The sequence below is a fragment of the Anomalospiza imberbis genome, chromosome 9, assembly GCF_031753505.1.
Source record: "Anomalospiza imberbis isolate Cuckoo-Finch-1a 21T00152 chromosome 9, ASM3175350v1, whole genome shotgun sequence".
In the NCBI taxonomy this organism is placed as follows: domain Eukaryota; kingdom Metazoa; phylum Chordata; class Aves; order Passeriformes; family Viduidae; genus Anomalospiza; species Anomalospiza imberbis.
The window spans coordinates 22,500,481-22,638,966 of NC_089689.1; the positions used below are offsets into that span (position 1 = coordinate 22,500,481).

Genomic DNA, 138,486 nt, shown 5'->3' on the forward strand with positions numbered 1-138,486 from the left:
TTCCCAAACACCTGCAAAATGCAGGTGAGTGGATGCAGCTGAGCCATGTCTTTCCTAAGTCTGCTCAAGTGGTGCATCCTCTCCTCTCCCCCCAGCACCAACACTGGCATCACCAAACGTGGTCTTCCCTGCTGGCAGAGGAAGCAGTGAGCCATGCAGGAACACTGCTGATGGCTCCTGCTCCCTCAGAAGACGCTGTGAAAGGAATGCAGGGAAGGCTCCATTAAGGAGCGCACGTGTGCTACGTGTAATCCTCCCTCCTCCCAGCCCCAGGAGGGGCTTTCTCTCCAGCCTAGAGGAAATCAGACCTCTGCAAGTCTTTTTTTTAAAGCTTCTGTTAAAGATGATGCCCATGGCCTTGGCTGGGAGACAGACACAGCTACACCAAGGCAGCCCAACCACGCTGCAGTTCGGAATTTATTAGAAACAGCTGTCAGTACATCCTTCTAAAACATTACATGTCAATGTGCTTTATTGCAATTTTTTTTTATTGCATTTTTTTTGATCTAGAGCAAGTAGGCCCAGGATGCTTAGTGTCTGGGATTTAAAAGCCCAACCATCTAGTAAAAGAAAGTACAGCAAAATTGTAACACACCCGGTGACAAGTACAGTGTTGCATTACTGAGCTAGAAACTACAGGATGACTTGTCAGAAAACACTAACATACACTTGGTTTCCTTATGAAGCAGTTTGTTTCTTTTCTTTAAAAGTTAAACTACATGAATTCCTTTTTTTTTCTTTTCTTCCCCCCACCCCCCTCCCCGACTACACCATAAACGACAGAAGAACAGATTTTACACAAATAACAAACAAGAGTACCAAAGTTACATGCTGGAATTCATCTGGAAAACAAAATAATTCAATAGCTTCTGGAGAAGCAGGTTCTTAACAGATGCAGTTTCCCTTAAAGAAAAAAGAAGTCAAAGAAAAGCAGAAACATTGATGCAAAGGTTGTACAAAGGAGTGTGCTGTTATTTCAGCCCTCGACACAAGATCAAACACCCACTCATGCTTTACATTGAACCACACCTTGTACAAAGAGTCCACTCACAAAGGGACACGCACCAACACCACCCATTGCACATCAGCTCTGGACAGGGGGCACTGAGGGGCCACTGGAACGTGCAAACAATCACTGCATCTCACAGGAGAGCAAGAGGGGTTTCTTCTGCTAAGCCTTTGCTTGGGACATGGTTGAATGCTTTGTCCCAGAGTAAATAACACCCCAAATCAACTCTGTTTACAAATATAGTAACAACCCCCAAGAGGAAATCCAGAGTTCAGCATTTCAGAAGCACATATGCAAGATGACCACAAGAAACTCCTTTTCGTTTGACAAAAAACCAACCCAATTCTGCCTAAACACATGGCAGAATGTGCTAACAGTGAGTTTTGTTTTATTTTTAAGGGGCAGTGCCACTTACAGCTAATGCATATAAATGTGTACGTGAATATATTTTACATATATCTATATACATACAGTACATATACACACACACGCACGCGCACACACACACGGATGATGCAGACCATTACAATCCCATGGTGCAATAAACAGCCAGATATACAAAATTAACAGGTTTTCATCAAACAGATCTTTGCTGGATGTAGAAGTCACTCACAAAAACAAAACAGATTCAAACCCTGACCCAGCTGACTGAACGAGAGCCCCCCCCCGCAGCCAACAGAGACCTGGGGGCAGCTTGGGGCTGGCCCCAGCATCCTACAAGCCCCTGCTGGGGGGTGACAGTCACCCTTAGAGACCTTTTCTTTTGTCTTTGGATGCAGTAACTTTCCCCAAACGATCCCAAGCCTCTTGCTGCAAGCACTTGGAGAGTGCATGGGAACGGCGCTGCTGGACACAGGGGGAAATGTCCCTCCCCTCATTTGCCAATGCCAATGTCACAGAAGCAATCCCAAGGGAAGGTGGTGGAGGGGGCATCAAATTAAAGCTGCTTTCTCTAATACAGGTTGATCAACGAAGTGGGTTTTTTTCTATCAAAAAGGGCCCATCTCACTTCTTTTTTCCTTGTCTCTGAAGCTCATATTACATTTTTCAAAGGCAAACTTTAGAACAAATAGTGAGTCTAGTCATAAAATTAAGGTGAGCCTATGCCAATAGCAATTTAAAAAATGCAAATTCTGCATTAATTGTATGGAGCCAGCCCCAAAGACCAGCACTTCAAGCACTGTCATCATCTAAATAGTTAACAAGCTAAAGCTCCCAATCTGCCCCTTTGAACAAACAGGAAGGAACTGAAAAGATTTCAAGAGAGATTTTTTTTCCCCCCATTCGGTGGAAAGTATTTCTGCCCACAGAATGCAAGATTCACAAAAATGTTGGCCAAACTTCACGTAACCCCGTCCAAAGCTGCTGCTCACGCAGGGCTGAACTGGCCCAGCCTCCTGAGGAACAGGCCAGCGCTTCTTTGGGCTGGTCCTTCCCTTCTCCCAGCTGCTCGTGCGCCAAGGGAAACAAGGGGATCAGCAGTGCAAGTTCCCTTCCCATACAGAAAGGGCAGCAGCTCCTCAAGGACTTGTACCAATTCCCTAAACCTCTCCTGCATGTGCATTTAAGGAGAGTAAAACTGCTTATTCCAAAGGGAAGGGTCTGCTCTGGCATCTCCTCTTATTTTGGGACTCCAGGCAGAGGTTTCTGCTTCATGGTCTGTCTCCTGCTTCATCAAACTACAACCAGAGGGATGCTTTAGGGTGCTGATCCTTCCTCTCCACTAAAACTATTTGCTTTGAATGCTGAATTTGAGCAAGCCTGACCCCCTCCCCTCACAGCATTTTTGTTCTTCGGGAATGTTATTTTGATTCTGCTATTGCAAAAGCAGAGATTGCAAATCAACTATAAGGAAACTACACATAAGGAAACTTGATTTTAAACATGGTCTAAACAAAACAACCCAAAACCCATCACAGTGCTTTGTAAAACTGCATTTTGAACCTGTCTGTCTCTTACCCCTCCTGATCCACAAGCAGTACCTGTTTCATGTCTGCACAATGCAGCAAGCATACAAGACTCACTAACATTTCAGATTTTTATTCCCTGTTAGTGTAACAAAAAATAAAAAATAAACAGACATTCAAAAACAGAAGCGAGATTGTTCAAGTACCAAATAAGGGGCTTTTCCAAACTTAAGGTGTGACACTCCTATAGCAATTCTGCTGTTTTAAACAGCCACAGCATTCAGTTACAGACATGGTGCCACCTAAGCCTGCAGAGAGCCCAGGATTTGGGGCAACCAAGACCCTCATCCTTCTTCCTGTCCTCCCCAAAACATCACTAAGTGTCAACATTCATTTCCACAGTCCCATCACAGTTGCCTGGCTTTGTGAGGGAAAAACTTTGATATTTGCCCTGCTGTGACTAGAGTTCAGCTGTGATTAAATGCAAGTGTTTTCCTGGGAATGGCTTTTGGTTGTGTAAGTCTTGCTAACACTAGTGTCAGCGAGAAAAGAATCAGGCCCATCACATTAAATGGAAAACTTCTTGAACATCTGCCACCTCAAGAGAGATGAGTGTGGAAAGAGCATTTTTGGCATAAGACAAAGGGCTATTCTGGATATAACTCTAGATTGCAACTATCAAGGGTGCAAAGCAGCAACTCACTTCACTGCTGATGAGAATGAAATAAAAACCCAAAGACAACCCCCAAAACTAGAGCACTCCAGTATCAGAAGGTGGACAATTGCACATTACTGCTTCACACACTAGGGAAGCATCTGTTGGGACATCCTTCTTGTTTCTAGGTTGGTTCTTCCCATGCTCAGATTACTTGTAATCAACAAACAAACTAGTGGGAAAAGATTTATAACTTACTAACTTCAAAAACATGGCACTGGTGGCTGATACAATGGGACCAATGGCAACTGTGGAAGCAGACCTGATTTCCATCCATACCAATACAAAATACTGAAACGCCCCTAATTCCCTGCAAATATACTTCAAAACAGATTAGAAGAAACTGTGCATATTCGAGTTTCAACATCCCCTCCCCCTCCCCCATTTAACACTGTGCAAAAGTTATTTATTTAACTCTACATATATATTTAATACAATATGGGTCAGTGAGATCAATGTTCCTTTAACTGCAGCCTGGTACCAGATGGCTGCTACAACAGTGAGGCTACTTCCCACTTTCCTCCTGATGTTCTCTTAAATTAAAACCTTCTCACATCTTACTGTTTTAAAAGAACTTGAGTTTGTTTGTTTTGCCTCTTTGTTCACATTTCCTGTATTTGTTTCAGGCTTTACAGCTGCTTTTCATCCTGGGGTGTAATCCTGCACCTCACAGGCCCATTTCTGATTTCTCAGTCATGCAAGTGTAGAGCAGCTCCTGGAAGCTGTGGGTTCTCTCACAGATCTAATGCTACTGAGCAAACAGAATTAGGCCAAGCACAATGAGGGGTGCAGGACCAAGCCCTTGCCCCATAGATCACACCAGCTACACGTGTCATTTGATTTTATAACAATTTTCATTTTCTCTGTGAGTGCAAAACAGTTGCAGGAAGGATCTGTGCAATAGCACGTTCGAGTCAATGGGGAACCCTGGCAGCAGCTGGGACTTCAGGTGCCTAAACCACACACAGGGAGAGACAGTGGCAAAACAGCCTCAGGGGACTGCTCAGAATAATGGAACCAGTACAAGGAATGCAGGCTTGGTCTGCCCATAGTCCTGCTCTGAAAGTCTGAGCAAAACATAACTTCAAAGAACACTTCAGGATGGCTTATTGGCTCTGGCTCCATCATTCACAGCAAATACATCACCTGTGATCAGCAGAAAGAGCTCGGGGAGCAAAGGGCCAAGAGTCCCAACTCACTCACACCACGATAAAGCCAAGCTACCTTCACAGATGCTAATGGAATTACACTGTATTTACCTTGGCAGAGCCAGGGCTGGAGCCTGGACCAGACCTCACAGGATCAATCAGATTCCACTACAGGGAGACTTCAGACAGCCCTGCTCTGCTATCCTGCTGCTGTCAGGACTGCGAGGGTGTGCCAGGATTTATGAGCCTGGAAGTAGATCTGTTCCTGTTTAAAACAAATCTGAGCCCTACCTGAAATTGGGGCAGACGTGAAACACTTTGGCCAGGTTACCTCTGTTACAAAAGCAGGGATCAGAAATACAGGTCTCATCAGCCTCAAATGTCAGTAAGAGAGTGCAGAGAGATCACAAGGGCAGGGAAAAATCAGACACTACTCTCACACAGGTTCTTCTACAGGCATGAGGCACCTGGCTATCATTTGTGCCTTTGAACTGATTTCTTTCATTGAGCATTTGGTCTCAGCCCAGCATCAAGGGAATGCTAGATGCCTGAGAGGTGTGAGAATGGCAGCTGTACAGCTACCAGATTAGAACTGCAAATTAGCCAAGAAAAAATTCCATGTCCAGAGACCACTGAGGAAACCATTCAAGATTTCCACTAACAGCAAAGGCTATGTCTCATTTTTCCTTTTTTCCTGGGGAAGTAGAAGGGACACACAAACAGATGTGGTTAATTTTGACATAGCAGCTTATGTGAATTTTATTCTTCTCTGACACAGTTTTGAGTTTTGGTTAAACTTTGTAGGGTATCATTTAAATAAGAAAAGTGGCATCTACAGAATTCCTTGCCTGAAGATTGCACTCTGGCCAATTAGGAAGTATCTGGGATGCGTCAGGGTCATTAGTGCAAAATAAAAAATGTCATGGCATGCCAGGCAACCAGACTACCCTTCCTGCAATGGCTGTCAGTGCTCCAGCCTTGTCACTTCCCTACTTGCAATTCAAGACATTCAGTGAAATAATACTTCTAGTGTAAACAATATACATCAACAAGCCTGGCACTACTGCCCAGGCATTACAGAAAAAAGCCATTTGAACAGGAAATCAGCCCCAGGGTCAGAAACGGGTCTCCAGCATTCTCAGACCTGCATGACTGTCTGCTTCCTGTCCTGCACAATGGGTGCATTGCAAGGGAAACGCTTCCAGTAATGGGAACAAAAGTAACTTTCAAGGTTGCACACTGAACAATTACTTTGCCAGTTGTGCTTTGATGCCAAGTGGTTCAGTTTGCCAAACTTAGCTCTTTTTCATTTTAGAAGCTTAAGGAATGGAAATAAGCTGCTTTGTACACTTTCCAGGGAGGGGATTTATTTGATGATTGCTGTAGTTGATGAAGCCCAGGACTACCCGCTCGAGTATTTGACAGCAGCCCTTGCCAAAGGATGGTACCAGACATCCAGTAACTGAGGAGTATGGCTCTCATCCCTTCCTGTGTTTTGCATCATGTCTAAAATAACTACAAGGGAATTTAGATTATACCAGAGTAAAATCTTGCTTGGCTGCAGTGGTGTGAGAGTTCAGAACCCAGCTCGAAAGGACCAATCAGAGGAGATCTAGGATTAGCATGCTCACTTCTTACAACCGGGAGTAACTATACCCCACCAAAGAACTGGGTACAATAAGCCATCCAGGAGCATTTGATTACACTGACCTCTTCTGTACCAAAATCAAGTGTTACAAAAGTCTGTCACTGTTCAGCAAGAGACCTGCAGCAGGTCAGTGCAAGCTTCATTCTGATTTACATTCTGAAGCACAGTATCATTAAAACTCTGGAAACAGAATCCCAAGCTGAGGAACAGGAGGGAGAGGGGGTGAAGAAAGAGGAGAGTGAGCAATTACATCAGATCAGACAAATTTAGTGTTTTGAAGCCAGACAATGTTTAGCTTTTCCTTTTATTTGTTTCAAGTTTTGGTGCAGAAAGTATGTGCGGATGCTAATGCAACCTCCCCTGCAAGTGCTCGATGTAGCAACGAACAAAGTTTTGGCATGTTCAGTTTGGTTGTTTCCTTTAAGCGAAGACCTGTAGTGCCATTGAAACCAAAACTTTGTTACTGTTGGCAAAAAAATAAAGCAACTTTCCTTTTACAAGCATTTTTCCATTTAAATAAAAACCTGAAGCTTTCCCATAATTCCTTTGGTCTTCTCTCACCAAATTCCACGCTACCTCAAGACAAGCCCTCTTTTGGAAGTCCGGCTGAATCGCAGTGAAGCTGCTAAAATTAGCAGAGAAGAATTGCTGTGGCAGAGTTTCCCCCTAGTTTGTTGGGAGTTTAAGACTGAAAGACATTACCAGTGCCTCAGGTAGAGGCTTCAAATTGTGTCTACTAGAACAAGAGAAAACAAAATCCAATTAGAAGTTCCACTGAAGGTGCCTGGCAAAAAATCATCTCCATAAAATGATGTTATGCTTCCAGTATTTTTGTATGCGTTGCGTTGAGTTTATTCCCCTCAAAAGGAAACAAAAGTATCGGTGTAAAAGCACAGCTGAGCTTTTAAGGTAGCACCAGGACACCTACACCCAAGTTGTCGTCTTGTTGCTGCTAGGCCTCTTTTTGATTCACATTCACAGAATCACTTCTTGTGCAAAACAAGCAGTCTAAGGAGAAAGAATGCCCTCCGAGTTCTAATAAAAATCGTAGAAAAGAATCCAAGATAAGCCAACGCTTTCCTCCTCCCCAAAATTTACCTGCAGAGAGAGGGGGGCATCTGTGCGTAGACAGGATAGGCAAGCCTGACATTTAGGGAATCATTGTGTTGGACAAGGGATGTCTGCTGGTAATGAAGAACCAAATCCTTAAGTGTGCTGTACAGGTTGTACGGTTCTGCAAACCCATAACCTCTTGGAGTGCTGTAGATCACACAGTGTTTCACCTCTCCATCAGCTCTGCAAGGAAAGGAAAGAGGAGAGTTTAACATAAAAGGACAAACCCAAAGTGACAGTCTATTAACGATTAACTAATGCAGCATCTCCGCCAGTCACTGGATTACATAATGGAAGACCCAGTAGATGCAAGTGGAGGAGATTAATATAGTCTGTGAAGAAACAGGGCTTCAGGGCATGTGATTAAACACTCTTGCATAATAATCCACATAAGAGGGCTCTTCCATCCCAGCAGTACAATTCCCTACTGCATTGTTCTCCAAATGGTCCTTGGGAAAAAAGTCAATAACTGAACCAGGAAGATAAGCACCAGAAGTCAGCAATGACTTTGTGCTCAACTCACCTAGAAACCTTTCCACTAAGCAAAGAAACCAAAACCCACAAATTATCAGGACCTACAAAGTATTCCATGAAACACAGTGGCTAAACTTCAATGTGCATTTTTTAATGTTAAGCATGGTCCAGGTTCAAGCCGATTCATTATCTGAAGCCATAGCGACCGAGTCTCCAACTTGGCAAAGCAGCTACCGGAGCACAGCAATTCCAAAGCGGCTAGAAAAATTATCTGCCAGAGAGATCAGGTATTATGTAATCCTTGTACTGGAGCCTGTTACAATCCCAGTCACATGTAGGAACAGGTTACTTTGTGCCATCCCTTTTCGAGCCTGTAGCATGATCCCAACCAAAGCATCTGATGAACTCAACACTTGAGTGACTGCAATGAACAGAACAATGAACACAGCAGGTACTACAGTCTTCAGTTACCTTGAGGTGCTAAACCTTCATATATTCATTTCTCAGACTTGTGCTCAGAAGCAATTAACCTCATGTGAAATAAATCAGTGAAAGCCATTTTGGACTCCAGGACAAGCTTGAAGGATTTTTAGATAATGGAGTTGGAGTATTTCTGACCTTCATTACACCAGCATAAAATGAAGTGAAATACAAGAAATCAATGCAAGGCTGTGTGAATGTCACCACAACTACTGCTCACAAATAATCCTCTGAAGCATCACCATTACCTTACACATACAAGAAAAAGATCTAGAGTTGGGCATGTCTGAAAATGAGAATAGAGGATGCCACACCTTTACAGCCCTGCTTTACTTCTTCCCATCTGCACCTTAGCAGGGAAGAATATGGGAGAATTAGGCCCTAACGTAGGCCCTTACTACAGAGTTTCAAGTTGGGATACTTCAGAATTTTGTACTAACTACTGTGGGAACTGCAGAGGCTGCAGGACTACAGTTATTGCACATTCAAAGCACATTTTTGTTAGAAAGCTTTTACCGTGCCGGTCTTCCTGCAAACATGCTACACATTCCAATGGGTAGGCCTAAGCTAGGCCTGGCTTTTGTTCTCCAAAATAAAGAGCTTTGGTAGAGATTTATGATTTGAGTAGTTAGAACAAAAAGGAAAACAGACTTACACCACAGAACAAGCGTAACATCCTTTCTTGCTACTCTCGCGAATTAAAAATGCTCCGTCAGGTTTCCCACAGAGCAAGTCTTCCGCTTGGACACGGTTGAGATCCCCAACAAACCAAGTTTTCTCATCATGATGTGGCAGGTTTTCATCTTCTTCGTTCACAAAGTATGTGCTGAGAGGATACATTTGTTAACCAGTGATCAGTAAAGGAGCTAATAAGCAGAGTTATTTTCACAGAAATCATACAAAGAGATAACAGAATTGCTAAAATTGGAAGCTCCGGCTTCTAACGAACATATATATTAAAGACTTCCATTCAGATCTTAATTTTAATCCTACATGTTTCAGCAGAGTTGCTGCCTCACATGACATCACATGACTCCAGTCCTTTATTGAGAATTTGGTGGTTTTGTTACCAACCTCACAAGAAAAAACACTTTCTAATGGAACACTTCTCAATAAAATCATATGTATAGTGACACTTACTCATCAATATTTTCATTTTTGATCCCCAGCCAGTCATTTATTCGCTTCTGTCTCACCCCCTTGTGATTGAGCCATCTGCCAGAAGAAGAGAAGATTAATACATCAGAGCACATGTATGGGTTTTTCTTAGTGAGCAAGCTGAAGTTCAGACACAGAAGAAACAGTCTGTATCCAGCCCAGGGACATTAGGAACTGGATAAGGGTGGTGAAATCAAGTGTGGGTATAAGAAACATCTGAGACACCTAGCAGAAAAAAACTACTACCATCTGTTGTATTAGCAACCACAGGTTTTGTTTATAACTAATTTTTCTTAAATTCTTTATTTACAGGAGTTGCAGATTGTGCACCTAGTTGTGGCTGGTTCTTTAAATAATGAAGTCATGAATAGGCCAACCAGCTCTCAGGCATCCCCTGCCAGACTGTAGCACCTGAACATCCATAGAACACTGGTTATGAAAAGAAAATTAAACTATCATTATCCTGATGGAAACAGCCATTAATCAGATTCATCAGAGACATTATTCTGAGGTATGGGTCAGGCTTACTTACACAAGATACTGATCTCTGATTTTGCGGAGCTGAATTAGGTCAGGCTTGATGCTGTTCATTTTCTTATCAGTCTCCCTGTTGTCCAGAGCTTGTTTCTTCAAGTCTTGTTCCAGGCGCATTTTACTGTCATGGATCTCACCCAGGCGTGATTTTAATTTTTCGTAGTTCATCATTATCCTGCAAATGAGCATAAGAGAAGAGGTGAAACCAGCCCAGAAGGACTGAACCTACTCAGGTTCAGGTTCACCTACTCAGGAGCAACTCCTCCCTTTGACCACCTCAGCCTTACATGAAAATTACTGTATGAGTGACAGGAGAGACCTCTTGCCAGAGGGCCTGCAACCTTCAGTTTGCCCTAATGTATCTCCTTCTGGCAGGGATGCGGGAAGAAATTTTCTGTAGGAAGGTAAGCTAGAACAGATTCCTCCTTCACTGTCAGATTCAGTTTTTGTTATATCAATTATATGAGCCCACCACAGGTATCAGCAATAGCAAGATTTTAAATGCAAACTTTAATTACTATCAAGAGCTACCATGAAGTAATGCTGCCTGTCTCTTCATTCAAGATTAGTTTGCAGGTTTTGTGTGACTCAGGAAAATGACATCTTGTTAATTGTCTTTACTTAGAATGAAGCACCCCAAGTGCATAGTGAGATTGGTACAGGTAACTGCTTCTGCTCCAAAAACCTCCTTAAGGTGGTTCATAAAGCACTATGTCAAGTGAGGCACTATACCTGGCCTTTCTTCAAAGGCCCAGATCCAGCTTTTTCTGCTAATACCCTCTTGGAAAGGCAGTTTCAAACAATGCATTCACTGAATTTGTTAGATGACAGTTACTAAACTAATCTTCTCTGAAAGTGACTAAAACCGAGTATGGACAATGAGATTTACCAGATTTATGTATATTCCACAGTTTGCAAGTACAGAGTTCTCTGAATTATATTCTGAGCAAATCTAAATAAAAATGGGATAAGCAAATTAAATCATTATTTCCTGTTCTTTCCTGGTCCTCATCACAGTACCTTGATTTACTGAAGTTAAGAGAGGATAACCCAGAGATTTCCCAGCTCTGCAATTCCTTAAGAGAAAAGAGCTTTACCGAAGGCTGAGATACCTTGAGGGAAGGTTTCAGAAAACACTGAGCTTACAAAGTGGTTTATATGATGCTGTAATGGCAGTGTCAGTGTGGACACCACTTCTTCCAGGTAAGCAAACATAACCTGAGAGCTCACCGCTCAATTTCTTTGTCGTTGCCCTCCCTGCGGAATCGCTCGATGTATTCTTTGCTGTATCGCTCTTGTGAGTGGCACTGCTCCTCAAATATCTTAATTGTTTCATTAAATGCTTCGATTGCAGTTCTCTTCATCTGAATTTCCTGTGCAAGGAAAGAGTCCTTCATCATTTGTTCATAATACAGATGACAACGGAAGACTCGACTGCGTTCCCTAAACTGACTGAGAACGTGACATTTTTTCCCACACTAAGTTAAAATAGGATTAATCAGCTTTGAATTCAGTCAAATGTCTGAGTAGGGTCAGGAAAGAACTGGGCAGACTTACTCCCTGTAAGTCTACCCTCCTCCCCTACACAATGCTCTCTCCTAGGCTGCAAACCCCTCAAACATTTTAGTCATATTTTCCATCTTAGTTTGCAGGAAGACTGCCAGCAAACCTCCTCCCCATATATGAACTATCTTATTTTACAAGAAGCAGTCCGAATACCGTATTCACGCTTCCTTAATGCATAATATCTGGTAACTGACTTGCACATGATTTCACAAAAAGCCTGGACAAACCCCTCTACAACTCTCACTGCAGCATGTGGCAGCTGGAAATACTGAGCAGCCAAGGAAGAAACTGCAGTGTAAAGCTTCTAAGTGTTGGCCTTCTCCACAGCCTTACCTTATACTAAAAAGTTCAGCTCCTCTTTCTTCCTTGTCCCACACCACACCTCTAGGACTATGAGCAACAAACAATATTCCCTGTTTCCATCAAATATGAAACTTCCTTGCTGTATTCCACAATTTACTAAGATTTTTCCTTATATTGCCTTTATTAGTCTTAACAGGTTAAAATAATTTTCTTTGCTTTTTAAACAACAATAAACACACTCTATAAAGAGCCAAAGCACACCAACCTGGGATGTTCTGGTATATTCTTCATACAATTTGTCATACTCTTTGCTCTTTTCCTGATACTGAGCATGGTATTCTTGAAGCTTTTTACCTACTGCATCTATATTATCTTCTTTCACCAACTGATCCTGCACATACAAAGAGCTGTTAAGTCTTCAAGCAAAGCAGCTTTTCCTTAAGAGTATTCATTTGTCCACTTATGCATATTTGCATTTTACAGATATTAGCATCATGTTTTATAATCCAGTTTCTAGAGAGCACTGTGTCTAAATCTGCCTTCCTTTGTGCAACATGTTTCACAGTTTACAGACACAAGGAACTGGAACTATGGGACACCAAGAGCCATGCCAAAATCCTAAACTTCCAAAAACATACCACACCTTACTTTCAGGATTGCTATCCCCAGTTCAAGAAAGAAGGAAGCAAATTGCTTGGACTCTTCAGTTAAAGATCATAGTTGTTTTTGGTTTTTTTTTTCTTTTCTAAAAAGCTCTGAAGTTCTTTTTCCTTAATGCAAAAATGTGTTTTGGGCTACTGAATAAAAGTTTAAAATATGTACTTGAAAAATTTAGATGACTATGCACAGAGTGAGCAGCTGCACAGCTCATATGGGTAGCACTGGCTAACAACAGTGCTCAGTGGGTTCACAAGGGTCCATTGAGAAATTAAAAAGTTTCTCAGAGGTTCAACTCTGCTGCCTGTCAGGGTTTAAATTCTCTGTTGGGCTCAGATGGAGACTGGAAACCTGATAAAATGTAGCAGCTTGGATGGTTAGACTATTTGGAAGATGCAAGTGAGGCCAAATATGAAAATTCACCTTTTTTCTGCCCTGTTTTCAAAAAAACCAACCAAACAAAACAAACAAAACCACACACACACACACACACACAAACCCAACCAAATAATGCTATTCATAGAGAAACCCCAAAATTATATACACATCTGCTTTTTTTTTTCTTGTCTGCACTAAAAGCCATTGGGGTCTGATGAAGCCCTTACCTGCTGGTACCGTGACACGGGATACATCAACTTCACATCGAGCTTGGGGTTGTACTGAGCGAGGGACTCGTTGCGGTAGTGGTTAATGAGCTCCACAACGGAATTAAATGTCAGTGGATCAGAAAAGCCGTATTTTCCATCCCGATGATAGATCTTTATCAGTTTGTTGTTGCCACCCTTCCTGTAAAGTAGAGTCATTCAGAGGTTTTACTGTGTCCCTCCCATCCCTCAGCAGCTCTAAGGCTGATGACACCAGTGAAATTCCTGGGCCAGTGGCTCCCACACTGCACACCTTCACAGTGATTCTTTACACAGCAGTAGTATTAAGTAGTTTAAGAGTCAATACACACAGAATTATCATCAGATTATTTGAACAGGAGCAAAGCCCAAAGTAAATCTCTTCCCATGTGTTCATTCTGGAGCCAGCTTATGGTATTTAAGTCCTAGCTTTGCCAGAAGTTTTGCAAGGGAAAAGGAGAATGCTGAAGGCTGAATAAAGGAGCTGTAAGAAAACCTAAATCCATAATTTCCTGCAATTCAGGGTCACTAACAGTATACAACAGAATATAGATTTATACAATTATTAATGAATATTTTTGAGTTATGGGTGCTAATACAGGATACATGAATTTACAAAATCCTTTGAGGATTACAAGATGGTTGTAAATGTAGTTATCCAGATTTATACATTCTAGTTGTTTCCCCAAATATAGTGCTTATTTCTTCCTTTTGTTCCAACAACAGACTGTTTAGACACTGTTCTGTCCTTCTCCTGCACTTAAAATTTTGCCTTCTAAAGATGAAAATTCAGTAGAATTCAGTAAAATAACCAAATAATGCCAAACAGCACACAGGCTGTGAATTTGGAGGCAGAAGTTAAAGCAGAATTTTAACTACACCCTTGGGATCAAACCTACCACTAAGGCAATGGAATTTCAAGGTGGGATCAAGTACCTGCCATATCACAGTAACTCCCAAGGGTGTGCTACAAAGGCTGTGGCTTCAGTGCCTCACCTGCTTGTCCCTAACAATCAACCTTGGGAGCCTGTCAGAGGCAAGTGGCTGGGCAGGCTGGGCAAGGCACCAGAGGCAGTCACATGAGGTTTCTGCCTAACTGCAGCAGACAGGGCTGGGGCAGCTCTGGGAAACCTGCCACGCGCAGACACGAAGAAAAGAACATGGTTCCAAATCAATATTCCCTAAATTTTAGATCAGAAAGCACAAGATACTCTTTTTACCAAGACATTGTTCAGTTCTCCAGAGCTGCACACTGATGAGGTATTCAACACTCTCCCATTAATCAAAGGCCTGGTTTACAAACACTTTTTACCTTAGCAGTTCTGAAACCATGAAGCATTCATGAGCAGCTCTCCTCCCTGAGTCCCATCTCATCTACACAGAGATCCTCAGGGTAGTACTGAGTGAGGGGCAGAACTCAATGCACAGAGCAGAACTGACTGTCAGACCTGGCTCTTTATTATTGCTTGTTCTGTGATGTGCAGAACTGGGAACATCTCTCAGCTTGAGCCACATGAGCTTTACACAGCCAGGGCTGTCACTGGAATGGCAACAGCTCCTCAGGGTTTTGCTGAGGGGACCACAAGTGCTCAGCGCTCACCGCAGTGTCAGAGTGTAGTCTCCCTGCATCTTGGTCGATGCGTCGCGCACCAGGAATGTTCCATCTGGCATGTCTCGTAATTTATCATTGACTTCTTCCCTGGAGAATGGAAAGGGAGGCAAAATTAGAAGTGCTAAGGACATGACCACCTTTGCCACAGGTGAAACATCTGACCCAGTAACACCAACGTCTGCAGAGTTCAATCTTCTGTCACGCTCAGGCTCTCCAGTTTTTTAGGCCACCTAAAGCAAGCCTCAACTTGTGTAGCTGCACTAAAGAAAAGTAGCTGCAGTCAACTGCCACTTAGGAAGGAGTCTCTGTTTAAACAACAGTAGCAGCTGTGACTCAGTTCACAACCTTTCCCTTTAATCTGCTCCGGTTTTAAAGTCCACACTGGAACAGGTGCCCTTTGAGAAGCCAGTCCTGACCTCTTAAGACCTCGTCTCTAGAATCACAGCTCAAAGGTGCCTAGAGTTTAGCACAGTTTTAGTCTCAAGAGGCTCATTATTGGCTTAACTCTGATCTTATTTACAGCCCTTTTAAACCACTACAACCTTGCTAGCTTCACTGCAACTTTTCCTTATTTACAACTGAGGCAGAAGGATACTCAGTCCAGAGCTTTAAGCTAAACCAAGAAATCTTTTAGTGAAAGTGAGTACCTGTAGGCATTAAGAAAATTATTTCAGCTGCAGAGATATGCATCTTACTTATGAGCATTTCACCCAGATTATGTATCTCACTTTATAACAGCTCCCTCAAAGGTTTTGGAAGCCCTAAGCACTTTTTAATACAATCATTTGGAAACGAAAGTTTCTCAAGTAGCCTCAACATTTTTTAGGTGCTGTAGGAAGCCTAGCTGAATCTTACGAAGAAAAATAAACAGCAGGTTTTTTGTTCAAATACTAAGGAACAAAAGTATTCAAAAGAACAACAAAAGAATAGCCTTAGCTTTGATTTAGCTACCTGAAAACTATTCTGTTAGTAAAACGGACTCCTACTGAGTATCACATGCTCATATCCATTTACTCCTCTCGGACCATTTTACAGATTGGACCCAGCTAAGTCCTTTTTGAATGGCCACATAATGACCTACAGGTTTGGGCCTGCAAGTTGCACCCTGGAGCTCATGACAGAATTTTCAGCACAAGTTCTTGACTGAAAAACATTGCTCCTGCCCTGCTAGCCTGACGCAGCCTGTAGCTGCTGGCTGCCAAACCAGTGTCATAAACAATTCCATCTTTACATAAGCGTGTATCAAGTTTAAATCTAATAAAGCCACTCCAATGCGATTTGCAGTGCATTAGCTCCTGCCATCATGGGCACTGGTAATTGATGGACAAATCCACAGTCAATAAACTGATACCAATATTGAGCAGTTTTAAACAAACTGTGCCTAGTGGGTTTTGTGATCAGGTTTTTCCACTCTGCTCCAGCTTAAAATTAACAGAAAAATATCTCTGCCAAGGCCCTTCAAAAGCAAGATCTATGAGGGTTTGCCTTATAAAAAGATAAGGGTGGTACAATAAAGATATGAAAACTTTATTTCCCCTCTCAGAACGTCAGTGAGCTCATGTGGCAAACACACTCTTCATGCCTCTATCTGCCAAAGTGCTTCAAAGTATTATGTGCACAAGTTTGAGCAATTCCTGATCACACTCCCAGCACACTTGCCTGTCTTCTTCCAGCTCCAAATTCTAGACTCTTCAAAAGTGCCTTAAGAGGGTAAGAGATGACTGAACATTTCAGTTCTTTTATGTAATTAAGTATATAAAAACAGGCCTTTCATTTTCTGAACCTAGCACAAGCAATCTATTTTCTCAAGTGCATAGGAAAGGCTTTTCTTAAGAGGCAAAACTTAATTTGTTTGATATGTGTCTCTATCATCTGCTCAGTATGGCTGGATGATGGTTAGCATTTGTAAGAGCTATTTTTCATATCACCATGTAATAGAAATTAATATAGCTGAAATTTTAAACAAACGTTAAAGAAACCAAAACTAAGACTGCAACTCCTTTTATCCTGAAATACTATTTTTATACTGAAACTTTGCTGAACTGCATGCATTCCAGGATTGCATGCTTACAACACTTTATTAAATATCAGATTCAGAAGCACTTATCTTCTTTTTAAAGACTGTATATGTGGGCAAATTTAGAAACTCAAAAATTACTGTCACCAAGACTGGCAACATCTGCACTAGAAGAACAACTTAAATATCCTGAATCCAGCTGAATACTTTCACTTAGGTGCTTTGCCAAGCATAGTCCTAAAGCATTCCCTTCCAGTGAAATGCTGCCTGAAATAGGCATGTTCTTTTTGTCCTGAATTCTAGCAGGCTTATCCTATTTTTGACAATATATATTAATACATTTTAATTAATATATTCTAACAATATTGCTTACCTTGAGATGTCCCCCCAGTACCACTCTGCTTCCTGCAGAGAGAAACTGGAATTGTCCTTTATTCCATTTGTATTGACTGGAGTCATTGGTTTGGGGGGCTTCGGAGGAAGAGCTGAAAAACAGATTAACAGAAGGTAAACAAGAGAAAATAATCACTAAACTGTTAATGAAATACTACAGAAAAAAAAAAAAAAACAAGAGAAAATGTGCTTCTTGAACTCAGCTTTCAAGCTCTCTCAAACCAAATGGAACTTGTAATCTTAAAGGAAGTCTGAAGTCAACTGTTCCACTGTGATCTGAGATTTTTTAGTATCAAACGCTTGAGGGAGGGGAAAAGTAAGGAGTATGAGGAAATGTGAGTTTTTGTTAAAAGAAGACTGGTGCAGGCATGACTACAAGGGCAGGTGCCGCCTAAAGCTCCAAACAAATGACAAAGGTGTATTGTGTTTGAAAGCCACAGCCTGGAGAGCACTGGGCACCACTATGGAAAAACTCCAGTTGCTCAGGCATCAGCAGCTCTGAAGCCAGCCCACAAGAGCAAACAGGTGAACTCTTCAGAGGGAAAAACACTGCTGGAGAGCAGTGGTGGCTGGGCAGGGCCGTCTCTGTCACAGACTCAAGGTTCGCATTTTACTCTGGGTTTGTCATTTAGGCTCCTGTTTGGAACAAAAGCTGTGACTCCTTGAGTAGTACAGGACATGAGGTGATAAGGGAAGAGGACAGGGGACAATAGATAACAGAGTGCCTGCACTGCTTTGCTGAAGTGCAAGCTGAGTGTTTACTAAAGGAAAGGGGATGCTACAGATGCCCAACAGACAGGCAGAACTGCACACCTGCAGGGCTGGTGCACGCCTGCCCAGAACTCCCCTATCCTGAATTCATGGCACATATGAATGGCTTTTACTTCCATTCTCAAAATAGGTTACACAATGTAAGGGCATACAAGATACCAAAGCTGTTTCTGTTTGGTCAGTTATTGCTCAAACAACTTTATCATGAACCTGACTGTAAGCCCTGAATCAGTAATTCAGCAGCCACAGGCACATTCACATATTGGTAGAGACTGGTCTATGAGCAGAAATGTATTATACATTTTCTTTCTTATTTTCTTTGGGAAAGGTGTCCTGAATGCTCTCCCCTGTTTTGCAAAGACTGGATACTTCATCAGGAACACTGCCACCGAAAATGAGCATTTTTTAGGCATTTCATGAGAGTGTTTTCCAGAGGGACAGGTCACATTCTCATTCAGAGTAAGAGAGCAGCTACACACATTGATTTGCTAGCATGCTTCTAAGTCAGACCCTGAACATCTGCTCCCAGCCCTGTGCCCTTGCCATCAGATTACACAAGCATCAGAGAGCAGGCATGACACAGTGACAACAGCCATCTTTCAGATGCACAATCCCCATGTACACACAGAAACACAAATAAAGGCAGCAGAAAGAAGATTTTGATCTCCAGCTTCAGCACGGAATGGCTTAGCACTGAAAGGTGTGCTACTTGGCACCATCCAGCTGCTCACCTCTGAGCCACACCTCCCACATTAAAGAAGAGAAAACAGGCTTCCAACTGCAGTTCCAAATACCATTTCATGCTGAATATCCAACACAGTAACTTCACTGTTCTCTGACAAACCAGTAGATGCTTTAATTGAGCCAATCTAAACTAAATCTGAACCTTGACCCAGACGTTTGCACCCTGGGGCTGCTGACCAAACACCTGATTCAGATAGCAGCATTCATTCTGTGGGACCGAGCATTAAACTGTAGCATACAGGTTCTTTTTATGGGGTGAGCTGGGAACTTTCAGGTGTGCACACATCTAGTGAGGCAATAACAGGTCTTGTTGTAAAAGGAAGGTGAAAGCCTTCAGATTCTGTGAAGTACCTTCCTGGTTAGGAAGCTTCAGTTATTCCTAGCTTAACTACTACAGTTGTTTGTGTAGTGCACAAGTATTTGCACAAAGCACCATTGAGAGTAAGACATGGCTCCAACCCTACTTTCCTTGAAGCTCCCAGCCCCATCCAGGGTTAGAGGAACACATATCCAGGCTAAGCCTGTGGAATCAATTGCATTCACTGGGCTGTTCCATCTACCCCTTTCAAAGTTCCTGAATTAAGAAATGTCATCAGGTCCTCCCTGCTCCCAACATCACATCTGGGATGGGACAGCTACAGCAGTTCTGAATCTCATCAGTGTCACTGTAAATCTGAGGTCAGAAAACCTGCAGATTTGCTTCAGAATCTTTTGTAGGCTCTGAGTCATCAAAAAGCATATTAGGTTTTACATTAAAAACACATAAAAGTGCAGAGAGTTCTTAGAAAACTGCACCCGCATCTGCAATTATTTCAAAGGGACCTTCAAATTAAGGCCTGGACATATCAACAACTTCAAGGTATTTTACAGTGTAAAAAGCCTGTTTTACACTGGTAGTAGGGGCTTTACAGAAGGGGTTTTCAAGTGTTCTCTAGGACACTTAAATACTTCTCTAGCCCTCCTTGTAAGATTAAGTCTTGCTCCTTTATACACTCTGTGGGATTATTTGGCAGCTTTGTTAGGGCTCACTCCAAAGCACTGCGTACAGAAAAGCAAACAAAGACCAGAAAGGTAAGGAATGGGACATTATACCAAGTGTCTCTACTACAGGTGGGAGTTTCTCCTTTCCCTTAATAGGCAGATATCAGTTCTCACTATCAGGACGTTGCCTACAGAACTTCATTCTTCATGAGAAAACTGGAAGGAAATTCTTTCAGGGAAAAGAATAAGGCTTGGACCAGTTCCTGTAAAACCTGACTCATGGAAGCCAGTTCTTTACACAATAGACTTTTGAAAAATGCTTTTTAATAGCTTGCACATTTCAAAAATACAAAACTATTTGCAAGGGTGGATCCTGTTTCCAGACAGCTATGTATCTAACTCTTTACTTTCAAGGCTTCGAGCTCTTTGAGTCATAATAGATTTTGCCCTGTACTGGATACAGAACCAGGCCCTTGCTCTTGCTTTACCCTATAGGCCAACATGCCCATCCATTTCAGCATTTCTTGGCTACCCTCTCAGTCCATAGACTTTAGTCTGTACAAACGAAGAACACTCACAAAGGTAGTTTAAAAACCTCACAGCCTGTGATAACAAAGGGGAATATTCTGTAATGGCATGGCAAGTCTACAGCAACAGAGCAGCATCCACCACACTGCTGCTCGCATAATGCTGGCCCAAGAGGTTGCTAGGAGAGGCATCCTGAAGAAGTTTTTGCTTAGTACCTAGATGGTACTAACAACCCTGCTAGGAGAAATCCTGTGCCATTTCTATGAGAAACTACAGAGAGACTTGAAGAGTCCACAGATTTTGATTTTAAATTCAAAACAATCCAGTTTTATATACCCAACTCAATGAATATTAGAGATCTAAAATCCTAGAGGTAAAGTAAGATAAGACTGGCTTGAAGTCAACAGAAATGCTTCCAAGAGCAGCCATGTTTCTTTCCACGTCACTGAGTCCAATTCTGATCTAGCCACAGGCACAATTTTAGTTTATCTCAAAACCAGCTCTGATTAAAGTGAATGATCCTGATGGTTTCTTGCCTCTTTTTTCCAGGGAGAGAAACACTAATCACGAGTGATTAACAGCACAACAGATCTATCCGTTCTAATAAAGAACTTTCTCTTTGCACCAGATACACAAGCATCCTCCCCTTACCATGTCTCTAGGACAGCTTTAGAGTACAGATCTTTCCAAACCCCAAAAGGTGACAGCTCAGTTGTAACCTTCACTCCCACATGAGAACATCCCAAAGATCAGGTTCAGTCCTCAGTGACTGCCTGGCAATAAGAGCAGACTGGCTCTCCCTCATGCATTCACGGGCATATCTGGTTTTAATTTCTTTAGCAACTCTAGTTCCCTCTTTCTAGCTTTCCCAAGCAGACTAGCTTGAGCTAAATCCCAATCCCAGCTCAGTGTCACTTAGAAGGGGGAAATAAAAATGAGCTGGTGATGGAGCAGAGGGATGGCAGCCAGCGCGTGCAGGGCGCGGGATCGGATGTTGCTGATGTCAGGCCCTGAAGGCTGCTGTGCCATTTCCAGCAGGTACCTCTAGCTGAGTTGCTCCCACAGCTGCCATGCAGGGCCTTGGAGAGACCATGGCCCATGGCCTGGGCTCTGCCAAAGGTAGTTTTGGGATGCTCTCTTGACTGTGCAGAATTGTTTTTTATAAAGGTGACTCGTGACTTGAACTGAGCTGACTCTCTGAAATTCAAAGCGCCTCCAACACCCAGGCAGGCAGGAGAGCTGGCAAGTGTCTGAAGTCCAACGCTGCTGTATTTCTTTTAAAGTCTCTCGTAAAAAATCGTGGGCTATATTGGTCCTGAATTTAACTGCAGTGAAGTAGGTCGTGACTTCAATGAGATACACACATTCCCCAGTCAGGTTTTGAATGAAAAATTTTACAAGTTTACATGATCTAAGAGCCACCAAGCCCTGTGTGTGAGGGTTTTCAATGGCACTGATTCAGGAGGAAAAGAGGAAGAATGCCTCGGTTATCCAAGTGCTATATCCCATGCAGTATCCAGTCAAGCAGGCTGTTTCTTCCCTGGCTGCAGTATTTGCATACAAAATTAACCTGCCAGTTAATTAAACTCTAATTTTCACTTTTAAGGCAGATGCCACTTAGTCCAAGAATGGCTCCACAACTTATTTCTTCCAGTATTTTCCAAGAGCTTCAAACCAGATACTTAGGAGCATAGCAGGTTTAAATGTAGCATTAAATCTAGCTTACTGTTACAAATAATCACAACTACCAAGTACTCTGATAAAGCCAATTTTAAGTCCTGCAGCACTTTCATGGGCTTGTTTACTAGCCTTCTTTCTGATGCTCTCAATCTACTCTCTCTCTACATTGTGACAAGCAGAAAACAGATCAGAGGATTTCCAAGACAGTTACTCAGCTTCAAAAAGGCTGATGTACAGTAGATACCCTGCAAAGTGTAATATAAAGCTCTACAAAGTGTCATTGCTATGGAAACATGCAAGTAATCTGTGGTTAGGCCAGCTAACATTTTAATGACATAGTCCTCAAGGAGAGAAGAGTTTTCCCTTTGGAGATAGAGATGAAGACTTGGAATGAAAATGTAGGCTAGCTTTGTTGAAGAGAAAAATTCACCCCAATCTTTAACTGCTCTCTGCTGTCTTACTCAATTTCTCAAACACTCTTCTCAATTTCTCTAACGCATTTCAGGCAAAGCCTCAAAATCTTTCCCTCCCTCCCTCAGGAGTCCTGTACTTGTCCCTGCTGCAAGAGAACCCCTCAAAGGTATCTGTGAAAAAAGCACAGGCTTCTGCAGAGGTTTTCCAGCTGACAAAGAGGAGGGTCGGGCACACCTGCTGACAGCAGCTCATTCCCAGCACTGGCAGGTAAATGATCTTGGCAGCTCCACATCCCAGCTCTCCTGCCAAGACCCCTTCTGCAGAGCCTTGAGCACCGATGCCCTTCGAAGCTGCCCTTCCTCAAAGAGCAGCTAATGTGCACAGAGAACTGCTCTGGGAATGGGGAAGGAAGAACCTTGATGGAATTATTGCTGGCCACAGAACCTCAGGCATGCTCACATTTTCACCCTCCTCCCCCAAAATAGGCCAGATGCCAAGGAGTAAGACATAGTCAAAGAATTGAAGTCTTTCAATATCTCATTACAGAAAGCAGCAGACAAGTTGGCGGAAGGCCAGGCAGGCTTCCAATGAAAACACTCCCGTTATTGCTTTGCTTATGTTTCTATGAACTTCCATAAAAAACAACACCTTTAAGAAATATTTCAGTTTTTATTAATTGGCTTTTTTGATAAAGATCTGTTTTGTTTGAAAACTCCCTAGCTATCTAGCTCTCTCCCACACTTCCCAATCACCATTTCACCTCCTACAACCTGACAGGCTTCTGCTGCACTCTGTTCCTCATGAGCATCCACAGCTACTGCACAGGTTAAAAATTATCTGCACTGAGGCACCTGCAGAACAGGGGACAACAACAGTGTGTGAAGAGGCTGGATGAAATTCAGCATTCCTTTGGGCATTTCAAAAGCATCTTTCACTACTTTGCAAGCCCTATTACTTCATGGGCTGAGACATAAGAAATGGAAGATGTTCACAGTCAGATAAATGACATGGGGATCTTTGACTTCTGTACCAAAACACAGCTCCTCCCCTTCATTCCAGTCTTTGCATGAAGGTGCAAAGCCAAAAAAAACTCAGCTTCCCAGTTATTTTCACTGTCCAAAGAAAAACTGTTTTCCTTCCAACCCAGAGCCCAGTTAACTTCTGCAAAGCTACAGCAATGTCAGAGGTTCCGCAATCAACAGGGTTGAGGTGGCAGTCCCGAAATTAACATGAGGAGAATGAAAAGGATAAGTCCTCTTTCACCTACCAGGTATAATTAGCACACTCTTAATGAACTGGAGAGGTTTTAGAACTTCTGCCATGTTTCATCACTCAAAGATTATCACTACCCAGCACGACATGCCTGGCTCACACAAGGAAGGAATAACTTTATCATGTAAACAGCAGCCCCGGGCTTTTGCCAACTCTGGATGAAAGTCCATGACAGACATTTTATTGCCATGAAAATTTCAGATATTCACCAAGAATACTGTACTTTACAGTATCAAATGTCAGGTCAAGAAGACTCTAGAGCAAAAGTAAATGTAAAGTGCAAGGAGCAAAGAGTTTCCCTTTTTGCTTTCTAAGTAAAGCAGTTCCTCATCTGCCTTAAACAGAAGAAATACCATAGCATGTTTTCTACTCCTCCAGAGGCAGAGTCTTCAGAACACTATTAAAAGTACTCTTTGCTCACTATGCAGGAAGATATTTTTTGAGAAGAGCAAGGAAAACACAAAATTTAGAATAAACAAAGAACCACAGTGATTGAGAACGAAGAACTGGCTTTTCATTGTAGAAGAGATGGAATGAACTCAGGCCCAAGCAGTGACAGCTATGGCTAGGAGACATACCAAAGCCAAGAGAAAAAGATCTTTTAAATAATAACTAATTTTAAATAATAAATAATTTAAAACAGCTCAGGGCTGTTTTCCTCAGGTATTTCAAAGACTAATCATCCATCCATATGTCAGGTACAAATCTCACAGGGGATCCAGTTCACAGAAATAACTGGTGCTACTGAGAAGTTTGCTGCACAAGAGGCTATTTAAAAATAATAATACAGCTGCAAATGCATACGATTCTTGCTGCTCTAAGCAGCATTTTATTTCAGCTCACCACCAGCTCCAATCTTTCAGAGCAGTATGTAAAATTGTTCCTCATACAATACCCGTCCTTGTGCTATGTCAAACCATTTTCTAGTTACCAAAGCACAAATATTTCAACACCACCTAAATTGCTAAGAGTGAGCCATCTAAATCAAGATCAAAAGGTGCATTTCTAAATCAAGACTCCAGAAGAAATTTGAAGGTAAAAAAGTATTCAGAGGGAATCTGTTGTACACTTTGTCATGAGTCATCGTTTTTAAGAACCTTGATTTTGAAGGAAGCTCCACTGAGGCAGAAATCCCAATCCATGGGATCCCACACAGTGCCTGCAGCAGAAGGGGAGGTTCAGAGCAGACATGGAAGAGTCAAGCCTGGCCATTGCTCATGCTCAGATTTAATCTCCTTACTCAGTACATGTTGATCTTCAAAGTATTTTAATGAAATCCATTTCAGAGCAGCAGCTTAACTTCTCTCACTGCCCCAAAACTTATCAGTGAGACTGTACTGTACCCTTCAAAACTGAAAGGATCTTAAACACTCATCTCATTGATTCAAGCCGCCTTGTATCCTTCAAGAGGCACTCTTGGAGATAGGAGATGAATCAGGGTAACGAAGCCAAAACCACCAAAGAATTCTAATTGGACACTTGGGAGCAGTTCCTTGGGGGCCAACGATGTAGATTCTGACAATGTCCTCAGGACAACTACACAGGGCAGAGCAGCAGGAGTACAGAACGCAGTACAGAAATACAGCCTGGGAAATTCAATTGCAATGTACAAATTCAGCTTCTAACAGACTACAGAACTTACAGGCTCAAGTTCAATATTGTCAATGAACTTCTCATCCATTTTATCTCCAAGACATTTTCCTGGGACAGGTGTTGAGTGTAAGCCCTACTGCTCACACTCAGAAAGCCCCACATGTCAACAGTGAGACACGTTTCCCCCCATTACAGCAAATGTTCTTGAGCTCCACTGCAGCAGCTGTGCTTTCAGGGGTTTCGTTTGGGTTTTTTAAGGGGAGGCATGCAAGGAAGGAAAGAATTCCTCCACAAGAAAATATGATTGTGTGCAGCATCAGATTTTAGGGACTCCAGAGACAAAGTTAGGATGAGGCTACAGAAGGTAAAAACCTAAAAACATGGTTCCAGTTTTCTTCTTTCAAGGATTAGAAGAAACTAACAGAAAGTTAGGAAAGGAAAAGGGAAAAAAAAAAGGAAAGGATTATGTTTGGAAGGAGAAAACTGACCTGAAGTACAAGTCACAAAGTGACACTGAATCAAAAGTCAAATTATTCTGTAGCAAAGGAACAAACAATATTAAGGAGAAGATTGGTATTTTTACAATTCTTCCAAACCCACCAACTTTTGTGCAGAGAAATGTGATGTTTTTGAAGCCATTTCTAGGTAACTATTTGTCATCTTCAGGAATATCTGCTTTTAGAAGTAACATTCCTATGAACTACCACTAAAATCACAAAAACCAGTAGACTCTGGGTGAATGCTGGAAGCAGTCACAGGCTGAAGCAGCTGAAGTATTTCATCTTTTTTAAAGTGCTCTGGATGGAAGGCATCCATCTTGAGTGTGCTGCTGCACTCAAAGCCAGTGAAGATCCTGGATCCTGTTCAGCCAGAGGAAAGCTTCAGAGCTCATTGTGCTTCGGCATCAGGATTCACCAGGCAGCTGGTTGGTGTTCAGCAGGGCAGCTGGAGTCCTTTTTGGAAAGGGCTACAAGAGGCACCACCTGCACTTTGCCTTTTTTTTTTTTTTTTAACTGTATGAATCCTTGTAAAGCTCCTTGTATATAGACACTTTCCTTCAGAACTAGAAAAACTCAAGATACTGGAATATATTCACTGGAACACTGCAGAATCTTTGTTGAGTGGCGGACACAGCAAACATGAAGGACAATGAAAATACCTTCTAAAGAAGTTACATCCCCTCACACTGTTTGGGGACCCAGCACCTGCTCATTGCTGTAGTTTGTATTATGTGGAGAAGCGAATTCTTGCTTATTTAGCTATTGAGCAGACTTTAACCTGTCAGAAGAAATGTGATAAAAAGCAGAAGAAAAAAAGACAATCTGACTCATTTCCATAGGGGCACTTAGTACATGAGCAGAGATTGTTCCTTAAGCATTACTCAGCAACCTACTTTACAAAAATGAGTTTTCCAAAAAATCCAGCTAGAATACACCTATTGCTTTAATGGGACTGAAGTTTTACAGCAACCTGTTTCAACACAGTTAACAGTCTTTCTGACAATAATAAACCCTAAGCTTTAAAACACACAGGGCATGCTGATAAAAGTATTCTTTTATTCTTTTCTACCTCTCTGCCCAAAAAGTGACTCACTAAACAACCAACATGAGGTGATGTAAGGCACCCAACTGCTTTCAGTCCTGGGTGCAGATGTGTATGACCAGCTATGCCTCTGTTTTCCCAAGCTGTAGAGCAAAGATAAGCACAAACAGCTTCAGTCTGGAATAAGATAATCATGCAGGCAATGGCAAAGACAGAAGTCAGCTCTGCTGCTTGGGAAAGCAATAGCCCCACAGAAAACTTCAGGAAGAGTCTTCTCCTTTTAAACATGTGAGACAGAAGGAACACCGTGATTAACTCCTGTCAGGTACAGGAATCATGCAATACACAAAACTGCTTGGAACAACAATTGCAGAAATAACATTTGCTGCAAAAACACATGTTGAAGAGCTTTGTTTCTTCTCAGAATGTTGCCTCATGTTTTAGTTTGCATAAACCCATAGCTTTAAGAACACAGAGCTGAAAAACTCCTTTTAGCAAGTTCTGCCTCCCCAACTATTTCTACATAAACTGAAAACCTAGTAATAAACACAAATGTCAGCCTTTTATGGCAGGCTCTCTCATCTCAAGCAAAACAGCATTTCACTTTCTATTAATGATGCTATTTTTTGTGGTCATGTATTTAATTGAAAGCTGATGAGTGATATTCTTTAACAGTTAGAGCCATCAAAAAGAAAATGAAATGCAAGGAATGCAAAAGCAAGGCTAAAAATGCAATCAGAAATAAAAGAATCGTTACAGAACTCATTAAATAAAAAGGCCAGTAGAGAACTCCAGGTGAAACAAGAACAGAATACAAGCATTTCACAACACTGCTCTCATAGAAGCTGAGACTCCAATCCAAACAATTTTCCCAGATATGCAGAATACAGTGAATGAGCCTTATTTACTCCCTGCTCTACCCCAAATCAGCCTGCACAAACTTCCCTTCTGTAACAGGGAAACTCTTAATCCCAAACATCTACTTTTTTAAAATACAATTTCCAGCAAGACTTAAATTTGCAGAAAAAGACAGTTGAAGCTACAGTGCTGTTGTTTTGAATACATGCACTAGTAGGACTTTTTTTTTTTTTTAAGATGTGCAAAACCAGAACTTTTCTTTGATAAGCTTCTGGAGTCAGATAAGCTGAAGGACAACACTGACAAAGCTATTCAAATTTGCATCTGTTCTCCCACTGGAAAACTAGTCAGGCATAGACAGGAAGCGTTCACCTACATCTGGCTACTGTGTACCACAAACCCAATTTGAGAAGCCACATTCAGTTTCCACTGTAACACTGATAGTGATACAGCACACCTGGTATCCCAGTAAACACTGCCCTTGAGCTCGGAACCGTGTTTTCCAAATTACAATTACAGTATCACGCCCCTAAAATAAGGGTTGTCAAATTATACATGAGAATAGAAACTATAATGAATAAATACAGTCTTTCCCTTGAATACTTGGAATACTTATCTTACTCATACAATGGCAGTTCTGCTTCTACAAAGCAGACTAAACTAAACAGCCCACAAATTATTACTCCTCCTGCTTAAATATCGAAAGATTTTGTAGCAACAGCATTGTTACCGCATATGAGGCAAGACAAAGTACTGTTCTTGAAAAAGACAGCTGGATCAAGTTATAAATGTAGCTGGTCATATTTCAGGGTTCAAACAGGTAGCTTCCATATAGCTTTAGGTCAAAGAGTTATTGTACTATCTGTTCATAGACAGAGCCCATTCTGCACTAGGAAGCCTGCCTTAAACTTGTGGTTTTCTTCATAACCCACACAAAGGAAACTAACCTCTAATTTGTAGTTGAGCACAATATCTTTGCTGACATCTGTATCAGAAATCCCAGCAGACCACTCTTACTGATTTTCATCCAACTGTGACAAAATGTATTCAGTGATTACACATTTTATCACCAACACAACTGATAATGTATCCCAGATCTACAGAGGGAAAGACATTACTTAGCCCTTCTACGTAGAAGTCAGGCAATACATAGGTAGTTGAGCTTTAGATACTCTGGTAACTTTTGCAGTCAATTTGAAATCCTCTGTTCAAAAACTTCTGGCAGTAACAACTTTTTGCAGACCTGAACTGCTGTTGTCCAATAAACTAAATTCAACCCAGAATCTATTTTCTTGTCTTTTCACATAGCAAGACCCACAGCAACAACAAACATATATATATGAGTGAACCCCTGACAGTTTCCTAATGCCAGAGCCAGCACATGATGCTGCTACAGCCACAATACTTTAACTTAATCCATCATTAGAAAGGTGAGAAGCTGTTATGTTAGCTGTATGCAAGTGATGGCCCCAGTTGTGTCTTTAGATACTGAAACGTACTGGTTGCATGTAGTATTATCTGCCATAAAGAGATCCTCCCTTATGCCAGTGATGCATGTATACATGCAAAATAAAATGTAAGCAGGAGGAAAAAGCATGAGGTAACAGGAGTCACCCTCTTGGTTGTCACCACTGTGGTTCCTGTGTTAGTTGTACTGCTCCAAACTATGCTTTGTGAGGCTGGCAGAGCTGCATCCCTAGTTCCACCACTCTGGGAAAACTGTCCCACTCCTATGTTTAGGATGGATTAATGCCTAGCAGAAAGCTTGCAGTTCCTTGTTACCTGACTGCCTCTGCTCGAGTTGAGAGAAACTCAAGTGAGAGAGAGAGGTCTTATTACTTTTATTTCTGAACTTTAGAGCGAACCTTGTAGCAGAGAGGCTCCAGGACCTGCTCTGAACATCCATTTACACCTACAGCCCCGAACAGCAAACACAAGCACACTGATAAGCTGGTGCAGGTGCACTGAGGCCTGACAGAAGCTCCGGCTGTGCTGCAGGCTGCCTGCCATCACCAGATTTTATTTCTGCATTATTATTGGGCAAGGCTAAGGTGGGTATTAAGACGGCCTGCCAAGATAAATTAAAGGTCTACCGGCCCTTAACGAGAAGCAGTATCCCCACCCTCGGCTCGGAGGTTACGGGTGACACTGCACATTATGTTCACCTTGCTTTTGTCTTCTGCCTCAAGTTTAGACGCAGTAAAATGTAATCAGGGGCAGTCATGCGTGAGCCCAGACACTTGGCTCCCGGGATCTGCCAGTGCCCGGTGCTGCGGCACAAAACCCAACCGGGGATGTCTCGGCTCAAGTTGTGGGAACAAAGGAGCGCTCCGGCTGCCTCGGCAGCGGGGCTGCACACTGCTGCTCTGGGGGCCGCACATCGCCGCTCCGGGGGTACCGCACACCGCCGCTCCCAGGGGAAGCCCCCCAAGACCTCCGGCCACCGCACCGGGAACGCTGCACCGAAAACCTTCACAAATTTTTGTTGGAAGCGGGCCAAATGGAGCTGTGGTTGTTACCGGGTGCAAAGGCAGTGACTTTATCCCAAGGCACGCCGAGTGTTTAAGCCTTCCACAAATAAATTCCTACACACTCCCCTTGGGGATGACCTATCATCCCAGGCCAGAAAATGCTTTCCGACCCTGCCTCTGGACAGGGAGAAAGCAGACCCTCTGCCACACTCTCCCTCCCTCCTCCTGCAATTTAAAAGTTACAGTTCCACGAACTCAGGACATACACATGGGGATTATCCCATGCAACATTTCCAGCTCCAGCTCGTCTAGTTTAAAAATATGAAAGATAAAGTTACTGAACACTTCAGGGATCAGCCTGTAACACAAAGTCCTTTGGCTAACTGGTGTTTGGACTGTGCAGATCCTTGATCCCTGACAAGAGGGCTCCAGTGATGGAAGCATTGGCATTATTAATGATAGAAAAGCTCTTCTTAATGTAAACTTTGAAAGGCTTTGTAAGAATTCTGCATGGCCAAATTCTTGCAGAAACACTGGAAAGTTTTTTTCTAACCGGTTCATTTTGTCCAGCCCCTTTTAGCAGCCTCCTTGTACTAACCCATTCAAGGGGCTTTATTATTATTTTTTTTAATAAAAGCCCCACACTAATTGCTTTAAGTCACCTACAGTGGGACTTGGGTTTTTGTTCATTTGATACAAGCACACACAAATACTTACCTCGTGAACAGTTAAAAATCAAAAGCATTTACAAGAAAGATATCCTTTAAAATTCACAAAAGCAAAGTGATTTGATTGAACTTTAGGCTTTCAGGAGTAACATCTAAAAATAGGCAGTGTCAGCTATGCAAGAATTTAATGAGTAGTAGCCAGTGCTGTGTGTATGAGAGATCTGTCCAATTTTTAAAGTGCCAGAATTACCAAAAGAAGCAAATACAGGTCCTTGAGATCCAAAAATCTCAGGATGATCACCTCCTCCTGTTTTAATTAAAGTACCACATACCTCCAGAGAGAAAAATACAGCTCACTGTGCTGAAACAAAGAGAATAAACCACACTTGCAGATACACGCCACGATTCAGGCACAGGTTGAAAAGCACATTCTGAAAGTACGCGCCCCATAAAAGACAGCACTTGGAATTACTTATTTGCTATCAATTTCTCTGCAGGCTAAGACTTTTGGTGCATATTTTACTGTACCTTCTGGCTGTACAGATCAGAGACCTGAGAGGATAAAGGCCCTTCAAACACCTTTCTGCTTCAGCCTGTTTGACTCTTACAGGTATAGACACAGTTTCACCAGTACCCATTTATGCTTACTGTAATTCATTTACCAAAGAAAGACTCCAGGTCTCCTCCTCACAAGCCTTCCCTCCCTCTTCAGACACAAAAGAAACTTTCTGTCCCATCTAAAAACTTCAGGCAAGCAAGGGATAATACATTTCCCCATTTTCAGCACTAGCAATCCATGGAGGGGGGAGGGAAGAAAAAGTGAATCAAATCCTTTTGAACAAGGTTATTAAGTGTTATCAAAGTAACTGTGCCTCCAGGGATGGATTCCAGCCTGTTCCCAAGTATTATCCCCCCCATCACCAAAACCCAGCGACAACACACACCTCATCTGTCACTGCTGGAAGAGAGCTGGGGAGAAAAGGGTCTTGGAGACTGTAAAAGCGATTAAACTGGAACTGAATGGAGGTGGGTAAATCACCACCATCAAAGTGTTACAGGCACATAAAGGCACACAGGTGAAGAGGATAATAAAAGCGCTCCTCTAGGAGCGAATACAGCCGAAATATATGCTTTTCAATAAAGGTTTTCAAAAAAGGAGACACGGGAGAGGGGCTGCGAGCAGCTCTCCTCCTGCTGCCTCCTTCCATCTCCCAAAAGGCACCATCAATTGCTCTTCTCCTCCCACCTCCCCCACAAAAAAAAAAAAAATCCAGTATTAAAATACTTTTGCCCGGGAGACAGCGAGCTCAAGCCCCTGGGAAGTTTACACAAAGTTTAACTCCAGATATTAATTTTCACCCCCCCCCGCCCCTCTCCTTTTATTTTAAAAGGGAAAAGTCTGCAGGAGGAGGGAGGGCAGGGATGGACGGCAGTCCCCGACCCGCTGCCAGGGGTGCGGGGCCAGCTCGCAGGCTTCGGCTCCCTACCTGGAGGGTCCATTTCAATGTAAAATATCAGCTCAGTGGAATAGGGCATCATCACTTCCCTCCAGTCCGTGTCATCGCGGTCCATATCCCACAGCGTGTTGTACATCGCGACAGCCAAGTCCCGGCAGGGTTAGAAATAAGAGGCTGGATAGCTCGGCTTTTAATCGAGAGGTGAAGAAAAAAAAAAAGGGGGGGGAAATAAAAAGAAAGGGGAAAAAAAAAAAAGAAAAAAAGGAAGCCGAGAAGAATTCACCTCGCTGTAAAATAACACTGCTAGCAAAAAAAAAAAAAAAAAAAAAAAAAAAAAAGAAAATTCAAATCGCAAAATTAAACTTAAAAAAAAGCCTCCACGCAAGTCACCTCAGCAGCTGCCCTACAGGAACTAAAGGTAGGGAGCAATCTATATAATAATATATAGAGAGAGTGCTTCTTTTTGTTTAAAAAGACACCTTTCCACAGAAAAGCCACTTTCCTGAATTCTTTCTAAAAATCGCCGTTTTCGGGGTATTTTTAAACCACAAGCCAAACAAGCCCCCCACAGGAAAGCCGGGCGATGGTGGGAAGCAGCGGATAAAAAGGGGCGATTTCAGTCTCTGGATGAATTCTATCCGCCGGCGGAGGACGAGAAAGGAGGCAGCGGCGGCGGGCAACAATACGGGCGGGCGCGGAGCCCGAGCGGGGCGGGCGGCGCTGTGCCCGCGGTGCGGTGCGCGCCGGCGGCGCTGGGTGCGCGGGGCTCAGCGGCGGGCGGGCGGCCCGCGGCGGGGCCCGCCGTGCCCTGCTGGCGGCGCGGGGCGGCGGGCGGCGGCGGCGGGCGGCGGGGCCGGTCTCGGGGAGACCGCGCTCGGTGACATTTTAAGCGGCTCTGAGGGGCCCGGCCGCCGCCACCCGCCTCTTGCCGGGGACCGGGCCACGCCCCCCCGGCGCCAGGGGGCGGGGCTTCGCGCCGGCTCTTTAACCCCTTGGAGGTGAACGGGGGTGTGTGTGAGCGGGCGCTTCCACGAGGCGGAGAGAGGGGTGGGCAAAAAAAACTAGCCATAAAGGGAAAATGTCCTTCTTTGCGCTGGCGAGGCAGACCCACACAGAAAGCTTAGCATGGATAAAAGTCTGCTTCCCCGCTTTTCTAACTTTTATCCGGCTCGCTTTCGCCACTTTTCTCGACGCCTTGTCGCAGTGCCCCCCCCGCGCTGAGGCGCGCAGTGGCGGTGGTAGGTCCCCTGGCTGGCCGGACGCCAAGGGGCCGCTGCCGCGGAGCACGCGCGGGGGGCGGGGGGAGCGGAGCGCAGTTGCCAGAGCCGCTGCCTTTGTCTGAGGGAGCAGCGAGCGCCGGGATTGGCAGAGGCCTGCGGGCGGCCCAGCCAATCAGCGCGCGGCGGGGCCGGCCGGCTCGATGGCGATTGGCCGCGAGCGCCGGTTACCAAGCGGGACAAAGGAAGGCGAGCGCTGGGGCGAGAGCGGGGCTCGGGGGGCGCGGGGTGGCCCGGGCCCGCATCCCGGGCCCGCATCCCGGCCCCGCATCCCGGCCGGGCAGCTCCCCGACACCGCCGGCTCCAGCGCTGGCCCTGGGGAAATTCCTCCTGCTCACATCGCCGGCGGGGCTGCCCCCGCCCCGAGCCGGTGCGCCGCAGCACCGGGGCTACCTGCCACCCTCCAGCCCGGGCCGGCCGCCGTGTGGGGATGAGTGAGGCCTGTGGGAGACCCGGGCACAGGGGACCCTCTGAAGGTAGAGCCGCTGGCCACATCGCCGGCGGGAGCCTGTCCTGGCTGACCCCTCAGCCGCTGCACTGGCCACAAACACTGGCTCTCCTCCCTCCTCTGCAGGGCCCTGGCAGCTGCCTGCTGTGTGAGCCACGTAACCTACGTTATAACCTGCCCATCTCAGAGGGCACCATAACTAGCGAGTGTGACCCTCGAGAAAAACCCGACGCGCTTTCTAGTGACATAACCAGCGGGGGGGGGGGGGGGGGGAATAAAACCAAAAAACCACAGGAAAAGGCACCAAACTGGATGTCTGTCTCTCACCAGGTTTGGGATAAGTCTGAGCTGCAAACACACCCGAAGTGGAACCTCAGCCTGCCTGGCAGCCACATCCCGATGGGCAGCCACAGCCCGCAACCCGCAGGCACCGGCGGGAGGCAGAAGTGCAGCCAGCTCGGCACTCAGCCTCGGTTTTGGCTCGGCGAAGCATCCTTAGAGAAAGGCTGCTGCTGAGAAATTAAGGAAAAGTCCTTTCCCGAGACTCCCAACCAGTATCAGAGGCACAAGGATGAACAACACCTTGATCTGCTGTGGAAATCTCAGGGGATGTTGGAAAATCCATCACCGAAGGTGTCTGCTTTCTTTGCACTTCAAAGTGTAGAAGAGCAAGTGAAGAATAATTTGTCCTACTCTGGCATTGGGTAGCAGCTCCTGAAAACACCCTCCTGGCTTGGCTGAACCTTAGGGTGACTGTGACATTGAATAACTGAAAGGCTGTACTCGATGGAAGAGTATGAGGGAAGATCTGAAGTTTGCTGATGTATCACAACTTCCACAGCAAGCATTTTAGACCAGCCTGCTCCAGGAACAGAGCTCCTTGAGGGATGGATGGCTGCAGAAGAGCACAGGGCTTTGATTCAAGTCACTCACTGTACATAAATTAATTTTATAAACCCATACGCAAACTCTGATTAATCCATGATAACCAGATATGATTCCTTTTTCTAATTTTTAAATTAAATTATTGAGCTGATACCATGTATCAGCTCCAGCTTCTTCAAAGGGAAATGCCCTCCTTGGAAGCACAGCTGGCTCCTGCAGTGAAATTTAACTTGGTGCTTTGTGCCCAAGACATCAGCTGCCCACTGGCAAGGTGTGGGGCATCCCACAAGGGTCGGGCATGGGTGGGGGTGGAGAAGTGGATGTGCTTTGCAGGCCCTGCAGAGCCAAAAACTGGGGCTGTGGTCCCTATGGCAGCCCCCAAACTTAGGTTAGCAGCTGTGGCAGAGAGGGGGAAGGAGGCAGACTCAGGCTGAAATTCATTTTCCCCCTTCCTGCACCTCATTATAAGTTCCACCCACATAAGACCTAATTACTTGGCTTTTATGCTGGCAAAGTGGATTTCATCCTTGCTGTTTCCCATGGTGGTTGCCTTCATTTTCATGGCGGCACTGATGGTTACAGCTTATTGATGTTTTCACTTTAGTGATTTAAAGCAGAATACATTTTGTTATTAGCACTGGTTTCTCTCATTGCTGCTTTAATCAAAGATGCAATTTAAGGCAGAGGATTGTGTGTAATGGTAAACAGTAGGATAATGCCTTGAGAGAACAGAATATTAATGTGTTTTTATTTCTCAAAACTGTGCTTATAATTTACCCAAGATTGCTTGGCTTCCAAAACACACATAGGGGGTGCTCCCTTTCCTACCACACTGCCTGCCTTGCACCAGGGATGAGCATGGTGTGCATGTGTGTGCCCAGGGGGGAGAGGGAGGCACATCTGCTGCCTTACACGCTGCTAAACCCCCTCTGCCTGTGCCTCTCCCACAGGCACAAAGTCTGAACATGGGAGAGCAGAGACAAAACTGGGAGCACACCGAGGGCTTGGGGGTGCTCAAGGTCTGGAGTGCTCCCACTGCCAACACCGAGCCATGCAAACCCAGTACATCACCCCAGGATGAAAAAAGCTACATTCAAACACTGAAACAAAATAATGGTGATTTGGCAGTGCCTGAGCAGGGGTCAAAGTGCTGGAGGAGGGGACCTGCTGCCCCACACTGCAGCTGAAAGACAAGAAGTGAGCTGAGTGCCTGCTGCCTTCCCAGCATCCTGACATCTTATGTCGACGGCTGTGCATTTGCTCACTTTCCTTTCCTTGGATCTGACAATTTGCATTTCAAGGCAAGATTAAATATTGAAGTTTTGAGCGCTTCCATGTGCTTCAGGAGGAGCTGAACAGACCTGCAGTGGAACAGACTGAACACAGAAAAGCCATTTGTGCCAAACTGCTTGGTTTCCTCTTTGCCGAGCCATGATAATGTGATATCCGACAGCTGAATGTAGGCCACAACAGGCTTTTATAGTTGGAGGGCTGGAGGAGGGAGGGGGGCTGGATCCACAGTGCTGCCAGCCAAATGCATGAAAATTATGAGAGTCTTTTGGGGCAGGCTGGAGACTCCTGACCACTCCTGAGATCCAGATATTAGCTGCACTGTTAGCACAAGCTCAGGGCCTGCTGGAGGGGAGCTTGGCAAAGGTAGAACTGCATTCACATCAGCAAGGACAACGCCCTGGCCATCAGTAGATGCTACATGAAATTACTGGCCTTTTGCTGCACAGACACCGGGTTTTTTGGATAATGTGCTGCGACTGGTGGCCACCTTCCCACGGGGGCAGCCACACCTTGCAGGGAACAGCACAAGAACAACTAGTTATGGCAGTTTGGTTTCGTTAACGGATTCTTCCTGCCCGTTTCTCACCTCCTGGTGACGAGGAGACAAGGGAAGGTGTGAGGGTTTGTCTGCTTTGGCTCAGATGCTGCTGCTGGGGTCTCAGTGTGGCTCAGTACACCGCAAACCAACCCTGAGGTTTGCTGGCAGGAGAAGAGGTGTTGGGAATGGAATGGCAGAGGTTCATCCTGCCTTCTGAACCACGGGGACAGTGCAAGCACCATCTTCCCCTTCAGTTGTACGGTCTGAGCCCCAGAAGTACCACAGAGACCTCAAAGCTTTTGCCACAAGAGTATTAATCCCTGCAGGGGTGAAGCAGCAGCAGTTAGCTTCCCTGCATCCTCCAGAACCTTCATGTGAAATGTAATGGGTGTTTTTAACAAGGACTGTGCTTCCTCTCTCTGCTTTATAGTCATTTTATGTCCTAACAGGCTGCAGAACTGTTGCCTCACTCCACCCCAGATGCGGCCACATTTCTGTGGTGAGGAAAAACTCTGGCAAGTGTGCCAAAGTCGGGGGCTTTGGTTTGAAAATTATACATTGCATTAAAAACCTGTATTAAAGAATAATATGCGGTCTGCAAAAAAACTTTCAACTGAAACACTTCAGTGTTAGGAAGTGTCTTATTTACAGCAGTGAGAGCAGCTTGTGCCCTTTTCCCTCCCCTGTCCACTGGGTAAGCAAAGAGTTTGAAATAAGGGCTCATGTCCATAAAGGTTGGAACACAAGGCATGCACATAGAGCTGAGCTTGTGAGGAATCATACATTAGGCATTTCCTAACTTAAAAGCACTTGGCTTTGCATTGTAAACAACATTCTTTTAACATAGGAAATAGCATTTTAAAAAAATAAAGAAAAAGATCTTTTAAATAAATGTCTACAATGTAGGTTGTTGCAGCTGGACCTAAGGTATTCCTCAGCAAGGCTTGGACTGGCCTTTCCTCACTGCTCCAGAAGCTTCTGCCCAAAACTTGTAGGAGTAACAGTCTGGGATGGAAGCAGAAAGCTGCTGTCCTGCAAGGGGAGAGGAGGTGTGTGTGGCTTTTGCAGCTGGACAGTGGATGCCAGCCCTGTGCTCTGGGTGTTTGGGGTGGACACATCTGCACCTGGAGGGTGCCCGGGGATGGACGAGGGGGTGGGCACGGGGGGGTGAGGGAAAGGGCACGCTGCACTGAGCTGTGCTGAATTGCTGCTTTGGCAGACAGCACCGGGCCAGCTCTTCAGAAAGTTCACGTTCAGTTATTGTTTTGACAGGCTGCCAAAGTTTTCCTGAGGAATGCAGGCAGCAGAAGGGAAATGGTGATTTTCAAACTTTTTTTTTATAACTCAGCCAAACCAGAATGGAATTTCATGGGAAAAGTGAAAGGTACATCTCTAGCCTCGGGGCATCGTTGCTGCCAAATTTCAGGGTCTGGCTGCAAACAATGGAGGTGTCGGAGCATCTCCAAAGCGGTGCACCCTTGCACGCATTCACATGTGCTCACGCACACTCACACGCACGCTGGAAGCATCTTTAATGGTGACTGCTCCCAGAAAACTGACATTAACCTGCAGCGCTTTAAAAAGAGTATGCGTGGGGTAAAAGCAGGCGACAAAGCCGCTGATGAAAGGTTTGCGGCTTGGGAGGACATTTCGGTGCTCTCCCCACCCCAGTCCTGGCGTGCAGCCAGCCATGGGGGCACCACATGCTCTTCACTAGGTCAGTCCCGGAGCCACTGGGTATTTTTGCAGGTCTCCCTACCCCTAGGAAGGGCAGGAGGTTGTAAGCTCCCCTCCTCCTCCTCCTCCTCCTCCGCAGAGGGAGGAGAGCAGCCGGTGAGCCGGGCTCTAGTGCTGCAGCACCCCGGGGTCTGCGGGGCTGTGGAACCGGGCTGGGGAACTGCCAGTTACCTTATATTTTCCAGTACACTAATTTCGCTTGTCATCTTGCCATTGACAAACAGAGAGAGTTAAACAGAGCAATCCATTAAAGAAGCAGCCTGACAGTCCGATTGTTAAGGGTTTCAGCGATCCCCATTTACACTAGCTTGAAAAAAAATTGCCTCGAGCAGCTCCAATTACAGAATTATCGGACCACACTCTGGTCCCTTTGTGCACTTCGCATCTCTGTCATCGTTCCAGGCCTCTCTCTATTTTGTTGCTTGGAAATGGTGAGCAAAATGGAAGGAGACTTGTAACAAATTCAGAAAAATTAGAGGGGGGATAAAAGAGAGAGAGAGAAAAGCTCCTTCCCTGATTCTAATGTCCTAAACCAGGACACTTTTAAAATGTAACACTGTATAGGAATTTAAAATATTTTTCACTTCCTCTATTCATTGCTTTAATGCACTGGAACTACTACTACTTGCTTAGATTCCCCCCCCCCCCCGCCTCCCCCAAGGAATGTACAATAACCACTCTGTAAATTCCTCAGGTCTGATTTTAAGAGGTACTGTAGAACTTTATTCATGGAGGAAAGAAATAATCCCAATACCTTCCTGCAGTAACTCTTTTTAATAAACATGGCAGTGTATGTTTTGATCCCAGCCAGTGATGCAAGCAGCAGGAAGAGGAAATCAACAGCACCTCTAGGAAAAGCGAGGTCTCAGCCCTGCTCTGCTGACATCCCACTTGGTGACCTTCTGGATTGCCAGCATGGGTTTGAAGGTGGCACCATTCCCAGTAAGAGGAATTCTGAAAAGCCCAGAGGATTTTCACTTCCACAAAGCAAAGCTAGAACTGTAGATTTGTTATTATTATGAAAAAAAAAAAAAAAAAAAAAAAAACCAGCACAATTGTTTCCCTGCCATAGGATGCAAAGCTGAAGGGTTTCCTAACCCTTCACCTTTGACTGAGCAAAGCATGGCCCCCATGATGCAGCAGCTACACAACATGGACATGCCCCCAGCCCAATGTGGCATCACCTATTTATCTTCCAGCAAAGTCTTCCATCCCTGGCCTCCCAAACACTAATTTTACCATCCCTCTGCCAGTATTATCCTGGTAGCAGTACCTTCATAAGTCCACAACATGTAAGAGCCCCCCCTTTCCTTGCAGTGAAGATCATCTGATTTCGGAGGGAGGGAAAGTCAACACAGCCACCCTTGGGCAATGCTGGAGGAAGCTGAGATCAACCTTCAGTTGCAGGTTGCAACTGAATGCACCAGGGAATGCTGGCTTCCCTCTGGCCCAAAACAGAAGGAAGTTTCTCATGGCTGAGTCCCCAGTCCTGCCATGCAAGTCCTTTGCCCCCATCCCTTTCCCTGGGATTTGATGGAACTGACCTATCAATTTCTCTGTGTCCAGGGAACCTCACTGCAGCACATCCATACTTGGAGCTCTGCACAGCTGCAGGAATGGACACTTCCCACCCCAGATTTTGGGTGGAGATGGAAAGCAGGAGAAAAACTCCTATAACAACCCAGGAAGCTCTCAGGGGTATTGAAAAGTCCTCTCATTTCTTATTAATCACTTAGGCCAAGAACTCAAGTGTCGGCAGTGTGTTGGCCAGGGTTGTTTTCCTTGCAGTTATCCACATGCAATTCATGCCTTGGAAAATGACCCATTTACCATCATGCATTGTTGCTTAGCTACACACGCTTTCCCTCTAAGTTTTCCCAAATGGAAACATGGCTCTATTTGCTTTGGAGATCATTTTCCCTGGCTTTCTCTGCTTTACAGTAAATAAGCATAAGAAGAAGAACCTCTGAACACTGAGTGGAGAAATACAACAAATAGCACAGCGTACGGTGTGCATTTAAAATCCAGTGTGTGAATGCAATGCCTTCCTTTTCCAGCCAAGGTGATGGGCAGGGAGAGTTTGAGCAAAGGCAACTTGCAAGTCAGGTTCGTTAAGACCTTTTTTGGTCTGTCATTTGCATAAAGGTTTTTCCATGCTGAAGATTTCCAAACAATTTGGTTGAATAATTCTGGGTTCCCAAGAGAAGAGTATTATTTCCCTGGAGGACAGGTGGGACTTAGGGGCACTTAGAACTCACTCTGTGTCTTTGCTGCCATGCCTGCCTTGTGGAATTCTAGGTATCCTCTAGAAACATGCAGGAAAACACCTCCCTTATACCTGCAAACCAGCCCACTACTTTGAGACACTAGACAAGACTTTATCCATCAAACTCCAAAATTCCTCACATTCACTAAGTCCTGACTACACTCTTATAGTGCATGGTGGGCACAAGCTGGCAGATCAGCCTCTGAAGCACCAAGTTCAGCTTCCTAGCTCACCAGATAAATCTTTGGGCCATTTGATGGAATCCTGGCCCACCAGTGCCTATGCTGCACAGATGTCCTCAAAACATGCAACAAACCCAGAGATTTTGGAAAACACAAGCTTTATAGCCCATGCTCAGAGGGACTGTGTGGCACATGTTCAGCTGTGTCCCTGGGATCACTGGTCTTGCTCAGCATGTGCCTTGGGCTCAGTTGTGCCGGCATGGTGCTTTTGTCCAGGATTTCCAGATGTCCAGCAGTTCATCTGTTCCTCAAGGATCAGACAAAACTTGCAACATCTTCAGATTTGGGTAAAAAGGCAGCCAAGTGTCTCTCACAACACATAGGTTAGTAGAGAACTCAGTGGAAAACCTTTTGTTTCCTGCCCTGAATGTGCTGGACATGAGCTCTTTGTGCAGAGTAGACACAGCCGTCAGCTGCCAGAGCTCCCAGGAGTGGGACACTCTGAAGGGTGAGCTCTGCCCTGCCTTCTGCTGACAAAGCATAAAATGCATATTGTCTCTGAACAGAAAAAGGGAAGAAACAAAGTAAATCATGTGATGCTGGTTACCAGGCCAAAACACTGAACTGAGGTTTAATACAACAGTTTCCAGGGTGCAAGAAAGTGAAGAGGGATATTGTACCTATGCAAATCCCGGCCGGTGGGTTGACACATCCCAAACACTGCGCTCTGTGAGAGCTGCCAGCACCCGAAGAAGCACCTTTACTCCCCTGTCGCTGGGAAGCTCTTATCTTGCTTTGACCAAGCGTACACAATAGAGCTTTGTTTTGGATGATACCTCCCAGGTGAACGGCTTCTTAGAAGTGCTTTGAGGAATTAAATGAGTGAAAACAGTAGGAGAGGGAGGGGAAGGGGAGAAAAACTTGCTGCTGCACTACAGGAGGCAAAGTCGGTGCATACTAAACCCACTAAATAAGGAGCTGGGATCTGTGTCGGACTGAAAGAAGCAAATGTGTGACCCGGCTCCCTGCCACCAGAGACACTACATGACAATGTCTCAGTCCCAAAGTGGGAATCCACTGTCCCCTGTGTCCCTGCAGCAAGGGTGGGGATGATGTTGCTTGCAGATGCTGCCCAGGTCTGTGGTGCCCAGCCCCTAGCTCCCCACACACCAAGCTCAGGCACCTCATCCTCATGGTATGGCCTCCCAGCCCCATCTCTCTGCAGTGGGTGTGCTTCAGCACAGGCATTTTGGGGATCCCAGCAGGTGATGGTATCAGACACTGTGTCCTCTCCTTCCTTTTGCAATTGTATTTCTGCAGCTGAGGCCAAATCCTGCTTCTTGCAATCCTGTCTGGTCTCTTTGGTTGATGGGAGATGCCAGGGTCTTTCTTGCCCCGGGCAAAGGATCACTCTGGCTCAGGGCAGGCTGGGCACCTGCCTTAGGTCCTGGAGCTGAATCAGGCCAAGGGCAGTTTTCACGAATGGAAATCCCCCTGGTTTTATTGTCTTTGAAGCCTGGAAACACCTGCCTGTTGCTCAGGGAAACAAGGCAGGCAGGATAAGGGTCTGGCAGCACCTCCCCTTTGTTCTGTGTCCTTCCTGGACACCCTTTGGAACCCAACCCTGCTAGCACCCTGTGCCCCCCATGGTTGGTTAGGAGCTGGCCGTGTGAAAATCAAACATCAAAGGGCTCTTCCAGCAAGGGCTATTTCCACATCAAATGCCTACCTCCAGTCCCGAGCCATTGGGGAGAGAACTCTTCATAAAAGGAGAGAGAAGATTAATATTATTTTTCAAAAGTATAATGGGAGGTTTCCACTCCCCAAGCACTTCAGAGTTGGTTTTTGCACAAAGCTAGAATAATTTCAACCCCAAAGGAAAAAGAAAAATACATAAGAGGAGGTTAGAAATGCCTTAAAAATATCTGGTCTGAATAGAAATGTTCAGGTCACTGTCACTTCAGGGGCTGGAAGAGGCTGCTTCTGGGAGAGCCTGACTTTCCATAGGAATGCATGTCCTCCTTCCTCACTCTTGGAGCAGCAGGCTTCTTCTGGTTGCCTGCTTGAGCACAGGGAAGTGGGGAGAGCCAAGGACGGGCTGTTGGAACTGCAAACTGGTGAGAAGAGGAAGGAGAGGACAAGGGGTAGAGAAGATGCTGGAAGCACTCTGTTGGGCAAGTGGAACAGGAAAAGCCCGCTGTGAAATGCAGCCCTCCCTGAGACTCTCTGAGAGAAAGGCGGCACGAATCCGGCCGAGCGACGGGCTGGCAGCGTGCCTGGAGCGTGGCATAGCTCTGCCTTGGGAAGACACCTGCAGCCTCAGCATCTTCCTCTCACAAACGCCACAGCATCATGGGGGAGCCACAGTCCTGCAGCCTGACAGCCAGTTTCTGCTCTGTGAGCATGAGCCATTGGGCCAGACGCGTGTATGAACAATTATTTGATCATTTCCACTGCAGGAACCGACTTGACAAATACCTCCGATTCACAAGTTCCCAGTCTGCTTCTGAAAAACCAGACCAGGAGCAAGCTTCCATCCTGGAAAATCCCTTGCCTGTGTCTGCTCTGCATCCTTTCCCATGCTGAGAAATGTTGGGCCAAATGCAGAAGGCACCACGGAGCTGGCAAAGCTGCTCTGGGGCAATGTCCCCAGGCTGGTGGGTCAGGGGTAGCAGGGCTTAGCCCCTGGGATATGGCCTGTCCTTGGGTGACATAGTGCCTTGCTTGTTTTCTGCTTTTTGGTCATTCAATAGAATGAAATTTTGCTAGTGAGTACCTCACCTTCCTCTGGACTTGGGGTACAGATGTAAAGTGTGGGACAGTGCTTGCAGCCCCAAGCCTCAGAGTCTCAGGTGACAAGCACCCCTCAGTGATTTTCCCTTAAAAAGGAGGTAGGAAGGAAATACTTGTGGATAAGGAAATGCAACATATGATCCTGAGGGCTCAGGGAAACTCTGTTGGTTAAGCCAAATCTTGCCTTTTCCCAGTGCTTGAAGTTACCCATCCGTGAAAAGGCCTGGAGCAGGCATCTCCACCCCATAAATCCCACTTAGGCCCTGAAGAAAATGTTTCAGTGGTGCTTCAGGTTAATCTGCTGGCCACCACAGGGACAAAGGCTTCACACTGTCCCAAGCAAGCAGAAAAATCTCCCAGTCCCTCCGCTGGCGATTGGAACTGATGGCCAGAGGGCAGTGATGGGAGAAAGCAGCAGCAAGAGGGTGGCTGGGCAGCAGTTTGTGGGACTGTCCTGGCATCACTGTGTGCCCCAGTATCCCTTCCTCACTAGCTTTCCTGTGCACCTGGAGCCAAAGCAGGGGGTGATGGCAATGGTTCTCCTCTCCCCCAGACACTGCCTGTTACCAGGAAGGTGGGGGAGCCCTGGGACAGTGGCTCTGTGCTGATGCCGGGGTGTGACACTCGGCGGGTCAGTGCTGGGAAAGCCGAGGGGAGCGCTGGAAACAGGAGACGCCTGCGGCAGCCGCCGGTGCCGGTAGGACATGGCCGGTTCGCTGCCTGCGGGACTGCGAATGCCCTGCCCAAAACAACTCGCCCAGATTTACTGTAAGCGGCAGCCAGGCCATCCATAGCTTGTGGTGAACATACCAGGTCAGCCTGCAGAAAGGGCTGCGGAAGCCAAGCTGGCCCCTTGCCCAGCAGGCTGGAGGAGGGGAGCAGGGGGGAGCTCTGCAGCCCTGCCCCAGCACAGCACCCTCAGCCCCGCAGGCTCTCCTGCTGCAGGCCCCAGAGCCTCGTCTGGGAACACACGAGGTGGATTTTCTCTTGCCAGGGGCTCTCTGCACCCGGCGTAACGAGGGGGTGATGCTGTGGATGGAGCCCCCCATATGATTCCACTGCCGCGGCACTGGGGCAGCTGAGGAACGCAGGGGATTCCTGGCTGTGCAGAAGCCCCCTATAAGCGGCACCGCAAAGGGACTCGGAGGCCGGGCTGGGTGCCGCTGGCTGGCAGCCAGCTCATCCCTGGGGCACTCGGGGCCACGGCTGAGCCGGGAAACCCCCGGCTGCACCCAGCTTCCGGCCTTTGTGAGGGAAAGGTGGCGGGGTGGTGGCAGTGGGATGGCTGCCATCATGTCATCCTGGCCCGGGCCGCCATGGAGGCTCGCGTGTCCCTGCAGGCCGAGAGGTGCTGCCGGATGGCGGGACACCACGCAAGGTCTGGCTGAGGGGACTCGCCGTCTCCTCCCACGCAGCTGTGCTGGGAGGGAAATTTCCGATACTGCCTGCTTCCCAGAAGTCAGGGGAGGTTTCATCCCTGGCTCTGCCGTCTCAGCTCACGCGTCTTTCCCAGCTCAGGCTGTGACCCTGGCATGCGAGGCTTAGTGCCAGCGGTGTAGGGCGAGACCGAGGGCAGGCAGCCTGTCGGGCCAGGCTGTGTGGAGCCAGCCACTGAGCTCCAGCCCTTCTCCTGGCCACTCTCCCAGTCAGACCGTCTTTGCTGGTGGGTCCCCTACAGCGCCATGTGCTGCCCAGTGCCAGCCAGCTCAATGACATCAGCATGTGCCACATCCCTGTCCCCTTGCCCCAAAGCGTCACACCAAAATCCCCTATGGAGGCACCACCGCCCTGGCAGTGTTTGGGTCACTGCGCTGGGGGTGCCGTAGAGGTGTGCTGCAGGGCCAAGGACCAGGAGTTTTGTCTGTCCCCTTCCTGGCATGGATGCAAAGCATCCTGCGAGGTAATGCCCATCAAGGGAGGGATTCTGCTTGGCAGAGATCTCTGTGGCATGAGCCACGGGGCTGGTGCCATAGGTGTCCTGGGCTCTGAGGATGGATGGGCCTGGCCCTGTGCAGGCAGTGGAGAATGTGGCTGCTCCAGGGTGGGATGGGGGAGTCAGGGGACACTGGCCATGTGTCAGGTGACACTGGGTGTTGGGGAGCATGACCATATCCTATAGCAGCCATCCCAACCTTCCCCAGCCACCCAGCACTGGCTATGGATATTTTCTGTTATTACAAGAAATCCAGCTAAAAACAAGGGACTGTTCCAACCAGGTGACTGCTCCAGAGCTTTTTCCTCTGCTCTGTGTTTAAGTAGCAGTGATTTTTGCTCAAGAAGGTCCAAATCTTTGCTTTGCATATGCTCTGATTTTGAGCTCCCAAGAACTGAAAGGCTCCTGGCATTTTCCCATCCCCTGCCTGTCCTGACTAAAGGGCCTGTTGCCAGAAAAAAAACTGAGCCTGGGACTTAAGTGTCTGGCCCAAACCTGATGTGCCTGAGAAGGAGGAGCGCTGACCCTGACCTCTGCAGCCCTTCAGCACCAGCTCGGGCTTAACTCTCTCCTCTGCAGGAAGATTTGAAGCCTTCCAGTTAAATCCGGGAAGGAGTTAGCAAGTCTTTGTGGCAGCCAGATTAGAGGCAGAGGTAAATGCTCCTGCTAAATGTAATCTGGCTGGTTAAAAGCTCAGCTCAGCCTCTATCCCAGCATTGTCCTTGCTTCTTATAAATACAAGAGACAATTCTGCAAACACAGACTTTTCCTATTGCCACGCAAGGGAGTGGTGAGAACGTGTTGTTCTATCCCTCTCCCCAGGATATCATTAGGATTTATTACCAACCCCCAGTGCCCTCCTTTCTCTGGGATGGGTTGGACACTGGCAGCCTCTGATCCTGCGGGTGCAGCAGGAGAGGGATTACAGCTCATGGGGCCACAGGTCAGGGCAGGTAAAGGCAGCAGAAGCTCCTGACGTTGGGGAAATGGGACTGGGGGCAGAGCCAAAACCCTCTTTTTCCCCACAAGCCAGGGGTTCCTCCAATCCCATGCCCTGGGGAGCCCTCTGGATGGGATGGGGCAGGAGTTGTGAGGGGATAGGGACTGGGAGGCTAGGACTTCTGCTTAATGTGGAGTATATAGCAACTCAAAACAGAAATGAAAAATGATCATAACTACATAAAAATAGTTTACACTTACTTGCTTCTCTCTGAAAACTTCTGGAGCTGGTGGCCCTAAGTGGGCACAAGAGGGTGGCAGGAGCCACTGGCCATATGGCAGAAGCATCTGTATCCCTACTGTCCCCAGCAGGAGACAGGACTCCCTGGGCAGAACTAGCCAGGACCCTGTGTGCCAACCCCAGGAGTTTGTGGGTGCCCTGGAGAGAGTCCTTTGCTCCCACAAATGGAGGGTGCACAGATGACCTCTTCCAGGGGATTATGGCTGAAGTGGGGGGCTTTCACAGGAAGTATGAGCAGGCAGGGATCAGGGTCTTTCCAGGATTAAGGTATTTTCCATGCATTTAAACTAGTTGTCATGAACCCAGAGCTGACCCAGAGCACGGCACCTGGGGGACAGGGGAGAAGAGGGGGAAGAAGCTTATGCCCACCCCAAAACCCACCCCAGGGCTTGCAGGGAGCAGAGGGAAGTTGGTCACAGAGGCTTGGAAGCCCCCAAAGCCCCAGAAATTATCTCTGGTCCCCAGTTTGCAGAGGTGAACAGGTGCTGCACAGCCCCAGTGAGGTGCCTGCTGATGGAGCAGAGCTTGGGGGGCTCGGGGGGGACAGCAGCAAGTCCCAGGGAGACAGCAGAGCCATGTGCCCTCTCTGGGGCCAGGACAGAGGGTCCACTGTGGGAGATGTGAGAGCTGGGTGGCTCCAGGAGCTTGGTAACCTTAATCCTCCCTTGGATTAATGCTTAGGGGAGCTGGGGACAGTGTTTAAACCTGCCAGAGTGAGTGCTTGTGTTGAGCACAGCCCTGTAGTGGGGTCGGAAGGGGACAGAGGGCACAGGGTGAGGACAAGAAGAGGTGCAGGCACTCCTGTGGCCTAGTCTGACAGGCAGCCTCAGATTTCGTGGGCATGTTCCTGGGTCCTGCCCTCCCTGGGAGCAAAGGGATGGGCAGTGTGAGGACCAGCCCTGTGACAGGGTCACTTCTGGCTACGCTACTTGGCTCTGAGAGGCTGCTGCTGCTCTGGCTCTGCAGGGCCACTGCAGGCTGAACTCCTTGAGCCTGCCCAAGGTGGAAACCATCTGCCCTTGGAAGGGTACTCTTCTCGGGGAATATCTGCCTGTAATGAAGTCTCTGGGATGAAATCCCTCTCTCAGGATAAATTGGCTACCCTGGGGCTGAGCTTTCAGCCTGGCTCAGAGGAGCAATGTGAGAATGCCAAGGATGCTCAGACAGACCATGTTCCTGCCCACATAGACCCCAAACTGAGCCAAGACTGCAAGAGAGGACCCCCTAGCCTGTGGCATTTAGGAGCCACCCTCTTCTGTAGCCACTGGCCGTGCTGGGGGGCTTGCAAGGCCATTCAGAGGCAGAGCAGTCCCAGCCCCAGCTCTTCCCCTGAAGCACCTGGTCCCAGCCTACCACACCAGGTCCCTGCCCCTATCAGAACCCAGACCCCAACAGACCCCGCATGCTCCCAGCCCCAGCTGAGCAGGAAATGCCACATGGACAGCCTTAGAGGAGGTTCCCACCCTTGGCAGTGTGGTACAGCTCTCTCATAGCATCCCCTGGTCCCAGCTCTCTACCAGGCACCTGGCTTCAGCATGAAGGTGCCCCTGGACCCCAAGCACCAGTTACACTTCCTCCACCACTCCAAAAGCTTGGTCCCTCATGGGAATCCCTTGTCCTGTGCTTAGTCCAGACCATGGCTCTATGCTGCCCAAACCTGCTGCCAGTCCTAGGGAGCTGCCACAGGACATTGTCACCCATCCTGATGTGGCCAGTGTCACCTTGGGTGTGTCCCTGGCAGAATGGGACTGGCCTTGCAGGGGCTGCAGGTGCTGTGCGCCTGTCCCCTGGGGCAGTGAGGCAGGATGGGATGTACTGTCCTAAGTGGCATCTTAACTAGATCTGATCCAGTCTTGCAAAGCCACAGCGCCTTCAATTCCCTTAGCGCTCCAAATCTGCTACTGTGCATCTAAGCGGATTATTTTAAATACCCCATGATGGACTGCTCCTTTGTAATATAAACCAGCCTCATGTGTCCCATTCCCCTCCTATTTGCTGTTATTTAGCTGCAGCTGTGACAGCTAGAAGTCTCTCCAGGTCCCCCTGCTCCCTAGGAAACATCCCTTGTACCAGCCCCTTTCCCAAATCCTCTCTCCCCTGTGCTGCTGGATCCTGGGGATGCTCCCTCCACACAGCCTTTAAGCTCTTGGGGTGAGTGATGGCTGTGGGATGTGCTGCCCCAGAGCTGCTTCATCTCTACCCAGAGCTGAGCCCTGCACCAGCATCACCCCCACCTGCACCTCGGGGCCAGGTCATGCCTCAGCTGCTTTCTCCCAGAGAGGGGCCATGCAGGAGCCCTTTTGGGTAGGTTTTGCCAGTTTTCAGGTTTTTGCTCAAGCTGACTGGCTCTGACACCTCAATCCTGCCACGAAGTCAGCCAAGAGAGAATATCCTGCCTCCCATTCCCACTGGAGGGGGGGTTTGGGGAGCACAGGGGCTGTCCTGGAGCCCACCCAGCCCCACTCTCAGCAATGGCAAAGAAGTTGCCACTTTTCCAAGCACTTCCCTTTGGGGCTTGTCTGATTAATGAGGGCTTGTTATTTCCAAACTGTTTGAAATCGTGTTTATTTTATCTGCCGCTGGATTCCTCTGACTCAGGGCTCATCGTTAACGGCCAAAGATGAGTGACAGATCCCACTAATTACAACTAATGATGGCCTTAAAGGATCTCTGCACATACACATGTGTTTGTGTGCACACATGCCAAGGGCCATTTATAATTTAAAGTGGGGAGAGTCGTTAGCATAAACCATGCCCGGATTAATTGCAGAGAGCGGCCTCTCCAGGGAGGATGCTCACCATGAGGTTCTGGTTTCAAGCACTGGATGCTGAGGACAGCACAGGCTGCCTGGGCAGTGGCAGCATGGTCCTGAACTGAGTGTCAGCCTTGGAGACACCAAATCAAATCCACCACACAGGAAGTGTTTGGTGCAGAGCAGTTGGGAGGGACCAGAAGACACGAATATGTGGCATGGACGTGAGTGGCTTGGAGCCATGCGGGGCCAATGGGAGCTGGTGTCAAGCCCCTGGAAAAGCTCTGTGGGGTGTTTTCCAGCTGTGAGGAGGACTATGTCCAAGAGACTCAGTTCTGCCTCAGTTTCCGTTGGAACAGGAATTGGAGGAGTGGGAAACATTTTTTATGGCTTTACTGAGGATAAAGCTGCAAGAGCACCAAGCCCAGGGGGCTGGGGTTAGCAGTGCCCACTGCCCTGGATGTGCCCTTCCCTCTTCAGTCCCTGAGTAATCCAGCCCTGATGTGGTGACTTTGCTTTTATGTTTTTCCCCAGGAGGAAAAGAAGGAAGATGGAGACAATGCGGCTTTCTGCACCCCTGGGCTGGAAAATGCGGAACAAGAAGCAGCGGCTACAGGATCTCATGGCCACCACGCTGCCAAGGGGATGGGCAGAGTGGGCATATGCCATGGACAGCCTGACTAGGGGCTTCCACAACCTTCCACAACCCTCCACAGTGAGGTCTGTTCCAAGCTCTTCCCTAAACCAGCTCTCCACTTGCCTGGGCTGACTTTCACCCACCCCTGTGAAGAGGGCACATAGGGTTAGACCCATGTGTCCCCTGACTCCATCTCCTCATCCTACGTCTCCTTGAGGGTCCTAGTGATGCCCTTGCCCCTCTCCCTGTCCTGCCATCTCATGAAAGAGGTATCCAGAAAGAAACCAAAAGCTGTTCCAGATGGCAGAAAGGCTCAACAGAGCAGAAAAACTGTTCCCCAGTCCTTATATTTCTGCAAACCAAATCCACCTTTCTTGGAAAAATGTAATTCAAGCTCCTCAGTCTTCCTTGGAGCTGGTGAGCAGCAAGAGCGAAGTGCCAGCAGTGGCTCCCTAGGGAGGGGAAGTGCCATCCTGCAAAGTGCTTCTATATTGGTCTCTGCCATGAGCAGGTCTAAATTGGAAGTGATGGCAGCAGCAAGCGCCAGGATGCTGAGATGGACTCCAAGGCCTACACAGAGTGATTTCAGGGGCTGGTTGTGCTTGGCCTGGGGGATGCCTGTCAGCACAGGACACTACAGTTCTAATACCACTAAAAGATATGGTGGGAACAACTTGGACAAAGGCTTTTGTCTTTCTTGCTGAAAAGACCAGGTTCCCATCAAGACTGATGGCTTGTAAATTTGCCTAGGATCTTTTGAATTGTTCTGGTCCCCAAAACACTCAGGTTTCTCTTTCTGAAACACTCCTAATGTTCAATTTAAGACTCTTGCAGAAGCAGCTGTCAGAAGCTGCAGAGCAGAGCTTCCTTCAGACATGTGCAGACACTCAGTGGTTGTGACTGTTCCTGAAACTGCCCAGGGAGGCTGTTTGGTCAGGGTCAACTCTTGCTTGTGCTTTTTGCAGTACCAAACTCCTGTCACTGTCCTCCAGTCCCTGTTCACACAGAGATCCTTGTGCTCTCTGGACCCCATTCTCCCCCTGGCATAGTTTCCTTTGCTGTGGTTCCCCACTGGCATTTTACAAAGCCTTCTCCAGGCCACCTTCCTTATAGCTTTAAACCCCACTGTAGCAGGGTCAGGAGATTACAGGAAAGATGCTTCGGAGGAGCCACAGGCTGGGAACACAGGAAGGACTGTTGTGGAAGCAAGAGCAGTGCCAGCCATGCTGGGCACCCACTTCACCACGCTCAGTACCATTTTACCACAGACACAGAACTCTGGTAGCATTGGTGACCTTGGGAACATCAGTCTGCAGAGTCCATGCCGATGGTACATGGGGCTGTACAGCCCATGGGAAATGGGTTGCTTTGAGGTCCCAGGGCAACTTTGGGGTGTGCAGAGCTGAGCAGTCACTCCCAAGCCCAGGTGATGTTTTTCCCTCTATGCTGTGGCCTTGGAGGGTCAGAGCCATGTGAGGTGTGGGGCACATGGCAGGGCAGGCCACCTCGAGGCACCATGCTACAAACTGCTTGCTCAGCAGCATGCTGAACCCTGCCCAAATAGCCCTTGTGATCACCATCACCCAGTGAAAGAGCCCAATTGCAAAGAAAACAGGGAAGCAGCTGAAAAAATAAAGTGTCATGGCACTGTGCATGCCAGGTCGGAAATTTGGGATGGTGCTGAAGCACAGCCTCGGATGCTTCTCCTGCCCCAGGGTATGAAGAGGCAACACAGAATAGAGAAAGAAGTGCCAGAAGCCAGAGGGAAGACACCCTCCTGATGGCACCAGGGATGGGCAGTCAGGGCTTGTGTGTCCTCCAGGTACTTGGGAAGACCCAGGGATGCTGCAGCCGCATCTGTGTGGTGTGAGGTGAAATGACCTAGCCCTTGCTCCTTGTCTCCTGAGCATGACACAGTGCCAGGCTGCTCAGTGAGATGCCAGCCTCTGTGGGTACCCCAGCCCCTCCACCACGTGCAACCCTCCCCAAATGCCAGAAGTATCCAAAAGATGGAGTAATCTACTTAACCAAAGAACGGCCACAAGTTCCCAGAGACAGTCCCATGGGGTGGTAACTTTTTGGGTTGAAAGATGAATAGAGATGAACTGAGCAGACACAGCTTTGCTGGGAGAACTGGAAGGGGATGCAGCCTCAAAATCAGGATCACAGGCAATGCCTGCCTCACAACCCTGCACATACTACTGCCAGACTGACTGCCAAACTCCTTGCACCTCTGCCCTGTGCCTCTGGTTATCTCCAGCATCAGCTGGCCTGGGGCAGGACAGGTCACAGCCCAGCTCTGTGCCCCTGGCCCTGCGGGCATGGGCAGGGTGTGGGTGGAAGCAGTGGTCCCTGCCCTATCTGCCAGCCTCTGGGATTAGCTGTGCGCATCGGAGCAGCTCTAGCAGTGCCTGGGTAAGAACAGATAGACACAGATAAGGCAACCTGAATCCTGGGGAAGCCGAGCCAGCTTCATTAATCCCCGTGCATCCAGGTGCTGATGAAGATGCTATCATCCCCTTTCTCTCCCCAGCAACTTGTGTGCGGCTGTCAGTCCTGCCTCATGCAAGGACAAAACCTGGCACTTGCATGGGTGGGCCTTCTCTCCCAGAGCTACTAAGTGGCTCCCGTGGGGACACTGCTGCTGGTGCACAGCTGGTGCAGGGATGCACAACCCACACAGGGATAGAGCTGGTATTGGTGTCCACAGCCATTGTGGGACACCACAGCCGGTACAGAGGGCTATGGGCTATGGATGAGGCAGGGGTGTGCAGCCAGGGTGGAGACTGCCAACAGTATGAGGAACACAGCAAGGATGGGGACCCAGCTGGCATGGGGACACATGCAGAGGGACTCTGTAGAGTCCCAGGACATAGTGATGCTGCAGGACAAAGGATGACCTGCAGTATCACCCACCCCTGTGATGGCTTGGGGTCATCCCCACATCACTCCCCAGGCTCCAGCTCTCCATTTGCAGTGAGCAGGAGGGTTCAGCACTGTGCAGGCACATGGAGGAAGGGAAGCCCTGCCAAGTCCCTGCTGTGTCCCCATCGTTGTCATGCTGCAGGCTGCACAGTGTCGGGAGCAGCACGGCACTCCCCATCCCGTTAGCACTGGCATGAAAGTGCCGCCACTGCGGCAGCTGGGCCTGGCCATGATCTCCACTTCCAGGTAAACAGATGAAACAAGTGGCTCAAATTCCCTCCCTGCCCCGGCATTCCCGGCCACACAGACCCACCATTCAGCCCCGCCACCCCGAACAAACCTCCAGTGTTTGGGAGAGGGCTCCTGCTCCTGGTGGAGCACCGTGGGGGGGGACATGCTGCAGCCAGGCAGTTGACACCTGGCCAGGCTGGAGCGGGGCCAGTGGGTGCAGAAAGAGATGCTGTGTTTTTGGCTGGATCCTGCCGTGCTGGGGCAGGGGCAGAAAGGACCACTTGTGTGCATGGGACCCAGGGATGCCCCCATGGCTTGGCTGCAAACGGTCCCATTAGGCCGTGGCAGTGGGCACCAGTGGCTCCTTGGAGTAGGAGCCCAAAGGGGTGACCGAGTCAGAGGTAGGGATGCCCTGCTGTCATCCAAAAGATTTGCAAAAAGTCATGAAAACAGTGGGGACGATTGACCGGGGGCACATGCAAGTGGTGGCAGAGGCAGAAGCAGGAGGCAGTGCATCACCTTGCCCTTTACAAGGATGAGAGAAGAGTGCCAGTGCCTGCCCCTTGGGCTCTTCTCCTCCAACCTCCCAACCCTCTCCCCAGATTTTCCTTGCCTGGGAGTTCATCCTGCAGCACATCCTGGGATGCTCTGGCCACAGAAGGCGCTCAGAGGGATGCCTGACACCGAGCTGAGCACATCCCTGCCTCACCCATGACAGTCACTGTGGGGCCAGGCTGAAATGGAGAGGGGAAGGCAGGAGGCAGGGCCTTGGTGCTCCAGCATCCCAGCTGTTCCTTCTGCTGCCTCCATCATCCAAAAGCAGCCATCAGTGCTGTTCCTGGGAACATTGTCCCCTCCTCCATGCCTGGCACCTTCCTCCCTTGCTGTCCCTGAGAAGGTGGTTTTCCTCCCCAAGGAGTGCAGGGAAAGCATTTTCCACTGCAGCAGATGAAAATGGATTCCAATCCAATTTTACCCTAGTACCACTTCAATGATTTTGATGGAGCTGCTCTGGATGGGTGCTGGTTGGAGCCAGAAGACAGCTGTCGTGGCTCCATAGACCAGGGGTTTCTTATCTGTGTCACCTTTGATTACTGTAATTGAAATCCTGCTCTGATCTGAACCATGCCCGAATGTTTCTGCTGCCTGTACTGCTCTCGGCTCGAACAGCAAAATGACGTTAATAGATTTTAAAGCCAGGCAAGGCCTGTAAGAGCATTTCTGCCTGACCTGTCAGATGGCAGCCGACAGCCACCACTTACCCCAGTCCCGCGCTCCGCTGCTGGCACAGTCCTGTCATCCCCCTGTGACTCATTTTCCCTCCTGGAAGCACAAATCCTGCCTTTCCCCAGAGCTGCTCATGTGTCTGCGTTGGGTAGCCTGCCTCCTCCCAGCCCTTTGGAACAGAGCCAGGTGCTCTTGAGGGAGGCAGGGTCCAGGGGTGCTGGTGGGATCATGGTGGGATCAGCTTCCCTACTCCACCATGAAATTCCCCATGGGAAGCATTGCCCTTTTCTGGCATCTCCTGGCCATAAGGGCAGCAGGGGGACCTGCTGCCAGGCAGGAAGCAGGGGATGGAAATGCCACTGCACAGTCGAAGATGCTCCTGGCTTTAGTGCCAAGCTGCACAATCGGCTGTGGCTGGCGGTGTGGCCAGCGCTTTGTCACCCTCCTCATCTTCTTTTGTGAAGCTGCCCATGCTGTTTAGCCAGAGCTACTGCAGCAGAAAGGGTGACGCCAGCCCAGACAGTGTCTGAGGGCAGGAGCTGGGAGGACACGTGCACTGGCACACATATTCCCGCAGTCTGGCTTGGCCAGCAGCCGGCACAGGGAGCGAGCCAGCCCTGACCATTGTGGGACAGCAAAGCTGGTGGCTCCCTCTGGGTTGGAGAGGTTTTGCTCAGCCAGTCTGGCCTTTGGGAGCTGCCCTCTGGAACAGGCAGAAGTGTCTCAGGTTCAAAGCTCCATCCCAAGAGGATGGAATGCAAATCCCAAGGGCCAAACCCCACCCGTGCCAGACAGTCACCCTGAAGCCCCAGGTTTTTCATGCTGGCAGCTTTCTTTCATGACCATACAGCTGAGAGCCAGTCAGCGTGTGCTGACACAGCAACCTGGGCTGGCACCAATTTGACAGAGCCATTCCAAAACTTCTTATGCTGGCCAAAGGGAAAGCAGGCTGGCCAGACAGCAGGGCACTCCAGCACCCGCCACTGGCACAGGGTCTCCCCCTGGATCCTGGCTGGCCGAGCAGCAGCATTTCCTCTCACGCTGGCGGGTCATGGGCCGGCAGAACACACAATGCTTGGGGTTATCCAGGCCTTATCAGCTCTGGCCACGCAGTGCAGGCAGGAAAAGGGTTTCAATCCCAGCCGAGCCCTGTTTCCGTCAGGAGCCATTCCCTCTGTCATGGGGGAGGGCTGGACCATGCCGTGCTTTTGACATGGGGACCAGTGAAGCTGGGCTGTAGGGAGAGCAGGACCACAGGACTCTGATGCTGTACCCCAAAAGCATTGCCAGGCTCTCTCCTTTGTGCTGGGAAAGCTGCCTCTCTCCGAGCAATGCAGCTGTTCCTGCCCCAACTTTACACAGCAGAGCAGGTGAGTCCCAGGAAAGGGGCTGCCATTAGGGCATGCAGCAGAGGGCTGGGCTGGCTGAGACATCCTTTGCTGGGGGTTATTGCTCCCCATCCCAGGGAGGCATTCCAGAGCTCTGACATGCCAGGAAAATGCCTGCTCAGAGCTGTACAGGCAACCTGAGAAATTCCACAGCAAAGGTCACCAGTGCCAGCCACAGGTGGGAAACTGAGGCATGAGGAGATAACATCCTTCCCAGGGCTGCTCCAGCCTCTTAAAGCTGACTGAAGGAAGAGGACTGTGGCACAGGATCTCTCCTAGTTCCTCAGCCCAAACCCACAGGATCAGGAAATGCCTGGCCCCTGCTCCTCCAAACCGTGCAGCAGCACACACGGGGTGGAAAGGGGAGCTGGTGGAGGCACCGGCAAAGGCTGGGCTTGCTGCGATCCCCTCCCATTCCATGATTAATTGAACACAGGCTAAAATTAGCTGTGGAGGCAGCACCCCTGGGGTCTCCCAGCAGCATCCCACTGCCCGCTGGCTGCTTGCAAGTGGGTCAGGCAGCAGCTCCCTCCCAGCTGGGCACCCTGGGTGCTTGGGGGACCCCCATGATCTGCTGAAGGTGGGAGAATAGCTCCTGGCTCCATGGCACAGCTCTGCACCTCTCACCTCCCCGCTGCTGCCCTTCTTGGAGGCTTTTCCTTCTCTGGATGCACCGGGCAGGGCTGCGTTATGAGGAGCAGCTGGGAAGGCACAAGGCTGCCTTTTGGGATGGCAGGAGTGTGGATCCCTGTCATGTTCCTCCCCATGCCTTCAGGGATCTGTTATTTTTAGCCACTTTCCCTACCTCATGTTGCTAGCTCGGCTCTGGCTCTTTTTCCTCCCCTTCCCCAGTGTTAATTTGTTTTCTCTGTATTATTTGCAGATTCGGGGAGCCAGAATGAGGTGTTTTGGCACAGGGGACTACTCAGCCGTGGCTTCTTCATGCTGTTCTCCACCCAGGTTTTTGCTTGGGTTTTCTCCTGGCTATTTTTAACCCATGCTAGCAGCTCTGAGGGGATGAAACACCAAGGGGTAATGCAAATTTGAGGTTCCCTGTGGCCGATGTGCCAGGCCAGGTGGGAGGATGCTCATGGTTGTGCAGGGATGCTCCCGGGGAGGCAGGGCAGCACCTGGACACAGCCCCCAGCTGCACCCTCTGTGCTGGATTACATACAATGCCTCCTGCTCCCTCCTGACCCCCTGCACATCCAAGTCTGCAACCTCCCCCATGCCACATCAGCTGGGGAGAGCGGGGAGGCTGGGCTTTTCCCTTGGACCCAGAAGAAAGCAAACATGGAAAAAGTTAATTAAAAACTTCAAAGTCAGTTCCTTCTAATTTGGCTTAACACGGCCGTGCTGCTCAGCATGGATGCTGTCCCAGAGGTGCCGCATGGGGCTTGGGCTGGGAAGTGCCCAGAGATTCACATCACAGGATGTTCACGGGATTGTCACCCACCACTAGCCACCACTGCAGCCCTGCTGAGCACTGGGGATGGGCTGCCACAGACCTAACCTTGGGGCTGGGCACCAAACTTCCCAGGGACTGGATTTTGAAGCCACTGGAAGGGTGATTCCATGGGGAGGCTGTTCCTCAGTTTCCCTATCGTGCAGGGCTGCCAAACCTTCTTGTTGGGAAGATGTTTTCAAGGCACCTGCGGTGGTGCTGATTCCCATATCCTGGCATGATACCACTGCCCCACATGAAGCACGGCAGGGCTGGGGCTCCTGGGGGGAAGCAGGGGGTGTCTGCCTCAGCAGGGTCCAGCAGAAGTGGCCCTTGTCCTAGGGTGAGGAGGGGACCCTGGCACCACAGGTCCTGACCCCTCTAGCCACTGCTCTGAAGGAGGTAGGGAACATCTTCCTTGCCCAGTTCTCACTCCTTTCTCCAAAAGGAGCCAAAAATCCTCTTGTTTTTTCCAGAAAGCTACGTCACAAGACAGTGATGCTCCTGCCCAAGCGCTCTGCCGCCTTGCTCTGCCTGCTGCCCCCGCTTTCGGGTTTTTTTGGTGGTGGGTTGAGGGGTTTTTTTCAGAACTTTTGACTGCATGGTGAGTAAAGGCATCCTGCTGTCTGAGGGCTAACGGCTTGTTGGAGAGATAATAAAGCAAAGGGGAGTAAATTAAAGTGACTATAAATAGCACCAGGAGAGGAAAAGGAGATGAAGTCATCTTCCTTCAGCTGAGCTGGTATTTGCATCACTCCTTCCCTTTGCCTTCCCCTGCCCCCTCACCCTGCTCGGGAAGCAGTCATTCCCAGACACTGGGATCCTGCTGTGAGCTCTGTATGCCCCCCTGGGCCCCCATGTGGCTGAGAAGTGTCCCCCTGGGGTGTCTGCCCAGTGCTGGAGACTTGCTGGAGAGTACAGCGAGGTGGCCTGAATGCAGTCACTTGCCCCAGGCTCCATGGCAGCTTCCCTAGGGATCTGTGGCATTGCCCTGTACAAACCAGAGCACGGCTCTATGCAAACCAGTGCCTCCAGCATGACCCCAGCGCTGCATCCTAGAAATAGCTTTCAGGAGCCATCACAAACCCATTTTCTCCTTTGCAGCTCATAACACGGGCAGCTAAAAAGACCCCCAGGAGCAGTGCCTGGAGGAAGGGACACTGCAAACCCAACAACAGCAAGTTCACCAGAGAAGCCCCTCCAGGAACCAAATTCCATAATTTACATTTTTATTCTTTAAGATTTTAACCTTCAAGATTCAAAAACTCCCTTATCAGTCCCAGGATGCATAGGAGAGGAAGGATCCTGGCCCTGCCAAGGAGCCTCCCTGGAATCAGCAGACAGCTTCAGATCTCTCCCCAAACCTCTCCCTGCCAAGGAGGCCACTGTCCCTGCAGCCCCAAGCAGCCCCAAGCCCCCCAGCTGCCCCCTCACATGAGGTATATTTACATGAGTCAGAATGAGGTCACACCACCGTTTCCTTATGTCAGCTACCGACTCCTATTCCTGTGCTATGCACACACACCCGCCGTGTTATTGCAGGGTATTTATAGCTATTTTACATGTATAATTATAAAACCACAACTCCACACACACACAAAAATAATCCCGGTGCCAGGATGCTGGGGAGTGGGGCCAGGCTGATGGGAGCAGGAGCAGGACCTGGACCGCACTGCTAATAATAATTCTTTGCACTTATATATAGCCCCTTTCATCCACAGCTCTCAAAATCGCTTTGCAGGCATTTAATTAAGCTTCCCAACATCCTAATGTGATGACAGCCAAGTAATAATATCCTCGCTTTTAGGTACAAAGAGAGAGAAGGTGGCAGGACTTGCCTGAAGTCCCACAGCGAGTCCAGGTGTCCTGTCTCCTGCCCCACACTTGTGGGATGACCACAGGGAAGATTTTGACTCAGAAAGGGCATGAGGACCTAAAGATCCTGCCCAACTCCTCTCCTCAGTTTGGGGTGGTGACAATGGATGACACTACAAAGTCTGGGGATGGCAGCGGTGACCCCAGGGACTGCTGGGCTGCAGCTGCTCATCAGCTGGATCAGCAGGTGGAAGAGACAGATGCATCCTGACAAACTCATGGGTGTGAGCTTGGGGGAGAGCAATAAATGAGATGACAGGTCTGAAAGGGCTGATTTATGGGGAATATTAAGAGTCGTAATCCTGCCTGGCCTGGCCGTCCCCCAGGGAGGCAGGGTGGTGACAAGGACCCAGAGACATCACAAACTGACAGGATTCACTGGGGCCAGCGCCAACATATCTCCAAGCAGGAGGGCTGGAAGCAATTGTGCCTCTCAGGCATCCAGACAGCTCAGTGTGGGGGAATAGATGGGTCTCAGTGACAGCCTGGAGATGAGATACCACAAGAATGGGTCTCTGTGGTCTTCAAGGTCTGAGGTTTGTGCTCCCCTGAGCACCCTGTCTCTCTATCCCATGTACATCCCCACTTGGATGGACTGGTTGCCCCCATCCTTGGAGTGCTGCAGAGGGCACAGGGAGCATGGGCTTCAGTTTTGGACACTGATGGGATCACAAGCTGCCACCCAGCAAGAGGAACACAGCAAGAGAAGGTGGCCAGCAGAGCAAAAAAGTGAGGAGGTGCTGGAGACAAGCACTGGTGTTGGCAATGAAAGGGGCAGGACTGCAGCCCTGGGGGTGAGGCTCATTAACATCTGCAGAAAAAGCCACTCTCCTGACTCGGTCCATGCATGGAGAGGTGGAGGTAAGTGCCTGTCCTCATCCCCACCCTGGGGATGCCTTGTGGGGGCAGCAGCAGTGAATGCAGCATGATTCTGCACACATGGGGACTAAATGCGAGTCAAAAATCATAAACTCTGATTGGATCCTGTAGCAAGTACCATCCTGCCATTTTATGGTCATGCCGCTATTTTTTCCTCTCTAGGAGGATTATATCCAGATCCCTGCTCTCCAGAACAAGCTGCACATGAGCCCCCCACCAAGAGCCCCCATCTCATACCAAGCCCCCAAGGTGGGGGACCAGAAGCTGTTTGCATCACAAACCCGGGGACCAGAGAGCAATGACAGAGACATGAAGCCAGAAAACAGCAGCAAACCTTCTGAGGGGCTGCAAAGAAATGCCCCCAAGTCAGCATCTCTGAGGAGAAAGGAGAGGGGGAAATGGGACAGGAAGCCAGCACAGCCTGGGAACTGCCACAGGGACAGAAGCACCTTCTCATCGCTGCACCAGCCCCTGGAACTGCCCCATGACTTGCTGCTGCCACTGCTCTGAATGCCACACCCACTGACCCCCCCCTGCCACCAGCCAGACCTCTCTTACCAGGAGCTGTCGGCAGCTCTGCCACCTCACTGGCCATGATGAAGGACTCGAGGATCCTTGCACGGAGCTCAGGGCCTGCCTCGGTGCTGAGAGGAAAAGGAGAGGTGTGTGAGGACACCAGCAGCTCCACCTCCCTGGAGACCCCCAGCTCCCTGGAACAGCAGCCAGCTTACCCCGGTGGATTTGCTGTGGGACTGAGGCAATGCTGTGGGACTGAGGCAATGCTGTGAATCCCAGTCTTGTGTGTGCATCATGCCTGCTTACTTTGGGAACAGGTGTGATGTCTGAGCACCACAGCTGGAATGGCTGCTTCCAGATCTGGCCTCCCCCTTCGGAGAAGGCTGTGCTTGGGCCACTGGTGGGCTGTCATACAGCAAAACCAGCTTGGTTGGGAGCAGACTGTCCATGGGCACCGTCTCCTCACCCACCCTTTCCCATGCATGGCAGGGGACCTCACCTGGCTGCCACAGGGCGCAGCAGCAGCTCCCCGAAGAGCTCCCCAAGGAGCCGGGGCGAGAGGTGGCTGCGGTGGCTGCCCTGGCAGAGGTGACAGAAGTGGCGGGCGAGCTGGCGCAGGAGCAGTGCCTGTGGCTGTGGCAGGGCTGGGGGGGCCAGCAGGGCTCTGGCTCGCTGGCCACACTCCTCCAGGCCTGGGGTCTCTGTAGCAGAGGAGACACGGGAAAAAAAAAATGGTCACTTTGGGAGATCAGGGGCATCCTGATCTCATGGGAGCCCAGCACCTACCAGCACACAGGGCATGAGCTGTGGCAGTTTTCTACTCCCCCTAGAGTCACAAAAAACCCTGACCTCAACCTCTCCCACCACTATTTCTTTACAGCCCAACCCTTCCTAGACAGGCCATGGGACTCGTGGATACCCCAGGGTCTGCAGATTTCTTCAGGGTCTTGGCCACTTCTTTCTGGGGTTTGCCTGCCCCATTTACCCACTCACACCACCCCAGATCAGGTTGTCAGGTGCCTTTAGCACATTCCCCCTGTCAGGACATCCAGGGAGGGAGCTCAGAGGGCTGAGCTGCTCACCTGGTAGGGGCTGCACCTCAAAATCCCTCACTGCTGCTCGAATGGAGAACATTCCATGGTGCACAGCAAAGCCATAGTAGAGGCAGAACAAAGCAGAGGTGGGAAAATGGGCACCAGCTTGAAGATCTGCTGAATTTAAAGGCTTAGCCCTCCCCTGAATAAACAGTGAGCTGGGAGGGAAAAGGATTTTTAGGAAGAAAAACTAATTTGCACTTGGGCTGCAGGTGGGGCTGCAGTGAGACTCCTTCCGCCCCCTGCATCATGGTCTCACTCCCCATGAAACACAGCACAGGGAGAGCTGACTGGGGTGCAGCTGCTTCCAGTGATACTGGAATTGCCCGTACGGATAAAACCAGGCACTTAATGGCATTGCACATCACAGAGGTGCTGCCAAAACCACTGTCATGGGTGCCCTGAGCAGCCCACGGCCGAGTTCCCACCGTATCCCCGGTGCCCTCTGGCAGCTTTGGCCGGGGCTGCCTGGTCTTGTGAGCTGTGAGCTCAGCGCCCTGGGACTGCGATGCTGCCCCAGGCTCAGGAAACAGCCACTCTCCAGCCATCCTCCATCCCTGCCTTGTCCCAGCCCTTTTATCTGCCGGGGACAGGGAAGTCCCCAGGGCTGGGTTGCTCTCATCCGCCTTCAAAGCCCGGCTCGGCCCGGGGCTGACTCAGCTCCCCGTGGCTCTTTGCACCAGGACTGGGGCTTGGCCAATGTCCAGTCAGCTCCCGACATCCATCCTTGGAGCCAGGGTGCACAAGAGCTGGAAGGGCAGGGGTCTGGGATGCCCTCCAAAGCGGGTCTGCAACCCAGCTGTGCTGGTGATGGGGTGTTGGTGAGCCCTTGTGTCCGACAAACTGCTCCTGAGGGATGTTCAGCTTTGCTCCAGGGCCTCCCCTGCCGCAATTCTTGCTTTTTTTGCACCTTTTTGCACCTAGAGGATCCTGCAGGAGAAGGCTCACAGCCAAAGGGGGAATTTGAGGATGTTTTTCCCTTCCTTTTGAAGGTGGTCATCTTGCTGCTTTCCCAGCTCTCAGCCTCAAGCAGGGCAGAGGAGCCTTGCAGGGCAGGCTGCCAAAACCCAGCACCGTCTCCTCAAAGACTTATATTTTAATTTTTTCTTTTAAGCCCCAGAGAAATCCTCTTCCCATTGGTTTCTCCACCGTTCTGTCCCCTCCTCCTCCTGCCCCTGTTGTGCCAGGAGCAGAGCCCGCTGCAGCACAGGCTGCAGGGAAAGGCGCTTCCCTTTGAAGTTGCTTAACGAGGCAACCCAGCTAATTGCTTCCTAATTGCGTTTTTATCCTTGGAAGGGAGGCAGCCTTTGATTTCTCCTCTGACGGGTGAGGGGAAGGCAGCTTCTCTGTGCCACCAGCCCCAGGGGTGTTTCTTCTGGCTCTGTGTGTCAGCACAGGGCAGGGGGGATGGGGTGTGAGTTATCCCTCACCTTCTCTGTGCTTCCCTTCTGCCTCGCTGGAGGCCACAAAGAGCCCGTGGCCTTTTCCTGTCAGGACATGGTAGGATAAGGCACACTGGTCCGGGCACAGGTGATCTTTTAGTGCCTCTTCAGGCAGCTAAGGATATGATCTGCCCAAGCACTAATCGGGCTTAGGATGGGGAGGTGATGCTCAGGGATGGAGGGTACTGCAGCAACTGGCAGCGAGATGAGAGCTGCTGTGGAAGGGGAAGAAATCCTAGTTTCACAAGCAGCAAAAAGTTCAGATCCTGTCGAACACAGTGGGCAAGGGTTTCCTGTGTGCCTGGTGATGCCCACGGGCCCTCAGGCTAGGAGGGGTTGAGCAGCTCTGTGAGGACTCACTTGAAATGGGTTTTGGTCCAGCCTCGCTGTTGGGATGGACCATGGGCTCTGCTGACCTGGGTATGAGCCCTGCTCTGTTTGTTTGAAAAGAAATCAAACAAAACCAAAACCTTGATGGTCTCATATATTTGCACAGAGCCTCAAAAGCTTGCAGGGATCTAAAGGCACTTCCTAATGGCACTAAGCTGAAAAAGCTGAGAATTTTTTGTGCCCATATAAAGCCAGGAGTTAATGAGATTACAGGAAAAAATTCCCAGGCAGCAGAGCCAAAATATTATAATAACGCTTTCTTCTGGGGCCAGCATCACCCAGCCTTGGCAGCTGCCAGTCCTGGCAGGGAGCACCTCCTCCTCCAGGCACTGCAGAGGGAGAAGACCACGCTGTGGTGGGAGCAAGGCAGCCCCTGGATCTCCCTTCTTTCCCAGAGTGTCTCCCAAATGCTGCCGTGCTGCTCTGGCACAGGTGATGCTCCCAATGGGCCTTCTTAGAATCTGCCCTTAGTGCAGCATTGGGCAGGGGATGGGGTCAGAACGACCCTGGAGATGCTAGGAAGCCTTTTTAGGGGCTTCCCAAAGTTTCTCCAGCCCCAGAGAGGTCCCAGGTGTGGGGGGAGCCCATGTGTGCTTACCTTGGGCCATGTGGACCAAGTCACTGTAGAGAGCTGGAGGGATGAGGGGTGTGGGGAGCTCCTGGAGGTACCACTTCAGGGCATCTGCCAGTGTCTGAGCCTCGTACAGGTCCATGTCCACAGCTGAGGCATCTGGAGGGAGAGAGACACAGGAAACCTTGAGCCCATGGTTCTTCCCCTCTGGCACAGAGCTCAGAGCTCTTCCATCCCTGTGGGCCTTCCTGCAGACATGGGGGCTGATTTCTGTGCCCGTGCCCCCATCTCCCCAGTGGGGCAGTGCATGATTTCACTGCCACCACTCCCCCAGCAAATATTTCTGTCCCAATTTCCACTGACCCCGAGTTCCACGTGCCCAAGGAGAGCACGAGGCAGCATCTCTGCTCTGAGTAAACTGTACATCCAATGCATGGGACAGGGAGCCTCACCATTCCACTGGGGTCCCACTGCAGGATAGGACCCATGGGAAGAACTGAGCAGCTGCCCCAGGAACCTTCCAGTTTTCAGGGCCAGGTGCCATGTGCCAACCCCAGCCCAGCAGGAACTGCTTGGAGAATGCATCCATGGAATGGGGTCATGGTTCCCAGGCAATTCAAGTTGCTGAAGGCCCATGTGACCCCCAGTGATCCCAAAATGCTGTGAATGTGCCCCAGTTGGCATCACTTCTCCCAGCCCTGAAAGGTGGCTGCCCTGGGGAGGTGGTGATGGGTGCTCCAGGAATGGGGGACAGCACAAAGGAAGCCACACAGCGTGGGCTCAGGGACTCAGGGGTCCTGGGGTCAGGACAGAGGCAGTGCTGGGAGCAGAAATATCCCGTGGCCTGTCAGGAGTCAGAGGGTGGGATGTGTCTGTCTGAGCCCCATGGCCAGGCCAGCACAGGGACATTGCTTCACCATGGTCCAGAGGGAAGAAGCCTTTCAGCATCCTTTGGTATTGCCTCATGTGTTTGTCTTGGAGGTTTCCCATCCTGGCTGGGCTGGGTGGTGGCTGTCTGGAGGGTGATGGTGCCTTTTGCAAAGATCTGAAGGTTTCAAAATCTGGCTTTGGTTCAAACTGGACCCAAATGCAATGTTTTGAAATTCTTTTTCTTGGAGACTTTGGAGGGTGAGGGGTACAGGAGGTTGGGAATAATTTAAAAAATGAACATATTTGAGATGGTCTGAAATGGTTAATTTAAAAAAAGAAAATCAAATGTATCATTTCCTTAAAGATGCTTTGAAGGCCCCACATGGCCTGGAATGACAAAAAAGACTGTGGGCTTGCCCTGCTCTGAGCCCCCTTCCGCTCCCCTCACTGGGTCTTTACCCCCTGATGCAGCTTCACTGAAATTGGAGCCATTCTGGGAGATGTTCCATCTCCCAGGCTAGCATTTTCCAGCAGAAAATGTTGTGAGCCTCCAACCACTCCAGCTGTGCTTCCTTCTGGGGCAATAAACCCAAAAGAGGGAAGAAACACTCTTTCCTAGGGCAAGGCTTTAGAGGCACACATTTAGCAGGGCTGGGATGGGGAACAGCTGGGAAAAGCTGTTTTTGAGCACCTTGACCTTGATCTCCTCTTGATGGAGTGCCCCTGCTGTGCACCAGGCAGCCTGGGAGCCTGCCTGCATGGGAACACCAAGCTGTAGTGGGTCCCTTATGGCCAGTGCCTTCCATTTGGCTCCCAGACGGAGAGAAAACAGATTGGCCAATGCCCGAAGGGCAGCCTTTAACCCAGCCATTGGAGACGCTACCTCATGGTCAGGAGCTGGGAGCTGTGTCCCGGGGCAGCGTGCAGACAGCCGGGACAGATGCCACCACGCTGGGGTAGGCAGCCATCCAGCGTGGCCAAATGTGACCCAGGGCAAATGGGGTGTTGCCCTTCTGGCACCCCAGGAAACCACAGCATTGTCCCATGGACCACTCTGCCCTTGGCATCCTCAAGGTGGGCAGGGCAGGGCAGGCAGGGCAGGGCCACCTGCACCCTGGCCCCTTTCTGGTTCATGCTCCCATCTCCCAGCCACACTTCTGGACCTTCTTGGCTGGCCAGAAGGGTTATTTCTGCCAGGCTTTGTGGGGGCATGGCAGTCAGCTCCCCATTTTTGGTAGAACATGCCCTGGAGCTGTGAGGTGGCAGGTTGTCTCGAGCTGGGCAGGTGGAGGAGAGTGGGGTCAGGGATCCCACAAGATGCTCCAACACCTGCTTTTGGCTGAATACTCATAGCGCATGGCTAAACCCAGGCATGCTGCTGGGGGGTCCCAGGGTCCCATTGTACTGCAGAGAGCTTTTCCCATCAGTGGAATGCACCAAGCAAATCCCAAAGCCCTTCCCACCCGCCACAAGGGTTTCTGCAGGGACCTGTCACTCGCCTTAAGGATGCTGGCACGGATTGAGGAGAGCAGCCACAAGCTGTTCCTGTGCGGGGAAGGGGCCGCTGCCGGGCGCTGGCCCCAGGCGATCAGCCCCGGGCTCCACCGTGGCCTAATTAGCTTGTTTGCCTCGTTAGGCAGGAGCCTGGGGGGTGTTCAAAGGAAAGGCTCAGCCGGTTTCAAAGCGAGATTCAAAAGCATCTTTACACCCAGAGAGAGGCGTGACTGGGAGACCAGCGGGATTCACACCGCGCTGACAGAGACTGATTGCTGACGGCACCGTTCTCCGTGGCACGTCGACTAGAAGTAGCCATTGCCCTGTTGTCCCCATCCTCCTGGAAATGCAGTGGCATCCTCCTGCCCCAGGAGGAGTTCTCCTGCCCCAGGAGCTGCCCTGGTGAGCTGGGCTCCCCATCAGGCTGAGAGCACAACGAGGGATGCTCCGAGCTCTTCCCCGGCACCGGCTGTGTCCCGGCAGCTTGGGGAGGCTCAGCCGGCAGCTGGGGAAGGGTTAACCCCGGAGCCTTCCCAGACAATTACCACCGGCCTGACCCCACGGATGCTGCTCTCTTCTTATCTGAGGGAAATGATAACCAGCTATAAGAAGTTAATGAAGCTGCAGGATGAGTCAATGCTCTCCTGCTGCTCTCCAGATGTTCCCATCCTTTCCCCAGGGGAATGATGGAGGAATGACGGAGGGATTCCATCTGCCTGCCATAAATAGGAGGAAAACACCCCAAAACCCCAGCCTCGACCCCATACCAACCCCCTCCAACACAGAACCTGCTTGCTGACCTGCTGGCAGAGCAAGCATCTGGGGATGAGTGACAAGCATGCCTTGGCCATGGAGGGGTGAAAAGCATGAATACATTTTGGAATGTGGGGACAGGGTGCGTGGGATGACCACTGGCCCAGAGGGAAGGACTCCCAGCCTCTTCCCACTGGGATTCCAGACCCCACATCCCAGCGGAGGCAGAAAGGTGCTGGAGCTTTGGGCTGAGTCAGGCTGGGCAGGAAACTCCAGGACCTCTCCCGCAGCTGCAGCCGGCCGGGGAGGTGTGAGTAAGCCCGAGTTTCGGTAAATGCGGAGGATGTTTAGCCACGAGGGGTTGTGGGGGGGGTGGGGTCTGTTTTGAAGGAGAGGCTTGAGTCGGTCCTGATAACCAGCTGTCCCCCTGCATGTGGCCACAGGTGACAGCTGCTCCCACAGCCCTGAGGAGCTCATGGGTGACAGGGTGCAGACCCTGCCCAGCACCCAGGACCCCCTCCCAGCAGGGAGTCCAGCAGGCTGAGCTGGACCTTGGCCACCGAGCGCTGCTGCAGTGAGATGGGCTCAGGTGTGTGGTCCCTGTGACAGAGGGGCACCCAAACCACCCTGGGGCTGACTGAAATACCGACCTGGGAGTTTCCCAACCCCTTCCAGGCCTTTTAGTTTTAGCTATCAGTGGGTGCTAGAGAGATGTCCTCGCTGTCCAGTTGTGGGGGCTGTACGTTCCCATCCGCACAGATGCTGACCAGGGACTCGAGCTCCTGGGCATCCCACAGTGAGGGTTTACTGGCAAACTATGCACCAAATCAGGGAATATTTCCCAGCTTTGACTCAGCATCATTGTAACATCTCCCAGCCAGCCTGCTGGTACCTTGTGCTGGGGACTTGGCAGCTGCCAGGACACCCCCTGCCCATGCACAGGAGCTCCTGCCAGCTCCAAACACTCTCCCAGCTGGGTTTCATCCCACCGTACCCTTGGCTTGCACTCAGCCAGGGTAGGGGTGCTGGGATCCCCTTTGAGGGTGCCCTCTGAGACTGCCTTCCCCCACCTCACCTTCCCTAAGGCAATCCCCTTCCTCAGTTTTCCCAGCAGCTATGGGAGGGGATGGCAAAAACTCACCCCCAGTTCTCCCTGATGGGTCTGGCAGGGATGTCTCTGCTGCTGCCGTTTATTTACCCTTCTTTCATCACCACCAAATATAAGAGATGAGCTCATGCCTCTCGCCAGGCTCTGACGACACGGGGTTTATTTCCACTGCAGGTATAAATAAAAAGCAGTGCCGCAGGCACCGGGGCGCCTCACGCTCGAGAGGAAAGTCATCCTGGTGGAATGAGCTTGGCCAGGGGAAACCAGAGCCCTTGGGGGCCTCCGATCCCCTGTGGCATCCCAGGGATGAGGATGGCGATGCGCTCCCTCCCTGTGCATCCACACCGCGGTGATGGGGGAGCGGCGTGAGGCTCCCCAAGCCGCTCCTCCTTCCCCGACCCTTTCTGCCTAGCAGCAGCTCCTGGCGGCCCCAGCGAAGCCCCGGGACCCACCATGTCTGGCTAATCCCCACCGAGACCTGACCTAATTCCCGGGCACGTGAGCGCGTCTCCAGGCAGACTGCTCCCCGCGCGGGCCGCGCAGCCGAGCGCGCAGGACGGCAGCGCAGCCCGGCACGCCCGGAGACACCGGCTCCAATCCGCCGCGCTCTGCCGCCGCCTTCTCCCTGGCACCCGAGCCGCAGCGGCTCCTGCCTGGCCCTGACAACAGCGGAGTCTCTTCCCATTGCTGCGCTTGTATCTGGGGAAGGGTCTCCGTGTTTACGTCTGCAGCTGGACTCCAGAGCCCGATCAGAGCAGGAGTTATCCAAAGTGAGGGAGGTTTCAGTGCTTCGCAGCCATCCCGGAAGGGTTCGGTCCCACCTGAGCCATAGGGAGCACCCACGGACCTCTGGGGTGAGGTGTCTGTGCTCTGTCCCCCACCAGGGAGGAGGGATAAGGACGCACACCTTCCCTACTCAGTGGTGGCAAAGCACTGCCCAGACATTACACACAGGACTTTGCAGCCATTCCCAAGCCAAACCTCCACAGTCTGGGTCCCTCAGGTCTGAAGGGCTCCAGCACCCACCAGCCCACCCACAGCTCTGCTGCTATCATCCAAAGAATGTCCCAGGTTTCCAGCAGCAGCAGTGAGAAGGCTGCCTGCCACGTCCCAGGCAGAGAGGAGCATGGACAGAACCCTGAGCAAGCCTGGTGGAGGGGAATACATCATGTCTGGGCACTGAAGGGACTCATACACCTCATGTCCCCAGGCACTGTGGACTTAGCGGGTGATTTGCCTCATTCCTCGTGCTACAAACAGCCCCTGAGCTGCACACAGGGGACAGCAGGAGTATGTGAGCTGGAAACTCTTGGGGTCAGTGTGCGGCCCCACACCACAGAAATACCCCAGGGTGTGAAGCAGCTCCCATCCAGGCACTGCAGGGAGTGTTAGGGGCAGCAGGGTGAAACTTTGCTTTATTCCTCTTTTTCAGCCCATACTCTATCCCTGACACTGCAGCAGGGCTCCTGGCTAGCTGATCATCTCCCACCCTTTGGTGAGCTCCCCTCAGCCACCTGTGAAGCTGCAGCTTTTCTTTAAGTCCCTTTTTGGTGCCACCATGTGACTCTGATTTTCATGTTCAGTGATGCTGCATGCCCACCTCGCCTCTCTTAATTGTTCTTGCACCATCTATCATGGAAATACCAAATTTTGATGCACAGGCTCTAGACAACAGTCAGATGCCACTGATCTGCAGAATGTCACCAGTGCCAGGATGGGGACAGACTCAGCTCAGACTGTAGAGCCATGAGGAGCCACTCTGTCCAATGCTGCTGTGAGGATGGGAAACTTTCATCCCAAACCTGGCTGTTGTTCAGCTCAGGGACTGCCCACAGGTAAGATCCCCCACAGTAAGGGCTCTAAAAGGGCCAGGGATGGGGAAAGGGTTCAATCAGCACAACCCAGACCTGTGCCTGTGCTGCCAGCCCCAGGAGGACAGTGTCCACGGGCTCCTAGGGGCAGCCAGGAGCTGACCTGCACAGCTTCTTGTGCCCCAAGGTCCTCCTCTTTCTTCCCTCTGGAAGTTCAGATGCTCTTTCAGTGCAGAAAATGTGCTGAGTTCGCCAACACATTGAGAGATACGGGGATTAGAAAACCAACATCTGAACTTTTCCAGGCCTTGCAGTCTCTAGCAGTTTCCCTGCCGCCACTGCCAAAAACCAGTGGGATTTGGGTATTCACAGGAAAGCTGAAGCCCCTGGTGGGTACCCAGTTTTCCCCCCAGCCAAGACGTGGTTTGGTTCCAGGGGCCACCAGCCCTGGCTCTGATTTCTCCCCATTCCCCAAGATGAAGCTTGTCCTTTGCAGGCAGGCTGCTGGCAGAGATGGGAAGCTGGAGGGGAGAACCACCAGGAGCACGGGAGGAGGGGGGATGTTACTCTGTCTTCTCACACATGGGGCAAGCAAACTCCGATATTCCAGCAGGGCTGTTTTACTCCACTGAATGCAATGAGAGGGTTTGTATGGGAGACAAAGCAGAGATTCTCTCCTGCCCTCCCCAGCCCAGTGTGGGCTCCAGCAGGATCCTGGGGAAGCACCACTGGGTCTGTGCTCTGCAGGAGGTTGTAATAGGAGCAGGCTGCCAAGCTTGGCCTCTGCTGGGATGCTTGACTCCAGCAGGAACGTCATTCCCATCCTGCTGCAGAGCATCCCTCTGGCATGGCTGAGCATCAGCCCCTTCAGCTGAGAGCTAATAAGTGTGAAACTTGTCCTACCCCCTCCCAGCTCAGTGTTGCAGAGCACAAGGGGCAGCCCCCTGCAGTGCCCAATAAAAGATTTTTGTCCCAGAAGTGATGTGGGCTTGGGAGTATCAATTCTCCCAGGGCTGCTGGTGATTTTAAAGGGCTTTCAAATGTTTTGAAAAGCACAATGGCATTTCTCTGACCAGTGCTGGACCCTGCCACAGGAGATGTGCAGACCTGGACAGACCCACCGAGTGCCCAAAGCTCTGGCCAAGCCAGTGAGGTTTGCCCTGGGCTGGGAGGATCTCCTAAGGCTGAGCAGGATTTTGGCAATAGCTGCAGTGGTGCTGCTCTGTGGGGAGCCCTGGTCCTGCCTGGGATGCTGCACCAGCTGCATGGGAAGAACGGAGGACCCATAACTCCCGAGTGCTTGGAAATCAAAACATCCTTCTCATGCTGGTAGTGCTGCCCATGCCCAGCCTAGGCACCAGTGCCCAGGGCAGTCCAGGGGATTGCTCTCGGATGCCTTCACCTCCTCCAGAGCTCAGCCAGTAGATCTGGCCTGGGTTACAAGGCTGTGAAGAAGAGCACCCACTGCTCCGGACTTCCTCAGCCCGCAGCTGGGGGAGAAGAGTGCGGTGGTGGGGTGCCCCCAGCCCCCATCACCTCCGCGGGGAGCACAGCCCTCTTCGGGCAGTGGGGAAGCAGCATCCCTGGGAGCTCTCCTCTCCTCTCCTGCATCCCTCCTTCCCCGCCCGGCGGGACTCGGCTCCCGGTGCGCGGGAAGCGATGAGGTCATGGTGCTTAATATAGCGATTTCATCACAGCCCTTCTCCCCAGCAACACCGCCCGGCTCCCGCCGCCCCGCGGCCGGCAGCGCCCGGGATGCGGTGGGATGCGGGGCCAGCCCGGGGCTGTGTGGGGCCGCCCGTGCCTGGTGTCACAGTGCCGCCCTCTGGGCACCGCGGCCGGAGGATGGGGACGCTCGATGCACCCCCTACCCCCCAAAAAAACCCAGATTTGAGCGGCACGCTGGATCCATCGCGTCCCTCCCTGCCCCGCGCCGTGTGCCATCCTATCCCAGCCGTGGATTTAGAAGCCGGTATGGGGAAATGGTTTTCCCATTCCCCCCCCTCACCCTGCTCATGCCCCTAAGTCCTGCAAACAGCTTTCCATTCTTGTAAATAATGAGCTTTCCCTTTCCTCTTTCTTTTTCCCTATCCGCAAGACGCTTTCTCACTGCCCTGCTTCTCAGATACAAACCCTAGAGATTCAAAAACCCAAGTATTTTTGCTCCCCCCGCACGCTCCCAAAAAATATTCTCCTGAAGGGCCCCTGCCCTGCACCTGCATCACTTTTAGCTGCATCACACGGGGAGAAGAGGGGGGTCCGCATGCAGGCAGGGCCTCACAGAGCTGGGACTAGGGCTCTGGTGATGTTGGTGCCGTAACCCCTCCCTGCCAGGGCAGCATCGCCTCCACAGCCCCCTTCCCTCCCGGGACGCGGCTCTGGACTCACCGGCCAGGAGGGCCTGTTTCAGCTCAGCATCCCCCAGCGCGCCGGGGCCGGACCTGTAGAGCACCTCGCTGTCGAGCCCTGGGACACAGCCGGGAGAGAGGGGTTAGTGCTGAGCCCACCTCCTCCTTCCCGACACGGGGGAGGCAGGAGGGGCCGAGAACACCGCGCTCCCCGCCCTGCCCACGGGGGCTGGGGAGAGGTTTGGCTCTAGCGATGCTCTTGGGGCGCTCTGAAGCGGGCAGAGCTGGTGGCTCTGTGTGCACCCGGGTGTGCCCTGCGGGTGGGGCCGTGGGTCTCCGTACCTTGCTTTTCCAGAGCCTCGATGAGCCTGGCCACGGTCTGCAGCGCCTGCTCGGGCAGGGCGGGGTGCTCGGTGAGCTCTGCCTGCCCGGGGAGTCCTGCGGTGAAAAGAAGGGGAGAAGGGGTTTGGAAATACCTGCCTGCAGGAATTCCACTTTCCTCAGCTGCCCCAGGACAGGATCAAGCTGCTGCTTTGGCACAGCCACAACCAACACTTTGGCTCATGCATGTCTAATTTTGGAGCACTTCTCCCTTTATTTTATCCTCTTTTTGCAATAAGAGTCACCGCTGGGGGCTCAGCTGCTTGTTGAGATGCAAAGACCTGCTCAGGCATGTGCCCTGCCTGTGGGGAGCATCCCATCCTGGGCATGGAGATCCTCCAAGCCAAAACCCCTTCGCCACCTCTGTTCCGACGGCAGTGAGACTGCCCCTCTCATCACCCACAGCCCACCGTGACAGAGGCAGGAGCTGGGGATCCAGACCCATGCCCACCACAGACACTGCAGCTCTCACTGCCCAGGTTCTCTGGTGTGCACAGCAGGGTTGAGCACAGGCCCAGGGAAGACCCAGCCTCAGCCCCTAAAAGCCCTTCAGCAAACAGGGGTCAGCACAAACCCCCATGTGCTGCTCACTCCTGGGTTTTAGACCAAGGACACCTCACTGCAGACCATGGCAGAGAGGAGCAAACCCCTTGGCAGGCAGGAGAGCAGCTGTCCTTACCCCAGGGCATGTTGTATCCATCCATCCCTCTTTATCACCCCAGCCGATAAACCCCTACTGTGTGGGTTAAACCCAATGGAGACCTTGGCAGGGCAGTGCTGGGATTTCTCCCTGCTCTCTCTTTAGTGGCCCTGAGAACCCCAGAGCAGCAGGGGGCAGGGGCTGGCAGGGGCTGCCGCTGGCTGCAGCACACCAGGGCCGCGTGCGACTGCTGCAGCACGGACAGCGTGTGGAAAGGCCAAAATAAATATGACAGGGACTTTGGGCAGGACCATGCTGCCTTCAATCTTTTGCAAAAAACACAACCTGGCTCTAACAGGTAGATGCAGGCTCTGATCTTCACCGTGGTGATGCCCTGGTGCTCCCTGGAGAACAGATAATGATGCAAACCTTCCACTTGTGGGTGGCTGATCCAGTCCCCAGGCATGGCAACAACCCCCAAGCACAGCAAGGGGGTCCCCTCTGCCACCCAGTGAGGGTGTGTTGGTGCCTTGGGTGGGAACAGGAAAGATTTCAGGGTTAAAAGCAAAGTGCATGGTTGGAAGCTCATGCAAAAATGTCCCCACTGCATGAGTTGTGAAAACTGGGCTTTTCCTCCAAATCAGTGGCTTGGGGAAAAGGTGGTAACTGCAAAAAAAAAAAAAAAAAACAACTTTATCCTGACTGGGAATGGCAGGAATGGCCCCAAGCTGTGCCAGGCTGGATCCCAGCATCCTGATGCCCCACTTGATCCCAGCCCCAGGGGAAGTGGAGGTGATGCCTTGTAGCAGTGGTGCTGTCCAGGACAAGTTGGGGGCAAAACAGACAACAAGATCCCCTGGGACTCAGATCTGCTGCAGAGCCATTTTCAGGATGCTATTTAATTAAAAGATGGACCATTCCTCCCTGCAGAGCCAGCCCTGGCTCGAAGGCACGGCTGGGACCTGCAGTGTCTGTCATTCACAGCTTCCTCCATGGCCTGAGCCAGCTCAGGGTCCCTGAGTGGCACCAGGGCTAAGTGAGAACTGAGGCCGCTCAGGGGTGGGGGGAATGGGGTACGCTGCTGTCGCAGAAATATAAATTTGGATGCTTTTTTTGCCAGAAAAACATCCCTCAATCCTCTATCTGGAAATGGAATCAATATGGGAAGAATTAAAACAAAACAAAAAAAAAAACACAAAAAAAAAAAAACAACTCACCAAACTAAAAAAACACAAAACAAAAAATCCCAAACCAAAACAAAAGTACCTTCTCTCCCCAGAGGATCTTGGAGATTTTTACTCGAAGAGGAAGCCTCTGAGCTGGGAGGTTTGGGTTTTAACTGACACAAAATGGCACACGCTGCTCCTGTGCTGCAGAAAGACGTGGTTGTGGGACAAAACGTCCCCTAGTGAATTGCCTGTACACCCTGGCACTCCAGGGAGGGGCATCCCATGGCACAGCACTGGGAAGGCAGCACCCAGTGTCCCCCTGGACAGCAGGGCTGGACACCTGGCCATGGCCACAGCACGTCCTGCAGACGGCAGCGCCCTTCCCACCTACCCCAAAACCTGGCATTAGGGCTTTTTTCTCTACTAAAAACTATGGATTTTACATTTTAAAAATCTTGTTATGCTTTCACCTGAGTGCATGCAGGGCTGGGGTGCCTACACTGAGACCTTCCTCATGTGCCAGGCCCTCCGGCCAGGATGCGCTTCCTGCTGCGGACATTCCTCGATTTGCAGGGAATCTCCACATCCCCAGCACCTGTGGGCAGGGGTCCCTGGGCACATTTCCCTCTGAGAGGAGCCTGTGGCACCCCCTGTGTGAGGAACAAGAAGGTGGTTTCACCTTCTCTAGCGAGCAGGGCTGGAGAGCCCAGGGGTCTGCTCCTGTCTGCCCCGAAATCTCCACACAGCTCTGAGTTTTCCAGGACTCTGCCTGCTGAACACACAGAGGGCTCACCACTGAGCTGGACTGGGCAGGGGGCTCAAACCCCTCGTCTGGCAGGATAAACACCCCCAAAAAGCGGCCTCCACCCTCCTGCAAATCCAGCACGTAGCTGCACACGGAGCCTCACCAGTGCTGCTGGGACTGCGGCTGCCTTGGCGCACTGGTCGGGGAGGAGCACCTGCATTTTGGTGAGGGGAGGTGTGGGGGGGCCCAGCATCCTTCCCAAGTGGTTGTGGGGCTGCACGTCAGGAGCTGCATGGCAACCCCACACGTGGACATGGATGGTGCCGTGCTCAGCCCAGGAGCCAGGTGGTCCCCACCTCAAAGCACTGTGACAAGGGGGTCCTGAACCGTATTTTGAAGGGAGACAGACTCCTCATCAGAGTGCCCCTCTAAACCCAGACCAAGCACGGGGGCTGCTCCTTTGGTTACCACACTGGTCCCAAACTGGGATAGGAGGGTGTCTGAGGTGCCAGACCAGCAGCTGGGCAGGTTTTCCTGCCAGGGCTGAAGGCAATGCTTCTCTCCCAGCCCCAGGCCAGCACCGACAGCCATTTCTGCTCCAAACATCCTGAGCAGGAGAGCACCATGGCTTTGACTGGGGTCACTGGGATGTGCCTGGCTGGAAGGGGGGGATTCTTACTTTGGTTTTATTTTTTTAGCTTGTGTACACTGTGCACATGCTGCGAAATCTCTCCTGGCCCCCAACGCACTTGGCCACGGTGAGTGGCGAGGGCAGAGCCGCTGCATGAGCTCGGCAGATCCAGGCAGAGAAATGGCCGCAGGCCCCTGTGCCAGGAAGGGTCCTGCCAAGTGTCCCCCCAGGGCTCTGCTGCAGCTCCCAGGGACAGCGGAGCCCCCCAGGGACTGACCACACTGCTTGCCAGGATTGTCCCCTGTCCCAGCTTGCACAAAGTGACAGTGAGGCTGGGAGCTGGCCGAGGGCCAGCACTCGCCCGGGCACTGAGAGCAGCCTGAATCAGGTGCCGCAGTGGTGGGGAGAGGAGCAGTTGGAGAAAAGGTCCCTGGGGACCACCATGGGGCTTTCTGCTCCTCTCTGAGGAGCCAAAGAGGCCTTGCATCTTCTCCTGTGCTCTCAGGGATGTGGATCTCCTTGGACACCCCATGCCAGCACGGCAGCCAGCCTGGGATGCTGGTGAGGAGCAATCCCTGCCGCATGTTTGGCTGGGGGTAGTGACACTCTGGGCATCCCCTGCCCCTCCTGAGGCTGCCTCAATACACCAGGGCAGATAATTCCCAGGAAAACTTCTTTTTCTGGGGCTGGATCCCCATCCCGAGCGTGGTTTCCCACTAAGCCACCTCAGCTGCAAGCGTCCACCCCGGCTCCACACCACCCTCACCATCTTGCAGGGGACACCCACCCGTGGGCTCCCACCTTCCTGCTCCCCTCGCACTCACCCCAGGGCGTGGGGGTCCCAGCGGGTGGCAGGGGCAAGGGCCGTGGCCTGGCCTTGGTGGCAGTGGCGGCGATGCGGGTGGGACCCAGGTACTCCACGTAGGTGCCGGGGAAGTCTCCGCGCTCCTTGGTGCGCTCGTTGACGCCGTGCAGCCACCCCTGGGGGTTGCGCTCGTCCCCGTCCTTGTAGCTGGGGCTGCTGAGCAGCCCGGCCCTGCTGACCGTCAGCACATCCCCGGGGCACAGGGCCAGGTCCTCCTCCCGGTCCTTCTGGTACTCGTAGAGAGCCCGGTACTGCAGCCCGTCCGAGGAGGCCATGGCGGCGGCGTGGCGTGCTCACACCGGCCGCGGCCAGCCGGGCATCGGGGCCCGGGGTGGCCGCACGGGGCAGCTGTGGCTGGGCTTGGGCACTGTGGGGTTGGGAGCGCTCCCTTCCCTGCACACACGCGATGAAAACCTCAGTGATGGAAAATCTGCGAGTTGGAGAGCGGCTGCTCACCCTCCAACCCCAAAACTGCTCTGGAGCCACACCAGCGCCTGGGACTCGTTGGCGCAGGTGTGGGTAAGGAGCTGTTTCTTCACCGAGGCAAATGGAGGGGAGCGAATGAGGCTGTTGGGGGTAGAGGGGACAATCGTGGGTCCTCGTTAGCCTGGCTTCATCCGCACCGTGCTGGGGACATCCCTCCTCTGCCGGGGAGAAAGGCAGCGCGTTAGTGACCAAACCTCTGCCTTGACCCCAACGTCGTGCCCGTCCCCCATCCCAACCTCCCGGCACCAGGGACAGCCCAGCGGCTCGATCGGCTCCAGCTTCCCAGGGAGCTCCCGCCAGCAGGGCTCGGCCACTGCACGCAAGGAAAGTACCGGCAAGAGTCTGGAAAGTAGGGCAAGAGATCACGCCACGGGTTTTTAAAATAGACATATGTGCTGAGAAACCTCCTGCCGCACGCAGCTCCCCTCCGGCAGCTCCAGGCTGGCACTGCTGCACGGAGCTGGCAAATGAAGATGTAGGTTTTTCATATGGGTTTGGTTCTGGGTTTTTTCCTTTTTTTTTTTTTTTTTTTTTTTTTTTTTTTTTCCTATTTTTTTGGTGCATTTTTATATATTCCTCCAACAGTGACATCATCCCTAGGGGGAAAGACTGTAGTGCTGCCGACCCACTGTCCCCCAGCTTCCAGCAGGACCCCGTGGAACAGGGATGGAGGGATGATGAGCAGCATCCGTCTGTCTGTCCAGCCATCCACCCGCCTCCCAGAGCCCTCCCGCCGCCCCTCCAGCCTTACCGGGCGCGGTGGCTCCACGGGCGGGAGCAGAGAAGGGGAGCGGAGCGGAGCCGGCTCCCGGCCCCGCCGAGCCGCGCTCCGGCGGTGATGTCAGCGTCCCTCCTCCTCCTCCTCCTCCTCCTCCCGCTCGGTAGCCGGGCGGCCCCCCCGCCGCAGCGCGTCGGGGGGCGGGGGGCACCCGGCTCCCGAGCAGGAGGAGGGAGAATTGTAGGAGTAGGTGGATGACTTCATTCCCAGATGCAGCATCTCTGCTCCCAAATTGCATCCGCTGGAGGATGGAGATCTCCCGTCTGTGGGTCTCTATCCATCCTCAGGGGTGCTAAAGGACAGGAGAGGACCAGCACCCCATGGACACCAGCTCTCCCTGTGCACTCACACAGAATCCCATCCCTTAACCAGGCTAAAAAACACGCACAGGACAGGTAGGAGACGTCATGGAGAATCCCAGCTCAGGGATGCTCTGGTTCCTCACTCTCCTCCTGAGCTTGGACAAGCTATCCCAGTATTTGTCTGTCTGTGAGGCACAGGGAGGTGGATGTGATGCTCCCAAAGGCTTGCTTTGGTTGGTGGTTTTTTTTTTTTTTTTCCTAAATCCTTGCTTCTCATGCTGACTTCTCTGAAATGGTTGTGGCTCCTTGTCTTTGCTGCAGGTTGGACATCCTAAAAATAGATGGTACCTAAAACACGGGCTCTGGGAAGTGCACGCTGGCTGAATCCAAGCCACTGCAGGCAGCAGTGCAGGGGTGGCATGAAGTCCAAGGAGGAATACCAGGTTCTGGGAAAACTGAGGAAATGGACACAGAGGCCAGCAGAGCAGTGCAGGAGATGCATGACCCTTCTCATCCATAATTTCAGCAACCCCCCCTCCTTTCCCTATAGTGCATGGCCTGATGGTGCAGGGCAGTAGCATCCTGGGGGATTCCTCCTCAGCTGCACTTCCTTGGGCAGCACACAGCCCCCATTGCCGCACTCCCCAGCTGGATCCAGCCCAGCTGCTGGTCCTTAGGGATTAAAAGGGAATTTTGTCTCCCTCATCCCATTTCTGCTGGCACTATGCTGCTGTCACTGCTGGTGGGACAGGGTCAGAGTTGGCTGTGAACAGCCAGGTGCTGCCCTCCCCACAGTCATGTTTCCCCAGTCATGTTCCCTGTGCCCCACCAGGGGTGAAGAAGTTTTGCTGAGTCTCTGAAGCCCTGCCTGGTCTCCCCAGCGTGTCCCACAGGGCTGTGAAGTCAGCCAGGCTGAGCACAGCACCAGTGCTCGGGGGCTGCCTGCGGAAAGGCAAGGAGGTGTTTCCCTGCTGGGACAGGAGCGGAGCTGGGGAGGCTGGTGGGTACATCACCATCCAGTGTCACCACCCATCCTGTCCCAGGTTCAATCCAATGTACAGGCCAGGAATCAATGCAGTCCTGCAGCTCAGGGGCAGGGGAACAACCTGGCATGACACCCCTCACCTCCCCTTCCCAGGATGCTGAGTGGGATCCCTCCTGCCCAGTGCAGGTATCTTTCCCTCCTGATGCACCCTTGAAGCCCCAAACACAAGGGCACCATTTCCTGCTGGAGCCAAGTTCCACTGCCCCCAGTCCTGCAAGGGTTGGGTGGGGCTGAGCATCCCCCCAGCTCTTCCTGGCTCCGTGCTGTCCCAAGAAGCCCCAGAGCACCCCTTACACGCCCTTCCAGCTGCACTGCACCAAGATCATTCCCAAAATTCTGCACTCCGGGCTGCCCCTCACCCTGTGTCACCCCTACCTGGTTAACTTAAACCCCCACACTACTCCAGGCCAGAGTTTGGCACATCCCCCAAGGTGGGCAGAGGGCCCTCAGAAAGCACCCTGTGAAGGCTGCAAGAGGTGCTCCAGGCCTTCAATCCAGGCTATTGATTGAGCCAGAGGAGCTGCTTGTCAGGCCCTGATTAATCCACCCTCGGATTAACGAGCAGCACTCATGGCAATGAGAGCTTTGCCGTGGCTTGCCTGGCCTTGGCTGTTCTGTGGAGAGAGCAGGAGGAGCTGTCCTTGCTCCCTGTACCCCACAGCTCCCTTCAGGCTGCCCTTTGCTCCCTGTCTGGGCAGCCCAGGATGGCTCTGTGAGGAGGAGAGCGATGTCTCCTCCCTGGGGTCCCTATGCCCTTCTGCAGCTTCTCTCCTCCCCTGGCTGGAGGGATAACCCTTGGTGGGAGCATCTCCAGGGAATGCTCAGCATCCACCTTGCCTGCCTATCCTGGCCCTTCCAAAGTGACAGGGGTCCCACTGCTCCCCTCTTTGCTTTTGGGGGCTGCCATGCTCACGTCCAGGGAAGTTGGCCACATGGCTGTGAATAAATAGAGCAGAAATAGAGCTGTTAACATGCCCGGCTGGAGAAAGTGAGGCTGCAGAACTGGGGATGAGCCCTTCCAAGGCAGAAAAAACATAGAGAAAAGGTTTTTGATTTCCTTTGACATTTCAGAGTTGACTTTTTTGGTATCACCACTGTTTCCTCAATTCGGAATGGGCCTTTCTTTGCTTTCTCTTTAGGAACAGGAAAACTCACGGTCTCTTGGTTTTCTTCCCAGGTGCTCAGCATTGAGCTCTGGCTTCTGTGGATTTTGGTTTAGGGAGAGCCAAGTGCCTTTTCAAACAGCTTCCCAGTGGGGCATCCATGGACAACCTCTCGCCACTTGCTCTCACAGCCGAGCCCTGCCACCACCACCAAACTGCCTGCTGGGCTGGGGCTACCCGAGCATGGGGAGGGAGAGGCTGGAGAAAACCCGAGGGACATACGGAAAGACTGGAGGTGCTGCTGGGGCTCTCCCCTGCCTCTCTGCAGGGCTGGAGCTTCACAGCAGGGCAGCAGCCAGGAGCTGCTGGAGGGGGTGCGGGCAGGGCACCCCAGCGTGGCACCAGGGACACAGGGCCCCTCAATGCCACCTCTCCGGGCACAGCACACCCCAGGAGCAGAGCTGGGCCAGGTCCCACACCCGACCTGGGGAGAAAGCTCCAGCACCCTCCCAGCCATCGCGGCCCGCAGCAGCCCCGGAGCGGCGGCGCTCGGGCACGGAGCTGTCCTGGTGCGACCCCTGCGCATCCCCGAGCCCGCCCGGCTCGGCTTTACGGCAGCCGCCGCCTCGGCGTGGCCCTCGGTAATTAATGCAAGAGGGATCTGCCGGCCTGGACACGCGTGGGGAACAAGGGAATGGCATCTGGAGGGGTGGGCAGGCAGCGGCAGGCTCGGGGGCTGGCTGGGGGCGACATACACGGAGGAAGCCCAGCCCGGTACAAAGCAGGGACGCTGTCATCGAGCCCCTCGGTGGCTGCGTTATTAGCACACAGCTGGGACAGCACCGCGATTAACATCGGCTGCGTGCGGCACAGGGACAGATCCTCCCCTGAGGGACACACGCAGGGCGAGGCACTGCTGGGACACACTGGCAGGCCCCCTTATCACCCCTGGATTTACACCCCGGGACACACATAGCAGAGGTCGCAGCACCAGATGGGGCAGCTCCTGCTCTTGGGACTCAAGTCGTGGTTTTGCACATAGCCACAGAAATGAGGAGGATTCCCCCGGAAGCGGGAGCTGCAGCCACAGGGAAATCAGTGTGGTCTCACTGCCTGGTCCCTAACCCAAGGTGGGGGAATCGGGATTTCCCCAGCTCTCCAGCCAAAATGCTTTGACTCCTTTCGAAGCTGAGAACCGAAATATTTCAAGACATCAAAAACTTTTGGCTGATGCAGATATTTATTTCTCTGCATCAGGAGGTGGGAAGTGATGAATTCAGCACAAATCAGCAACATTCAGTAACTTCCATCTGCAAATCCAAAGTCGGGTTCATCGCTGGCACATTGCAGTGTGTCCATCCATCCTGACTGCCCAGGTGTCTGGGTGCTGGACAGACAGCTGGGTAGACGCTGCCAGCCCAAAACAGACATGGGAAAGCCCTTTGCAAAGGACTCCCCTGGCTGAGGATTTCCCAAAATCCTGTCAGTCACAGACTTGGCTGGTCTCCACGGCTGGTGATGCCTTCGGCTTCGTACCCAGTACTTTACCAGGAGGGAAATGGGCCACTTCTCAGCTCTCAGTGTCCCAGGGACAGGCTGCTTGGAGGAGCTTTGCTGCCCCTGCCCTGATGAGAGGCATCCCCATGCTCCAGGGAAGAGGAGGCTGAGGATCCAGCTGGCCTGTGGGAGAGGATGGGGACAGTCGGGATAATGGCGTGGCTTTGCTGGGTAGCAAGGACATGAGAATGTCACTGGACTTGTCCTTCTGTGGTCAGGTCAGGCCTTCCCAGAGAACCAGAAAATCCAGCTCCCTGGAAAATCCTGGCTCCCTCATGGGGCTCAGGTGGGGGATGCTGGGGAGCAGCCGAACCCCAGGCTGCAGCACCAGGCACTGGAGGAGGTGAGGAGAACAGTCCATAGCTTGTCCTCATTTTTCCCCTGTGGCTGGCAATGATTGGGAAGTACTCAAGTATTTGCCAAAAATTATTTTTGGGGTGGAGGATTGTGTGCAGCAAACAGGGCTGGGCTGGGATGGGGCAACTTTTGGGAGGGGGCAATATGAGAGTGGGTTTAGGAGCAGCTGTCCACCCTTGGGAGAGGAATGAAGGCTTGGCCCCGACTCTGAGCAGCTTCCTGGCAGCTGCTGCAGAAAAGGGCTGAGGGTCAAGGGCTACAGCCCCCAGCTGCAGCACGGGTTGTGTTCATACCCAGGGTGCCTGGGAGGGTCAGAGGCTTCCCCCAGATACCACTGCAATTTGGCTGGAGCCAATGGGGCTGACTTCATCCTGCTGAAATGTATCATTACAGCCAGGCAGGGAATGTGCTGTGGGGTTTTGGGGGAGCTGGTCGTGGGGTGGAGTGTGCTGGGCACACAGAGCCTGGTTTCCTGCAGGATGAGGTCTCCCCTGCCTCCTGCATCACTCTGTGGTTTGATGACAAGTTCAAGGAACACGCTGTGGGTACTAGCGTGGAGACCAGCACAAGCTCCTGCCCCAAAGGAGCCCTTGGACAGGCAAGGACCACCGCCAGGGTCAGGCCTGGGGAGGCAGCATCTCCCCCTCTGTGCGGCGTGGCTCTTGCAGTCCTCCTCTGTGGGAAACCAGCCTTGTTTCAAAGCGTCTTCCCAAAGAAAATCACTTTTGGCAGCCCTTAGGCAATGGCAGGTCTCCGCTGACTGCTCCAGTGCTGGCATCTGTCACGGCTGTCACTGTCCTCTCCCGCCGTCACCCTGTTGTGTCCCCGCCAGCAAAAATCCACCTCTCTGTGCAGCAGCTGGGGACGGCCTGTGCAGCTTTGGCTTTTCCTTTGCAGACCGGCTCGTGCGGCCGTTCCCCAGCGCCCTCCTTTGCCAGCTTCTCTTTTGGCCCAGGGTATTGGAAATTTGGGTTTTGGAGAGATCCCTGCCTGAGTGGTGTCGAGAAGGGGGAGCAGCAGGTCACCCACAGAATCAGCCTGCGAAGACGGGGTACCCCAGCCTTGGCTGGCAGGGGGAGGCCGTGACCCGCGGGCTGTGAGTGCTGGGGGTGCCCACAGCTGGAAAGCCCCAAGCACAGCGCCCAGCATGCGGAGGGCGGCGGGGTGGGACCCGCGCAGCTGCAGCCTCCGGCACAGGCTGAAACACCGCCGGGGCCGACAGCGCTGCCCCCGTGTCCCCGCGGCAGGAGGGACCCCGCGGGGACACGGCCGGGGAGCCGGGAGCGCGTCCCGCGGAGGCTGCCAGCAGCAGAGGGCAGCAGGGCTCCGGGCTCCCCGCGGCACCGAGGGGTGGCCCCGGCGGGGCCGGACGGGGCGGGGGGGCTCCGGCGGCGGGGGCGGCCCCGGGCCGCGCCCGGTTAAAAGGCGGCACCGGCGGGGCGGTGGAGGCACAGCGGGCTGGGGCAGGAGGGGACGGGACGGGACGGGACGGGACGGGACGGGACGGGACGTTGGGATCTGCTCTCCCTTCAGGTAAGTTGGGTCTGTCCCTCCCCGCCCGTGGGGACACCCTGGTCTCCCCTGGAGGGGCGCTGGGCTCTCGGGGCGGCAGCAGCTGTGCTGGGTGGGGGCTCCCCCGGTAACCTCTCTACTCTCCCCAGGTGCAAAGATGGGGTGCTTCACCTTTATCAAGGTCATGATGATCCTCTTCAACCTGGCCATCTTCGTAAGTGCGCCCCGGGGGCTGGGGTCTGCGGGAGGGGGTCCCGGGGAGCCCCCGGAGCCGGGGGTGGGGTGGGTCTGGCTGCGCTCTCCTGCCCCTCCGGACTCTTTCTGTGGGCGATGGGCTGGAGAGTGTGGGCAGGTGGGTGTAGGTGGGACTTGCAAAGCCCCGAGGGCTGTGCCATGCTCTGGGGACAGTGGCTATTGCATCAGCTGCCCCTGTCCCTCGCTGTGCTGCAGCTTGACAAGGGGCTGATGCCCCAGAACAGTGGGTTTGCTGCCTGGGGGTTCTGCCTCTGTAGGGGAGCAGCCCCCGTGTGTGAGTGTGGCTTTGGGGCTCCTGGATGTCGGGAATTCAGAGCACACGCAGGCTCTACTCCCACCCAGGGCAAAGGGAGTAGAGCTGGCAGGAGCTGCCCTGGCTCTGCAGGAGCCACCTGGAAAGGGGCATGGTAGGATACAGCCTTGGGAAGGAGGGGGTGCAGATTCTCCCGGCTCGCTCTGCTGAAACACTCCCTCTGTAAAGCTCCTGCCAGGATTTGAGTGTGGTGGGGAAGGTCGAGTGGGCAGAGGGGAGGGCTGGCACAGACTGCAGGTGGCCCAGAGTTGACCTTGACCAGGAGTACATGACTGTCTGGGGCCAGGGGCTGCTCGGCTTCTCCTCTGGGTGGGCAGGCAGCCGCCCTCTAGAGAGGAACTTGTGGCAGTGTGATGGTGGCCAGTGCCTGAACTGGCCATGTGGGATCGCGGGGAGGCTGGTGGCACTGCTGGCTTGGCTGCTCCACTGCTGGCACTGAAACCCCTCGGGCTGGGGAGGGGGGCAGCTGTGACACTGCCCAGGGGATGTGCTGCTGGTGGGGTGTGTTTCAGGGTACTGACCTGGTTGGCAGTGCCCTGAGCTGCCTGCAGTGCCACAAAGTCTTGCCGAGGCAAGAAACACTGAGGGCAGTGAAACAAACTGCCGAGGGGAGAAACACCTGTGCCAGGGCCTTGCCTGAGTATCAAATCTCGTGCCTACCTGGAAGCTGACATTGTCTTTCTCTTCCCAGCTCAGTGGTGGGACCCTCCTGGGAGTTGGCATCTGGGTCAAAGTGGACGGAGAGTCATTCCTGAAAATATTTGGGACGCTCTCCTCTAGCATCCTGCAGGTTGTGAATGTGGCTTATCTCCTCATAGTCATTGGTGCCATCCTGCTGGTGATCGGCTTCCTCGGGTGCTACGGTGCTCAGAAGGAGAGCAAATGTCTCCTGATGATGGTATGGACCTGTCTGACGTCCTTATCAAGCCTCATTTGAGCTGGGTCTGTGGTGGGAGAGACCCGATGGACAGATTTCTCTGTGGAGATGATCTCTGTGGATGTTTCCATGTGGTGGCAGTCTGGGTGGCCCTTGGAAAAGCAGTGCTGGACTCAGTCTGCCCCAGAAAGGGTGAGAGGAGGCAGGAGGGCGTGCTGAGTTGAGGTCTCTCTTGGAGCGTGTCCAGAGAGCTCAGCCCCATGCAGGTGGAGGGCTGGAGGACCCCAAGGTTGTGCTGCTCCTGCCCAGGAGCAGAGCTGAAGGCAGTGAGGCAGGAGGGCTGGAGCTCCAGGGGACCCTGAAGATTCTGGCTGTCGGTTTGACCTCCCTCCCCTTGCTGTGTCCTAGTTCTTCTCAGTGGTGCTGATCATCTTCATTGCTGAAGTTGCTGCTGCCGTGGTGGCTCTGGTCTTCACAGGTCTTGTGAGTGCAATACCTGAGTCTTGGGTTGGGCTGATGTGGGACATGTCCTACGCCTTGGGAAAACAGGAGACGTGGGCTGGCAGTGCTGCCCATGGGTGTGGGTGCTGTGTAGTGGTCAGTGCTGCAGGAGGAAGGGATGTTGGTCACTGCTGGCACCAGCTACATGGGCAGGCTGGAGTAGCCTGAGGGTGGTGGGAACAGGGGTTCCTGTTATATCATTACCCTCATATTTTTAGGACAAGTTTTGCCCACTTCTTTCTGTCAAGCCCCTCAGTCCCTAACCAGCTTAGGCTTGACACCTTCCCACCTCTGAGGGTAGGAGCCACTGGGTGAGGAAGTCCCTGTTGCCTCATACTGAGCAAACTCACCCCATTATTAGGCACCTGAGAAATCACCTGGGGGGAAAGGTGACTGCCTCATTAGGCACTGGAGAAGTCAACCGCAGGGCAAACTCATTCCTGGCTCCCTCACTTAGCCGCTTATCAGATGACTCACTGGGCATAAATGACCTTGTGCCATAAAACACTGGTTAGGGGGGAAGGGGAAAACTCTCTGTGGGTCAAACGGACATGGTGTGACTTCTGGCCATGCTGTGTCTTTTTGGTCTCCTCTCCATAGGCTGAGACCAGTATGGGGGTGCTCAGCTCTGTGGTGCTCCCCAGGACCTCCTTTGATGGTGTTTTTCTGCCCTTTCTTCCAGGCAGAGACGTTACTGACAGGTCTGGTGACCCCGCTCCTGAAGGAGAAGTATGGGGTGAATGACACATTCACAGAAATCTGGGATGTCACCATGACAAAGGTGTGCTGAGCCCTGTGGACCTCACCTGTGGGTCGGGATCCTCCCAGCATGGGCTTAGGTGGTGCACCTCTGGGTGGGATGGTGAGATGGAAGTGGGGACACATCACAATCCTGGATGTGCTGAGCTGTCACCACCTCCTCAATTTCCCAGGTTCCTGGGAACAACCTGCTTGGGACCTAGTGGGGTGAGAGCTGTATGTGGGACCAAAACCCTGGTCCCAAGGTGACTGCTGAGCAAGGTGACACTGAGGCAGGGTTGAGCTGGGTGACACCCTTCATGAGCCAGTGGGGTCCAGATGGCGCTGGAACCTGGAGGAAGACCTGAAGGATGCTCTTCCCATCCCTTCCTCTCTCTCCCTCTTAGGTTCACTGCTGTGGCCTGAATAACTACACAGACTTCAACAACTCCTACTTCTATGAGACACACAAGGGCTACCCCAGACAGTGCTGTGGCATGCAGAGCACCTGCAACAGCACGGTGGCTGCAGAAATGGCTGTCCAGGTATGGCTGTGCTGCTGGCTCTTGGCTGCTGGCAGAGCCTGACTTGGGGTGTGCCTGGGCACAGGAGGGAGACCTTTTATGTAGCTCCAGCCCCAGCTCTGCACACGGTGGTCCCATGGGCTTTAAGTTCTGGGAGAAGGCTGTGGTGGCCTTGGCTTGTCGCTGGTAGAAACAAGTAAAGCTGTTATGTTGTTCTGATCCTAAAGGGAATAGAGTGGCATGCCTGGTGTTGGGCATGAACCCAGGCACCACTCTGCCTTTTTGGGTGATTTTCCTGCTTCTTCCCTTCCTTTGCTTTCTCCCCACCCAATACTTGTTCTGAGAAGTGGCTGAGTTGCCCCTGAAGCCTCAGACCTCCATGGCTGTGTGCTCTGGGTTGGAGAAGCAGTACCTCCCTTTCTGGGGGATGCTGTGCCCTGGCAGTTGGGGTATCACCACCTCTTGCCATCCTCACCCGTGTGGTTGCTTCGTGCAGGGCTGTTTCAAACAGATCTTGGAAGAAATCAGGACCAATGCAGGAGTGGCGGGTGGCGTGGCAGCCGGCATCGCTGCCTTGGAGGTGAGTGCCTGAGCACTGCTGTGCTGCCTCCTCAGTGTGCCTGGAGGTGGGGCTGGACCAGCCTGGGGGGCCCAGGGGGCTGGTGCAGCTCCATGGACCACCTGCAGCTCCAGGCTACTGAGCCTTCTTCCCTGGGCACGTCCAGCCCTCCCCTGTGGTGTGCTGTGACCCAAACCCGTGTCGGGAAGGCTGCACATTTAAGGCTGATTTGCACCTTGCCCCCCCAGATTGCCTCCATGGCAGTTTCCATGTACCTGTACTGTCGGCTGGATGAGAAGTGACCCCCTGAGGCAGGAGGATGACCTGCCAGCCCCCCATGCTGGGGTGCACCTGTGGCGTGCCATGCTCTCAGGGGGACCCCATCCCTCCCTGGGTCTGATGCTCTCCTGTGCACTGTGATTTGTAGCTGTATTTTGATCTACTGAGCTGGGATCTGTAGAGTTTGTGTATATTTTTGTACTGATATGGCATACAGAGTCTGTACATAGAGATTTGGGGTGTTTTTTGATTGGGGGGGCTGTTGGGAGAACCTGCTTGCTTTGTTTGGCTGATGCCAGCAGGTGATAAAGCAGCACAGGGGCTGTTCAGGGCTGCTGATCTGGCAATGGCACAGTGATGCCTTGATAAAACCCTGCAGGTGGGTGCTGTACTGCTCTCACACTGTCCCCAGTGTGTCCTCCTGCATCACTTTGAGGTGGTAACTGCACCCTCACTGGGGATGTATCTACTTCTGCACCCGTTTTCTGCCAGCCCTGGCCTTGTTGCCATGTGGTCCTCTGAAAGAGGGGCTGGCTGGGTGCTGGCTGGTCTCTGCCCCTTCTCTAGCATGGAGACAGCCCTGGTGGTCCCTGGCTCTGCAGGGGCTGAGGCTGCCCCATAACCCGTGCCATTTTGTGCCTGAGCCCCTCTCCATGCTGTAAAGAAATGCAAATAAATTTTTCATCTTGGATACAAATTATTTTCTAGAGTTGATGTTGATGCTGCCTTTAATAAATACCCTCTGCCGGCCGGGGGCAGGGTGCAGGGGTGGGGGCTGCCTCACTTCCCTCCCCCCTTCCCTTCCACATCCTTATAGGCAGCACAGCCCTGCCCACAGCCTCCCTGCCCTCCTTGCCTGTGGCTCCTCACCTGTTCAGGTGCTTGGAAACAGAGCAGCCCCGTGTTTGTACAACACACAGGGTGTGGGGGGGCACCACCCTTACATCCCCTGCCCTCTGCAACAGCCACTGCTTGCTCACAACACCCAGCCAGGGACTGAGCAACAGCTTGGCTTGAAAGGCAGGGCTGGCTGAGGGGTCCCTGTGTCCCCATCAGCTGCAGGAACCTGGAATGGGGTGGTGGAGAGGGATGGATCCTGCCAGCCCCACCTCCGAACATCTCCACCCCAGCACTGCCCTGCACTGCCTGTATCTGATGCCTCTGCCCTCCCTCTGTGTGTAGGGATGTGGAAGGTATGGGTGGGCTTGGGGGGTTCCAGACACCCTCTTTGCCCCCTGCTACTCCCTCTCTGCTCTTGAGGATACGCTCACTCTGGCTCAGTTTCTCCATTGCAAAAGCACAGCCGGGGTGGTGCTCCCAAGGGCTCCTTCACCCGGTTTTTGCCATGGTTGTGGGGCAGAGCACGAGGGCTGTGGGGCAGGGGTGGTGAAGGACAGGAGTGGTGGCAGGAGGCCAGTGTGCAAACAGCCTCCCCAGCACTGCCTTGCTCTGTGCCTGCTGTGGCACCCCCTTATCGGCTCCGGCCGGGGTACGAGGCTGCACCGAGGCACTGCCGTGGTCTGGCATCTCCCTGGTGCCACTCAGAACCTGTCACATGGGCAGGAGCAGGCAGGGAACAGTGAGAACAGTTCCCAACAGTGGGTTACTTAGCCCTGAGGACAATGGTGTTTGGCCCTGCTCCATGGCAAGGTGTGGGGCGAAGCTGCCAGAAAATAGCCTTGTCTTTCCCGGACTGGTGAACAAATAGGTCCCAGTTTTACCATAAAATGCTGTCACCTCATGGGTGATGTCAGGGCTTTTATGCCTCTTAGACCTCTCCAAGGATGCAGGAGCTGCCAGGAAGCCCCTCCTGGAGGTCTTATGGTGCCCAGGAACCAGTTGGCACAGAGCTGGGCACACCTGGCCATGTCCTCTTCTGCCCCCTGTTTTTGGGATGCCTTGCAGAGCTGGGTCCTGGCACACACCCTCTCACCATCACCCCTGTGGGGTGGAGCAGGCTCAGGGGTGAAACTGCTGGCTTCCACCTTTGCAACTCCTCCTAGCCATGGGGTTTCCATGGGTCAGAACAAGCTGTTTCTGTGGCACTGAGTTTTGTAAATAACCCTGCAACCACTGGCTTGGTCCCTCCCCTCCACCTGCTGGGAAAACTCGAAGGACCAGTTTCTCCTCACGGATGCGGATGCAATTCCTCCCAATTGCCCTCTGCGGCTCTTGGCTGCCCTGGCAGCCAAAATCACAGCAGAGGGGGGTAAACTGGACTGGCACAGCCTCCCTGTGCTCCCACTGTGCCCCTGCCCTCCACTTCCACTGCCCAAGCACTGCCACAGCCTTTGTGCTCTCCAAGGAGATCTCATTCCAGCTGCTCCCCCACCAGCCCCGTGGCACATCCCAGCCCACCAGCCACCCCCACCAGCTCGTGTGGGTTGCCACCAGGCACCTCTGCACCTTATATGCCTTAGACTTGCCCAGTTCTCACAGACTGGCACTCTGGGGCAATCAGAAACTGACAGCACAAGGCTGAAAGGTCCCTGAGGGCTTGTGGCAGCAAACAGAAACTTCCTTATTGCCTCTGGAATGGCAGGAGATGGCTCGAGAACCTGGCACATAAGGGTGTGTGCCAAAGTGGGGGTTCTTCTTTTCCACCTGGGATACAGGGTGGGGGAAGGCAGGAGGGCAAAGTCTCCCTGCAGGGACGTTGGGCAAGCAGCCAGTGCCATGATGGGACCCGCACAGAGGCTCAAATTCCTGGAGATTAGTGAGATGCACTCTCCACCGGCGTCACTTGCCCCGGGGCACAGCAGGCGAAACCCTGTGTGGTGCAGGCACCTGTGCTGGCAGGGAGTGGGCAGTGATCGGTAATTTAGGAAAGGAGCCGCCCCCTCTTTCCTGGGAATTAGCATCCATGGGAACAGGTACATGAAAAGAAGGAGGAGCTGCACCTCTTTGGGTTTGTGCTGATAAAGAGGGTAATAAGAAGCAAAAGCAAACTCATCCAGCATCAGCTGTCCAAGGAGTGCCTGCTGTGGGGAATTTCCCCTGCCTGCTGTAAAAGCTGGGACAGGATGTTCCCAGACTGGGCAGAAGAGGATATCCTTGAAGGGTGCAGGCTGGCCCAGGGGAAGAAGTGAGGCAATGCACACTTTCCCTGGCATAGATTGCCTGCTTGACTTCCCATCTCCTCTTCCTCAGAGATAAACCATCCTGAGTGCCAGCTAACCCTAACAGTGCTTTCTAAGCAGCTCCCTGCCCTAATTATTTTGCCGGGATATCAGCGGAGGCGATGCAAGGGCTATTCAAAAGGCAGCAGGCAGGAGCTGACATTGAACCTGGCGTGTTAATCATTAATGCTGCACCGGGCAGGGACAGCACAATAACCATCACAGCAATCCTGGATACCCAGTTGAAGATTAATTTCCCACCCACCTTAAATGTGGGCACAGGAGGTGGCGGCCCTGTGTCTGCAGGCACAGCAGGGAACAGGGACAGGAATGTGCTGGTGAAGGGAAATGACCTCCCTCAAAGCTGGGAACAAGGGGAGAAGCCAAGCAGAGCCCCTTCCTGGGAGCAGTTTGGGCACCTTGGCATTTATGACTTTTTATTCATAAATGCTTTTGGCATTTATGACTTTTTATGAGGCAGAGGGTACTGAAAATTTAGAATCAGTTCCCTGGGATGCACGTGGCTGGGCACAGCACCACTGACTCCCTCCCACGCAGGGAAGGAGATGGGGCCAGCACAGAGCATCTTTCTAGTGCTGAGATATCTCCGTTCAAGAGGACTGGGTGTGTTATCCCAGAGGACTCTGGCTGGAAGGTGCTTCCCTCCATCTGTGGGGCACAGAGGAACCCGTGTGCCATGGGAAGGGTCAGCCTGTACCTTGTCTCCCACATACCAGCCCGTCATCGGAGCACAGGGACTTCCTGCTTCCTTGAAACAGAGATCTCCAACAAAAAACTATGATGCATAAAAATAAACACAACCGGAAACTATGCAAAATTCCCCACCCCCCACAAGCTCTGGAAAGGTCAAGTTTCATGCCAACACTATTTTGCTTTTGTTGAATTATCAGCCAGCTCCTGGGAGGTGGAGCAGCCCGGACAGGTTCTCCTTTGTAGGGCTGCACAAAACCAGGGAGGCCGGGCTGGGGTGGCTGCAGGGGCTGGGTGAGAACTGCAGCTCGGGCAGCACGTGCTGCAGCTGCAGCTGCTGCTGCATGGGGCTGAGCTGTGGCAGCCACGGGGTCGGACGTCAGGGTGCGCAGGCGAGGGGACAGTTGCCCGGCCACCTCCTGGGACAGCCAGGAATGCTCCAGCACCAGCAGGATGCACCAGGAAGTGAGTGAGACCCCCGCAAAAGGGCAGGATGATGAGCGACCCGGCTCATCTAACAAGCGCCCCGGGGACCTGGGTAATGAACCCTGGCCTCAGCAGCACCTGGGGGTGATGAGCCCAGGCTCTCCATCAGCCCCCACAGGTTCTCCCCTTCAAGGGGTTAACCTGCTTCTACTGTCATCCCTCTGTTTCAGATGGGGAGGCTCCTGTAAACGCAGTGGTTTGCACATCCTGGCTCCCTGAGGTGGTCACCACACAGAGGGTGTCAGACCTGAGCACACGTCGCTCTGCAGGGCTCTGCCCCAGGCACTCAGACGCAGCAGGTGGATCCTCCTCTCGCCCACAGTGCCCTGGCAGAGGCTTGGTGCCTCGGCAGGAGGTGGATGTGGAGGCTGCCAGAAGGTGAGAGCCCCTCGGACTATGTAAAAAACTTCTGCTAAGGGGTTGCCCTGCCAGAAAGCTGTGCTTGGTCCTGGGGAGGGGCTGTCAAGGGTGCAGGATGCAGCTGGTCCATGCTGGAGGCTGACACTCTCCCACTACCACTTTAGTTCTCAGGACACTGCAGCTGGAGGTGCCAGGAGGAAGACGGGGACGAGTCACCAGGCAGTTCGTCAGAGTTTCCATCAGTTGCTGAAGATAAAGGTGATAAAGCTTGAGTAGGAAACGGCTCGTAAACCTGTGCCAGCCCTGCTGGCACTGCATGGCACCACACAGAGGACCTCTGGTGGCACAGGCCTGGGGCCAGCGTTAGCCCACAGCCAGGCCTGTGCAGCCCTGGGCAGAGCAAGACAGGGGTCTGTCCTTTCCAGGCAGGACCCCAGAGCCAGGGACCCCAGCCCTGCACCCTGCACAGGGCCAGCTATGAAACACACGAGGCTCAACAGCTTTGCAATGTTTACTCTTGAAAAAATAATTCAATTCAGAAAGCGTCAAACCCTGGTGATGCCACACACCCAGCCCTGCTATGGCTGCCACTCCTGAGCCTTGCTGGGGGCACAGGGAGGGATGGAGAACAGCACCCTGTGGGCCTGGCATGGTGTGTGGAGAAGGGGGAGCCTAAAGTCCACCAGCTGAGTCCTGCTGTCACTGAGAGCAGGGAGCCACAGAGCCCTGTTGGGCAGGGGAGGAGAGGGGAACCCATGTTTAGCCATTCCCTATCCCTAGGACCACCTTCCCCAGCCCCAAGAGGAGCTGGGAAGAAGCCAAGCCTGAGCCCTACCCAAGAAGGGCAAGAGGATGCATTTAGTTTCAAGGGGAAGAGAAACTGAGCTTTGGGAACAGAGGTGCCAAGGAAGGGCCATTTGGAAGTTCTTCCAAAGCAGGGCATGGGGAGCAAGCTACTTTTCCTCACAAAGAAGTGAAGTCCCTTTTCCATCCTCATAAAAGACCTGCCTTACCCTGAGGGCTAGCACAGGGGCCACCTGCCCACTGGCTGCCAGAGCAGAGTCCCACGGAAAGGCAGCACTGGAGAGGGCAGGGCTGAGCCCCAGACCAGTACTGCAGCCTCAAGGGTGCCACTCTGCACGCTCTTGTTCCCTCCTGCATCCATCCCACCCACTCCCTGCTGCTGGGGCAGGCATGCAAGGGACTGTGAGGGTCAGAGTCCCTGCAGTCATGCTAGAGCTGTGCTGCATCCACACTGGGATCATCCTGGCCAAGAGAAGTTTCCTGGTTCACAAGTTTTCATTCCTATTCTAGGCAAGGGAGAAAAGCAGGGAACAGAGGGTGGAGCCAGGGGACAAACCTCCCATGACTGCACCTGTGCAGGCTGGGGGCTGCCAGCTCTCCATGCTGCTTCCTGGAGCACCATCCACCCCTTCCCAGGAGCAATAAATAAATAAGTTAGTGTAGTGTAGACCCCGACGCTCAGTTCACAGTGAGAAAATGAAGGGGAAGAGCCCCTGTTACCTCAGGGAAAGGGATGAGCAGCAACTCCTTCTCCCAAAGGCAAGCCAGAGCACTGCATCCCTGCCAGAGGCCAGGGGATGGGCAGAGAATGGATTTCTTGCTGCACGGATGAGCGAAGGAGCCGTACTGAGCAAGGGGACCAGGACTGCCCCCCCGGGGTGCAGGGACACTAGTACCAAATGGCTGGGGATGGGAGGGGGCCCTGGGATCCTTCCTAAGGCACGGAACCCCCTCCCTGTCCCTCTGCACGAGGGGCGTACCACAGTGGGAGGGCCAGGCTGCCCATCCCAGACCAGCTCATAGCTTCCCTGCCAGCAACTTACTGCAGTAAGGGTGGGAATTCAGGAGAAGAAACTCCCTCTGCCTTCAGCAAAAGCAGGGGATACCAGGGCAGGGAGGATGGAGAGGCAGGGTACAGTACCACAGGCAAGGACCAGAGTGCAGCATCTCTTGCTGCAGATGACCCTGGCCCACCTGACCCCTGCAGCCAGAGGATGATGCCTGCCGGCTGCTCCCTTCTCACTCTGCAAGGCACTTTCACCCCCTCTCCCACGACCCAGGGGAAGGGCTGCTCCCCACAGAGGAGGTGGGGGAGGACAGTCTGAGCCAGAGGACACGGCCTGGTTCACTTCCACCTACAATCACCTCCAGCTTCCAGAACTGACCACCCTCGTGCTGGGTGTGGGGTGTCCCCTCTGTGTCCACAGCAAGTCCAGCTCCTCTCCAGCATTCCCTTTTCTGTGAGCTGGGCTGCACCAGTGCCTGCAGCCCACGCAGCAAAGCCAGTGTGCAGGAAGATGTCCAACCCAGCACACAGTCTTCAAGGTGCATCCACCATGCAGGTAACAGGAATATCTGGAATATCCCCTCTTCAGCACTGTGTTCACCATGGGGCACAAAGCCAGCAGACAAGAGTTAATAAATAACACCCAGCTGGCAGGCTGCAGCACTAGCACCATGCTGCCTTCTTAGGACTTCAGGGCCAAAAGGGAGAGCAGAGGTGTTTTTTGAGGCCCCCTCTAGGCTCCAGTTGAGCATCTCCTTCCTCCAGCCTTGCCCAGCCAGGGGGCAAAAGGAGCAGCATTAGTAGTGTCTGTGTTAAAAAAACCAAGTTCCTGGGACTGGGGTGGCATATCTACAGGGAAGGACCCTGTCCTGTGCAAGGGAAAGGGAGACCATAACAGGGGGCTGGAGGGAGCCCAACATCTGCTTTTGCAGCCCAAAACAGGAGTCTGTATCCAGTCACCAGCCTCCGAGAGCTGCTGCCAACTCTGTCTCTGCACCGTGGGGGTCTCTGTGCTCCCCCGGTCCCCTTTGCTTCCAGCTGCCAGCCTCACGTCTGCTCTGCTGCTGCAATCGCTGGCACTGCCACCGCCCCCTCCTCCTTGGCAGGGGGCTCCATGTAGATTGGTGTCACCGACGAGGGCTTCTTGGACCTGCAGGTGAGGGGGCTGGATGGGAGCACGCATAGCTGATGGGTCCCCTCAGGACCCCAGTTTCCAACAGCACTACCTGGCATGATCTCCTTCCCACTGGGACATCTTCCAGCCCTGGGAATGTATCCCGTCCCCCCTCCCACCACACTGATTAAGGAGTGAAGGTGGTATCCCCTAAGGACTGGGCTGGGACAGAAGTGGATGATGGTGTGTACCAGGCAGGGGACAGTGCCATAAGGATGGGGCATAGCTGAGCCCTGTGTCCCTGATACTCACGAGTAGGGGGAGGCAGGGACCCCCACCACAAGGAAGTGGTTCTTCTTGCGGAAGAGCCGCCACAGCCCCTTGTGGTTCCCACGGACGTCCAGGTCCCAGATGTGGAGGCACTAGGATGGTGAGGAGGGAGGAAAAGGCATCAGAGCGTGGGGATGGACACCAGGGCTAGGTGTCCCCCTGGCATGGGAAGAACCACAACCCCTGCCCTCACTGAGACACAGCAGAGAGGGCTGTACCCCAAGACTGGGGTGGCACAGGGCTGCATCCCTCCAGGTACACCAAGAGCTTCAACATCACCCAAGGGACAGCAGGAACCCATTTGGTGAGCTGTGTCAATGCCAAGGGAAAACCCAAGAACAACAGCCAGGTGTTTCCCAGCGACGCAGAGACCAGTGCAGGGCTGAGGATAGGCCATGTCAGGGCCCTCACCTTGGCAAGTTGAGTCCAGGTGGTGAAATCTGCTTCCTGCTCCATCCTGATGAACATGACATAGACCCTGCCCTCAGTGTCGGGCACGAAGGAGTCCTCACAGGGGTTCTTGCTGTGGTCCAAGACCTCAGCCTCACTGTGGAAATGGAACAAGGAGTGAGAGGGGACCCCACCTTCTCCCTATTCCCACTTCAGACATGCAAGATGTCGCTGGGGCCACCAGGGCCACCTCCATCCTTCCTTCTCTTCTGGCTGGTTCACCCAGTGTGTCTTGTGGTCTCCCTGCCTTCCAGCAGGCACTCACCCCAGAAGCCGATGAATTTCAGTCTCATAGTTATCCTTCCTCAAGCTGTTGGAGGAGGAGAGAACACAGAGATCAGGGCAGAGTCAGATATTTTGATCCAAATTTAAGACTGTCTCAGTGTAACACTAAAGGCATCTGGAACCAATACATGGAGAGCACGGACTGCCACACATTCTTGAGATGTGGCAGCACAACCACGGCCCTTGAACATGGCCACCTGGAGCACAGGGTAGCCAAACGCAATCTTGCAAAAACCACTGCCAGGACTCCCCAGCAGAGGCCAGTGTGCTGATGCAGGAGGTTATGGCCACTCCAGATGGGAGATGACTCCAGCACAAGGAGACAAGGGTCAGACCAAGCAACTGCTTCATCAAGGTCTCACTGTGACCAGTACTCACCTCTCTACATTTTTAAGCTGGACATTTGGAACTGTGTTGAACTTGTGCTTCTTGAAATAGGCTTCCTGGGAGAAAGAGAGAGGGTAGGGAAGGAAAACCAGGTTTGATCACGGTCAGCAATACCTGGAGATGACCACAAGCATCCCCACTACTTGTGGAGGTGTCTGAGTCAGAGCTCAGCACCAGGACAGGGCCTGGGGGCTGCGGGAGGTCACTCACGTGGAAGTAGCCGTTCATGTTGAGCCCCACGATGCCGAAGTGGTAGGAGCGCGAGATGTCCGGGATGATGCACTCCCGGCCCTTCCGCTGCTCAGGCATCCGCATCCACATGTCCCAGTCCCAGAGCTGGGGAGGGGAAACTGCTACTCACACTCAACTCTGGGGACAGGCTTTGGTAGTGCGGCCATCCAGGGACCTTTCTGGGTGCCCACACCAGGTCCAGCCCCTTTGACCCCAGCTCTGTGGATGGTTATGTGCCACCTCAAGTCACTGTCTGTCCCAAATCCATTCCGCTTGGGCATCCTTCCCAGTATAAGCACAGGGATAGCCCCTCTAGGAGCTGTACACCCAGGGACTGGGTGAAGATCAGGGACTGCTGATGGGCAGAGATGGGGGTGTAGAAGAAAGGGTCATTTCAAGGTACTCACCTTCTCAGGGGTTGGCCACTTTGGCTCCAGCTCATCCTTGTACAGGCTCTTCCGGAGCACCCATCCCAGGCCTGGCATGGTTTCCACACGGTACAGGAGCGACGGGTCCTCAGCTGTGTGCTCATAGCCCTGCAACATTATGGGGAGTGTTCAGCACCCTGAATGCACCCGTCCCCCACAAAAAAAGGGAGGCATCGTGCTCCCTTGAGTTTCTCATCATGGGAAGAAGGGAACAGCCACTGGGAAGCACATGGCAGGGACAGGAGGGGGATTTTCAGGGGCACTTCTGAAGAGTCCAGGGCTGGGGAGACAGACGCACTTACGATGACAGTGGGGACACACACCCTGCTTTAAAGATGGAACCTGGACACCAGTCTGACAGGGAAATAACACAGGGCAGAGGTGGTCCTGCTGCACCATCCTTCCCTGACCCACCTGGTCATTCCAAGCAGAGATGCAGTACAGGCTCTCATCCTCCTCCAGAAGGTGTATTGACTGGCTCAGGAAGCTGAGGAAAGAGATGACCTTAAGTCAAACACCCTTCTACCATGCAAACCAAGGCAAACCCTCCACCAAGAGATGAGCCACCCCCAACTGCTGGAACTGCTTATCCCATTTTTTGGCCTGAGATAGCTGATGCTGGTGGGAGACCAGGGGAGGAGCACCCAAACATGCTAAGCTGCATCTCACCATGGGAAAAGGACAGCATTATGTCCTGCCCATCAGTCTCTTCTCCTTAAGAAGAAGTAGGAGCCTCATTAGACACTGTCCCTGTCCTCTGGCTATGGGGCAGCTCCAACCATGTGAATGGATCAGTATCCCCAAAAAGCCAATCAGGGAGAGATCCCCAACCCTGAAGTCACCCTGCACTGATTGGCAGGACAGTGGTCTTAGACTCTAAAAGCAGAGCTCAGTTATGGCTTTTGCCTGGGGTCTGCTCAGCCTCAGGTAAGTGAGCTACAGCTGGCAGGGATCTGGCCTCTCTTGAGCATCCAGAGAGCTTCCAGGAAATGATCCCACACAGGAACCCCCAACTTTACCTGAAGAAGTCAACAGAAATGTCAAGATCTTCCTCCAGAACCACTGCAAATTTAGCATCCTGTAGGGCAAGGAGAACATCAGAAGGATGGGGATGAACATGACGGAGCAGAGGCACAAGCAGTGTGCTGTGTCTGTGTGGCTCCTTGCCCTGGAGGACTGATCCCAGCTCCTGTGTGACAGGGATCACAAATAGCAGGGGAAGGCTGTGCTGTAGCAGTCTCACTCACCGGGAACAGGTTGAAGGTTGCAGTCAGACTGGCTTTGTAGTGCTACAAGAAAAGACAATCATTGACTGTGTTAGCATCAACCTGGCACAGATCTGGGGCTGAGCCTGCCTCCCTCAAAAGCTATTCCAGGTCCCTGGAAATAACTGTCCCAGGATTTAAAAGCTCTCTCACCTGGGAAACTCTGGCGTTTTTAATGCTGATGGGAGTGTGCTGTATTCCTGAGAGGCCAAACAGCTCTACGACATCCATTGGCTCCTGCAATGGAAAAGTACAAAGCTCATCAAATGCGTGGGTCATTCTCCCCTCCCCTGCCAGTGTCAGCTCCCCAGGACAACAGGAACATCCCCTGCATGTGGCTGTCTTCTTGGAGACTAGTGAGGCTCAATATAGACCCTGCAGCACAGAACTTGCCAAACCCTTGTGGCCCTTCAGCCCTTCAGTATCACCATGATTTTGTTAGCCCTTTTTGCAGACCCAAAGTTGTATCCAAGAATATCTGGGAGGTCCTGATTCCAGCCCCCCACAGACAGTGCAGAAAGCAAACAGGTATAGCCAGGACCTCCTAACAGCTGCTTAATGGCAAGACCACAATCAACTCAACTTTCTCTCACAGTTGCCAAGAAAAGGACCTTTGTGACCAAGGACGGGTCAGAAGTAATCCAAATTTGGGCTGAGGTATCTCTGCCCCAAGAAGGAGCCACCAAGGCCTTCTTCATCCCCTTACTGTGCATCCCACCTCCTGGCCACAAAAGAGAGAAGGAGCTCCCACTGTACCGACGCTTCCCCCTTTCCCAGGTATCCACCATGGCAGCTCAAGCATCCACGCTGCCCCCTCGTAGCTAAGGGATGCTGCTCCAGTTGCCATGGCAATAGATGCTGCTATCTTTAACTGCTCTGATGTGGTGCAGCAAGAGCCTGCATAAACAAGCCAGCTCCCCCAGCCCCACAATGTGTCAGTGGTGGGAGAGACCTGCAAGGGAACAACTGTCTCCATCCCAGGGCAACCAGGCAGTACCTCACTGGATGCTGCAGAGACGAGGCTTAGCAAGCTCCTGAGATGTACAAAGATCCCACATGCCTGCCCCAGAGTACATTCCACTGCCAGAGAGATATGGCTTTCAGTGGACTCTCCAGGGCTATACAAGATTGAGTGAGAGGAAGGTCTTTGCCTATAAAGGGACAGTTCTCCTCCACCTGGCCCCAGCTTTCATGAACCCCAAGCTTTGAGCCTTGGGAAAACAATTTTGTGTCTCTTCACTTCTTACCAGGAATGGAGATGGACAGGCATGGCTGGACTGGCTTGTTCCTCTCCATATGAAGCAGCTGGACAGGTGGTGTTACACCCAGAGCCTGCTCAAGGAGCTGGCAATGCTCATCAAGTGAGAATAGGGGACAGGGAGAGCCCAGCATGACCACCACGTGCCATTCCTGCACACCAACCCCCTCCTGACATGGGGATGTCAGTCCTGGGCTTTGGAAAAGGCCAAGGCATCTTTATCCACACCCATGGCTTGGCTAACTTTGGCTGACTTTGTGTAGGAGCAGGTGAGGAGTGGCGTGACACACAACAGGAAGAAGGTGACAAAGCCCTCAACTTGCCACCCTCCAAGGACTGGGCCAGCACTGGGCTGGGGGAGCATGGAGCTGGCCACAGGGATCTCTGGCAATGCCCTCACCTCGTAGTAGCCATCGATGAAGACTGTGATCATCTGTGGATTGACACCCTGAGCTGATAGCAAGGAACGCAGCATCCTGTGGAGAGATGGAGGGGCCTGAGCGCAGCACAGCCCCAGTGGGCACAGGCCCTTCAGCACAGGGGTGTGGATCCCTTGGGATGGGGGAAAGTGTGCACCATTAGGGAACAGGACCTACCTATGCCTTCCCTTCCCTTCCCCCAAGGTCTGCCCTTGGTGCTCACACAACCCCAGGAGGAGGCTGGATCCTGCCAGCAGGAGAAAGGGAAGGGCCTGGGCCATGCCTGGTCTTATGGCACGGAGCAGAGGAGCCGTGCCCTCTGGGAGTGCTTACCTGTACAGGTAGTTGGGGCGGTTCCCTGCAATGACAGCTACTGGCACATCAAAGACTTTATTGTCTTTGAGCTGGAAGAGAACAATGTGTGTGAGTGGGGGTGGGAGAGGCCATGAAAACCAAAATGATTCTACGCGACTGAGAGCAGGATCCAAGGGATAGGGACCCAATGTTAAGACAGCAGAGCTGCAAAGTCCTCCCTCTTGGTTCAGGGCCACACCAACCAACCAGGACGCCCTCAGTACGACTGAAAACCCTACCAGCTTCCCTTCTTCACCTCACCTCTGACCCAGCTCCAAAATCCCAGTTTGCATCCACTCAGAGACCTGTGTCTGAACCCTTCAGCACCATGCCAAGGACAGCCCAAAAGTCACAACAGCTGCTCTGTCTGTAGATATTCAGGCTCTGCTTGCTGCTTACACTGATATCCCTAGAATAGGGTAACTATTCCTGGCAACTCAGAGCAAAGGAATTTCCCTGCCCCAGCACGACCTGCCCCCAGGTATTCACCCCAGATTTGCTGGGGCTAAGGGCTTGCCCAGGAGCAGTTTGCATCACTCAGCTAGTGCTTAAGGACAGTGCTCTGCATCAGCTGCAAAACACACCTGGTTCAGCCTAGCCCTCCCTCCTGGAGCCTTCCTGAACACTCTGCCCCTGCACTCACGGGGTCAGGGTTGAACTCGATGGGTGTGGGGTCCTTGCAGCTGCAGACGCTGCCGTAACCTTCCACTTTGCTGCAGAACCTCTTGCGGCGCCGGTTCAGCTCTGTGTCGGGCCAGTGGCACTCAGCATCTGGAGGCACCAAGGAGGAAAAACAGACCTGTCACCCTCACAGACTCACCTTGGGTGCTCCAGGCTGGGAAACCACACACATGGCTCTCCCTGGGCTCAGCCAGGAAGCCAGTCCTTGGCAGTGAACAAGCAACACTTTGGATGCCAGACACAATCCCAGGAGCCACTCAAGCCAGAGATGGGGTTGGGCTCTCTCTGAGCAGCAGCAGGTTGTTCAAGGCCAACAGTCAGAAAACAGACCAGACCAGGTCTGCTTTGAAGAGGTGACAACTGGCCACGTTGCCTCTTCTCCATCCTCACCTATCTCAACAACCATGCCTGGAATTGCCATGGAAGTAGGAAGAAAGGGAGGTAAGCCCATTTTTAAAGTTACCATCATCATCTCAAAAAGCCTTAAATGGCTTTGACTTAACACCAGGCAGCAGGAAGACATCTCCCAGAGACACCACAGAGCAGACTGTACTTCTTACCTTCCACAGATGTCAAGTGAACTTCTGTCTTCAGCAGAACGGGGTCACCCCATGTTGAGAGGGCAGGTGACTTGGCATGCTTCTCCCCATACACTTCTCCTGGAGCAGGAACACAGGGTCAGGACTGCCTGGAAGGGCCTAGCCCCACTGTGTCAAGGCATGACCAGGGGCTGTCAGCCTGTGGGACAGCTTGGCACCTTTTCCCATTGGCCTCTGGCAAACTGCTGAAGGAACATGTTCTGTATCCATACCCCCAGGTATATCCTCCTCACCCCCAGGAATGGAGCTGCCACTCTCTGGGACTTGCTTCCTGCTCATAGAGCCTGTTGGGCATGGGCTGGGTTTCTCTTCAGCTGGCTTCTCCCAAAGAAAGGAGCCACAAGGCCTGTGCAAGACTCACCCCCCTTCTTCCCCACAAACGTCCACATGTCTCTCCAGCTCAGGAAAGGTGCAACTTGGCTCCCCAGGCTTTTCAGGACATTCTTGGCTGTCTCCTTGAGGTGAAAGGAGCCTTCATCCTGGAACAAAACACAACCCTGCAGCTGAGGTCTGGCTCCTGACAGGGAAAAGTCTCCCATCAATACCAAAGGGGTACAGGGCCCACTCCTACCCTTGAACCAGTTGAGCCCAAAACCTTCAGGGTCTCTGTGCCACTAAAGCTGTCAGTGGCTTCATAATGACCCACAGGCAGGTCAGAGGAATAATGAACTCCTGTTTCCTTGGGACCAAGGAAACAAGCAGGGCCATGTGTTAAGCAACATTTCACACGGCTAAACACAAAAAGCTTGAAGCAGCACAGAGCTGCTTACACAGCAGCCCAGACCTAGCACAGTCCACAGGGTTCCTGTAAAGCCTGGAACTGGAAGCCAGAAGAATCCCACAATATCCTTCCATTTCCTCACATCCATTCTCCACCTAACCCCTTGTCTATTGCTGTGGGCTCTGACACATCTGCTTTTTGCTCTCCTGCTTTGCTGGGCACAGCAGTACCTGCAGCAAGAAGGGAGAGCAAGAGGACAAGGGAGGTGATCCAGACAAGAAGTCACAGCTCCATGGAGGTGTGACATTTAGTCCTGGGAATGCCTGATGACATTTAGGACACTACTGCCCAGATGAACTTCAGAGATTCCTGACTCAAGACGACTTTTTGTTTTATATTAGGGTCACACATACCTTAATGGTGAAGATTAGGATCCGGCCCCGGGCAACCATGTTGAGGAAAAGTACCATGGCTTCATCTTCGTGGGGGGAATAGGTGTCAAAGACCCTCTTGGCCATCACATGACCCTGTTGGTATTCATACATCAGATGGATCTTAAATACTACATGGTATGGACACACAGAATTATGGAAATCTGTCCTGGAAGCCTCACTCCCTGAGCAACACAGGGAGTGGCTTTTCCGGTATGCCAGGGAATTAGTCCCCAGAGTTAGTCCCCAGGCAAGCTCAGCCCTCAGGCTTTCCTGCACGGAGGTCCATGGGAAGCATCACCCAGCCTCACAACTCCTCCCCTGCCCGCTCCCCAAGGACAGCAGGCAGCACAAGGAAACCCTGCAGGGACTCTCTGGAAGACCGTGCGATGCTCTGCAAACTGCACACAAAAAGCATTCAGGGACTTCCCTCCTGGCTGCCCCTGGCCACAGGCACCAAACAGCTCAAGAGCAAGGACAAACTGCCCAGTTTAGCGGCACAGGGATGTTTTACCGTGGCCTGGTTTAAGACGATGACGTGGATCCCTCTTCCCTGCTCCCGAGCCTCATCTTCCAGGACCTGCAAGTGGATAAATGATGAGCATCATATGCCAAGACCTCTTCTTATTCCCTGCCCATTCTGTGCAGCAGAGCCCCCAAACAAGAGGCAAATCTCTTTGGCTTTGCTCACGGCAGTGATGGGTGCCAGAGTAGAAGTCCTGGAAGCAGAATTTCTTGCCAATCACTTGAAGTGCTCACACCACTGTTGTTTGTGGCTTCACCCTTTCAGCTCTGTCCACCCTCTGCTCACAGGACAGCCAGCACCTGTCACTCACCGTTGTCCCATCCACAGCCACATAGACCTTCGACCGGCTGGAGTACACCTCGACATCCAGGACCTTCTTGTTGTTGACAGGGTGCCTGGGGACCTCCACATTCAGCATCTCGTCATCTAGGGCACAGAAATTCCCAGGTTCAACCAGTCAAGGCACCTCTAGCTTGTCCCTGCTCTGTGGTAACCCATCCAGAAGTGTGTGCCCAGCAGGCAACTCAGCCCAAGGAGTCATGGGTTGGAATTTACAGGGATAGTAGGTATGGGAAAATACCAAATGACAATGGCTCTGACCCCACAGAGATCTCTGCAGCCAAATGTGCTACAGCCCTCAGGAGACAGACCAGGAAGGGAGCAGCATTTTCTATTAATTTTTGTTATACCCAGAGGCACAGACCTGCTTTTCATGATGTAGCTGGTCACAAATTAGCCCTGCCTTAAAGAAACCCTCCAGTTTCCTTGCTTTCAAAGCACAACAGGATGCTTCCCCTCACCATAGTCCTGTGCAGACTCCTCCTCCTCCTCATAAGCAGCTCTCCTGGTGTCCAAGATCAGCTTGATGTTCACAATTACGGTCACAAGCAGGAAGAGGACAGCACCTGTCTGCAATGCAGGAAGTTTTGTGTTAGAAATGTGTAAGTAACAACCCCAAAACCAGCCTGCCTTGGCATGGGCTGCAGGGCACCCCAAGGAGATCCTGCATGGGATAACAAGCATCTGACATTTCCCCTGATTTTTTTTTCTGAGGAAAGCAAAGAGAAAGAAATACAGGTGACTGAGTTTCATGATGAAATGCATTCATCAGCTGGAGAGCACTGACTCCCTGATACGTGAGAATTAGCCCACTTCCAATGTATCTCTGCTTCCAGATCTGTGAGCAGATTCCTGCTAAATTATTGCATCAAGGTTGAGGGTCCCTGCAGGCAAAGAGTTTGGTAATTCAGAGTTACAGCTCCCAGGGTAACCTTAACTTCTGCCTCTGCTGCAGCATCATTCTCTCATCCATCCCTCTGGAACCAAAGGATGCACTCAGGGTGTTCAGAGGAGAAGAGATGCTCTGCAGCTGAATTAAACAAAGGGAAGAAGCTGAGGTCTGATTTCAGGAAACTGAACTGTACCACAGGCTGCAGAGACCATTCTGCAGCCTTACTGTCTGCAGCAAACTTCAATTGCAACCCCTGTGGACGCTGACACAGAGGGCTTGGGAAGGTCCAGGGGCTGTGGAACAGACTCTTGATTCTCTGAGGTCATTAGTGGGGCTGGGATCACACACTGGCCTGCCCTTGCTGAGAGGCACTAAAAGGATTCCTGCCTTATCTGTCCAGCTACTGCCTCAAAGCTCTGTGCTGCTGCTATCCCTGCCAAGCAGGTCCAAGGAGAAACTGAGGAAAATGGAAAATCAGCAATAAGACAACACAATGGTATAAATGTCACTATGGCATTTTGGCTTGTTAATTTGCTGTTGACTCAGGACTATGAGCACCTTTTGGGATTTGTGCACAGAAAGCTTTTAATTAAGAACGAACAGAGTCGTGGGCTCATGGAGAGGCAACAAGGCCACCTCACCAACCTGCCCAGACCTTCTGCCCTGACCAGCATGAGGGAATAGCCCTGGTGACCAGGGAGAATAAGGAATAAGAACTAAGTAAGACCAGCAGCCAGGTCTAGCAGAGCTGCCTTGGTCAAAGGTAACTAATGAATGCTTGGCTGCTGTAGACCTAGCTATTCCACACCTGCAGCTCTGGTCTACCTATTTTAAGCCAAATTTTCATCTGTGTTTTAAGCAGTGCCACAAAGTACAGAGATATGCACAGGCTCTTGCCTGTTGCCCCAGCATGGTGAGCAATGCCTGCCTGAACGACCAGACCCATTCCCAAGCCTTCAACACACTATCAGATACAGAACTGAACAGTCTTCTTGCCCAGGGAGCCCTCACAAACCTTTGTCCCTCCAGGCACATGCAAAACCCTCCCATGCTCCCTCCCACAGCAACCAACTGCCAGATCTCATGAGCTCGTCTCAGGAAAGGCCTATTTTCTGTGTTTTGCTGCCATGGGGCCAAACCTTCCTGTCCTTACAGCCTCAAACTCCTCCAGGACGCTGTCTCCACCAAGGATTATCTGTTTTAGAGCACAAGCAACTAAGCCTGAGGCTTTCCCAGACACCAGCTGCCTCTGGGGCATGAGATCCTATTACCAGGCCCTATTTTCTCTGTCCACCTGTTGTGCCTTATACCAGGCTTGGTTTGCAAATGAAACAGCTAAAGGCTGAGCCCTGCAGCAAACAGCATGGGTCCAGAGCCAGGTTTCTAGCTGAAAGCTTCCCAATGCCACGTGGAAAATTGTATCTCCTCCCCCAGCCAGGTCTCCACAGATCTGCTGGCAGCTGAAAGGAGCTGCTACACATGGCAGACCCTTCCACACACAGGCACTTGGAGGCAGCTTCTTGGGGAACAAGTTATGCTTCCTCAGCATGTCAGGTCACCCAGACTGCCAGCAGACGCACTTCCACCCATGCAGCTGCTCCATAAACTTGTAAATCCTGTAGATTATCCTTCCTAATCTACTGCAGGGCCGCGGGTGACTCACCTGGCACAGCTTCCGCAGCGCACGCTGGTTCATCAGCTTGTACTTCCAGGCAAGATACCAGCTCCGCTTCTTGTGGGGCTTCACAGGGGGGTTGGGCTTCCACTCGTCCATAGTCCCGGGGGCTGGCAGGGCAGCCGTGTGGGGCTGGGGTCAGGATGTGTGCTGCTCTCCTCTCACGTCCATCGGGGCTCCCTGCGGGGATGGGTGCAGGGTGAGGGAGGTGTCTTCAAACCCTCTCCCCAGCAAAGACAGAGCCTGGCGCAAGAGTGGCAGTGGAGCGCGCTGATGAGCTATGAGCAAAAGTCCTCTGGAGCCTCCCTGCCTGCCAGAACTCCTACTGGGAGCAATGCAGGAGGTCAGGCTTTGCTGCAGGGTGAGGGGAAGCCCCTGAACTCATGGCCAGTGACTGCCTCTGCTCCAGGCCAAACCTTCAGCGAGGCTGCTGCAGTGCCATGGGCCCACTCCCACGCTCTGGGAAAGAAAAGCAGCCCAAAGTCACAAGCAGACGATAGATCCTGGACCATCAGTTGTCACGGAATGGGCCTCACTGGCCATATGTGCCAGCAGGGTCCCTGGTGGAGAGACACCCTCCCCACCAACAGCCCCATCCCCGCCATCCGGGTGCAGTCAGCCGGACACGGGGAGCAGCACCGGGCCAGCGTCCGACTGGAGCTTCCCGCACCCCTGGGCAGAGGAGCTGTGCCAGCGGGAGGCCGGGCGCCCTGCGGGGAGCAAACCGCTGGGCCTGGCCGGGATGTGGAGCCCCGGCAGGGCCAGGGACCTGTCTGGAGCACAGCGCGCCCCAGCAAGGCCAGGCAGGGCGGAGAGAGGAGCGCGGAGGGGCCCAGAGGCACTCGGGGGGCGGAGGAGGTGAAGAGCACCCAGGCGCTCCGGGCGGGGAGGGAGAGCCGGGTGTCTGAGGGCGGCAATGAACGGCGGCGGGGAGAGCGAGACCCAGGCGCTTCGGGACCGCGGGGAGGCCGGGGAGGGCCGGAAGGCGTGTGCCGGCCGCGCTACTCACGGGGAGGCTGAGGCGGGGCTGGGCTGGGCCGGGCAGGGCAGGGCCGGTCCCGGCTCGGCGGTGCCGCCGCCGCCCCGAGCACCCTCCGCGCCGCTTCCGGCGCCGCAGCGACACCGCGGGGGCGCGGCCGGCGCTGGCCCCGCCCCCGGCCCCGCCCCGCGCCGCTCCGCGCGCCCCGGCGGACCTCGCTGGTGCGCGGGCAGGTGGCGGCGGGGGCGGGGCCGGGGGCGGGGCCGCGGCGGGGGCGGGGCCGGGCGCGGGCCGCGGTGACAGCGCGGCCGCCGCTGCCCCACCCGCATGGAGGGCGGCGGGGAGGCGCTGCCCGCGGACCTGCGGGACCTGGCGGGCAAGGTGGGACGGCGCCCGCCCGCCGTGCTGCTGCGGGGGCTGCGGGCCGACACCGCCCCCGCGCCGCCCGCGCCGCCCGCGACACCCGCACCGGCCCGCGGTGCCCACCTGCCGCTCGCCGAACGCCTCCGGACGCTCCGCCTCGAGCTGGTGAGTGCCGCGGTACCGGGAGCGCTGCCGGCCGCCCCCTGGTAACTGACCGTCCCAACCCGCGGTCACCGCAGCCACCTCGGGCGGCCGCTTGCCACCCCCGGTGACAGTCCCGAATTGTGCTCGCGCTCTGCCTGCATTTTGGGGAACCCCCCTTGCTCCTCCGTGTACGCGTTAACAGCCCCCAGCTCATACCCCTTCCCCGGCCGCTCTCTGCCCCCGGCCCACGCAGCATCCGCCCCCAGGGGTCCCCCTCGACCACCTCCGTCCTGCCCCGCCTCGCACCCCCAGACTCCGGCTCCGTCGGGGATCGCGGTGTCCGGGATCACAATTTAGGGCAGGGACCTTCGCCAAGGGCATGGTGGTGGATCTCGTCTCCACCGGGTGTGACCCCCAGGGTGACAAGGCACAAGCATCGCTGGGAGCTTTCCCGGGCTTCGGTTCCTGCGGGGGCTTCTCGGGTGGCTCGCACAGGGTTGTGCTGCGGTGGCAGCCTTTCCCGGGGACCGTGGGAGTGCCGATGGCAGCTTTCTCGCCTCCCTCTTTCGTGGAGGGAGCAAAAACCGGCGATGCCTGCGCCTCCGGGAAACGTGGCGAGGTTGGGCAATGGGTTCAAGTGCAGCTGGGGGAAGGGACTCTCCCACGCATGAACATGCCGAGCGGGTGAGAATGAGCATTGTTTCCATAGGGAAACGGGCTAGATACGCCCGCATCCCTGCGTGCCCCCGGGGGGCTGGAGCACCACCCAGCCCGAGCCCTCCGCTTTGGCTGATTCAATATTCCCATCGGTGCAAGAGCTTTCATCCTCCCTCTGCTTTCATCCGCCCTCTGCACCGGCTTTCTAGGCTGCACCCTGACCGGAGGAGAAAGGTCTCTGGGGCAGTGCGGTGTTTGCCCTGCCTAGGTGCAAGCAGCCTCAGCCTATGGCCAGCAAGGCCTGGCTTGTGCCGGGCATTATTCACCTTGGCTCAGCAAGGCATTTCCTTGCCCTGCCCTGGCTCTTCTTGCTGGCCAGTGAGGAAGCAGGGACACTTCACACCCCAGTCAGCAGCTTGGGATTGGAACCCAGGTGCCAAAACCCAGCACAGGGCTCCCCTCATTGCCCCATCCCCATGAACAGGGACCAGAATTGCCCCCCAGCAGCAGGAAACCAGCAAACCCAATGCTCAGAGGATAAGCTGGCCTGGGAGTGGGCGGTGGGAGGAGAATTTAGCAAATTCCCACTCTCGCCTCCTGATCTGAGGAGGAAGATTTATCCCTAGGGCTAGATATCTTGAAAGAAGAAGGCGCCTGAGGTTTCTTGCATGCTGGGGAGGGGAGCAGGGCTGTATCTGCCCATGGAGAGCGTGAGCAGGAGTGTGACAGTCCCCTGTACAGCCGTCCTTGGTGCGAGGTCGTGCAGTGAACTTCAGTGCATCTGGAGGAGTACAGAGAGCAGCCTGTGCTGGATCTCCTCCCACAATAACCATGACTTGCTGGAGAGGGGGTTTCTTGGAGTGCAATGGGGAGGTCAGGCTGGCTTGAACTATCAGCAAATTGATGGCTAACTCCTTCCAGCAAGCAGTATGGAAAGCAGGGAGTGTTATCCCACCCTCTGCTTTTGGGTTGGCTCCCTGGGCATCTCTGACAGCTGCAGTTCTGCACGAGGCAGAGAAAAATGGGGAACCCCCCCCCCCAGGGGTTTCCAGCTCTCCTCCTCCGTCGTCTCCCTGCCAAGGCCAGATGCTTTAGCAGTGCGTGCAGAAAAAGTCCATTGTAGGCAGTTTTTTAAATAACTTGCCTAGAAAGGAAATTTCTGTACTTGGAAGCTGGCTCCTGCTCCAATCCGGGCACATCCCTGCTATTTTTTATTTAAATCCAGCTTGAGGAGCATGAGGAGGGGGTGGGAGGGCTGGTGTTGGGTCTTTACAAATCTTTGACCTTTTTTTTTCTGTCGTCTGGAGTGAGAGGTGTCACGTGCTGAAATCCTGGCTGGAGTTTTCCCAGGCTCTTTCCTCGGATGCTTCTATGGCTGTGCTGGCTGTGGGACCGGAGACAGGGATCTCAGGAGACTGTGGGGTCACCCGTGGGCGGGCAAGTGACTCCCAGGGTACCGGATGCTGAGGATCGGGCACTGTGCTTAAAAATGATCCCTGGGGAGTGCATGGATTTCTGACACATCTTGCTGATGCTGGGCACAGGATGTGTGAAGGAGTCCATGGGCATCTGCAGCACACAGGCTGCCTGTACGTGCCCTGCAGTGGGTTTTCTCCCTTTCCCCCCATCGTGGCCTTATTTCCTTTCCTGGCAAAATATTTGCATCCTGTGTAGGGGAAATCCAGTGGCTTTTGGCGGCCAGTATCATACAGACAGGAATGTCTTGGCACACGGGGCTTTCCATTAGGAAAACAGATGTTTCTGCAGCAACTGAGGTTTGCAAAGAGCTTCCCCAGGCTCAGAGGGGCAGGAGTCGGTGAGGCGAATGGCGTGATCGGCAATGCCTGTCCTCCTTGTCCTCCCATTTTGGGAGTGATTTGGGTCTCCAGATCCTGCCAACATTGTCACCAGGCTTGGTTCAGACCCTAGAAGGTGAGAAGTAAAGGCATGAAGGGACCAGCCTGGGGAAGTGCTGGTGGTCCAGCCAGACACTTGCACTGAGCAATGCCTGATCCTCTTGCCCTGCCAGCAGCCTCCCAGGTCTTGGAGGATGCTCTGGGATCAGATCGGCATCCAATACCTCCAGTTCCTTGCTTACTCCTTGTTCCCACAGAAGACAGCAACACAAGTGCCCTGGATTTATTTCCCTGAGGGGGTTGGTGGCTGGTGGGAACCATAAGTTGTTGGTTGCTGATGGTAGTGTCCCCAGGTCTTGGACAGGGCCCCTTGGGATGGTTCCCTGCAGGGTGTTCTCCCATACCATGCTCTTCATCAAGCAGCTTAGGAGCCCTGTGGCCACCACAGTGACACCTCTGTTGGGCTGGGCTGGGACATGGGGCCCCTGGGTCACCTCAGCCCCCCTGTGCTCTCTGTCTCCCCCCAGGCTTACCTGCGAGCGGTGGACGTGAAGATCCTGCAGCAGCTGGTGGTGGTGAACGAGGGCATCGAGGCGGTCAAGTGGCTGCTGGAGGAGCGGAGCACCCTGACCAGCCGCTGCAGCAGCCTGGCCAGCAGCCAGTACAGCCTGGTGGAGAGCCAGGAGGCCTCACGGCGGGGCAGCTGGGACAGCCTGCAGGACCCCAACGACAGGCTGGACAGCATCTCCGTCGGCAGCTACCTGGACACCTTGGCTGATGACATGGATGAGTACTCCCACAACGCTGCTGAAACTGCCGCTGCATCCACATCGGGCAGAGCCGTGGCCAGGGCAGAGCAGGATTGGGTCAGGATCGACCTCGAGAGGGGTCTTGCAATGCAAGAGAAGGACACAGAGGAGCACGAGTGGCCCCACGTGGACTTCTCCCCACCTGGGCTGCCCCAGGAGCAGCGGTTTGCTAAGGAGCCTCAGGTGGCCAATGGGTATTTGGGCCAGCAGTCCCCCTCTCTGGAACCAGACAGAGACACCAAATCACCACCAGGGGCCAGGGAGAGGCTGGGGAAGGGAAATCCAGATGGGAAGGCTTGGAAAGCTGAGGCTGACCTTGAGAACTGCAAACTCAACAGCAAACTGCACCTGGAGTATGATGCCCACTGGCGCTGGCTCCAGTCACAGGATGATGTGACATTCTTATAGCCCGGGGCTTTGCCTTCCCAGTCCAGCTCTCCCAACTGCCCACTCTGCTTCATTTGTCTGTGCTTGGGAGAGTTGGGGTGGCTGGAAAGGGGGGCCAGGCTGGCTTGCTGGGTTGCAGTGTTCCTCTGATGGCCTCAACATCATTTGGTGATGCAGCCATAAGGGACTGGATGCCTGCCCTGCAGCACATTTTTGGGAGAGGATGGGTGAAGCGGGTCCTGGTAGATTTAATCCTTTGCTCTAGGGTGTTGCTTGCAGGTGGATGGATGCCCCTCTGTTGTCCTTGGTGGTGGTAGTGGTGGTGGGGAAACCTGGGACAGTGGTGTTCTTGGGATCTCTCCCTCTAATCCTCAGCTTTGTGTGTGCAAAAACTGGGGACCCTTCCCCCAAAATGACTACCCTGAGAGGACAGGAGACGCTGCCATGCAGCCTCAGCTTGGTGGCACCAGCATGCTCAGTGTGGGGCAGGATCATCAGCAGGGTATCCCTGTTGGATCTGCTCATTTCCATCATTGTCTTCAAGGCCAATGTCCATCCAGGGCAGAGCAGACCTGGGTTTTGGCCCCAGCACATGGCAGATGCTATAAACCCCTTCCCTGCAGGTGAAGCCCTGCCTGGTTTAGATGCCTCTGTGAAGCCAGTCTGAGGTGGGGCTGGGGGGCCTCTGCCCGTGCCCTGCGGAGGAAGGATGATGGTGCAGACTTCCCTATGTGATGACATGAGAACGACAAAGCGCTGGGTGGGAAATGGAAATCCAGTTCTCCCAGTGTGTTCCTGGACTGTCTTCCACCTTGGGAGCAGTCCTGCAGGATCCCCGGGATGTGGCAGCACACGGGCAGCCTGGCAGTGCCTGCAGGGCTCGGACTCAGAGAGGCTCCCGCTCTCCCCTGACACGGTGTGATGGTGGGGTAGGCTGGGTTTCTCTCTCTGTGTGATGAATGGTGCCGGGTCTCTGCCTTCTGCCGGCAACCAGAAACATGAGGCTGCTCTGTCTCTGTCTGGGGTGGATTTGCAGTGACTCTGCCCTGGAGACATCTCTGTCTTTTTAACCTTGGCTTCTGCCTGTGCCTTTTGCTGTCCCCACCATGCCTCCCAGCACGCCCCTCGCTGGCTTGTAGAGCATGGCTTGCAGCTGGAGCTGTGTGAGACCTTGGCAGGACCTTCTGCCTTCACCAGATGATGCAGGAATGGAGCATCCTGATTCAAGAAGCCAAGCTCTTCCACATTTGTGGATAAGCCTGGAGTGTCCTGACTTCAGAACCCATGGGTACATCTGTCCCCAGCCAAGTGCTGTGACGGCTTTGCTGTCACCATCATGCTGTTGTTCCCTTGGCTGCATGGGCCACAGCTTGGATCTGTCTGTGCTGGGATGGCAGGAGTGAGGACATTGTCTCAGGATGACACTGGGAAGCTAAGAGAGAGGGAGGTGACTGGCTGTGACTTTCCAGATGAGAGATGTGAGCTGGCTGTGGTTAGAAACGTGGTTGGGTGCACAACAGGTTCAGCTTGGTGTCTCTGAAGCAGCACCTTCTGTGGAAATTACCCTCTGTTCTGAGAGCCCCGAGCACCCTCCATTCCCCTGCAGATCCTCAGAACCTCCCTGGATGGATGTGGAGAGCAGGACAATACCCAAAAATCTCAGAGATGGCACCTGATGAGGACCTGGGTGAATCCCAGCAAACTGGGAGTGGGTTGTCCTATGCAACAAGGATCCATCTGCCTGCCCTGGAGCAGCTGTGCTTGGCTTGCCATTGCCTGTGAGTAGCTTGTGGCTCCCTGCTGACACTGAGCCACCGTGCCCCCAAGGCTGGCTGTCCCCTGCTTTTCTGCTAACCCTGCATGCAATGAATCAGCTGGGGGTCCCTGGGGGAGACAGGGTAAGTCCTTTGGCACTGTTAAAATAATTCTCAACAAAAAATAGCTGGCTTAATAAATGTTTGTGTTTCTCCCAGGCCATGCTGTTGGTGCTTTGCTGAGCTCACCCGTGTTTCTAGGGAAAGGGGAGAGGCTGTAGGATGGAACGGCCTGGAGCCTCTGGCAGCCCTGCAGAAGGGCAGGTTTAGCCTCAGCCCTGAAGCAGGCACAGTCCAAGTGTCTGGGCATTTGTCCCAGCTGGGTACCAGGGCACATCTGCTGGGAGCAAGGATGACTGTATTGATCTCGGCTGGACTGTGTGTCAAACAGCACCTTCACCCTTTCCTGCCCCATATTTCCAAGGAAGATCACTTTAGGTGTTTGCTAGCCCTGTGAGCTGTGCTGTAGTCTTTGCTTCCTGTGTTCTGCAGTGGCAGCTTTGGCTCCCATGGCTTCCTCCACCCAGGAGGTGCAGCATCTGGGTGTAGAGCAGAGACTTCTCCAGCCCAGCCGGGGTGGGGGCAGCACAGCTCTGATATCAGACTGTTGGGATTTGCTCCTGGGTGGATCCCTTTAAAACCACTAGAGCCGGTGCTCATGCAAACATCAGCTTTTCCAAAGCAAATGCAATCGGCTTATCCAGCCCTGCCATCCCAGCCTCAGCATCCCTGCCGGCTCACGGCCTTGACACCGTGAGTGTTTGCAAATGGGGAATTGGATGCTGGAGCCAGCAGGACTCAGTACGATTTCCCCAGTTTCTGCTGGGCTGAGGTAAAAAATAAAATCATGAAGAAAACCTTGGACATAAAATGCCCAGCCTACTCCTCTTACAAACCTAGACCTCAGCAGTCGGATAACCCTGTATTGCTGCAGAACTTTTGCTGGGGCTTCCCTGGGCGTGGACTCTTCAGCCTGGCTCACATCAGCCCAAGGTGCCCATAGTCACAAAAGCTGTGTATCCCCCAAATCCCAGCTCTTGGAGCTGGAGGGGTGGATGGGACCTCGTGGTTGTCTCCCTGCCCTGTCTCTGGGCTGCCTGGATGAGGGATCACCCACCTTTGGGCTTTGCCTAGGCACGTGCAGAGCCAACGTCCCAAACCTGCCCTGGGGAAACACCCAGGGACCTGTGTCTGGCTGAAAGGTGGGTGCAGCAATGGGGTGCAGAGCACCTATGGGTGGGAAACAGCCCACAGCACGGATCCACAGCCTTCCTCCTGGTCTGCCTGGCCCTGACCCTGCCTGCTGCTGCCCTTGAGCTGCTCTTGGGCTGTTCAGTGCTGGTATCAGGTAAGAAAACAAGCAGATAAAGCAGGCAGGATCCCAGCCGTGCCAGAAAACACCCACCTCTGTTACAATAAAAACACCAGCCAGCCAATTTTTTTTTCCAGATATACACAGAGATTAGAGTGCCTTAACGAGGCAGTAAAACCCTTCAATAGCTCTCCTTGCTCGTTATTAAAATGTCCCCTGGGGTTTCCCTTGCCTGCGTGCGGCTCAGCTCCAAAAGGGCCTGTCCCCAGAGCAATGCAGCCATTTAAGCAATTTCTGTTAGTTCCTGTGGGGAGGAAGCATGAAAATATCCTTTTCTCAGGGAAAAAAGAGCACGGTCCCCATGGTCGGAAGGGAGGTGGCTGAACTCTGTGGCCTTTGGTCTGGTGGCCCTGTGGCCCCCCATCACGCCATGGGCTCGCTGGCATGGGGAGCATCACTGTGGGGTGACCCTGGGAGTGGGTGCAGGGGGTGTGTGGGTGCAAGCACAGCCTGTGGGGCTGGAGCACAGTGCTCCCACCCTCCTCTTACTTGGAGATTGACCTGGTTATCTGTAACCCTTTCTGGGGAGCAGTGCTGTGAGCAGAGCTCTGGTTTTCCACTGCCTGACCCATTGCAGACAGTTTGGGGCAGGACAGGCCAACAAATGGGACAGGAAAGGCTAAGTGTAGCCCCCAACCTCTGCTCTCAGGCCACCCTGTTTTGACAGTGGGGATGTTCTGGTGGTCTCCTGGGCAAGGCTGAAGTGTTGCTGATGGTTGCAGCAAAGTGATGATCCCCAGATCCCCAGGAAGAGCTCCATGATGCCAAAACTGCCTCCAATTTAGGACAATTGAATTCAGTCCAGTCCTGTGGGGCATGGTACCCAGGCTGGCCCCAGCAGCCAGCTCTTCTCCAGCCAGCACCCCTCATCTAGCCTGCTCCCCACAGTGCCCAGGAACCCCCAGTACTGGGTTAAATCAGCCCAGTGTAGGATTCTTGTGTCCTGAGTTTCCTGCTGGCTTCCAGCTTTTCCTTCCCACTGCCCCAGGTTCAGAGGTCTCCAAAGAACCTCCTACAAGTTTTGTGCAAAGAGGAGAAAAAGAGACATCCCCCCTCCGTGCCTGTCTTCTGCTGAACCTCTACAACACCCTGGAGAAGCCACACTGGGCAGGGGATGCTGTGCCCAGGGAAGCTCAGACACTAAGTGGGGTCTGCAGGTAACCTCCTGCCTCCTCTCCACCTTTGGGAAGCCCCTCCTGAGATTCTTGGTGTCGGCAGCTGAGTGACTGTGAGGCTGCTGCATGGGGGTACAAAGTCAGAGTGTGAACCAGGAATGAGCTGAGCCTTTGGGAAATGCCTCCCCAGGCTGTTTGTTCCCTGCCAGGGGCTGGCAGCAGGCCAGGCCTTTGCTTTGGAGAATAATCCGCTGGCTTTAGAGCTTCCCAGCACTCCTTGGGAGTGAAAAACAAGTGTGACTGCTCAGGGCCTCGTGGGTGTGTGGGCATGGCTGGGTGACATGGACAGGCTCAGGACTTCATTCCCTTCCTGTAACAGCCCAGCTGAGGGGCTGGGGGAGGGAGTGGTGGCACAGCTGTCCCCTTCCTCCTCGCTGGGTGCTGGGCACCCCCTGGCCCATCAGCATCCCTGATATGCCACCTTCTTCCCACTTCCATCACCCATTGCTGGCAAGAATCCCCCTAACCTCCCACACAGGACTTGGATCTGGGGATGTCTTGCTCAGTGCCACCCCAGGGGTGACAACCAAAACACGTGTGTGCCCAGGAGATCAGTGTGCTCCTGCCACCAGCAGCTCTGCCTCGGTCCCCAGCAGGGAGCAGCAGAAAAATCTGAATTGCTCTGCTGAGAAATTAATCTTCTTTCCCTGTCTTAACCCAGCCTGACCTAGAAGAACCACCACCCCCCTCCCCGCGTTGTTTTTTTTTTTTTTCCTCTGTGGGGTGTTTAAAGGGAAAATTACAGCAAATGTATTGCAAAGAAGCTGTGGGAGACAGGGGCCAGACCTCCAGCAGGACAAAGTGGTTTTAGACAGGATTTGCCAGGCTGGCCTCTCCTGAGACCCTCTGATCTGGGGTGGGTGGGCAGAGAAAATTTCACCTGCCCAAGCATGGGCAGTAGAACAAAAACAGTAAAAGGTCAAGAGCTGTGTTGGGTTCCTCCTGGCAGGGTGCAAAGTCAGGGGGACTTTTGGCTGGAGAGAAGTAAAAGCGGAGCTGCTGGAGAGAGAAATGGCAATGGGAACAAAGCGGCTGCAGTGCTCATGCCCTCCCTTTGTGGCTGTGGTCCTGGGGTGGTGACAGGGACTGGAGCTGGGTGGAAGGACAGCGATGACCACCAGGACAGCAAAAGGAGGTGAAATATGCCTCTCCCAGAACCTGCTCCTGCCCCACACCAAACCTTCCACCGCCCCGCTCTGCATCCCTTTCCCTCTGTCCCTTCATGCCCAGGGATAAAGCCTGGATGGCTCAAAAGCCAATCCTTGGCTTCGGAGGCACAGGCTGGGTAAGGGAAACCAGACACCCCAACACCAAAATGATCCTGACCAAATGCTGAAGCTCACATCCTGGGGGTTACATCCAAGGAAAGGTTTCATCTACTTTAAAGCTCATCAGCTGCCCTGTGAAGGACTCTGCTCCTGGGCTGAAGGGCCAGGGTTAGGGTTAATCCTGCTCCTTCCTTCCCTCACCTTCCCTTTTGTAAAGTTGGGGGAGATAGAAAGGAAAGAAACCTCCAGTCTCCTCTTGTGCCTGAGGACTTCCTTGTGGCTGTGCTGTGGGGTTGGTTCCTGTTCCACAAGTCTTGGAGGAGAGCAGGGAGGCCAGGCAATTGTTCTGGTGCTCATCCATGTGTCTCTGTATGTCTGTCTGCCTGTCCCTCCTTGCAGCACCTGTGGCTGTCCCACCCCTTCTGAAAAGGGGTCTTGAGTCCAGAACCACCCCCAGCTGGGGTCTGTGCACTGGGAGAGGAGCAATGCTGGGAGCCAAAGGGTTTTGAGGCAGTTTTTGGGCAGCAGCCCTCGTTTTGGAGGCTCAGCCCTGTGTCTCGGGGCAGGAGATGCAGGCAGTGTGAGCAGCAGGGATTATGGCTGCTATAAAAAGCACCAGCATCTCTCCTCTCTGCTCCCTAAGGCGCTTAGGGAGGAAGGAGGGAATTAAAGAGCAACCTCCTGCACTAAAAAGATGCAGGGATGGGAGCAGTCAGAATAGCCTGGCACCCTCATGAGACCCCTTCCTCCTCAGCATCCCCAAAAATCCTCCCTGGGGCAAAGAAGCCCCTCCATGCTCTTCCTGAGTCCCTGCTGTTGGATCACCAGAAACTTGTCCCCTGCTCCGTGGTTGTGGGGGGCAAGGAGAGGGCTGAGGAGGACAGCTGAGCCTGGAGAGGGGGTCCTGGGGGGCAAGAAGAGCACATGAGGATGGCTGTACCATTTGCACGCCCCAAACAAAAATGTGGAGCACTCCCGCACCCTCACAGCCTCACTCATCTGCCTGGTCCTGTCCTGCCACCCTGCTTCAAAGGTCCTCTGAGGGTACTGGTCCTGTCCTCCAAAATGCAGTCAGCTGCATGGGTGCATGGCTGGACAGGAAAACACTGAGGTCTTGGAGGGACAGGGGTTGTTGCAGCCAAAAGCCATGCTCTGCCTCCCTTCCAGTGCCGGAGGCAAAATGGCTCCGGGGTCTTGGGACTCTGGCAGGCTCACAGTCAGCCTCAGAGCGCAGCACTAGTGTGGGCTCTGGTGACATGTTTGGGGACAAAGCGGGGGAAGGCAGGTGCCAGATGATGGCAATGGTGCAGGGATGGGGGGACGTGAAGGAAGGTGGTGTGGGGAACAGCTGTCCTCTCTGGTTCCGGCGGGGCCAGTTCCAAACGCAGCCACGGCGTCCTGCAGAGCTCTGGTGCCAGCCCTGGTTCCTGGCATTGCCCAGCTGTGGGAGGTGGCTGGTGTTTCCCCTCACCGTGGACACTGCCGTAACATCACCCGGTGCTTGGTCAGTCCTGGAGATGGACGCAGCACCAGGATCCCCCCTGGCGCCCCTGCAACTGCGGGATTTCAGAGAGGCTGAGGGGAGGGGGCGGAGGGCGCTCCCTCGCCGGCCCTTCCGCGCGGCGCCGTCCGGCGGACCCGGCTCCGGTGGCCACAGGAGGGAGCTGGGCTCCTTCCTTCTGCTCCTGCTCGGAGGACAGTGGCCTCGGGTGGCTGACAGCCGCGCCAGCCCTGGGTGCGAGTCGCTGCTTGGTGCAGGAGCATTCCTGGGGTCAAACCGGGTCATGTGGGACCCCAGACGTCTCAGGAAGGGAGGGAGAGCCCGGCTGGAGTGGAGGGGCTGCCTCCATGCTCAGCGAAGCCTCCACCCATCCCAGCGGCTGATGGGTGATGGGGCTGCTGTGCAGATGAGTCACTGGGCTGCTGCTGCAGCCGTGGGGGGACCCGTTGTGCCCAGGGAGTGGCATGTCCCCATGGCAGAGACCAGTCCGAGAGCAGTGCCACTGTGAGACAGTGTGTCACTGTCCCTCCTGGGCGGTGGCCAGAGGCACCTGGGTGACCCCGATGTCCAGCCTGCTGATGCTGGGAGAGCAGGGGAGCAAGCAAACCAGCCCCTCCCGGTACAACGTGCTGCCCCCAGGAACCTGGACCTTCCCAGTTTCCCCAGCCCAATGCCAGGTCTGGTGCTGTCACCTTGTCCCAGGGGTTGACAGTTACTGCGGGGATCATGCCCCAGCATCCCCTCGTGCTGTCCAGCTCTCCATCCCTGTCCAGCTCCCCCCACAGCCCCAGCAGCACAAGGGAAGCCTGGCAGGTGCCAGAGCAGCCACGCTACACACCCAGGTTTGAATAAACAAAGAAAAATGACGGTGGCAGAACACTGTCTGATTGGAAATGGTTAATTACGGGGGGAGGTCTGAGGTACTGTCCTCCGCCTTTGCTTGCTGAGAAGCCGACAAAGCCCCAGCGTGGGACTGCTGGTAATGGCTCTCATTAAAGCTGTTGGAGCAGCAGTTTGAAACCACATCCATTTTTCTTAACCACTTTCAGAAGGGGAAAATGCTGTTCTGGCCCCTGCTATATATGGTGTGCTGGGTACTGCAGGCTGGGAAAAGGCAGGAATTGTCTCCCTGAATGCAGAGGCAGAATTCTGGACCATGGCCTTTTCTCAGGACTGGCTCTGTGGTACATCAGTATAACCTTTTTAAAGTTCAGGGAAGATGTAGAGGGTAAAGGAATCTTCATAAGGGAGAGGCACAAGGAATGAGCTTGGTCCCAGTGCCTTCACTCTGCTACACAGAGAAATTATGGATCCTGGTTTAAAACCCTTACTGGGATAAGAGCTGATCTTAAACCAGCAATGAAGCCATCAGGATGCTCCGTTCCCCACATGGTTTGGGAACTTCCCCTGCTCTGGCTGGGAAGAGGAAGGCATCCAGGGAGAAGAGGGAGGTGTCCCTGCTCCATCAATGCACATGGGGCTGACCCCAGTACAGAGCCAGCAGCCCTTGGGGTGGCAGGAAGTTTGGGGGTGATGTAGGAGGTGGTCATGCTGGGATGAGTCTGAAGGATGCAGACATACAAGGGCTGTTTTCCCCCATGAAGAGATTTGATTTCATGCAGATGAGTCCCTGTCCTCCTCTCCAGCAACATTCCTGAAAAAGGGGTGGTACCCGGTCCCAACAGGGCTGCTCCCTGTCAGGGGGTGCTGGGCTCAAGCAGAGATGTGGTGGAAGGAATGTGATGGCCCTGGCTTGGCTACAGGCCTAGAGAATAAGGCTCCCTGGGAAGTTTGGGCTGTCACCCTACTGTCCCAGAGCCACAGGACACACCTGCTGAAAAGGGCTGTGAGCTGGAGCTGCAAAACTAAAAACAGGAGTGATGCCCTAGGCAGATCACCAATGTAGTGGGGGATTTAGCCCCTACTGACCTTTCTGTGCCTTTCTGCAGCTCCCAGCTCCCTGCTGTGTCCTGGGCCTGTCCCCAGAAATGCAGACAACTGCATTTCTCTGCAGCCTCCTTGTCTCCTTTGCCCTTTTCCCCACCCCAATCCCACGCCACTGGACAGCCACTGGACAGCCACACGCCAAAGGACCGCCTGGCCTCTCTCCAGCTCATTTCTCTTGCAAGCTTTGTCTGGTGGGTGCATTTTGCATTTGCTTTTTCTTTTTTGCTATTCACAGGGAACAAAGAGGGGGCCACAAACCCAAGGGCAGACGTCAGGACAGGGCTGACAAGCCTGGGAGAAGGGGTGATGCCACCCACCCCCACAAGGTCCTTAGAGGCTGGTAAAACCAGGGGGAGAAGGGCATTGCTCCACGGTGCTGGCTCTGCCCATCCCTTCCTCTCCCTGCCCGGTCCTGCAAGGTGGCTGCACTGTTTCACTGCTCCATCCTTCCACTGCATCCCTCTGCTCCATCCTGCTGCTCCATCCCGCCTGGCCTGGCCGTGGCGCTGGTCACGTCTGCTGTGGCAAGTGGCAAGTCTCGCTGATGGCAATGACCACATCCTGGGGCTGGCGCTCCCGGTGCCGCGGCGCCTCGGGCATCTCGCTCATCTCGTTGACGCTGTTGCTGATGCAGTTGATGTCGCTCTTGTTGCTGTTGTCATCTGGGTTGGGGCCAAAGATCCAGTCTGGAGGAAGGAAAAGCACAAAATAAGCCCCTGGTTACCTCCAGCTCTTTGCCCAGAGCTCAAGGTGTTGAAATTGCTTGAAAATTGCTGCCTCCTGCTACAGCCTACCTCTAGCTCTGCGTGCTTCCCCCTCCAGGAGTGTCCCTTGCCCACCCCTGCCCCTTCAGCTCCCTCCACTGCCCTGGTGCTGGGATCTCTGCTCTTCCCAGCTCTGGGCTGGTTTTCAGGCTGCTGTTTTCTGGAAGCCCTCCCAGCTTAGGCAGATGAAATCATCCTGTTAATCCCAAAAATGAGAGTGAAGTGCCTCCAAAGTGAAGTGTGCATCTGGGGTCTCTAGCAACGCATTTCCTAAAGTGGGATTTTGCTGTCAGACAGAGCAAATGATTAAATAACTATGTGTCATCCAAATGGGGCTGGAGACGTGGCTGGGACATGGCTTTTCTGCCTTGAGAGTATATTACAGCCATGCCAGGGCCTCAAATCCTCCATGGCAGTTTTGGGGCTGTGCTTCTTGCTGGTCACCAGAGCACGAGGACCTGGCTCTGAGCTGATCCAGCCACTGCCACAACCCTGGGGGTGACTGATCCCCCTCCAAAATACAGTGTCACTGCTGGATGACAGCGTGACTGAAACATCCCCTGCAGCACAAGGGATTGCAGCTGAGTGAAAGCAGGCAGTGCTGCTTCCCAAACAGCTATCTTTTAAAAAATTTGGCTGTTTGGGCAGTGAGAGGCCACGGCCCACTGAGATAGGAAGGCACCAGCAGTGAGGATACCTAAGCTGGGGAAACCCAGGTGAGGGGAGAGTAGCTCCAAGAAATTGTGGCTGTGGGGAGTGGAGCACCAGCACCCCTCTGCTTTAGTTCTGCTACCAAAATAAAGCAGAGGTGGCTACCAGGAGGCAGACAAAAGGACCAGCCGGTTTTGTTGTTCCTGAGGAACTCTGCTTATTTGCCACTGGATCTCACAGAATACAATTTATCTCCTTTGTGCTGTGGGGTATTTTCTGTCCCCATAGGACATTCCAGTTATGGCTCTTCAGTAGAGGACACAGGTTTCCTGATGGAGCGGGGGACACAGAAATGCCATCCCAGTGAGACGACGTCATTCTCATGGGCTGTGGAAAAAAGTTTTGCAGCAAAACTAGGACTGAATAATGACAAATGCCAGGGTGGGATTCCAGGTGTGAAGTCAATGGAAGATCTCATTTCTCGGCTCACCTGTGGTGGCCAGACATTTCTCCCTCCAGGTGTGAGCAGAGACACAGGAATGACCTGTGGGCCTCTCTGTGCTCAGGCTGTGCACTGTAAGTCAAATCTTTTTTTGTGAGACCTAAAGCTTCTCTCTCTCTCTTTTTTTTTTTTTTTTTTTTTTTTTTTTTTTTTTTTTTTTTTGAGAAAAGCCAAAAGATTTGTTGTTTTTGCAATACAATATTTGAATTTTCTCCAGCCTGAAGCCATTTGGCCACAGCATCCCCAAGAGAGCAGAACATGACTTTCAGGATGATGCTCATGCTCTGGAGCCAGGGTAGGTGACCACTCTGCCAGGGGAACTGGACAGGGAGTGGAGGGGTTTGTGCCCCACTGCCAGCATGGGCTGGCTGGAGGAGAGGGCTGTCCCCAAGGAGGGTAGAGCTCCCACCACACTGGGCACAGTCAACATGTCCAGAGTTACTGGTTTTCCTTGGTTTTCCTATTTTCTTCTCCTTCATCACTGTGCTAGCAGGGTTTGCTGGTTGTCCAACAGGAAAGGCAGGAGAAGAACCACCACAGCTCCCTCAGCCACCGCAGTGCTGGCAAGAGGGATTGGGAACTCAGCAAAGAAGTGTTCCAAAGGTTTTCGGGGAGCCCTGCATCTGCCCCGAGTCCCAACCAGAACATTTAGCTTTCACATTCATAACCCACCTGAGGCTGGGCTCCCCATCACAACCCTTCCCCAAGGAAAATCAGCTGAGCCCAGAAGGCTCATTTAGGGATATTTTTTTCCTTTACAGCTTTGATTTTGCTTGGCTTTACTGGGTTTAAACTAAAGGCCAAACACTCCACCACCTTCTCTGTGGTCTGGCCCTGCCTGGTCCATCCCAAACAGAGCCTCTTGCCCCCAAGACCTTGCAGGCTCCTGCAGCCCCCACACAGCTGCTTGCCATGAGGAGAAGGCGAAGGCAGTTACAAGATTGCCTCCTACAAATACTGTTAAAGTTCTCAGCTTGCTTTCCTTGACGTCAGCCATAAAACTCCAGTGGAGCAGCAGGGAAGAAGGGGAATATCCTGTAAAAAAAGGCGTGATGGGTCCTCAAATATCCTGGGAGCCACTGGATAAGGATTGCTGTGTGCAACAAGAAGCAAAAAGCATTGCATGCCTGTGTGTAGGGGTAAGTGGCATCTGGTGGCCAGATGATGAACCCCTGGTGACATTTGTGGGCACAAGAAAAAGCAAGAGCTGGATGAGGCACTGTGGTAAAGGCAGAGAAATGCAGGGGATGGGTGTTTTGGGAGAGCACCAAGGGCACCAGCAAAAGCCATTTGCATGGGAAAAGTGTCATGGTGCATCGTCACCAAAGGGGATGTGGCTGGCCGGGGTGCCTGGGAAAGGTGGCTCATGTGAGGCTGCTGCAGTCCAGCTCCTGGGTAAGAGCAGGCTGGATTGTGCGTGCTAATCCGAACCACTGCTTCCCTGGGAATTATTTCTGGTGCCTGCTGGATCTAATTACCCAGTAATCTGCAGGAAGATGTAATTAGGCTGTCATTAGAGGGTATTTACTGCGATGCCTTTATGATTTGACTGTGTAAGTAAGGAGTGAAGTAATTACACAATTACATGTTATTTGTGGCCATTTATGGCCTGTAACTTCAGCGTGTTGCCATGTGTGGAAGAGGGGAGCAAGGCCCCGTGGTGCTGGCAGAGGATCTCCTGCCAGCAGGACCCTGGAGAAACAACCATAAAAATGTCAGCGCCCTCATGTCCCCTGCCAGGCACCGCCAGCTCCATCCCAGCCAGGCTCCATCCTCCCCAACTTCTCCCCCTGGCTCCTCTCAGTTTGAGGGTGAGGAACCAAGGTCTCCCGGGGTCACCCATGGCATGTCTGGGGAGGGATGAAGGAGAAGAGAGAGGAGACCTGAACATCTTTGGCGCCAATGGGATTAAACCTCGCTCTGATGCGGAAGGAACTTTGCTGGGGATGGGAGGCACAACCTCACGTCATGTGCCAACACAGGCTGGAAACCCTGGATAATGAACCCTGCACAGGGGTGTAAGGGGGTGGCCAAGGGCTGGGAGCCAAGGGGTGGTGGTGACTGGCCAAAGGGAGCTGCAGCCCTCAGCACCATGTCAGGTATTTCTCTCTCCATCCCTTACATCTGGCAGGGAGGATGTATGAGCCACAAAAAATAGACACAGCGAGGAAAACAAAATCCTCTTTTGGATTTAAATCCACATATGGATTCACACAATCTCCAGCCAGAAGGTGAGCAAAGTTAGGCTGATGACACCTAACGGATCTGGGACAGCTACAGGCACAGCTGGGATGAGGAGGGATCACACAGCGTGCTCCCGGGGCAGTGGCACATCCACATCCAGGACAGTCAGACTTTGGAGATAAGAAAAAGCATTGCCTGGCCCTACCCAGCCACTGGAAGGAGCTCGTAACACATGCTGCAAAATCCAGGGCATGCACACGGGTGTGTAGTTGAATGTCTTGGATAAAAGAGAAGAACAAAGGGACTTTCTCAGCCAGGCTGGGGAGTAGCATCTAACCCAGAGACACCTCTTCCTGCTGGTCAGGTGCTGCTGAAGCTCAGTGTGCCTGCTGGGGTCTGCAGGGCCAATGGAGAGGTGGGAAGTGCTGAGATGGGGCAAGATCAATATGGAGCGATTGATCCAAAGCAGCCGGAGAGAGGAAATAGAGCCGACTGGGCAAATCAGGAGCTGTGGAATAGCAACTCTGTTATTATTATTATCCCCAAGTAGCAGAGTGACGTGGCACAAAATGCCCCTGCACCTCCCTGGCTCTGTCCTAGTCTTTGACAGCACCCCTGGAAGCAGGACCCCTGGGATATGCTGTATTTTTGGGGACTGAAAAACACTGGGGTTGCCCAGATGTCACAGCGTGCCCTTCTCGTACGAGCAGCATGAGGACTGGTCCTTGCTCAGAAACCCCTGACAGGGCAGGCAGCAGCCTCCTGTTGTCTGGGTGCAGAGGGGCACAGAGTTGCTGTGTGCCCAGTGTCACCCCAAGGGGGTGGCCCAGTCCCCTGCATTTATTGGTGGCAGGGTGGGATGTCTATGAGGCACTTCAGCTGCTGAAAAAGAGACTTCCCAAGCAGAAGAGCAGAAGGGGGTGGGAGAAAGGGCTTGAAATTTAAATGCAGCCTGGTGAGTGAGACATTCACAGTCACTGTAGAGATGGAAACAGGAAAGGAAGGGGCAACATGTTCGATGAACAATCAAACTCGTGCTCTAGTTTTGCTTTAAATGGAGCTGGGTGTGAAAGCAGCTGCTAAAAAAGCTCTTTTCCCATCAGCAGGAGCAAAAGCACCTCTTTCTTTGAAACAAGTCCTGACCCAGCAATCACATTGTGCTCTGCAGCAAGGCAGGGCCAGCTCTGGCCGGAGCATTCCTGATGGACATGAGTTCAAGGGTATCCCTCGTGTCTTTGACATGATGCAGCAGTCACAGCTGGATGTCGTAGCTGTCTCATTTGTAGGACACACTCTACTTATTCATTAGCAAAATCAACAGATAACTCCCAGGTTTGTCCTGACAGAAAATCTGTGTCTGCCCCTGGCAACAGTAATTTGTTAGAAACCCCACCTTTTCCCCTCAGATTTACTTCTTTCTAAACTAATTTGGTGTTGGGGTTTGTTCTTCCTTCCCTGTTTTGCAGAAATTTTTCGGCTTTGCTATGATGGCTGAGTCAAAATTGTCCTGCACCCCAAACAGCATGAGCACTCTGCTTTGCTGATGGACAGGTAAGGACACTGTTCCTCTGCAGAGCTGTCACCAGCATAAAGCATCTGGTGGGAAAAAGGGTGACATGGAAAAGGCACTCAATTAATTATGATATTCTCTTAAAAACACCTTCTCTGCATGCACCAGAGCAACCCTGGACCAAGCCTTCATTTGATCCCAGTCCCATCCATCAGGCAGCATTGCATCTCCAGAGAATGGGTCTCTGAGAGGTGGTGACTCAGGTGTGGTAGGTGGGAGGCAGGAATGGTCCTGGGGGTGGATATTTGCTATCCATATCTTCCAGAGGCAGAGTGAAGGTGACCAGAGAGTGAGGAGCCCTGCCTGGTCTCAGCTCAAGGAACACCAGTGCTTGCAGGGCAGCAGACAAACACAGCCCTTGCCCCCAGGACCTGACACAGCCCATCCCTGGACCACATGATGGCAGGAATGGGAAGGCTGCTGTGGGATGGTACATCCCTGAGGCCTTGGTCAATGCCTGGCAGTGTGTTCTGGAAGCCATTCCTCTCCTCCAGCTCTGAACTCCAAAGGTTTGGCCTCAAATGCAGCTGTCCTGGAGTGGGCCCTTTTTGTAGGGCCAGACCACAGCCCCAGCCTGTGAGGGGGAGTGGTGAATTATCCTAAAGCAGCCACTGCTTCCCTAAACAACACCTCAGGAACTCCTGATGCACCCCCGTGCACCAGACGGGAAACAGGCAGGGGATCACTGTGAGAGGTGGGTTAGAACCGAGATAGAAAAGCAGAAGGGAACCTGACGTGGTTTCTTCCCACAGCTTTGGGAGGCAAAGGAATTATCCTCAAAACAGAGCTTGAAAAGAAGAGGTATAAGTCCTCTCTGATGGACCTAAGATGCTGTCTGCAATCCCTGCCATGGGCTGAATTATCCTCAGAGCTCTGTGGTTCTTTGTGGAGCAATTAAAAGTGGATCCCGTGTCCTTGCAGGATCACCCAGCAGCTATTTTCAGCATTCATGCACAGTTTCTTTGTTCAAGGAGATCGTTTCCTAAAGAAGCCTGAAATGTGGAGGTTGGAGATAAGGCTGAAAAACAAAAATACGGCTGATGGGTCAAAAAGGCAAAGAAAAGAAAGACCCTGCTCCAAGGATGGTGTAGAGTTTTGAGCAGTCCCAAAACCATCGACCAGCGCAGTCCTGCCAGTGCCAATGAACCTGCCCTGCCTTGCCCCAGCAGGGCATCTGCCTTGGGCCCATTCCCGAGGGTAAAGTTTCCTCCAAGGTCTCCTCTGGAGATCAGCAGCCCAAAGGAGACCTTGGCTGAACCGGGTGACAGCAGCCAAGGTGTCCCTGCAAGGCATTGCTCCCACGCAGACCATCAGGCCCTTCCCGTGTGGTTCTCGTGCAGGAGCGAGATGCTTTCCCCTTTCCCAGCGACCACACGCGTGCAGTCTCCATGGCAACAGATTTGTTTCCAGTTAAACTTTTTATTTTTTCCCCCTTTTCCTCCTTTTTTTTTTTTTTAATTTTAAACAAGAGCGATATTCAGCGAGCTGCTGGGGACGGAGGAGGGAGGGCGGGCTGATTCCCCAGGATTGCAGTAATTAGGCGCCTCGTACGTTGGTGACAGGCTTGTCATTTGCCAAGCCAGCTCCTCTCCGCAGCGCCGGCTCTGGCAGCTCTCCAGCGCCTCAGAGTTAAGCAGCTTTCCAAACGCTTCGACCCAATTCGCCTTAACTGGTGGTGGGCTCTGAGCTGTGCTCACGCAGGAGCCTCCCTCCCACCCTCCTCGGGGGCCTCGTGTCCAACCCCAAGCAGAGACATCTGATGAGTTTTGGGAAAGCCAAACGCGAGACTTGGTCAGCTCAGAGCAAGCAGGAGGGACTGGAGAGAAATTAGGGTGTTTGGGGCTCTCCTTGGCCAGGTCTCTCCAGGAAGAGCTGAAGAGGGGCTCTTTCAGAGCCCTCTTATCCATATCCAGGTGCTCTGCCTTCCTACTCTCCAACAATGCATCTTTCCTCCTTCTCCAATGCAGCCTCCCATTTCCCACTCCTCCCCAGCCTGCTGGGCATCACAGCAGTGTTCATGTCCCCCTGGGGATGCCTGGGCAAGCTCTAATTGATTTTTTAAGAAGCACCTGCAAGAGAGGTGTCAGTGTCTCAAATACCCATTCAGATTTCGCAGGGAGAAAACCTTGGCAGCATCCCGAGAACCCCTTCACCATCCAAAACTGAGCCCAGCACCTGCTTCTCATTGTTCCTGTGGGTGCAGGAGGCTGGAAGATGCTTTGACTCCCCAAGCCGTGTCCGACAAGCTGTTATTGTGGAGTCAATCATCCCTGATGCCTCCAAGTGACTGTTTAAAGCAGCGATTAACTATTCCCACTTTAATCTCCCCGAAACAGGCTCCAGCCCTTTGGCTTCTTATTTCCATCTCTCCTTGTATATTTCTGAACATGATTAGTGCAGAAACGCTGATAGCAGAGGCTGGAGCTGCTGCTGAGTTTATAAACCCAGGCATTGTGTTAAGGCACCTAATAGAGCAGATTCTTATTTACTGTCCTTTGGTCTCTCTGTCCAGTCCCTAAAGTAATTTTATGCAAACTCATTCAAATTAAACCCCTTCTCTTTAAAGGCTGTTCCTTGGCAGTGTTAACAAACACGGTCTCGTCCGCTCTCCTCTGAGGACTGGCTCATTTGAAGTGTATGAACTGTGGGAAGATGGGCCTGGAGTGCTAACTAGGATGAGCTGGAGGCAGCCTTCGGCACTGAGGGATGCTGCTGGAGTTTGGCAAATGCCTTTTCTTCTCTGCCTGGAGGGGGAAGAAGCTCACATCTGGATTTCTGACCCTAACTTGGAGAGATATTACCTCCACCCAGGGCAGGGAGGATGCTTTGCCCTCAGCAAGAAGTGTTAAACTGGGAAAAGGCTTCTTCCAAAGTGGCAGGAAATGGGCAGACCCCAGTGCTGTGCCTGTGCTTGTCCAGCCCATGGGATGGCTGTGGTCCTGTGAAAGGCTGTGGAAGTCCCTTTGCAAAAGGCTTTGCAAGAGAAGGGGCCCCCTTCTGACCTCATCCCACGCAGAGGCTCAAGTTAAAGGTCACCAGGGAACAGTGGTGCCGAGTTGGAAGCAGCACATATGGGACCCAGGTACCCCCTGACTGCAGCTGCAGCCCTCCTCCGTGCCTGGAGGGACATGGCATTCCTGTGGATTTTGCCCTGCTTTGCAGTACCCTCTCAAGGGGTGGTTTGAGCACCCACATCTGTGCTCTCCTGCATCAGGGGCCACAGCAATGGGGAAAGGGGTGTCTGCTCTGCAGGGGCACTGGGACTGCCCTGGCCCCTGCCTCGGGGGAGTTTCTAACCTGGCCTGACCTAGTCCTTGGAGCTTCTTGGGGCAGGAGTGGGTATATTTTTAGAAGCTGTCCCCACTGCCTACCTTTGTGGGGAAGGCAGCATTAAATCAGATGAGCACAGCCCCAGCAAGCTGCTGATTAAGTGTTAAATTTAACACTTTAAGACAATATATCTCTTTCCTTCCATCTGTAGTGAAGACAAACTCCTCAGCAGCAGCTCCCTGCTGTTTTCTTGGCTCAGCCTCATGTGAGACCCCAAGTACTGCTCCCTGCCAGGAGGTTTGACCTTTCTTGTCCCAAATAACCCCCCTCTAAATCCCTGTGTCCTGGATCTGCTGGCCCTTGCCCAGTCATGACCCTCTGCCCAAAGGACTTGGCTTGCCCTCCCCTCAGCAAGGCAGGCGTGCTGCCCACCCACAGGCACTGGTTGGAGTTTTGGCTGCTCTGTGTCTCCTGTGTCCCAGGAGCAGGGAGATAAAGTGGAATCATGAATGAACACGTGGATTTTGTTCCAGATGAGTGTGATCTCCCTCCCCCTGCAGAGATGGAGCCTGCAGGGCTTCAACCCTTACTGGGGGTCAGGCTCAGAGCAAGGCTGTGCAAAGGGATTTCAGCCTCACTTTCCTGTGCAGGACATTGTTCCCAGAGCTTTTGGGAGGTGTGTACATCTGCAGGAACCAGGAGCTTAAATCCCTCTGGGGATCCCTTCTGGCTCCCTATCCAAGCTGGAAAATTGTCACCAGCACGCTGAAGCAAGTCCCTGACCCCCAAAAGGACACGATGGCTGTCAGGGTGTAGGGGCCAAAAGTACCGGGGATTCAGATGGGAATTGGGCATATTTGCACTCCCCAGCACGACCAGCCTTACAAATTATGGGGCAAAGAGCAAGGGTATCACTGAAGGTTTGTCATAAGCAGCCAAGCACCTCTGCCTGACCACAGCAGCCAGGAGTGTTTGTGCTCTCAGCCCTGATGGTGAGGGACAGCATTCATCAGCAACAGGATGAAAAGAGGAGGAAGCCAAATAACAAACCCTCTTTGGGCTGTCATTGCGTGGATTTGTTGCAGGGGCTGTGATGGCTGTTCTAAGGCAACCAGACTGCTGAGCTGTGTTTCCTAGGAGTTTGTACACTCCCTGGTGTCTAATAAGGGGTTAAGCTTATATGGCAGATTTTCTTTCACTATGCACTGGTGGGTTGTTATCCTGTGCTCAGGTATCTGTTGCCATGAAACTTTTCGTATTGGAGACCTCTAATCCAAGCTCAGTTGAACCTGGCCAAGGGATTTTACAGTCATTTGGCAACACAGACTCACGCGCACACATTTATGCACATGCACACAGGCACAAGATCTGCTCCTTGAGGAAGGGGGCTAAACCCAAGGATTTTCTCTGGGAAGATGGTCAACACAGAACTCAATCTGGAGAGCCCAGCACATTAAATAAACTAACACTCTTGCAAATGTGAAAGGGTCAGAGCTTGGTCTAAAACCCACCCAAATCAAAGGAGAGACGCAAGGCAGCACGTCCAGGCTTGGCACCAGGCTCTTTTTGGCCACAAGTACACAATGCATGAAGCCCACACTCACCTACAAAGTCGTAAATGAGGTCCTTGATGAGATGCCCGACGATGGCATATGCCACTGCCACCACCACCAGGGCTGCCATGAGGAGGTAGAGGACAGCCTTGGGCAGAGGAATGGCGTCTCGAGGAGGGGGTTTGTACTCCTTGTAGAGCTGGTCATTGTCCGAGTATGAGTACTGGAACAAATGGTCCAGGCCAGCTGTGAAGTTGCTGGAGTTCATGGACTGGCTATTGGACAGGTAGTTGTCCTGTTCGGGGTCCTGGAGGACACTTACCACCGAGCTGGTGGTGGCTTCCACTTGCTGTACCAAGTTCAGAGTCTTGTTAACGCTGGGGAGGATTTGGGAAAGGAAAGCGCTCCAATCTTTGATGGCACTGATGTTGCAAATAATCATAATTGCAATGAGGAAAGAGGTCTCCAAGCTCAAGAGACTTAAAAGGGAGAGAAATAGGTGAGAATTGCTGTGCTTACACCAAACCATGTACTGCAAAGCGGGCAGAGAAGGTCTGGATGGGGTACGTTTCTCATTTGCAAATTCTTACACAATCCGGTAGGGATGTATCTGTGGTATCTCGGTCTCACTCCTGGAAATGCCCACAGAAAACCCCTATGGGCATGAAGCTCGTCAGGAGAAAGTAGGTGCTGGAATGATTTTGACCGGTATCATTTTTGTTCCTCAGTTGCCTGTCCCTTATGACACTCACCGATGAAAACCGGAGAGACAGGATCCTGTAGATATTTTCAGTCATCAGGAAAAGAAAGATAAATTGCCCTTCTCCAGCTTTTTTTTTTTTTTTTCAGAGGGGATGGTCCTTGGAGAGACAGAAATCCCCCCTTGGCACTACTCCAGGCTCGGTCAGGCTTAAGGTGTGCGGTGCCGTCCTGGCTCTCCCGTCTGCCCAGAGCGTTCGCAGAGGAGAAAAATGTTCAGACCCCACAAAGTTCAGCTGCTCCGGTGTGTGACGGGGCCGGTGGCGCGCAGCTCCTGGCCATTCCAGCTTGTCTTTCAGCAACTTCTCTTACCGGCATCTCCCGATCGATTCCTTTAAAAACAGAACCAAGTCAGAGACAACGAGCACGCCGGCAGAGAGCCCAGCACCCGGTTCCCAGCCCAGTCCAGAAGCGGCCGGTCTCGGGTTTTACCTTAAAGACTTTTCCAAGCGAACAGATCCTCTCTCCCGATGCTCCAGCTTGTTTCATTCCGGGCTGGGCTCCTGCGGGGCTCCCCGCACGCAGCCGCCGTTCCGCTGCCGCTGCCCGATGCCGTGTGCGGGGTGCACGCGTGTGCGTGTGTGTGTGTGGACACTCCTCCCCGTTCTCTTCCCTTCACCTGCCGCCCTGCCGGCTCTTCCCAGCCTCCCCGGCTCCAGCAGCGAGAAGGCTTAGCTGCCGGGAGGTTGGCTCCAAAACTCCGGAGCGTGCTGGGAAGCAGGCGATGCGCGGCGGGAGCGTTGGCTCACCTCCGCCGCTGCTCCCCGCGGAGTTAATCCTTTCGATGACAAAAGATGAGCTTTGATCCGTCTGCTGGATGTTCGCGGGGAGGTGCAGGGGAGGGTGGGGAGCAGCCGGAGCGCTCGCGTGGGTAGCCCAGGTCCAGCCGCCCGCGGGCGCTGAGCTCAGCCTTTGTCTGGGAGCGGTGCCGCCGGCAGGGAGGAATCACATCGCGGGCGCTGCCGGGAGCGGGGAGGACATCATCGATCCCACCGCCAGCATCCCGCTGGAGTGATGCTCCCCACAGCCCCGCTCCCTCCCCGGCAGCCTCCGCCCAGCAAAGTTTGGGCATTGGAGGGACGACTGGTTTGCAGAGAGCACGGAGGGTTTGAGGCTGAGCTCCCTCGCCCTCTCCCCTCCCTGCTAAGCTGTCTGTGCCAACTGGTAAGAGCCAGCCTGTCCTTGGCCACCTTGGTAATGGTCTTAAACTGGTCCATGTTCCCTACAAATACATCCCATCTGCCTTAGTGGTGGGATCTCTGGGATCACTGAGTTGCTGCCTTGGTTTAAAGGCAGTGGGACATATTTAAAGAGGACGAAGAGGAAATCTTAGAGAGGGGGAAATCTTCTTTCTATATTTGGAGGTGAAAATAAATCACGACCTCTTTTTTTTTTTTTTTTTTTTTTTTTTTTGCTGCTTCCCCATGTAAGAAACAGCTGTCACAAGGGCAAGAAAATCACCACAATAAGCCTGAAAGCAGCCAAATGGAGCTTCTGAGAAATAATAGCAAAAGATTAACTTTGTGTGTCTGTGTCTGTGTCTGTGTCTGTGTCTGTGTGTGTGTGTCTGTGTATGTGCGCTACAAGCCAGCAGCAATCCTGCCAGCTGCCTGGGGGTTGGAAGAGTATAGAATAAAATGGCAACATCTCCTGTACAATCATATCACCAGGGTTCGGGTTGGTGATGGACAGATTGATTTGACATCCCAGGAGCAAAGAAAATGTGGAGGAAAAAGCTCTTCTGCCCTCCCTGGAATGTGCATGGACCGTGTCACAGTCACTTCTGGTGCCCAGGACCATTAAACAGCATCCTAAAATTTCTTCTCACAAGTGACAGAGCTGTGACTGGTTAGAGAAGAATATCTGGGCAGCTGCATGGATACATATCCTGCAGTGGGATAGGTCCTGGTGTCCCCCTGCCTCAGCATCTTGATATCCAGAGTTGGAGCTGCTACTCTGCCTCCAGAGCACGAAGCTGCAGAGATGCTTTGAGGGCCAGGGCAGGAGTCAGGAGCGAAGGGCAAATGGCTCCTCTGTCAGATTCTCAGTCCTCCCACACCAGATTTTATCCTTCCAAGATGGAAAGTAGGGCAATTTTATTTTTTATAAGAACTTTTCAATGTGAAGTGAGTTTTGGGCTCTGTGCAGGGGTGGCACAGTGCAGTCTGGCTTTGCTCTGCTCAGAGGCACATCCTTTGCCTGGGGTTCTTAGGAGGAAAGAACAACCCCCAGGACATGGCCACTGGTCACTGGGGACCGAAGCTTGTCCAAAGCTGTCCTTTCACCACAGCTGTTTGGTGTTAGCAGTTGTCATGGCACCAGTGCATCAACCAGAGGGAACAGGAGAGCATCTGGTCCAGGCTGACCCATCCCTGTGCCTGGCTTTGGCTGTGACTGTCCCAGGCAGGCTCCCATGGTGTTGTACCCCTTTATTTCCAGGAGGGGATGGAGCTGAGTGATTGGAGGCAAAGGGTTTGCAAAGGTGTGTGTACCTGGAGAGATTAATTAGAGCTCAAGGCAACAGGGGCAGCTCTCTGTGTGCCTGGGGACAGCTGGTGACAACAGCCCAGACCTCGCTCCAGTGGGACACCGGGCAAACCCCCTCACTTTTCCAAGACCTCCATTGAGTACTTGTGGGAAGAGACTGGAAAAGCACTTGGGGAAGCTCTGAGTTCTGCCGCAGACACTGACTCCATTAAAAGGACTTAGGGCAATACCAAAAAAATACTCCCCCACCATTTGTATTTCCCTGCAGCGGAAATAAAGTCAGCTCTTTTCATTTTCATTAACACCCTTATCAATTCAAAGTGACTAAATAGATGCTTAACTGTTCATTACACACTCTCTGCATCTCCGGCCTGAAAGGGAGCCTTTATTTCCACAGTTATGGTTTCCAACCCATTACAGAGGGAGAGAGCATGGAGAAATACACAAGTGTGGATTTTAATAACCTTATATTTCAATCTCTCTATTATTAAAAAAAATGTTTGCATTTACTGTGATGGGGGGAAGATTAAAAGGATTGCCATGGATTCCACTTAGGGAACATTGCTAATGATTTCAATAAATCACTTTAAATAAAAATCACAATCTCCACAATTCCACCCAAATGCCATTTGGCAGAGGGGTTGATTATGGGAACAAAATGAATTTCGGAATTAGCTGCTTGTCCTAATGCAATTGGGCAAATTAAATTTAGGGATACACACATATCCAATGACACATATATCTCATGCAAAAGAGCGGTGTTTTGGCCCCTGGGAAAAAGAACAAATAATGTTTTAGTGGGTTAAGACAGATCTTGTCCCTCATGATGGATGTCAAGTGTTTGTTACAGCTATTTCCTTAGTATTTTTATTTTATGGCTTACCCTCTGTGAAGCTACAGTCAAAGCACTGGTGTTTTATTTCCACCAAGGCAGGATCCAGCTGACTACTGGGACATGACTTTGATAATGGTTGTGTCCATGCAGAGCTGAAAAACCACTCTAACACATCACTAGCAATGCCCAGAGCAGACAGTCTGGATTCCTGTCTGTGACTGGGACCAGATCCCAGGATCTCTACAGAAGGTGAAGCCCAGACCTACACCAGATGTGGAGATCTGATGCTGCTGCCAGCTCCACTGCTGGCTGCTTGTCCTCCGTTGTGACATGTGAGGGACAAGGAGACCACAGGCTGTGGATGTGGCAACACCTGTCAGGTGCAAACGGAGCTGTAGGGTTGGAGAGCAGAGCTGGAGTTTATTGCTGTGCACTGTGCCGTGGTTTGGGAAGGCTTTGTGTCTCTCCCTGGCTCACAGCTATGCAGAAGTTTGCTGAAAATGTAGTCAGGAGGTGCGGCTGCAGCAGCAATACCTCCATCTGTACTTCTGAGTGAGACATTTGTCTGCTCAAGGGTCATTTTTACAGCCTGAAGGGTTTTTTGTGTCTCTTTTCTGTGCTGGCTGCCGACTCCAAACCCTGACCCCCACCACAGAAACCTCTGCACCTGGTCAGAAGAACAGGCACAACAATTGACGCCCTCATACGGCACAAGGTAAAACACTCATCACAGGGCTCCTTCAAACCACTCAAATTTCAGCTGTGCAGGGGGACATTCCTAGCCAGATGCTGGCTCGTGGGGGCTGCACAGCTCCTGCTCCAGTACCTGCAGCCTTCCCCTGGAGGAGGCAAGCTGACCTTCATTCATCCCTGGATGGGCCAGATGCTCTTCCCTGCCTCCCTCCCTGACTGTGCTCGGCTGCTGCACTACACCCCGGAGCAGCGACTTCATTTCTAAGCAAATTCCAGACCTGCACCAAAGTTTTGACAGCAACCTTCCAGCATGACAAGAAGTTGTGGAATTTAGGCTTATCCTGTATTCCCGTTCCTGGCATTCATCTTGCCCAGCGATTTCTGCTTGAACAAAACAAACAAACAAGGAGCAGCAGCAATTTTTAGCAGATGAATCAGAGCAAGCTATCTTTATCTATCTATATATAAAAGCACCTTTTTAAAAACTTCTTTTTTGATGCTGTATTATTCATGTATCCAAAGCTGAAGAAGTCCAGATTATAATAATAATAGACATAATAAATATGCCATATTAAATGCAGTGCCTAGGAAGATTGTTCCCTGTCTGCTGTCTCTGGTAAGCAAAGTAGGGTTTTAACTCTGCGTGTGGCACCATCTCATGGACAGCCTGGCTTATTCAAAGGACTTGAGAGGCTAAAGGCAAGCACAAAATTATCTAGAATGAAAAGCTTGCTTCATGAAAGAAAGGGGAAAATCTCCCACATAAACAAACCCAGGGCAACAGGAGTAGTTGCAGTGGAGGTTAGGTGGGAAGAATGAATTACATGTTTTGTTTGCATCTCTAGAAAGTGCTGCTTGGCCAGAAAATAGGTAAAAATAGCTGAAAAGCATTTGTAGGGGTTATCTGGGTAAGTCTGACAAAAGCAGAATGGGAAGGCCTCATCCCAACAGGTGGGAAAGTACTGTTTTTCCACATCTCTTTCCACTCACAGCTTTGCTGTCCTGAAATCCAGTGAGAAGGTGAGCCAGGCTGTGCGCATCTGACACCTCCCAAAGCCTTTCAAAGGGATCTTGAGGGAAAAGACGGCAGTCTCTGCATTTTCTCTCTTGTCTGCCATCTAAGCTGGATATATAGATCCAAAAAAAAAAAAAAAAAAAAACAAAAACCAAAAAAAAAACCCAAAAAAACTCCCTCACCTGCTGTTTCCTTCATGAAAAATGGAGAAAAACTGTATGGATGCAAACCTGTTGGAGTTTTCAGAGAGCCTGAAAGGGCAGGACCGAGGTGTCTGTCCACCTGCTGATATCTGGGCTTCAGGAGGAAACTTTAAGCATCAACAGTTGTAGAGGAAAGGAAGAAATGAAGGAATTGAGCAAAGCAAATGGGAAAACTTACCTCCTTCCCTGAAATATCACCCTCATTGCTGGCAGAGGTACAGGAGCAGAGACCTCCCCAGATGCCAGTCCTCTTTCCCTACAGACACACCCGGGAGAGGCTCTGCTGTCACTCCCTCACCAAGTCCTTGCTCCAGTATCTTCTCCTCCCAGAGCAGGACCTGTTTCTAATGAGTGACATGTAAAGTTATGGTGGTTTTTCAAGTGTGGAGAGAGAGCTGGGTAGGGTTGAGAAGCGCAGCTGGGTTGCCAGGCAGGTTACAAATGCACTCTGTGACTCCTGATTAATCTGCCACCTCACACGAGAGGTGATGCAGCGCTCTCTTCTGCATTGCAGATTGTGCTCCCACCGTGCCCTTTCCCCACCACCTTTCAGAAC

General features: G+C 52.5%; 5 protein-coding genes and 2 long non-coding RNA genes across 9 annotated transcripts; 4 read left to right on the plus strand and 3 right to left on the minus strand.

The window, feature by feature from the left end:
* Positions 1–399: 399 nt before the first annotated feature.
* Positions 400–77,429, minus strand: PIK3R3 (phosphoinositide-3-kinase regulatory subunit 3). 2 transcript variants are annotated; one of them, XM_068198614.1, is made up of 15 exons: positions 77,075–77,429; positions 73,027–73,122; positions 72,725–72,802; positions 64,328–64,459; positions 61,303–61,504; positions 60,846–60,931; positions 17,338–17,449; positions 14,936–15,034; positions 13,318–13,498; positions 12,321–12,446; positions 11,417–11,559; positions 10,185–10,361; positions 9,635–9,709; positions 9,150–9,320; positions 400–7,723 (listed from the first exon to the last, which is right to left on the minus strand). In XM_068198614.1, the coding sequence occupies exons 1-15, from the start codon at positions 77,388–77,390 to the stop codon at positions 7,522–7,524; spliced, it is 2,196 nt and encodes a 731-aa protein (XP_068054715.1). In that variant the 5' UTR covers positions 77,391–77,429; the 3' UTR covers positions 400–7,521. The 2 variants fall into 2 exon arrangements, with proteins under 2 accessions (XP_068054715.1, XP_068054716.1); XM_068198615.1 differs by lacking the exons at positions 60,846–60,931; positions 61,303–61,504; positions 64,328–64,459; ... (1 more) ...; positions 73,027–73,122; positions 77,075–77,429 and adding an exon at positions 32,367–32,573 and having other exon boundaries at positions 3,407–7,723.
* Positions 33,474–34,320, plus strand: LOC137478663 (uncharacterized). Its single transcript, XR_011001719.1, has 2 exons — positions 33,474–34,089; positions 34,188–34,320. It is a non-coding gene; the product is annotated as an uncharacterized lncRNA (long non-coding RNA).
* LOC137478669 (uncharacterized) lies at positions 69,301–70,642 on the plus strand. Its single transcript, XR_011001727.1, has 3 exons — positions 69,301–69,753; positions 69,958–70,020; positions 70,187–70,642. It is a non-coding gene; the product is annotated as an uncharacterized lncRNA (long non-coding RNA).
* A 6,800-nt stretch (positions 77,430–84,229) lies between the features above and the next one.
* TSPAN1 (tetraspanin 1) lies at positions 84,230–88,805 on the plus strand. The gene is made up of 8 exons (XM_068198639.1): positions 84,230–84,276; positions 84,405–84,469; positions 85,515–85,721; positions 86,109–86,183; positions 86,884–86,982; positions 87,347–87,484; positions 87,960–88,043; positions 88,271–88,805. Exons 2-8 carry the CDS (start codon positions 84,413–84,415, stop codon positions 88,322–88,324), a joined length of 714 nt encoding a protein of 237 aa, XP_068054740.1. The 5' UTR covers positions 84,230–84,276; positions 84,405–84,412; the 3' UTR covers positions 88,325–88,805.
* A 4,665-nt stretch (positions 88,806–93,470) lies between these two features.
* Positions 93,471–107,377, minus strand: POMGNT1 (protein O-linked mannose N-acetylglucosaminyltransferase 1 (beta 1,2-)). Its single transcript, XM_068198622.1, has 22 exons — positions 107,161–107,377; positions 105,067–105,175; positions 104,577–104,692; positions 104,255–104,320; positions 103,723–103,836; positions 102,950–103,067; positions 102,550–102,648; positions 101,952–102,079; positions 101,288–101,358; positions 100,936–101,011; positions 99,431–99,514; positions 99,260–99,301; positions 99,032–99,090; positions 98,427–98,499; positions 97,992–98,120; positions 97,564–97,689; positions 97,345–97,409; positions 96,947–96,991; positions 96,643–96,778; positions 96,214–96,323; positions 94,046–95,937; positions 93,471–93,991 (listed from the first exon to the last, which is right to left on the minus strand). Exons 1-21 carry the CDS (start codon positions 107,269–107,271, stop codon positions 95,835–95,837), a joined length of 1,980 nt encoding a protein of 659 aa, XP_068054723.1. The 5' UTR covers positions 107,272–107,377; the 3' UTR covers positions 93,471–93,991; positions 94,046–95,834.
* Positions 107,378–108,418: 1,041 nt separating this feature from the next.
* Positions 108,419–114,341, plus strand: LURAP1 (leucine rich adaptor protein 1). The gene is made up of 2 exons (XM_068198635.1): positions 108,419–108,679; positions 111,699–114,341. The coding sequence occupies exons 1-2, from the start codon at positions 108,479–108,481 to the stop codon at positions 112,386–112,388; spliced, it is 891 nt and encodes a 296-aa protein (XP_068054736.1). The 5' UTR covers positions 108,419–108,478; the 3' UTR covers positions 112,389–114,341.
* Positions 114,342–121,610: 7,269 nt separating this feature from the next.
* LOC137478652 (uncharacterized) lies at positions 121,611–133,264 on the minus strand. 2 transcript variants are annotated; one of them, XM_068198640.1, is made up of 3 exons: positions 133,130–133,264; positions 131,990–133,029; positions 121,611–122,130 (listed from the first exon to the last, which is right to left on the minus strand). In XM_068198640.1, the coding sequence occupies exons 2-3, from the start codon at positions 132,465–132,467 to the stop codon at positions 121,955–121,957; spliced, it is 654 nt and encodes a 217-aa protein (XP_068054741.1). In that variant the 5' UTR covers positions 132,468–133,029; positions 133,130–133,264; the 3' UTR covers positions 121,611–121,954. The 2 variants fall into 2 exon arrangements, with proteins under 2 accessions (XP_068054741.1, XP_068054742.1); XM_068198641.1 differs by having other exon boundaries at positions 131,990–133,244.
* Positions 133,265–138,486: the final 5,222 nt, after the last annotated feature.

Bases quoted from the DNA above. Each gene is read 5' to 3' on its own strand.
- PIK3R3 (XM_068198614.1), bottom strand. From the start codon at position 77,390: ATGGCCTCCTCGGACGGGCTGCAGTACCGGGCTCTCTACGAGTACCAG. The intron at 73,123-77,074 runs GTGAGTGCGAGG...TTTTCACCGCAG, and splicing joins TGGGACCCCCACGCCCTGGG to GACTCCCCGGGCAGGCAGAG. The intron at 15,035-17,337 runs GTAAGCAATATT...TCCATTCTCCAG, and splicing joins TACTGGGGGGACATCTCAAG to GGAAGAAGTCAATGATAAAT.
- LURAP1 (XM_068198635.1), top strand. From the start codon at position 108,479: ATGGAGGGCGGCGGGGAGGCGCTGCCCGCGGACCTGCGGGACCTGGCG. The intron at 108,680-111,698 runs GTGAGTGCCGCG...GTCTCCCCCCAG, and splicing joins GGACGCTCCGCCTCGAGCTG to GCTTACCTGCGAGCGGTGGA.
- LOC137478652 (XM_068198640.1), bottom strand. From the start codon at position 132,467: ATGGTTTGGTGTAAGCACAGCAATTCTCACCTATTTCTCTCCCTTTTA. The intron at 122,131-131,989 runs GTGAGTGTGGGC...TCCTTCCTCCAG, and splicing joins CCTCATTTACGACTTTGTAG to ACTGGATCTTTGGCCCCAAC.
- TSPAN1 (XM_068198639.1), top strand. From the start codon at position 84,413: ATGGGGTGCTTCACCTTTATCAAGGTCATGATGATCCTCTTCAACCTG. The intron at 87,485-87,959 runs GTATGGCTGTGC...TGCTTCGTGCAG, and splicing joins CTGCAGAAATGGCTGTCCAG to GGCTGTTTCAAACAGATCTT. The intron at 88,044-88,270 runs GTGAGTGCCTGA...TTGCCCCCCCAG, and splicing joins CCGGCATCGCTGCCTTGGAG to ATTGCCTCCATGGCAGTTTC.
- POMGNT1 (XM_068198622.1), bottom strand. From the start codon at position 107,271: ATGGACGAGTGGAAGCCCAACCCCCCTGTGAAGCCCCACAAGAAGCGG. The intron at 104,693-105,066 runs GTGAGGGGAAGC...TCTGTGCCCTAG, and splicing joins GGAGTCTGCACAGGACTATG to ATGACGAGATGCTGAATGTG. The intron at 97,690-97,991 runs GTGAGTACCTTG...TCCCCTCCCCAG, and splicing joins AGTGGCCAACCCCTGAGAAG to CTCTGGGACTGGGACATGTG.